The sequence below is a fragment of the Symphalangus syndactylus genome, chromosome 4 (genome assembly GCF_028878055.3).
Source record: "Symphalangus syndactylus isolate Jambi chromosome 4, NHGRI_mSymSyn1-v2.1_pri, whole genome shotgun sequence".
NCBI classification, from domain to species: Eukaryota; Metazoa; Chordata; class Mammalia; order Primates; family Hylobatidae; genus Symphalangus; species Symphalangus syndactylus.
In genome coordinates this window covers 163643928-163788106 of record NC_072426.2, presented here as the reverse complement: position 1 = coordinate 163788106, position 144179 = coordinate 163643928, and positions in this window count along the sequence as shown.

Sequence of the window (144179 nt, the reverse complement as noted above, 5' to 3'; positions counted from 1 at the left end):
GTTTTTATTTGTAGACATTCTTTTTCCCAATATAGGCCTCTTAGCGCTCAGAATGTCCAATTGCAGTTTCTACAGAAAGAGTGTTTCAGAACGGCTCAATCAAAAGTAAGGTTCAACTCTGTTAGTTGAATGCACAGAACAGAAAGAATTTTCACAGAATGCTACTGTGTAGTTTATATTTGAATATATTCCTTTTTCCACTACTACTCTCTTAGCGCTCCAAATGTCCAGTTGCATTTTCTACAGAAAGAGTGTTCAGATCTGCTCAATCAAAAGTATGGTTTAACTCTGTTAGCTGAATGCACAGATCAGAAAGAAGTTTCACCGAATGATTCTGTGTAGTTTATATTTGAAGACATTCCTTTTTCCACTATTACCCTCTTAGCGCTCCGAATCTTCAGTTGCATTTTCTACAGAAATAGTGTTTCATAACTGCTCAATCAAAAATATGTTTTATATCTGTTAACTGAATTTACAGATCAGAAATAAGTTTCACAGAATGCATCTGTGTAGTTTTTATTTGAAGATATTCTTTTTCCCAATGTAGGCCTCTTAGCGCTTAGCATGTCCAATTGCAGTTTCTACAGAAAGAGTGTTTCAGAACGGCTCAATCAAAAGTAAGGTTCAACTCTGTTAGTTGAATGCACAGAACAGAAAGTATTTTCACAGAATGCTACTGTGTAGTTTATATTTGAATATATTCCTTTTTCCACTATTACCCTCTTAGCGCTCCGAATGTCCACTTGCATTTTCTACAGAAAGAGTGTTCAGAACTGCGCAATCAAAAGTATGGTTTAACTCTGTTAGCTTAATGAACATATCAGAAATAAGTTTCACACAATGCTTCTGTGTAGTTTTTATTTGAAGATATTATTTTTCCCAATATAGGCCTCTTAGCGCTCAGAATGTCCAATTGCAGTTTCTACAGAAAGAGTGTTTCAGAAAGGCTCAATCAAAAGTAAGGTTCAACTCTGTTAGTTGAATGCACAGAACAGAAAGAAGTTTCATACAATGCTTCTGTGTAGTTTATATTTGAACATATTCTTTTTTCCACTATTACCCACTTAGCGCTACGAATGTCCAGTTGCATTTTCTACAGACAGAGTGTTTCAAAACTGCTCAATCAAAAGTATGGTTTAACTCTGTTCGCTGAATGCTCAGATCAGAAAGAAGTTTCACAGAATGCTTCTGTGTAGTTTATATTTGAATATATTCCTTTTTCCACTACTACTCTCTTAGCGCTCCAAATGTCCAGTTGCATTTTCTACAGAAAGAGTGTTCAGATCTGCTCAATCAAAGGTATGGTTTAACTCTGTTAGCTGAATGCACAGATCAGAAAGAAGTTTCACAGAATGATTCTGTGTAGTTTATATTTGTAGACATTCCTTTTTCCACTATTACCCTCTTAGCGCTCCGAATCTCCACTTGCATTTTCTACAGAAAGAGTGTTTCAGAACGGCTCAATCAAAACTAAGGTTCAACTCTTTTAGTTGAACAAACAGAACAGAAAGAAGTTTCACACAATTCTTCTGTGTAGTTTTAATTTGTAGACATTCTTTTTCCCAATATAGGCCTCTTAGCGCTCAGAATGTCCAATTGCAGTTTCTACAGAAAGAGTGTTTCAGAACGGCTCAATCAAAAGTAAGGTTCAACTCTGTTAGTTGAATGCACAGAACAGAAAGAATTTTCACAGAATGCTACTGTGTAGTTTATATTTGAATATATTCCTTTTTCCACTATTACCCTCTTAGCGCTCCGAATGTCCACTTGCATTTTCTACAGAAAGAGTGTTCAGAACTGCGCAATCAAAAGTATGGTTTAACTCTGTTAGCTTAATGAACATATCAGAAATAAGTTTCACACAATGCTTCTGTGTAGTTTTTATTTGAAGATATTATTTTTCCCAATATAGGCCTCTTAGCGCTCAGAATGTCCAATTGCAGTTTCTACAGAAAGAGTGTTTCAGAAAGGCTCAATCAAAAGTAAGGTTCAACTCTGTTAGTTGAATGCACAGAAAAGAAAGAAGTTTCATACAATGCTTCTGTGTAGTTTATATTTGAACATATTCTTTTTTCCACTATTACCCACTTAGCGCTACGAATGTCCAGTTGCATTTTCTACAGACAGAGTGTTTCAAAACTGCTCAATCAAAAGTATGGTTTAACTCTGTTAGCTGAATGCTCAGATCAGAAAGAAGTTTCACAGAATGCTTCTGTGTAGTTTATATTTGAATATATTCCTTTTTCCATTACTACTCTCTTAGCGCTCCAAATATCCAGTTGCATTTTCTACAGAAAGAGTGTTCAGATCTGCTCAATCAAAAGTATGGTTTAACTCTGTTAGCTGAATGCACAGATCAGAAAGCAGTTTCACCGAATGATTCTGTGTAGTTTATATTTGAAGACATTCCTTTTTCCACTATTACCCTCTTAGCGCTCCGAATCTTCAGTTGCATTTTCTACAGAAATAGTGTTTCATAACTGCTCAATCAAAAATATGTTTTATCTCTGTTAACTGAATTTACAGATCAGAAATAAGTTTCACAGAATGCATCTGTGTAGTTTTTATTTGAAGATATTCTTTTTCCCAATGTAGGCCTCTTAGCGCTTAGCATGTCCAATTGCAGTTTCTACAGAAAGAGTGTTTCAGAACGGCTCAATCAAAAGTAAGGTTCAACTCTGTTAGCTGAATGCACAGATCAGAAAGAAGTTTCACAGAATGATTCTGTGTAGTTTATATTTGGAGACATTCCTTTTTCCACTATTACCTTCTTAGCGCTCCGAATCTCCACTTGCATTTTCTACAGAAAGAGTGTTTCAGAACGGCTCAATCAAAACTAAGGTTCAACTCTTTTAGTTGAACAAACAGAACAGAAAGATGTTTCACACAATTCTTCTGTGTAGTTTTTATTTGTAGACATTCTTTTTCCCAATATAGGCCTCTTAGCGCTCAGAATGTCCAATTGCAGTTTCTACAGAAAGAGTGTTTCAGAACGGCTCAATCAAAAGTAAGGTTCAACTCTGTTAGTTGAATGCACAGAACAGAAAGAATTTTCACAGAATGCTACTGTGTAGTTTATATTTGAATATATTCCTTTTTCCACTACTACTCTCTTAGCGCTCCAAATGTCCAGTTGCATTTTCTACAGAAAGAGTGTTCAGATCTGCTCAATCAAAAGTATGGTTTAACTCTGTTAGCTGAATGCACAGATCAGAAAGAAGTTTCACCGAATGATTCTGTGTAGTTTATATTTGAAGACATTCCTTTTTCCACTATTACCCTCTTAGCGCTCCGAATCTTCAGTTGCATTTTCTACAGAAATAGTGTTTCATAACTGCTCAATCAAAAATATGTTTTATCTCTGTTAACTGAATTTACAGATCAGAAAGAAGTTTCACAGAATGCATCTGTGTAGTTTTTATTTGAAGATATTCTTTTTCCCAATGTAGGCCTCTTAGCGCTTAGCATGTCCAATTGCAGTTTCTACAGAAAGAGTGTTTCAGAACGGCTCAATCAAAAGTAAGGTTCAACTCTGTTAGTTGAATGCACAAAACAGAAAGAATTTTCACAGAATGCTACTGTGTAGTTTATATTTGAATATATTCCTTTTTCCACTATTACCCTCTTAGCGCTCCGAATGTCCACTTGCATTTTCTACAGAAAGAGTGTTCAGAACTGCGCAATCAAAAGTATGGTTTAACTCTGTTAGCTTAATGAACATATCAGAAATAAGTTTCACACAATGCTTCTGTGTAGTTTTTATTTGAAGATATTATTTTTCCCAATATAGGCCTCTTAGCGCTCAGAATGTCCAATTGCAGTTTCTACAGAAAGAGTGTTTCAGAAAGGCTCAATCAAAAGTAAGGTTCAACTCTCTTAGTTGAATGCACAGAACAGAAAGAAGTTTCATACAATGCTTCTGTGTAGTTTATATTTGAACATATTCTTTTTTCCACTATTACCCACTTAGCGCTACGAATGTCCAGTTGCATTTTCTACAGACAGAGTGTTTCAAAACTGCTCAATCAAAAGTATGGTTTAACTCTGTTAGCTGAATGCTCAGATCAGAAAGGAGTTTCACAGAATGCTTCTGTGTAGTTTATATTTGAATATATTCCTTTTTCCACTACTACGCTCTTAGCGCTCCAAATGTCCAGTTGCATTTTCTACAGAAAGAGTGTTCAGATCTGCTCAATCAAAAGTATGTTTTAACTCTGTTAGCTGAATGCACAGATCAGAAAGAAGTTTCACCGAATGATTCTGTGTAGTTTATATTTGAAGACATTCCTTTTTCCACTATTACCCTCTTAGCGCTCCGAATCTTCAGTTGCATTTTCTACAGAAATAGTGTTTCACAACTGCTCAATCAAAAATATGTTTTATCTCTGTTAACTGAATTTACAGATCAGAAATAAGTTTCACAGAATGCATCTGTGTAGTTTTTATTTGAAGATATTCTTTTTCCCAATGTAGGCCTCTTAGCGCTTAGCATGTCCAATTGCAGTTTCTACAGAAAGAGTGTTTCAGAACGGCTCAATCAAAAGTAAGGTTCAACTCTGTTAGTTGAATGCACAGAACAGAAAGAATTTTCACAGAATGCTACTGTGTAGTTTATATTTGAATATATTCCTTTTTCCACTATTACCCTCTTAGCGCTCCGAATGTCCACTTGCATTTTCTACAGAAAGAGTGTTCAGAACTGCGCAATCAAAAGTATGGTTTAACTCTGTTAGCTTAATGAACATATCAGAAATAAGTTTCACACAATGCTTCTGTGTAGTTTTTATTTGAAGATATTATTTTTCCCAATATAGGCCTCTTAGCGCTCAGAATGTCCAATTGCAGTTTCTACAGAAAGAGTGTTTCAGAAAGGCTCAATCAAAAGTAAGGTTCAACTCTGTTAGTTGAATGCACAGAACAGAAAGAAGTTTCATACAATGCTTCTGTGTAGTTTATATTTGAACATATTCTTTTTTCCACTATTACCCACTTAGCGCTACGAATGTCCAGTTGCATTTTCTACAGACAGAGTGTTTCAAAACTGCTCAATCAAAAGTATGGTTTAACTCTGTTCGCTGAATGCTCAGATCAGAAAGAAGTTTCACAGAATGCTTCTGTGTAGTTTATATTTGAATATATTCCTTTTTCCACTACTACTCTCTTAGCGCTCCAAATGTCCAGTTGCATTTTCTACAGAAAGAGTGTTCAGATCTGCTCAATCAAAGGTATGGTTTAACTCTGTTAGCTGAATGCACAGATCAGAAAGAAGTTTCACAGAATGATTCTGTGTAGTTTATATTTGTAGACATTCCTTTTTCCACTATTACCCTCTTAGCGCTCCGAATCTCCACTTGCATTTTCTACAGAAAGAGTGTTTCAGAACGGCTCAATCAAAACTAAGGTTCAACTCTTTTAGTTGAACAAACAGAACAGAAAGATGTTTCACACAATTCTTCTGTGTAGTTTTAATTTGTAGACATTCTTTTTCCCAATATAGGCCTCTTAGCGCTCAGAATGTCCAATTGCAGTTTCTACAGAAAGAGTGTTTCAGAACGGCTCAATCAAAAGTAAGGTTCAACTCTGTTAGTTGAATGCACAGAACAGAAAGAATTTTCACAGAATGCTACTGTGAAGTTTATATTTGAATATATTCCTTTTTCCACTATTACCCTCTTAGCGCTCCGAATGTCCACTTGCATTTTCTACAGAAAGAGTGTTCAGAACTGCGCAATCAAAAGTATGGTTTAACTCTGTTAGCTTAATGAACATATCAGAAATAAGTTTCACACAATGCTTCTGTGTAGTTTTTATTTGAAGATATTATTTTTCCCAATATAGGCCTCTTAGCGCTCAGAATGTCCAATTGCAGTTTCTACAGAAAGAGTGTTTCAGAAAGGCTCAATCAAAAGTAAGGTTCAACTCTGTTAGTTGAATGCACAGAACAGAAAGAAGTTTCATACAATGCTTCTGTGTAGTTTATATTTGAAGATATTCTTTTTTCCACTATTACCCACTTAGCGCTACGAATGTCCAGTTGCATTTTCTACAGACAGAGTGTTTCAAAACTGCTCAATCAAAAGTATGGTTTAACTCTGTTCGCTGAATGCTCAGATCAGAAAGAAGTTTCACAGAATGCTTCTGTGTAGTTTATATTTGAATATATTCCTTTTTCCATTACTACTCTCTTAGCGCTCCAAATATCCAGTTGCATTTTCTACAGAAAGAGTGTTCAGATCTGCTCAATCAAAAGTATGGTTTAACTCTGTTAGCTGAATGCACAGATCAGAAAGCAGTTTCACCGAATGATTCTGTGTAGTTTATATTTGAAGACATTCCTTTTTCCACTATTACCCTCTTAGCGCTCCGAATCTTCAGTTGCATTTTCTACAGAAATAGTGTTTCATAACTGCTCAATCAAAAATATGTTTTATCTCTGTTAACTGAATTTACAGATCAGAAATAAGTTTCACAGAATGCATCTGTGTAGTTTTTATTTGAAGATATTCTTTTTCCCAATGTAGGCCTCTTAGCGCTTAGCATGTCCAATTGCAGTTTCTACAGAAAGAGTGTTTCAGAACGGCTCAATCAAAAGTAAGGTTCAACTCTGTTAGTTGAATGCACAGAACAGAAAGAATTTTCACAGAATGCTACTGTGTAGTTTATATTTGAATATATTCCTTTTTCCACTATTACCCTCTTAGCGCTCCGAATGTCCACTTGCATTTTCTACAGAAAGAGTGTTCAGAACTGCGCAATCAAAAGTATGGTTTAACTCTGTTAGCTTAATGAACATATCAGAAATAAGTTTCACACAATGCTTCTGTGTAGTTTTTATTTGAAGATATTATTTTTCCCAATATAGGCCTCTTAGCGCTCAGAATGTCCAATTGCAGTTTCTACAGAAAGAGTGTTTCAGAAAGGCTCAATCAAAAGTAAGGTTCAACTCTGTTAGTTGAATGCACAGAACAGAAAGAAGTTTCATACAATGCTTCTGTGTAGTTTATATTTGAAGATATTCTTTTTTCCACTATTACCCACTTAGCGCTACGAATGTCCAGTTGCATTTTCTACAGACAGAGTGTTTCAAAACTGCTCAATCAAAAGTATGGTTTAACTCTGTTCGCTGAATGCTCAGATCAGAAAGAAGTTTCACAGAATGCTTCTGTGTAGTTTATATTTGAATATATTCCTTTTTCCACTACTACTCTCTTAGCGCTCCAAATGTCCAGTTGCATTTTCTACAGAAAGAGTGTTCAGATCTGCTCAATCAAAAGTATGGTTTAACTCTGTTAGCTGAATGCACAGATCAGAAAGAAGTTTCACAGAATGATTCTGTGTAGTTTATATTTGGAGACATTCCTTTTTCCACTATTACCCTCTTAGCGCTCCGAATCTCCACTTGCATTTTCTACAGAAAGAGTGTTTCAGAACGGCTCAATCAAAACTAAGGTTCAACTCTTTTAGTTGAACAAACAGAACAGAAAGAAGTTTCACACAATTCTTCTGTGTAGTTTTAATTTGTAGACATTCTTTTTCCCAATATAGGCCTCTTTGCGCTCAGAATGTCCAATTGCAGTTTCTACAGATAGAGTGTTTCAGAACGGCTCAATCAAAAGTAAGGTTCAACTCTGTTAGTTGAATGCACAGAACAGAAAGTATTTTCACAGAATGCTACTGTGTAGTTTATATTTGAATATATTCCTTTTTCCACTATTACCCTCTTAGCGCTCCGAATGTCCACTTGCATTTTCTACAGAAAGAGTGTTCAGAACTGCGCAATCAAAAGTATGGTTTAACTCTGTTAGCTTAATGAACATATCAGAAATAAGTTTCACACAATGCTTCTGTGTAGTTTTTATTTGAAGATATTATTTTTCCCAATATAGGCCTCTTAGCGCTCAGAATGTCCAATTGCAGTTTCTACAGAAAGAGTGTTTCAGAAAGGCTCAATCAAAAGTAAGGTTCAACTCTGTTAGTTGAATGCACAGAACAGAAAGAAGTTTCATACAATGCTTCTGTGTAGTTTATATTTGAACATATTCTTTTTTCCACTATTACCCACTTAGCGCTACGAATGTCCAGTTGCATTTTCTACAGACAGAGTGTTTCAAAACTGCTCAATCAAAAGTATGGTTTAACTCTGTTAGCTGAATGCTCAGATCAGAAAGAATTTCACAGAATGCTTCTGTGTAGTTTATATTTGAATATATTCCTTTTTCCATTACTACTCTCTTAGCGCTCCAAATATCCAGTTGCATTTTCTACAGAAAGAGTGTTCAGATCTGCTCAATCAAAAGTATGGTTTAACTCTGTTAGCTGAATGCACAGATCAGAAAGCAGTTTCACCGAATGATTCTGTGTAGTTTATATTTGAAGACATTCCTTTTTCCACTATTACCCTCTTAGCGCTCCGAATCTTCAGTTGCATTTTCTACAGAAATAGTGTTTCATAACTGCTCAATCAAAAATATGTTTTATCTCTGTTAACTGAATTTACAGATCAGAAATAAGTTTCACAGAATGCATCTGTGTAGTTTTTATTTGAAGATATTCTTTTTCCCAATGTAGGCCTCTTAGCGCTTAGCATGTCCAATTGCAGTTTCTACAGAAAGAGTGTTTCAGAACGGCTCAATCAAAAGTAAGGTTCAACTCTGTTAGTTGAATGCATAGAACAGAAAGAATTTTCACAGAATGCTACTGTGTAGTTTATATTTGAATATATTCCTTTTTCCACTATTACCCTCTTAGCGCTCCGAATGTCCACTTGCATTTTCTACAGAAAGAGTGTTCAGAACTGCGCAATCAAAAGTATGGTTTAACTCTGTTAGCTTAATGAACATATCAGAAATAAGTTTCACACAATGCTTCTGTGTAGTTTTTATTTGAAGATATTATTTTTCCCAATATAGGCCTCTTAGCGCTCAGAATGTCCAATTGCAGTTTCTACAGAAAGAGTGTTTCAGAAAGGCTCAATCAAAAGTAAGGTTCAACTCTGTTATTTGAATGCACAGAACAGAAAGAAGTTTCATACAATGCTTCTGTGTAGTTTATATTTGAAGATATTCTTTTTTCCACTATTACCCACTTAGCGCTACGAATGTCCAGTTGCATTTTCTACAGACAGAGTGTTTCAAAACTGCTCAATCAAAAGTATGGTTTAACTCTGTTCGCTGAATGCTCAGATCAGAAAGAAGTTTCACAGAATGCTTCTGTGTAGTTTATATTTGAATATATTCCTTTTTCCACTACTACTCTCTTAGCGCTCCAAATGTCCAGTTGCATTTTCTACAGAAAGAGTGTTCAGATCTGCTCAATCAAAAGTATGGTTTAACTCTGTTAGCTGAATGCACAGATCAGAAAGAAGTTTCACAGAATGATTCTGTGTAGTTTATATTTGGAGACATTCCTTTTTCCACTATTACCCTCTTAGCGCTCCGAATCTCCACTTGCATTTTCTACAGAAAGAGTGTTTCCGAACGGCTCAATCAAAACTAAGGTTCAACTCTTTTAGTTGAACAAACAGAACAGAAAGAAGTTTCACACAATTCTTCTGTGTAGTTTTAATTTGTAGACATTCTTTTTCCCAATATAGGCCTCTTAGCGCTCAGAATGTCCAATTGCAGTTTCTACAGATAGAGTGTTTCAGAACGGCTCAATCAAAAGTAAGGTTCAACTCTGTTAGTTGAATGCACAGAACAGAAAGAATTTTCACAGAATGCTACTGTGTAGTTTATATTTGAATATATTCCTTTTTCCACTATTACCCTCTTAGCGCTCCGAATGTCCACTTGCATTTTCTACAGAAAGAGTGTTCAGAACTGCGCAATCAAAAGTATGGTTTAACTCTGTTAGCTTAATGAACATATCAGAAATAAGTTTCACACAATGCTTCTGTGTAGTTTTTATTTGAAGATATTATTTTTCCCAATATAGGCCTCTTAGCGCTCAGAATGTCCAATTGCAGTTTCTACAGAAAGAGTGTTTCAGAAAGGCTCAATCAAAAGTAAGGTTCAACTCTGTTAGTTGAATGCACAGAAAAGAAAGAAGTTTCATACAATGCTTCTGTGTAGTTTATATTTGAACATATTCTTTTTTCCACTATTACCCACTTAGCGCTACGAATGTCCAGTTGCATTTTCTACAGACAGAGTGTTTCAAAACTGCTCAATCAAAAGTATGGTTTAACTCTGTTAGCTGAATGCTCAGATCAGAAAGAAGTTTCACAGAATGCTTCTGTGTAGTTTATATTTGAATATATTCCTTTTTCCATTACTACTCTCTTAGCGCTCCAAATATCCAGTTGCATTTTCTACAGAAAGAGTGTTCAGATCTGCTCAATCAAAAGTATGGTTTAACTCTGTTAGCTGAATGCACAGATCAGAAAGCAGTTTCACCGAATGATTCTGTGTAGTTTATATTTGAAGACATTCCTTTTTCCACTATTACCCTCTTAGCGCTCCGAATCTTCAGTTGCATTTTCTACAGAAATAGTGTTTCATAACTGCTCAATCAAAAATATGTTTTATCTCTGTTAACTGAATTTACAGATCAGAAATAAGTTTCACAGAATGCATCTGTGTAGTTTTTATTTGAAGATATTCTTTTTCCCAATGTAGGCCTCTTAGCGCTTAGCATGTCCAATTGCAGTTTCTACAGAAAGAGTGTTTCAGAACGGCTCAATCAAAAGTAAGGTTCAACTCTGTTAGTTGAATGCACAGAACAGAAAGAATTTTCACAGAATGCTACTGTGTAGTTTATATTTGAATATATTCCTTTTTCCACTATTACCCTCTTAGCGCTCCGAATGTCCACTTGCATTTTCTACAGAAAGAGTGTTCAGAACTGCGCAATCAAAAGTATGGTTTAACTCTGTTAGCTTAATGAACATATCAGAAATAAGTTTCACACAATGCTTCTGTGTAGTTTTTATTTGAAGATATTATTTTTCCCAATATAGGCCTCTTAGCGCTCAGAATGTCCAATTGCAGTTTCTACAGAAAGAGTGTTTCAGAAAGGCTCAATCAAAAGTAAGGTTCAACTCTGTTAGTTGAATGCACAGAACAGAAAGAAGTTTCATACAATGCTTCTGTGTAGTTTATATTTGAAGATATTCTTTTTTCCACTATTACCCACTTAGCGCTACGAATGTCCAGTTGCATTTTCTACAGACAGAGTGTTTCAAAACTGCTCAATCAAAAGTATGGTTTAACTCTGTTCGCTGAATGCTCAGATCAGAAAGAAGTTTCACAGAATGCTTCTGTGTAGTTTATATTTGAATATATTCCTTTTTCCACTACTACTCTCTTAGCGCTCCAAATGTCCAGTTGCATTTTCTACAGAAAGAGTGTTCAGATCTGCTCAATCAAAAGTATGGTTTAACTCTGTTAGCTGAATGCACAGATCAGAAAGAAGTTTCACAGAATGATTCTGTGTAGTTTATATTTGGAGACATTCCTTTTTCCACTATTACCCTCTTAGCGCTCCGAATCTCCACTTGCATTTTCTACAGAAAGAGTGTTTCAGAACGGCTCAATCAAAACTAAGGTTCAACTCTTTTAGTTGAACAAACAGAACAGAAAGAAGTTTCACACAATTCTTCTGTGTAGTTTTAATTTGTAGACATTCTTTTTCCCAATATAGGCCTCTTAGCGCTCAGAATGTCCAATTGCAGTTTCTACAGATAGAGTGTTTCAGAACGGCTCAATCAAAAGTAAGGTTCAACTCTGTTAGTTGAATGCACAGAACAGAAAGAATTTTCACAGAATGCTACTGTGTAGTTTATATTTGAATATATTCCTTTTTCCACTATTACCCTCTTAGCGCTCCGAATGTCCACTTGCATTTTCTACAGAAAGAGTGTTCAGAACTGCGCAATCAAAAGTATGGTTTAACTCTGTTAGCTTAATGAACATATCAGAAATAAGTTTCACACAATGCTTCTGTGTAGTTTTTATTTGAAGATATTATTTTTCCCAATATAGGCCTCTTAGCGCTCAGAATGTCCAATTGCAGTTTCTACAGAAAGAGTGTTTCAGAAAGGCTCAATCAAAAGTAAGGTTCAACTCTGTTAGTTGAATGCACAGAACAGAAAGAAGTTTCATACAATGCTTCTGTGTAGTTTATATTTGAACATATTCTTTTTTCCACTATTACCCACTTAGCGCTACGAATGTCCAGTTGCATTTTCTACAGACAGAGTGTTTCAAAACTGCTCAATCAAAAGTATGGTTTAAATCTGTTAGCTGAATGCTCAGATCAGAAAGAAGTTTCACAGAATGCTTCTGTGTAGTTTATATTTGAATATATTCCTTTTTCCACTACTACTCTCTTAGCGCTCCAAATATCCAGTTGCATTTTCTACAGAAAGAGTGTTCAGATCTGCTCAATCAAAAGTATGGTTTAACTCTGTTAGCTGAATGCACAGATCAGAAAGAAGTTTCACCGAATGATTCTGTGTAGTTTATATTTGAAGACATTCCTTTTTCCACTATTACCCTCTTAGCGCTCCGAATCTTCAGTTGCATTTTCTACAGAAATAGTGTTTCATAACTGCTCAATCAAAAATATGTTTTATCTCTGTTAACTGAATTTACAGATCAGAAATAAGTTTCACAGAATGCATCTGTGTAGTTTTTATTTGAAGATATTCTTTTTCCCAATGTAGGCCTCTTAGCGCTTAGCATGTCCAATTGCAGTTTCTACAGAAAGAGTGTTTCAGAACGGCTCAATCAAAAGTAAGGTTCAACTCTGTTAGTTGAATGCACAGAACAGAAAGAATTTTCACAGAATGCTACTGTGTAGTTTATATTTGAATATATTCCTTTTTCCACTATTACCCTCTTAGCGCTCCGAATGTCCACTTGCATTTTCTACAGAAAGAGTGTTCAGAACTGCGCAATCAAAAGTATGGTTTAACTCTGTTAGCTTAATGAACATATCAGAAATAAGTTTCACACAATGCTTCTGTGTAGTTTTTATTTGAAGATATTATTTTTCCCAATATAGGCCTCTTAGCGCTCAGAATGTCCAATTGCAGTTTCTACAGAAAGAGTGTTTCAGAAAGGCTCAATCAAAAGTAAGGTTCAACTCTGTTAGTTGAATGCACAGAACAGAAAGAAGTTTCATACAATGCTTCTGTGTAGTTTATATTTGAACATATTCTTTTTTCCACTATTACCCACTTAGCGCTACGAATGTCCAGTTGCATTTTCTACAGACAGAGTGTTTCAAAACTGCTCAATCAAAAGTATGGTTTAACTCTGTTAGCTGAATGCTCAGATCAGAAAGAAGTTTCACAGAATGCTTCTGTGTAGTTTATATTTGAATATATTCCTTTTTCCACTACTACTCTCTTAGCGCTCCAAATGTCCAGTTGCATTTTCTACAGAAAGAGTGTTCAGATCTGCTCAATCAAAAGTATGGTTTAACTCTGTTAGCTGAATGCACAGATCAGAAAGAAGTTTCACAGAATGATTCTGTGTAGTTTATATTTGGAGACATTCCTTTTTCCACCATTACCCTCTTAGCGCTCCGAATCTCCACTTGCATTTTCTACAGAAAGAGTGTTTCAGAACGGCTCAATCAAAACTAAGGTTCAACTCTTTTAGTTGAACAAACAGAACAGAAAGAAGTTTCACACAATTCTTCTGTGTAGTTTTTATTTGTAGACATTCTTTTTCCCAATATAGGCCTCTTAGCGCTCAGAATGTCCAATTGCAGTTTCTACAGAAAGAGTGTTTCAGAACGGCTCAATCAAAAGTAAGGTTCAACTCTGTTAGTTGAATGCACAGAACAGAAAGAATTTTCACAGAATGCTACTGTGTAGTTTATATTTGAATATATTCCTTTTTCCACTATTACCCTCTTAGCGCTCCGAATGTCCACTTGCATTTTCTACAGAAAGAGTGTTGAGAACTGCGCAATCAAAAGTATGGTTTAACTCTGTTAGCTTAATGAACATATCAGAAATAAGTTTCACACAATGCTTCTGTGTAGTTTTTATTTGAAGATATTATTTTTCCCAATATAGGCCTCTTAGCGCTCAGAATGTCCAATTGCAGTTTCTACAGAAAGAGTGTTTCAGAAAGGCTCAATCAAAAGTAAGGTTCAACTCTGTTAGTTGAATGCACAGAACAGAAAGAAGTTTCATACAATGCTTCTGTGTAGTTTATATTTGAACATATACTTTTTTCCACTATTACCCACTTAGCGCTACGAATGTCCAGTTGCATTTTCTACAGACAGAGTGTTTCAAAACTGCTCAATCAAAAGTATGGTTTAACTCTGTTAGCTGAATGCTCAGATCAGAAAGAAGTTTCACAGAATGGTTCTGTGTAGTTTATATTTGAATATATTCCTTTTTCCACTACTACTCTCTTAGCGCTCAAAATATCCAGTTGCATTTTCTACAGAAAGAGTGTTCAGATCTGCTCAATCAAAAGTATGGTTTAACTCTGTTAGCTGAATGCACAGATCAGAAAGCAGTTTCACCGAATGATTCTGTGTAGTTTATATTTGAAGACATTCCTTTTTCCACTATTACCCTCTTAGCGCTCCGAATCTTCAGTTGCATTTTCTACAGAAATAGTGTTTCATAACTGCTCAATCAAAAATATGTTTTATCTCTGTTAACTGAATTTACAGATCAGAAATAAGTTTCACAGAATGCATCTGTGTAGTTTTTATTTGAAGATATTCTTTTTCCCAATGTAGGCCTCTAAGCGCTTAGCATGTCCAATTGCAGTTTCTACAGAAAGAGTGTTTCAGAACGGCTCAATCAAAAGTAAGGTTCAACTCTGTTAGTTGAATGCACAGAACAGAAAGAATTTTCACAGAATGCTACTGTGTAGTTTATATTTGAATATATTCTTTTTTCCACTATTACCCTCTTAGCGCTCCGAATGTCCACTTGCATTTTCTACAGAAAGAGTGTTCAGAACTGCGCAATCAAAAGTATGGTTTAACTCTGTTAGCTTAATGAACATATCAGAAATAAGTTTCACACAATGCTTCTGTGTAGTTTTTATTTGAAGATATTATTTTTCCCAATATAGGCCTCTTAGCGCTCAGAATGTCCAATTGCAGTTTCTACAGAAAGAGAGTTTCAGAAAGGCTCAATCAAAAGTAAGGTTCAACTCTGTTAGTTGAATGCACAGAACAGAAAGAAGTTTCATACAATGCTTCTGTGTAGTTTATATTTGAACAAATTCTTTTTTCAACTATTACCCACTTAGCGCTACGAATGTCCAGTTGCATTTTCTACAGACAGAGTGTTTCAAAACTGCTCAATCAAAAGTATGGTTTAACTCTGTTAGCTGAATGCTCAGATCAGAAAGAAGTTTCACAGAATGCTTCTGTGTAGTTTATATTTGAATATATTCCTTTTTCCACTACTACTCTCTTAGCGCTCGAAATGTCCAGTTGCATTTTCTACAGAAAGAGTGTTCAGATCTGCTCAATCAAAAGTATGGTTTAACTCTGTTAGTTGAAATCACAGATCAGAAAGAAGTTTCACAGAATGATTCTGTGTAGTTTATATTTGGAGACATTCCTTTTTCCACTATTACCCTCTTAGCGCTCCGAATCTCCACTTGCATTTTCTACAGAAAGAGTGTTTCAGAACGGCTCAATCAAAACTAAGGTTCAACTCTTTTAGTTGAACAAACAGAACAGAAAGAAGTTTCACACAATTCTTCTGTGTAGTGTTTATTTGTAGACATTCTTTTTCCCAATATAGGCCTCTTAGCGCTCAGAATGTCCAATTGCAGTTTCTACAGAAAGAGTGTTTCAGAACGGCTCAATCAAAGTAAGGTTCAACTCTGTTAGTTGAATGCACAGAACAGAAAGAAGTTTCATACAATGCTTCTGTGTAGTTTATATTTGAACATATTCTTTTTTCCACTATTACCCACTTAGCGCTACGAATGTCCAGTTGCATTTTCTACAGACAGAGTGTTTCAAAACTGCTCAATCAAAAGTATGGTTTAACTCTGTTAGCTGAATGCTCAGATCAGAAAGAAGTTTCACAGAATGCTTCTGTGTAGTTTATATTTGAATATATTCCTTTTTCCACTACTACGCTCTTAGCGCTCCAAATGTCCAGTTGCATTTTCTACAGAAAGAGTGTTCAGATATGCTCAATCAAAAGTATGGTTTAACTCTGTTAGCTGAATGCACAGATCAGAAAGTAGTTTCACAGAATGATTCTGTGTAGTTTATATTTGGAGACATTCCTTTTTCCACTATTACCCTCTTAGCGCTCCGAATCTCCACTTGCATTTTCTACAGAAAGACTGTTTCAGAACGGCTCAATCAAAACTAAGGTTCAACTCTTTTAGTTGAACAAACAGAACAGAAAGAAGTTTCACACAATTCTTCTGTGTAGTTTTTATTTGTAGACATTCATTTTCCCAATATAGGCCTCTTAGCGCTCAGAATGTCCAATTGCAGTTTCTACAGATAGAGTGTTTCAGAACGGCTCAATCAAAAGTAAGGTTCAACTCTGTTAGTTGAATGCACAGAACAGAAAGAATTTGCACAGAATGCTACTGTGTAGTTTATATTTGAATATATTCCTTTTTCCACTATTACCCTCTTAGCGCTACGAATGTCCAGTTGCATTTTCTACAGACAGAGTGTTTCAAAACTGCTCAATCAAAAGTATGGTTTAACTCTGTTAGCTGAATGCTCAGATCAGAAAGAAGTTTCACAGAATGCTTCTGTGTAGTTTATATTTGAATATATTCCTTTTTCCACTACTACGCTCTTAGCGCTCCAAATGTCCAGTTGCATTTTCTACAGAAAGAGTGTTCAGATATGCTCAATCAAAAGTATGTTTTAACTCTGTTAGCTGAATGCACAGATCAGAAAGAAGTTTCACCGAATGATTCTGTGTAGTTTATATTTGAAGACATTCCTTTTTCCACTATTACCCCCTTAGCGCTCCGAATCTTCACTTGCATTTTCTACAGAAAGAGTGTTTCATAACTGCTCAATCAAAAGTATGTTTTATCTCTGTTAACTGAATTTTCAGATCAGAAATAAGTTTCACAGAATGCATCTGTGTAGTTTTTATTTGAAGATATTCTTTTTCCCAATGTAGGCCTCTTAGCGCTTAGCATGTCCAATTGCAGTTTCTACAGAAAGAGTGTTTCAGAACGGCTCAATCAAAAGTAAGGTTCAACTCTGTTAGTTGAATGCACAGAACAGAAAGAATTTTCACAGAATGCTACTGTGTAGTTTATATTTGAATATATTCCTTTTTCCACTATTACCCTCTTAGCGCTCCGAATGTCCACTTGCATTTTCTACAGAAAGAGTGTTCAGAACTGCGCTATCAAAAGTATGGTTTAACTCTGTTAGCTTAATGAACATATCAGAAATAAGTTTCACACAATGCTTCTGTGTAGTTTTTATTTGAAGATATTATTTTTCCCAATATAGGCCTCTTAGCGCTCAGAATGTCCAATTGCAGTTTCTACAGAAAGAGTGTTTCAGAAAGGCTCAATCAAAAGTAAGGTTCAACTCTGTTAGTTGAATGCACAGAACAGAAAGATGTTTCATACAATGCTTCTGTGTAGTTTATATTTGAACATATTCTTTTTTCCACTATTACCCACTTAGCGCTACGAATGTCCAGTTGCATTTTCTACATACAGAGTGTTTCAAAACTGCTCAATCAAAAGTATGGTTTAACTCTGTTAGCTGAATGCTCAGATCAGAAAGAAGTTTCACAGAATGCTTCTGTGTAGTTTATATTTGAATATATTCCTTTTTCCACTACTACTCTCTTAGCGCTCCAAATGTCCAGTTGCATTTTCTACAGAAAGAGTGTTCAGATCTGCTCAATCAAAAGTATGGTTTAACTCTGTTAGCTGAATGCACAGATCAGAAAGAAGTTTCACAGAATGATTCTGTGTAGTTTATATTTGGAGACATTCCTTTTTCCACTATTACCCTCTTAGCTCTCCGAATCTCCACTTGCATTTTCTACAGAAAGAGTGTTTCAGAACGGCTCAATCAAAACTAAGTTTCAACTCTTTTAGTTGAACAAACAGAACAGAAAGATGTTTCACACAATTCTTCTGTGTAGTTTTTATTTCTAGACATTCTTTTTCCCAATATAGGCCTCTTAGCGCTCAGAATGTCCAATTGCAGTTTCTACAGAAAGAGTGTTTCAGAACGGCTCAATCAAAAGTAAGGTTCAACTCTGTTAGTTGAATGCACAGAACAGAAAGAAGTTTCATACAATGCTTCTGTGTAGTTTATATTTGAACATATTCTTTTTTCCACTATTACCCACTTAGCGCTACGAATATCCAGTTGCATTTTCTACAGACAGAGTGTTTCAAAACTGCTCAATCAAAAGTATGGTTTAACTCTGTTAGCTGAATGCTCAGATCAGAAAGTAGTTTCACAGAATGCTTCTGTGTAGTTTATATTTGAATATATTCCTTTTTCCACTACTACGCTCTTAGCGCTCCAAATGTCCAGTTGCATTTTCTACAGAAAGAGTGTTCAGATCTGCTCAATCAAAAGTATGGTTTAACTCTGTTAGCTGAATGCACAGATCAGAAAGAAGTTTCACCGAATGATTCTGTGTAGTTTATATTTGAAGACATTCCTTTTTCCACTATTACCCTCTTAGCGCTCCGAATCTTCACTTGCATTTTCTACAGAAAGAGTGTTTCATAACTGCTCAATCAAAAATATGTTTTATCTCTGTTAAATGAATTTTCAGATCAGAAATAAGTTTCACAGAATGCATCTGTGTAGTTTTTATTTGAAGATATTCTTTTTCCCAATGTAGGCCTCTTAGCGCTTAGCATGTCCAATTGCAGTTTCTACAGAAAGAGTGTTTCAGAACGGCTCAATCAAAAGTAAGGTTCAACTCTGTTAGTTGAATGCACAGAACAGAAGGAATTTTCACAGAATGCTACTGTGTAGTTTATATTTGAATATATTCCTTTTTCACTATTACCCTCTTAGCGCTCTGAATGTCCACTTGCATTTTCTACAGAAAGAGTGTTCAGAACTGCGCAATCAAAAGTATGGTTTAATTCTGTTAGCTTAATGAACATATCAGAAATAAGTTTCACACAATGCTTCTGTGTAGTTTTTATTTGAAGATATTATTTTTCCCAATAGAGGCCTCTTAGCGCTCAGAATGTCCAATTGCAGTTTCTACAGAAAGAATGTTTCAGAAAGGCTCAATCAAAAGTAAGGTTCAACTCTGTTAGTTGAATGCACAGAACAGAAAGAAGTTTCATACAATGCTTCTGTGTAATTTATATTTGAACATATTCTTTTTTCCACTATTACCCACTTAGCGCTACGAATGTCCAGTTGCATTTTCTACAGACAGAGTGTTTCAAAACTGCTCAATAAAAGTATGGTTTAATTCTGTTAGCTGAATGCTCAGATCAGAAAGAAGTTTCACAGAATGCTTCTGTGTAGTTTATATTTGAATATATTCCTTTTTCCACTACTACTCTCTTAGCGCTCCAAATGTCCAGTTGCATTTTCTACAGAAAGAGTGTTCAGATCTGCTCAATCAAAAGTATGGTTTAACTCTGTTAGTTGAAATCACAGATCAGAAAGAAGTTTCACAGAATGATTCTGTGTAGTTTATATTTGGAGACATTCCTTTTTCCACTATTACCCTCTTAGCGCTCCGAATCTCCACTTGCATTTTCTACAGAAAGAGTGTTTCAGAACGGCTCAATCAAAACTAAGGTTCAACTCTTTTAGTTGAACAAACAGAACAGAAAGAAGTTTCACACAATTCTTCTGTGTAGTGTTTATTTGTAGACATTCTTTTTCCCAATATAGGCCTCTTAGCGCTCAGAATGTCCAATTGCAGTTTCTACAGATAGAGTGTTTCAGAACGGCTCAATCAAAAGTAAGGTTCAACTCTGTTAGTTGAATGCACAGAACAGAAAGAATTTGCACAGAATGCTACTGTGTAGTTTATATTTGAATATATTCCTTTTTCCACTATTACCCTCTTAGCGCTCCGAATGTCCACTTGCATTTTCTACAGAAAGAGTGTTCAGAACTGCGCAATCAAAAGTATGGTTTAACTCTGTTAGCTTAATGAACATATCAGAAATAAGTTTCACACAATGCTTCTGTGTAGTTTTTATTTGAAGATATTATTTTTCCCAATATAGGCCTCTTAGCGCTCAGAATGTCCAATTGCAGTTTCTACAGAAAGAGAGTTTCAGAAAGGCTCAATCAAAAGTAAGGTTCAACTCTGTTAGTTGAATGCACAGAACAGAAAGAAGTTTCATACAATGCTTCTGTGTAGTTTATATTTGAACAAATTCTTTTTTCCACTATTACCCACTTAGCGCTGCGAATGTCCAGTTGCATTTTCTACAGACAGAGTGTTTCAAAACTGCTCAATCAAAAGTATGGTTTAACTCTGTTAGCTGAATGCTCAGATCAGAAAGAAGTTTCACAGAATGCTTCTGTGTAGTTTATATTTGAATATATTCCTTTTTCCACTACTACTCTCTTAGCGCTCGAAATGTCCAGTTGCATTTTCTACAGAAAGAGTGTTCAGATCTGCTCAATCAAAAGTATGGTTTAACTCTGTTAGCTGAATGCACAGATCAGAAAGAAGTTTCACAGAATGATTCTGTGTAGTTTATATTTGGAGACATTCCTTTTTCCACTATTACCCTCTTAGCGCTCCGAATCTCCACTTGCATTTTCTACAGAAAGAGTGTTTCAGAACGGCTCAATCAAAACTAAGGTTCAACTCTTGTAGTTGAACAAACAGAACAGAAAGTAGTTTCACACAATTCTTCTGTGTAGTTTTTATTTGAAGACATTCTTTTTCCCAATATAGGCCCCTTAGCGCGCAGAATGTCCAATTGCAGTTTCTACAGAAAGAGTGTTTCAGAACGGCTCAATCAAAAGTAAGGTTCAACTCTGTTAGTTGAATGCACAGAACAGAAAGAAGTTTCATACAATGCTTCTGTGTAGTTTATATTTGAACATATTCTTTTTTCCACTATTACCCACTTAGCGCTACGAATGTCCAGTTGAATTTTCTACAGACAGAGTGTTTCAAAACTGCTCAATCAAAACTATGGTTTAACTCTGTTAGCTGAATGCTCAAATCAGAAAGAAGTTTCACAGAATGCTTCTGTGTAGTTTATATTTGAATATATTCCTTTTTCCACTACTACGCTCTTAGCGCTCCAAATGTCCAGTTGCATTTTCTACAGAAAGAGTGTTCAGATCTGCTCAATCAAATGTATGGTTTAACTCTGTTAGCTGAATGCACAGATCAGAAAGAAGTTTCACCGAATAATTCTGTGTAGTTTATATTTGAAGACATTCCTTTTTCCACTATTACCCTCTTAGCGCTCCGAATCTTCACTTGCATTTTCTACAGAAAGAGTGTTTCATAACTGCTCAATCAAAAATATGTTTTATCTCTGTTAACTGAATTTTCAGATCAGAAATAAGTTTCACAGAATGCATCTGTGTAGTTTTTATTTGAAGATATTCTTTTTCCCAATGTAGGCCTCTTAGCGCTTAGCATGTCCAATTGCAGTTTCTACAGAAAGAGTGTTTCAGAACGGCTCAATCAAAAGTAAGGTTCAACTCTGTTAGTTGAATGCACAGAACAGAAAGTATTTTCACAGAATGCTACTGTGTAGTTTATATTTGAATATATTCCTTTTTCCACTATTACCCTCTTAGCGCTCCGAATGTCCACTTGCATTTTCTACAGAAAGAGTGTTCAGAACTGCGCAATCAAAAGTATGGTTTAACTCTGTTAGCTTAATGAACATATCAGAAATAAGTTTCACACAATGCTTCTGTGTAGTTTTTATTTGAAGATATTATTTTTCCCAATATAGGCCTCTTAGCGCTCAGAATGTCCAATTGCAGTTTCTACAGAAAGAGTGTTTCAGAAAGGCTCAATCAAAAGTAAGGTTCAACTCTGTTAGTTGAATGCACAGAACAGAAAGAAGTTTCATACAATGCTTCTGTGTAGTTTATATTTGAACATATTCTTTTTTCCACTATTACCCACTTAGCGCTACGAATGTCCAGTTGCATTTTCTACAGAGAGAGTGTTTCAAAACTGCTCAATCAAAAGTATGGTTTAACTCTGTTAGCTGAATGCTCAGATCAGAAAGAAGTTTCACAGAATGCTTCTGTGTAGTTTATATTTGAATATATTCCTTTTTCCACTACTACTCTCTTAGCGCTCCAAATGTCCAGTTGCATTTTCTACAGAAAGAGTGTTCAGATCTGCTCAATCAAAAGTATGGTTTAACTCTGTTAGCTGAATGCACAGATCAGAAAGAAGTTTCACAGAATGATTCTGTGTAGTTTATATTTGGAGACATTCCTTTTTCCACTATTACCCTCTTAGCGCTCCGAATCTCCACTTGCATTTTCTACAGAAAGAGTGTTTCAGAACGGCTCAATCAAAACTAAGTTTCAACTCTTTTAGTTGAACAAACAGAACAGAAAGAAGTTTCACACAATTCTTCTGTGTAGTTTTTATTTCTAGACATTCTTTTTCCCAATATAGGCCTCTTAGCGCTCAGAATGTCCAATTGCAGTTTCTACAGAAAGAGTGTTTCAGAACGGCTCAATCAAAAGTAAGGTTCAACTCTGTTAGTTGAATGCACAGAACAGAAAGAAGTTTCATACAATGCTTCTGTGTAGTTTATATTTGAACATATTCTTTTTTCCACTATTACCCACTTAGCGCTACGAATATCCAGTTGCATTTTCTACAGACAGAGTGTTTCAAAACTGCTCAATCAAAAGTATGGTTTAACTCTGTTAGCTGAATGCTCAGATCAGAAAGAAGTTTCACAGAATGCTTCTGTGTAGTTTATATTTGAATATATTCCTTTTTCCACTACTACGCTCTTAGCGCTCCAAATGTCCAGTTGCATTTTCTTCAGAAAGAGTGTTCAGATCTGCTCAATCAAAAGTATGGTTTAACTCTGTTAGCTGAATGCACAGATCAGAAAGAAGTTTCACCGAATGATTCTGTGTAGTTTATATTTGAAGACATTCCTTTTTCCACTATTACCCTCTTAGCGCTCCGAATCTTCACTTGCATTTTCTACAGAAAGAGTGTTTCATAACTGCTCAATCAAAAATATGTTTTATCTCTGTTAACTGAATTTTCAGATCAGAAATAAGTTTCACAGAATGCATCTGTGTAGTTTTTATTTGAAGATATTCTTTTTCCCAATGTAGGCCTCTTAGCGCTTAGCATGTCCAATTGCAGTTTCTACAGAAAGAGTGTTTCAGAACGGCTCAATCAAAAGTAAGGTTCAACTCTGTTAGTTGAATGCACAGAACAGAAGGAATTTTCACAGAATGCTACTGTGTAGTTTATATTTGAATATATTCCTTTTTCACTATTACCCTCTTAGCGCTCTGAATGTCCACTTGCATTTTCTACAGAAAGAGTGTTCAGAACTGCGCAATCAAAAGTATGGTTTAACTCTGTTAGCTTAATGAACATATCAGAAATAAGTTTCACACAATGCTTCTGTGTAGTTTTTATTTGAAGATATTATTTTTCCCAATAGAGGCCTCTTAGCGCTCAGAATGTCCAATTGCAGTTTCTACAGAAAGAATGTTTCAGAAAGGCTCAATCAAAAGTAAGGTTCAACTCTGTTAGTTGAATGCACAGAACAGAAAGAAGTTTCATACAATGCTTCTGTGTAATTTATATTTGAACATATTCTTTTTTCCACTATTACCCACTTAGCGCTACGAATGTCCAGTTGCATTTTCTACAGACAGAGTGTTTCAAAACTGCTCAATAAAAGTATGGTTTAATTCTGTTAGCTGAATGCTCAGATCAGAAAGAAGTTTCACAGAATGCTTCTGTGTAGTTTATATTTGAATATATTCCTTTTTCCACTACTACTCTCTTAGCGCTCCAAATGTCCAGTTGCATTTTCTACAGAAAGAGTGTTCAGATCTGCTCAATCAAAAGTATGGTTTAACTCTGTTAGTTGAAATCACAGATCAGAAAGAAGTTTCACAGAATGATTCTGTGTAGTTTATATTTGGAGACATTCCTTTTTCCACTATTACCCTCTTAGCGCTCCGAATCTCCACTTGCATTTTCTACAGAAAGAGTGTTTCAGAACGGCTCAATCAAAACTAAGGTTCAACTCTTTTAGTTGAACAAACAGAACAGAAAGAAGTTTCACACAATTCTTCTGTGTAGTGTTTATTTGTAGACATTCTTTTTCCCAATATAGGCCTCTTAGCGCTCAGAATGTCCAATTGCAGTTTCTACAGAAAGAGTGTTTCAGAACGGCTCAATCAAAGTAAGGTTCAACTCTGTTAGTTGAATGCACAGAACAGAAAGAAGTTTCATACAATGCTTCTGTGTAGTTTATATTTGAACATATTCTTTTTTCCACTATTACCCACTTAGCGCTACGAATGTCCAGTTGCATTTTCTACAGACAGAGTGTTTCAAAACTGCTCAATCAAAAGTATGGTTTAACTCTGTTAGCTGAATGCTCAGATCAGAAAGAAGTTTCACAGAATGCTTCTGTGTAGTTTATATTTGAATATATTTCTTTTTCCACTACTACGCTCTTAGCGCTCCAAATGTCCAGTTGCATTTTCTACAGAAAGAGTGTTCAGATATGCTCAATCAAAAGTATGGTTTAACTCTGTTAGCTGAATGCACAGATCAGAAAGAAGTTTCACAGAATGATTCTGTGTAGTTTATATTTGGAGACATTCCTTTTTCCACTATTACCCTCTTAGCGCTCCGAATCTCCACTTGCATTTTCTACAGAAAGAGTGTTTCAGAACGGCTCAATCAAAACTAAGGTTCAACTCTTTTAGTTGAACAAACAGAACAGAAAGAAGTTTCACACAATTCTTCTGTGTAGTTTTTATTTGTAGACATTCTTTTTCCCAATATAGGCCTCTTAGCGCTCAGAATGTCCAATTGCAGTTTCTACAGATAGAGTGTTTCAGAACGGCTCAATCAAAAGTAAGGTTCAACTCTGTTAGTTGAATGCACAGAACAGAAAGAATTTGCACAGAATGCTACTGTGTAGTTTATATTTGAATATATTCCTTTTTCCACTATTACCCTCTTAGCGCTCCGAATGTCCACTTGCATTTTCTACAGAAAGAGTGTTCAGAACTGCGCAATCAAAAGTATGGTTTAACTCTGTTAGCTTAATGAACATATCAGAAATAAGTTTCACACAATGCTTCTGTGTAGTTTTTATTTGAAGATATTATTTTTCCCAATATAGGCCTCTTAGCGCTCAGAATGTCCAATTGCAGTTTCTACAGAAAGAGAGTTTCAGAAAGGCTCAATCAAATGTAAGGTTCAACTCTGTTAGTTGAATGCACAGAACAGAAAGAAGTTTCATACAATGCTTCTGTGTAGTTTATATTTGAACAAATTCTTTTTTCCACTATTACCCACTTAGCGCTGCGAATGTCCAGTTGCATTTTCTACAGAAAGAGTGTTCAGATCTGCTCAATCAAAAGTATGGTTTAACTCTGTTAGCTGAATGCACAGATCAGAAAGAAGTTTCACAGAATGATTCTGTGTAGTTTATATTTGGAGACATTCCTTTTTCCACTATTACCCTCTTAGCGCTCCGAATCTCCACTTGCATTTTCTACAGAAAGAGTGTTTCAGAAAGGCTCAATCAAAACTAAGGTTCAACTCTTGTAGTTGAACAAACAGAACAGAAAGTAGTTTCACACAATTCTTCTGTGTAGTTTTTATTTGTAGACATTCTTTTTCCCAATATAGGCCTCTTAGCGCTCAGAATGTCCAATTGCAGTTTCTACAGAAAGAGTGTTTCAGAACGGCTCAATCAAAAGTAAGGTTCAACTCTGTTAGTTGAATGCACAGAACAGAAAGAAGTTTCATACAATGCTTCTGTGTAGTTTATATTTGAACATATTCTTTTTTCCACTATTACCCACTTAGCGCTACGAATGTCCAGTTGAATTTTCTACAGACAGAGTGTTTCAAAACTGCTCAATCAAAAGTATGGTTTAACTCTGTTAGCTGAATGCTCAAATCAGAAAGAAGTTTCACAGAATGCTTCTGTGTAGTTTATATTTGAATATATTCCTTTTTCCACTACTACGCTCTTAGCGCTCCAAATGTCCAGTTGCATTTTCTACAGAAAGAGTGTTCAGATCTGCTCAATCAAATGTATGGTTTAACTCTGTTAGCTGAATGCACAGATCAGAAAGAAGTTTCACCGAATAATTCTGTGTAGTTTATATTTGAAGACATTCCTTTTTCCACTATTACCCTCTTAGCGCTCCGAATCTTCACTTGCATTTTCTACAGAAAGAGTGTTTCATAACTGCTCAATCAAAAATATGTTTTATCTCTGTTAACTGAATTTTCAGATCAGAAATAAGTTTCACAGAATGCATCTGTGTAGTTTTTATTTGAAGATATTCTTTTTCCCAATGTAGGCCTCTTAGCCCTTAGCATGTCCAATTGCAGTTTCTACAGAAAGAGTGTTTCAGAACGGCTCAATCAAAAGTAAGGTTCAACTCTGTTAGTTGAATGCACAGAACAAAAAGTATTTTCACAGAATGCTACTGTGTAGTTTATATTTGAATATATTCCTTTTTCCACTATTACCCTCTTAGTGCTCCGAATGTCCACTTGCATTTTCTACAGAAAGAGTGTTCAGAACTGCGCAATCAAAAGTATGGTTTAACTCTGTTAGCTTAATGAACATATCAGAAATAAGTTTCACACAATGCTTCTGTGTAGTTTTTATTTGAAGATATTATTTTTCCCAATATAGGCCTCTTAGCGCTCAGAATGTCCAATTGCAGTTTCTACAGAAAGAGTGTTTCAGAAAGGCTCAATCAAAAGTAAGGTTCAACTCTGTTAGTTGAATGCACAGAACAGAAAGAAGTTTCATACAATGCTTCTGTGTAGTTTATATTTGAACATATTCTTTTTTCCACTATTACCCACTTAGCGCTACGAATGTCCAGTTGCATTTTCTACAGAGAGAGTGTTTCAAAACTGCTCAATCAAAAGTATGGTTTAACTCTGTTAGCTGAATGCTCAGATCAGAAAGAAGTTTCACAGAATGCTTCTGTGTAGTTTATATTTGAATATATTCCTTTTTCCACTACTACTCTCTTAGCGCTCCAAATGTCCAGTTGCATTTTCTACAGAAAGAGTGTTCAGATCTGCTCAATCAAAAGTATGCTTTAACTCTGTTAGCTGAATGCACAGATCAGAAAGAAGTTTCACAAAATGATTCTGTGTAGTTTATATTTGGAGACATTCCTTTTTCCACTATTACCCTCTTAGCGCTCCGAATCTCCACTTGCATTTTCTACAGAAAGAGTGTTTCAGAACGGCTCAATCAAAACTAAGGTTCAACTCTTTTAGTTGAACAAACAGAACAGAAAGTAGTTTCACACAATTCTTCTGTGCAGTTTTTATTTGCAGACATTCTTTTTCCCAATATAGGCCTCTTAGCACTCAGAATGTCCAATTGCAGTTTCTACAGAAAGAATGTTTCAGAACGGCTCAATCAAAAGTAAGGTTCAACTCTGTTAGTTGAATGCACAGAACAGAAAGAAGTTTCATACAATGCTTCTGTGTAGTTTATATTTGAACATATTCTTTTTTCCACTATTACCCACTTAGCGCTACGAATATCCAGTTGCATTTTCTACAGACAGAGTGTTTCAAAACTGCTCAATCAAAAGTATGGTTTAACTCTGTTAGCTGAATGCTCAGATCAGAAAGAAGTTTCACAGAATGCTTCTGTGTAGTTTATATTTGAATATATTCCTTTTTCCACTACTACGCTCTTAGCGCTCCAAATGTCCAGTTGCATTTTCTACAGAAAGAGTGTTCAGATCTGCTCAATCAAAAGTATGGTTTAACTCTGTTAGCTGAATGCACAGATCAGAAAGAAGTTTCACCGAATGATTCTGTGTAGTTTATATTTGAAGACATTCCTTTTTCCACTATTACCCTCTTAGCGCTCCGAATCTTCACTTGCATTTTCTACAGAAAGAGTGTTTCATAACTGCTCAATCAAAAATATGTTTTATCTCTGTTAACTGAATTTTCAGATCAGAAATAAGTTTCACAGAATGCATCTGTGTAGTTTTTATTTGAAGATATTCTTTTTCCCAATGTAGGCCTCTTAGCGCTTAGCATGTCCAATTGCAGTTTCTACAGAAAGAGTGTTTCAGAACGGCTCAATCAAAAGTAAGGTTCAACTCTGTTAGTTGAATGCACAGAACAGAAAGAATTTTCACAGAATGCTACTGTGTAGTTTATATTTGAATATATTCCTTTTTCACTATTACCCTCTTAGCGCTCCGAATGTCCACTTGCATTTTCTACAGAAAGAGTGTTCAGAACTGCGCAATCAAAAGTATGGTTTAACTCTGTTAGCTTAATGAACATATCAGAAATAAGTTTCACACAATGCTTCTGTGTAGTTTTTATTTGAAGATATTATTTTTCCCAATAGAGGCCTCTTAGCGCTCAGAATGTCCAATTGCAGTTTCTACAGAAAGAGTGTTTCAGAAAGGCTCAATCAAATGTAAGGTTCAACTCTGTTAGTTGAATGCACAGAACAGAAAGAAGTTTCATACAATGCTTCTGTGTAGTTTATATTTGAACATATTCTTTTTTCCACTATTACCCACTTAGCGCTACGAATGTCCAGTTGCATTTTCTACAGACAGAGTGTTTCAAAACTGCTCAATAAAAGTATGGTTTAATTCTGTTAGCTGAATGCTCAGATCAGAAAGAAGTTTCACAGAATGCTTCTGTGTAGTTTATATTTGAATATATTCCTTTTTCCACTACTACACTCTTAGCGCTCCAAATGTCCAGTTGCATTTTCTACAGAAAGAGTGTTCAGATCTGCTCAATCAAAAGTATGGTTTAACTCTGTTAGCTGAATGCACAGATCAGAAAGAAGTTTCACAGAATGATTCTGTGTAGTTTATATTTGGAGACATTCCTTTTTCCACTATTACCCTCTTAGCGCTCCGAATCTCCACTTGCATTTTCTACAGAAAGAGTGTTTCAGAACGGCTCAATCAAAACTAAGGTTCAACTCTTTTAGTTGAACAAACAGAACAGAAAGAAGTTTCACACAATTCTTCTGTGTAGTTTTTATTTGTAGACATTCTTTTTCCCAATATAGGCCTCTTAGCGCTCAGAATGTCCAATTGCAGTTTCTACAGATAGAGTGTTTCAGAACGGCTCAATCAAAAGTAAGGTTCAACTCTGTTAGTTGAATGCACAGAACAGAAAGAATTTGCACAGAATGCTACTGTGTAGTTTATATTTGAATATATTCCTTTTTCCACTATTACCCTCTTAGCGCTCCGAATGTCCACTTGCATTTTCTACAGAAAGAGTGTTCAGAACTGCGCAATCAAAAGTATGGTTTAACTCTGTTAGCTTAATGAACATATCAGAAATAAGTTTCACACAATGCTTCTGTGTAGTTTTTATTTGAAGATATTATTTTTCCCAATATAGGCCTCTTAGCGCTCAGAATGTCCAATTGCAGTTTCTACAGAAAGAGAGTTTCAGAAAGGCTCAATCAAAAGTAAGGTTCAACTCTGTTAGTTGAATGCACAGAACAGAAAGAAGTTTCATACAATGCTTCTGTGTAGTTTATATTTGAACAAATTCTTTTTTCCACTATTACCCACTTAGCGCTGCGAATGTCCAGTTGCATTTTCTACAGACAGAGTGTTTCAAAACTGCTCAATCAAAAGTATGGTTTAACTCTGTTAGCTGAATGCTCAGATCAGAAAGAAGTTTCACAGAATGCTTCTGTGTAGTTTATATTTGAATATATTCCTTTTTCCACTACTACTCTCTTAGCGCTCGAAATGTCCAGTTGCATTTTCTACAGAAAGAGTGTTCAGATCTGCTCAATCAAAAGTATGGTTTAACTCTGTTAGCTGAATGCACAGATCAGAAAGAAGTTTCACAGAATGATTCTGTGTAGTTTATATTTGGAGACATTCCTTTTTCCACTATTACCCTCTTAGCGCTCCGAATCTCCACTTGCATTTTCTACAGAAAGAGTGTTTCAGAACGGCTCAATCAAAACTAAGGTTCAACTCTTGTAGTTGAACAAACAGAACAGAAAGTAGTTTCACACAATTCTTCTGTGTAGTTTTTATTTGTAGACATTCTTTTTCCCAATATAGGCCTCTTAGCGCTCAGAATGTCCAATTGCAGTTTCTACAGAAAGAGTGTTTCAGAACGGCTCAATCAAAAGTAAGGTTCAACTCTGTTAGTTGAATGCACAGAACAGAAAGAAGTTTCATACAATGCTTCTGTGTAGTTTATATTTGAACATATTCTTTTTTCCACTATTACCCACTTAGCGCTACGAATGTCCAGTTGAATTTTCTACAGACAGAGTGTTTCAAAACTGCTCAATCAAAAGTATGGTTTAACTCTGTTAGCTGAATGCTCAAATCAGAAAGAAGTTTCACAGAATGCTTCTGTGTAGTTTATATTTGAATATATTCCTTTTTCCACTACTACGCTCTTAGCGCTCCAAATGTCCAGTTGCATTTTCTACAGAAAGAGTGTTCAGATCTGCTCAATCAAATGTATGGTTTAACTCTGTTAGCTGAATGCACAGATCAGAAAGAAGTTTCACCGAATAATTCTGTGTAGTTTATATTTGAAGACATTCCTTTTTCCACTATTACCCTCTTAGCGCTCCGAATCTTCACTTGCATTTTCTACAGAAAGAGTGTTTCATAACTGCTCAATCAAAAATATGTTTTATCTCTGTTAACTGAATTTTCAGATCAGAAATAAGTTTCACAGAATGCATCTGTGTAGTTTTTATTTGAAGATATTCTTTTTCCCAATGTAGGCCTCTTAGCCCTTAGCATGTCCAATTGCAGTTTCTACAGAAAGAGTGTTTCAGAACGGCTCAATCAAAAGTAAGGTTCAACTCTGTTAGTTGAATGCACAGAACAGAAAGTATTTTCACAGAATGCTACTGTGTAGTTTATATTTGAATATATTCCTTTTTCCACTATTACCCTCTTAGTGCTCCGAATGTCCACTTGCATTTTCTACAGAAAGAGTGTTCAGAACTGCGCAATCAAAAGTATGGTTTAACTCTGTTAGCTTAATGAACATATCAGAAATAAGTTTCACACAATGCTTCTGTGTAGTTTTTATTTGAAGATATTATTTTTCCCAATATAGGCCTCTTAGCGCTCAGAATGTCCAATTGCAGTTTCTACAGAAAGAGTGTTTCAGAAAGGCTCAATCAAAAGTAAGGTTCAACTGTGTTAGTTGAATGCACAGAACAGAAAGAAGTTTCATACAATGCTTCTGTGTAGTTTATATTTGAACATATTCTTTTTTCCACTATTACCCACTTAGCGCTACGAATGTCCAGTTGCATTTTCTACAGAGAGAGTGTTTCAAAACTGCTCAATCAAAAGTATGGTTTAACTCTGTTAGCTGAATGCTCAGATCAGAAAGAAGTTTCACAGAATGCTTCTGTGTAGTTTATATTTGAATATATTCCTTTTTCCACTACTACTCTCTTAGCGCTCCAAATGTCCAGTTGCATTTTCTACAGAAAGAGTGTTCAGATCTGCTCAATCAAAAGTATGCTTTAACTCTGTTAGCTGAATGCACAGATCAGAAAGAAGTTTCACAAAATGATTCTGTGTAGTTTATATTTGGAGACATTCCTTTTTCCACTATTACCCTCTTAGCGCTCCGAATCTCCACTTGCATTTTCTACAGAAAGAGTGTTTCAGAACGGCTCAATCAAAACTAAGGTTCAACTCTTTTAGTTGAACAAACAGAACAGAAAGTAGTTTCACACAATTCTTCTGTGCAGTTTTTATTTGCAGACATTCTTTTTCCCAATATAGGCCTCTTAGCACTCAGAATGTCCAATTGCAGTTTCTACAGAAAGAATGTTTCAGAACGGCTCAATCAAAAGTAAGGTTCAACTCTGTTAGTTGAATGCACAGAACAGAAAGAAGTTTCATACAATGCTTCTGTGTAGTTTATATTTGAACATATTCTTTTTTCCACTATTACCCACTTAGCGCTACGAATATCCAGTTGCATTTTCTACAGACAGAGTGTTTCAAAACTGCTCAATCAAAAGTATGGTTTAACTCTGTTAGCTGAATGCTCAGATCAGAAAGAAGTTTCACAGAATGCTTCTGTGTAGTTTATATTTGAATATATTCCTTTTTCCACTACTACGCTCTTAGCGCTCCAAATGTCCAGTTGCATTTTCTACAGAAAGAGTGTTCAGATCTGCTCAATCAAAAGTATGGTTTAACTCTGTTAGCTGAATGCACAGATCAGAAAGAAGTTTCACCGAATGATTCTGTGTAGTTTATATTTGAAGACATTCCTTTTTCCACTATTACCCTCTTAGCGCTCCGAATCTTCACTTGCATTTTCTACAGAAAGAGTGTTTCATAACTGCTCAATCAAAAATATGTTTTATCTCTGTTAACTGAATTTTCAGATCAGAAATAAGTTTCACAGAATGCATCTGTGTAGTTTTTATTTGAAGATATTCTTTTTCCCAATGTAGGCCTCTTAGCGCTTAGCATGTCCAATTGCAGTTTCTACAGAAAGAGTGTTTCAGAACGGCTCAATCAAAAGTAAGGTTCAACTCTGTTAGTTGAATGCACAGAACAGAAAGAATTTTCACAGAATGCTACTGTGTAGTTTATATTTGAATATATTCCTTTTTCACTATTACCCTCTTAGCGCTCCGAATGTCCACTTGCATTTTCTACAGAAAGAGTGTTCAGAACTGCGCAATCAAAAGTATGGTTTAACTCTGTTAGCTTAATGAACATATCAGAAATAAGTTTCACACAATGTTTCTGTGTAGTTTTTATTTGAAGATATTATTTTTCCCAATAGAGGCCTCTTAGCGCTCAGAATGTCCAATTGCAGTTTCTACAGAAAGAGTGTTTCAGAAAGGCTCAATCAAATGTAAGGTTCAACTCTGTTAGTTGAATGCACAGAACAGAAAGAAGTTTCATACAATGCTTCTGTGTAGTTTATATTTGAACATATTCTTTTTTCCACTATTACCCACTTAGCGCTACGAATGTCCAGTTGCATTTTCTACAGACAGAGTGTTTCAAAACTGCTCAATAAAAGTATGGTTTAATTCTGTTAGCTGAATGCTCAGATCAGAAAGAAGTTTCACAGAATGCTTCTGTGTAGTTTATATTTGAATATATTCCTTTTTCCACTACTACACTCTTAGCGCTCCAAATGTCCAGTTGCATTTTCTACAGAAAGAGTGTTCAGATCTGCTCAATCAAAAGTATGGTTTAACTCTGTTAGCTGAATGCGCAGATCAGAAAGAAGTTTCACAGAATGATTCTGTGTAGTTTATATTTGGAGACATTCCTTTTTCCACTATTACCCTCTTAGCGCTCCGAATCTCCACTTGCATTTTCTACAGAAAGAGTGTTTCAGAACGGCTCAATCAAAACTAAGTTTCAACTCTTTTAGTTGAACAAACAGAACAGAAAGAAGTTTCACACAATTCTTCTGTGTAGTTTTTATTTCTAGACATTCTTTTTCCCAATATAGGCCTCTTAGCGCTCAGAATGTCCAATTGCAGTTTCTACAGAAAGAGTGTTTCAGAACGGCTCAATCAAAAGTAAGGTTCAACTCTGTTAGTTGAATGCACAGAACAGAAAGAAGTTTCATACAATGCTTCTGTGTAGTTTATATTTGAACATATTCTTTTTTCCACTATTACCCACTTAGCGCTACGAATATCCAGTTGCATTTTCTACAGACAGAGTGTTTCAAAACTGCTCAATCAAAAGTATGGTTTAACTCTGTTAGCTGAATGCTCAGATCAGAAAGAAGTTTCACAGAATGCTTCTGTGTAGTTTATATTTGAATATATTCCTTTTTCCACTACTACGCTCTTAGCGCTCCAAATGTCCAGTTGCATTTTCTTCAGAAAGAGTGTTCAGATCTGCTCAATCAAAAGTATGGTTTAACTCTGTTAGCTGAATGCACAGATCAGAAAGAAGTTTCACCGAATGATTCTGTGTAGTTTATATTTGAAGACATTCCTTTTTCCACTATTACCCTCTTAGCGCTCCGAATCTTCACTTGCATTTTCTACAGAAAGAGTGTTTCAGAACGGCTCAATCAAAACTAAGGTTCAACTCTTTTAGTTGAACAAACAGAACAGAAAGTAGTTTCACACAATTCTTCTGTGCAGTTTTTATTTGCAGACATTCTTTTTCCCAATATAGGCCTCTTAGCACTCAGAATGTCCAATTGCAGTTTCTACAGAAAGAATGTTTCAGAACGGCTCAATCAAAAGTAAGGTTCAACTCTGTTAGTTGAATGCACAGAACAGAAAGAAGTTTCATACAATGCTTCTGTGTAGTTTATATTTGAACATATTCTTTTTTCCACTATTACCCACTTAGCGCTACGAATATCCAGTTGCATTTTCTACAGACAGAGTGTTTCAAAACTGCTCAATCAAAAGTATGGTTTAACTCTGTTAGCTGAATGCTCAGATCAGAAAGAAGTTTCACAGAATGCTTCTGTGTAGTTTATATTTGAATATATTCCTTTTTCCACTACTACGCTCTTAGCGCTCCAAATGTCCAGTTGCATTTTCTACAGAAAGAGTGTTCAGATCTGCTCAATCAAAAGTATGGTTTAACTCTGTTAGCTGAATGCACAGATCAGAAAGAAGTTTCACCGAATGATTCTGTGTAGTTTATATTTGAAGACATTCCTTTTTCCACTATTACCCTCTTAGCGCTCCGAATCTTCACTTGCATTTTCTACAGAAAGAGTGTTTCATAACTGCTCAATCAAAAATATGTTTTATCTCTGTTAACTGAATTTTCAGATCAGAAATAAGTTTCACAGAATGCATCTGTGTAGTTTTTATTTGAAGATATTCTTTTTCCCAATGTAGGCCTCTTAGCGCTTAGCATGTCCAATTGCAGTTTCTACAGAAAGAGTGTTTCAGAACGGCTCAATCAAAAGTAAGGTTCAACTCTGTTAGTTGAATGCACAGAACAGAAAGAATTTTCACAGAATGCTACTGTGTAGTTTATATTTGAATATATTCCTTTTTCACTATTACCCTCTTAGCGCTCCGAATGTCCACTTGCATTTTCTACAGAAAGAGTGTTCAGAACTGCGCAATCAAAAGTATGGTTTAACTCTGTTAGCTTAATGAACATATCAGAAATAAGTTTCACACAATGCTTCTGTGTAGTTTTTATTTGAAGATATTATTTTTCCCAATAGAGGCCTCTTAGCGCTCAGAATGTCCAATTGCAGTTTCTACAGAAAGAGTGTTTCAGAAAGGCTCAATCAAATGTAAGGTTCAACTCTGTTAGTTGAATGCACAGAACAGAAAGAAGTTTCATACAATGCTTCTGTGTAGTTTATATTTGAACATATTCTTTTTTCCACTATTACCCACTTAGCGCTACGAATATCCAGTTGCATTTTCTACAGACAGAGTGTTTCAAAACTGCTCAATCAAAAGTATGGTTTAACTCTGTTAGCTGAATGCTCAGATCAGAAAGAAGTTTCACAGAATGCTTCTGTGTAGTTTATATTTGAATATATTCCTTTTTCCACTACTACGCTCTTAGCGCTCCAAATGTCCAGTTGCATTTTCTACAGAAAGAGTGTTCAGATCTGCTCAATCAAAAGTATGGTTTAACTCTGTTAGCTGAATGCACAGATCAGAAAGAAGTTTCACCGAATGATTCTGTGTAGTTTATATTTGAAGACATTCCTTTTTCCACTATTACCCTCTTAGCGCTCCGAATCTTCACTTGCATTTTCTACAGAAAGAGTGTTTCATAACTGCTCAATCAAAAATATGTTTTATCTCTGTTAACTGAATTTTCAGATCAGAAATAAGTTTCACAGAATGCATCTGTGTAGTTTTTATTTGAAGATATTCTTTTTCCCAATGTAGGCCTCTTAGCGCTTAGCATGTCCAATTGCAGTTTCTACAGAAAGAGTGTTTCAGAACGGCTCAATCAAAAGTAAGGTTCAACTCTGTTAGTTGAATGCACAGAACAGAAAGAATTTTCACAGAATGCTACTGTGTAGTTTATATTTGAATATATTCCTTTTTCACTATTACCCTCTTAGCGCTCCGAATGTCCACTTGCATTTTCTACAGAAAGAGTGTTCAGAACTGCGCAATCAAAAGTATGGTTTAACTCTGTTAGCTTAATGAACATATCAGAAATATGTTTCACACAATGCTTCTGTGTAGTTTTTATTTGAAGATATTATTTTTCCCAATAGAGGCCTCTTAGCGCTCAGAATGTCCAATTGCAGTTTCTACAGAAAGAGTGTTTCAGAAAGGCTCAATCAAATGTAAGTTTCAACTCTGTTAGTTGAATGCACAGAACAGAAAGAAGTTTCATACAATGCTTCTGTGTAGTTTATATTTGAACATATTCTTTTTTCCACTATTACCCACTTAGCGCTACGAATGTCCAGTTGCATTTTCTACAGACAGAGTGTTTCAAAACTGCTCAATAAAAGTATGGTTTAATTCTGTTAGCTGAATGCTCAGATCAGAAAGAAGTTTCACAGAATGCTTCTGTGTAGTTTATATTTGAATATATTCCTTTTTCCACTACTACACTCTTAGCGCTCCAAATGTCCAGTTGCATTTTCTACAGAAAGAGTGTTCAGATCTGCTCAATCAAAAGTATGGTTTAACTCTGTTAGCTGAATGCACAGATCAGAAAGAAGTTTCACAGAATGATTCTGTGTAGTTTATATTTGGAGACATTCCTTTTTCCACTATTACCCTCTTAGCGCTCCGAATCTCCACTTGCATTTTCTACAGAAAGAGTGTTTCAGAACGGCTCAATCAAAACTAAGTTTCAACTCTTTTAGTTGAACAAACAGAACAGAAAGAAGTTTCACACAATTCTTCTGTGTAGTTTTTATTTCTAGACATTCTTTTTCCCAATATAGGCCTCTTAGCGCTCAGAATGTCCAATTGCAGTTTCTACAGAAAGAGTGTTTCAGAACGGCTCAATCAAAAGTAAGGTTCAACTCTGTTAGTTGAATGCACAGAACAGAAAGAAGTTTCATACAATGCTTCTGTGTAGTTTATATTTGAACATATTCTTTTTTCCACTATTACCCACTTAGCGCTACGAATATCCAGTTGCATTTTCTACAGACAGAGTGTTTCAAAACTGCTCAATCAAAAGTATGGTTTAACTCTGTTAGCTGAATGCTCAGATCAGAAAGAAGTTTCACAGAATGCTTCTGTGTAGTTTATATTTGAATATATTCCTTTTTCCACTACTACGCTCTTAGCGCTCCAAATGTCCAGTTGCATTTTCTTCAGAAAGAGTGTTCAGATCTGCTCAATCAAAAGTATGGTTTAACTCTGTTAGCTGAATGCACAGATCAGAAAGAAGTTTCACCGAATGATTCTGTGTAGTTTATATTTGAAGACATTCCTTTTTCCACTATTACCCTCTTAGCGCTCCGAATCTTCACTTGCATTTTCTACAGAAAGAGTGTTTCATAACTGCTCAATCAAAAATATGTTTTATCTCTGTTAACTGAATTTTCAGATCAGAAATAAGTTTCACAGAATGCATCTGTGTAGTTTTTATTTGAAGATATTCTTTTTCCCAATGTAGGCCTCTTAGCGCTTAGCATGTCCAATTGCAGTTTCTACAGAAAGAGTGTTTCAGAACGGCTCAATCAAAAGTAAGGTTCAACTCTGTTAGTTGAATGCACAGAACAGAAGGAATTTTCACAGAATGCTACTGTGTAGTTTATATTTGAATATATTCCTTTTTCACTATTACCCTCTTAGCGCTCTGAATGTCCACTTGCATTTTCTACAGAAAGAGTGTTCAGAACTGCGCAATCAAAAGTATGGTTTAACTCTGTTAGCTTAATGAACATATCAGAAATAAGTTTCACACAATGCTTCTGTGTAGTTTTTATTTGAAGATATTATTTTTCCCAATAGAGGCCTCTTAGCGCTCAGAATGTCCAATTGCAGTTTCTACAGAAAGAATGTTTCAGAAAGGCTCAATCAAAAGTAAGGTTCAACTCTGTTAGTTGAATGCACAGAACAGAAAGAAGTTTCATACAATGCTTCTGTGTAATTTATATTTGAACATATTCTTTTTTCCACTATTACCCACTTAGCGCTACGAATGTCCAGTTGCATTTTCTACAGACAGAGTGTTTCAAAACTGCTCAATAAAAGTATGGTTTAATTCTGTTAGCTGAATGCTCAGATCAGAAAGAAGTTTCACAGAATGCTTCTGTGTAGTTTATATTTGAATATATTCCTTTTTCCACTACTACTCTCTTAGCGCTCCAAATGTCCAGTTGCATTTTCTACAGAAAGAGTGTTCAGATCTGCTCAATCAAAAGTATGGTTTAACTCTGTTAGTTGAAATCACAGATCAGAAAGAAGTTTCACAGAATGATTCTGTGTAGTTTATATTTGGAGACATTCCTTTTTCCACTATTACCCTCTTAGCGCTCCGAATCTCCACTTGCATTTTCTACAGAAAGAGTGTTTCAGAACGGCTCAATCAAAACTAAGGTTCAACTCTTTTAGTTGAACAAACAGAACAGAAAGAAGTTTCACACAATTCTTCTGTGTAGTGTTTATTTGTAGACATTCTTTTTCCCAATATAGGCCTCTTAGCGCTCAGAATGTCCAATTGCAGTTTCTACAGAAAGAGTGTTTCAGAACGGCTCAATCAAAGTAAGGTTCAACTCTGTTAGTTGAATGCACAGAACAGAAAGAAGTTTCATACAATGCTTCTGTGTAGTTTATATTTGAACATATTCTTTTTTCCACTATTACCCACTTAGCGCTACGAATGTCCAGTTGCATTTTCTACAGACAGAGTGTTTCAAAACTGCTCAATCAAAAGTATGGTTTAACTCTGTTAGCTGAATGCTCAGATCAGAAAGAAGTTTCACAGAATGCTTCTGTGTAGTTTATATTTGAATATATTTCTTTTTCCACTACTACGCTCTTAGCGCTCCAAATGTCCAGTTGCATTTTCTACAGAAAGAGTGTTCAGATATGCTCAATCAAAAGTATGGTTTAACTCTGTTAGCTGAATGCACAGATCAGAAAGAAGTTTCACAGAATGATTCTGTGTAGTTTATATTTGGAGACATTCCTTTTTCCACTATTACCCTCTTAGCGCTCCGAATCTCCACTTGCATTTTCTACAGAAAGAGTGTTTCAGAACGGCTCAATCAAAACTAAGGTTCAACTCTTTTAGTTGAACAAACAGAACAGAAAGAAGTTTCACACAATTCTTCTGTGTAGTTTTTATTTGTAGACATTCTTTTTCCCAATATAGGCCTCTTAGCGCTCAGAATGTCCAATTGCAGTTTCTACAGATAGAGTGTTTCAGAACGGCTCAATCAAAAGTAAGGTTCAACTCTGTTAGTTGAATGCACAGAACAGAAAGAATTTGCACAGAATGCTACTGTGTAGTTTATATTTGAATATATTCCTTTTTCCACTATTACCCTCTTAGCGCTCCGAATGTCCACTTGCATTTTCTACAGAAAGAGTGTTCAGAACTGCGCAATCAAAAGTATGGTTTAACTCTGTTAGCTTAATGAACATATCAGAAATAAGTTTCACACAATGCTTCTGTGTAGTTTTTATTTGAAGATATTATTTTTCCCAATATAGGCCTCTTAGCGCTCAGAATGTCCAATTGCAGTTTCTACAGAAAGAGAGTTTCAGAAAGGCTCAATCAAAAGTAAGGTTCAACTCTGTTAGTTGAATGCACAGAACAGAAAGAAGTTTCATACAATGCTTCTGTGTAGTTTATATTTGAACAAATTCTTTTTTCCACTATTACCCACTTAGCGCTGCGAATGTCCAGTTGCATTTTCTACAGACAGAGTGTTTCAAAACTGCTCAATCAAAAGTATGGTTTAACTCTGTTAGCTGAATGCTCAGATCAGAAAGAAGTTTCACAGAATGCTTCTGTGTAGTTTATATTTGAATATATTCCTTTTTCCACTACTACTCTCTTAGCGCTCGAAATGTCCAGTTGCATTTTCTACAGAAAGAGTGTTCAGATCTGCTCAATCAAAAGTATGGTTTAACTCTGTTAGCTGAATGCACAGATCAGAAAGAAGTTTCACAGAATGATTCTGTGTAGTTTATATTTGAAGACATTCCTTTTTCCACTATTACCCTCTTAGCGCTCCGAATCTCCACTTGCATTTTCTACAGAAAGAGTGTTTCAGAAAGGCTCTATCAAAACTAAGGTTCAACTCTTGTAGTTGAACAAACAGAACAGAAAGTAGTTTCACACAATTCTTCTGTGTAGTTTTTATTTGTAGACATTCTTTTTCCCAATATAGGCCTCTTAGCGCTCAGAATGTCCAATTGCAGTTTCTACAGAAAGAGTGTTTCAGAACGGCTCAATCAAAAGTAAGGTTCAACTCTGTTAGTTGAATGCACAGAACAGAAAGAAGTTTCATACAATGCTTCTGTGTAGTTTATATTTGAACATATTCTTTTTTCCACTATTACCCACTTAGCGCTACGAATGTCCAGTTGAATTTTCTACAGACAGAGTGTTTCAAAACTGCTCAATCAAAAGTATGGTTTAACTCTGTTAGCTGAATGCTCAAATCAGAAAGAAGTTTCACAGAATGCTTCTGTGTAGTTTATATTTGAATATATTCCTTTTTCCACTACTACGCTCTTAGCGCTCCAAATGTCCAGTTGCATTTTCTACAGAAAGAGTGTTCAGATCTGCTCAATCAAATGTATGGTTTAACTCTGTTAGCTGAATGCACAGATCAGAAAGAAGTTTCACCGAATAATTCTGTGTAGTTTATATTTGAAGACATTCCTTTTTCCACTATTACCCTCTTAGCGCTCCGAATCTTCACTTGCATTTTCTACAGAAAGAGTGTTTCATAACTGCTCAATCAAAAATATGTTTTATCTCTGTTAACTGAATTTTCAGATCAGAAATAAGTTTCACAGAATGCATCTGTGTAGTTTTTATTTGAAGATATTCTTTTTCCCAATGTAGGCCTCTTAGCCCTTAGCATGTCCAATTGCAGTTTCTACAGAAAGAGTGTTTCAGAACGGCTCAATCAAAAGTAAGGTTCAACTCTGTTAGTTGAATGCACAGAACAGAAAGTATTTTCACAGAATGCTACTGTGTAGTTTATATTTGAATATATTCCTTTTTCCACTATTACCCTCTTAGTGCTCCGAATGTCCACTTGCATTTTCTACAGAAAGAGTGTTCAGAACTGCGCAATCAAAAGTATGGTTTAACTCTGTTAGCTTAATGAACATATCAGAAATAAGTTTCACACAATGCTTCTGTGTAGTTTTTATTTGAAGATATTATTTTTCCCAATATAGGCCTCTTAGCGCTCAGAATGTCCAATTGCAGTTTCTACAGAAAGAGTGTTTCAGAAAGGCTCAATCAAAAGTAAGGTTCAACTCTGTTAGTTGAATGCACAGAACAGAAAGAAGTTTCATACAATGCTTCTGTGTAGTTTATATTTGAACATATTCTTTTTTCCACTATTACCCACTTAGCGCTACGAATGTCCAGTTGCATTTTCTACAGAGAGAGTGTTTCAAAACTGCTCAATCAAAAGTATGGTTTAACTCTGTTAGCTGAATGCTCAGATCAGAAAGAAGTTTCACAGAATGCTTCTGTGTAGTTTATATTTGAATATATTCCTTTTTCCACTACTACTCTCTTAGCGCTCCAAATGTCCAGTTGCATTTTCTACAGAAAGAGTGTTCAGATCTGCTCAATCAAAAGTATGCTTTAACTCTGTTAGCTGAATGCACAGATCAGAAAGAAGTTTCACAAAATGATTCTGTGTAGTTTATATTTGGAGACATTCCTTTTTCCACTATTACCCTCTTAGCGCTCCGAATCTCCACTTGCATTTTCTACAGAAAGAGTGTTTCAGAACGACTCAATCAAAACTAAGGTTCAACTCTTTTAGTTGAACAAACAGAACAGAAAGTAGTTTCACACAATTCTTCTGTGCAGTTTTTATTTGCAGACATTCTTTTTCCCAATATAGGCCTCTTAGCACTCAGAATGTCCAATTGCAGTTTCTACAGAAAGAATGTTTCAGAACGGCTCAATCAAAAGTAAGGTTCAACTCTGTTAGTTGAATGCACAGAACAGAAAGAAGTTTCATACAATGCTTCTGTGTAGTTTATATTTGAACATATTCTTTTTTCCACTATTACCCACTTAGCGCTACGAATATCCAGTTGCATTTTCTACAGACAGAGTGTTTCAAAACTGCTCAATCAAAAGTATGGTTTAACTCTGTTAGCTGAATGCTCAGATCAGAAAGAAGTTTCACAGAATGCTTCTGTGTAGTTTATATTTGAATATATTCCTTTTTCCACTACTACGCTCTTAGCGCTCCAAATGTCCAGTTGCATTTTCTACAGAAAGAGTGTTCAGATCTGCTCAATCAAAAGTATGGTTTAACTCTGTTAGCTGAATGCACAGATCAGAAAGAAGTTTCACCGAATGATTCTGTGTAGTTTATATTTGAAGACATTCCTTTTTCCACTATTACCCTCTTAGCGCTCCGAATCTTCACTTGCATTTTCTACAGAAAGAGTGTTTCATAACTGCTCAATCAAAAATATGTTTTATCTCTGTTAACTGAATTTTCAGATCAGAAATAAGTTTCACAGAATGCATCTGTGTAGTTTTTATTTGAAGATATTCTTTTTCCCAATGTAGGCCTCTTAGCGCTTAGCATGTCCAATTGCAGTTTCTACAGAAAGAGTGTTTCAGAACGGCTCAATCAAAAGTAAGGTTCAACTCTGTTAGTTGAATGCACAGAACAGAAAGAATTTTCACAGAATGCTACTGTGTAGTTTATATTTGAATATATTCCTTTTTCACTATTACCCTCTTAGCGCTCCGAATGTCCACTTGCATTTTCTACAGAAAGAGTGTTCAGAACTGCGCAATCAAAAGTATGGTTTAACTCTGTTAGCTTAATGAACATATCAGAAATAAGTTTCACACAATGCTTCTGTGTAGTTTTTATTTGAAGATATTATTTTTCCCAATAGAGGCCTCTTAGCGCTCAGAATGTCCAATTGCAGTTTCTACAGAAAGAGTGTTTCAGAAAGGCTCAATCAAATGTAAGGTTCAACTCTGTTAGTTGAATGCACAGAACAGAAAGAAGTTTCATACAATGCTTCTGTGTAGTTTATATTTGAACATATTCTTTTTTCCACTATTACCCACTTAGCGCTACGAATGTCCAGTTGCATTTTCTACAGACAGAGTGTTTCAAAACTGCTCAATAAAAGTATGGTTTAATTCTGTTAGCTGAATGCTCAGATCAGAAAGAAGTTTCACAGAATGCTTCTGTGTAGTTTATATTTGAATATATTCCTTTTTCCACTACTACACTCTTAGCGCTCCAAATGTCCAGTTGCATTTTCTACAGAAAGAGTGTTCAGATCTGCTCAATCAAAAGTATGGTTTAACTCTGTTAGCTGAATGCACAGATCAGAAAGAAGTTTCACAGAATGATTCTGTGTAGTTTATATTTGGAGACATTCCTTTTTCCACTATTACCCTCTTAGCGCTCCGAATCTCCACTTGCATTTTCTACAGAAAGAGTGTTTCAGAACGGCTCAATCAAAACTAAGGTTCAACTCTTTTAGTTGAACAAACAGAACAGAAAGAAGTTTCACACAATTCTTCTGTGTAGTTTTTATTTGTAGACATTCTTTTTCCCAATATAGGCCTCTTAGCGCTCAGAATGTCCAATTGCAGTTTCTACAGATAGAGTGTTTCAGAACGGCTCAATCAAAAGTAAGGTTCAACTCTGTTAGTTGAATGCACAGAACAGAAAGAATTTGCACAGAATGCTACTGTGTAGTTTATATTTGAATATATTCCTTTTTCCACTATTACCCTCTTAGCGCTCCGAATGTCCACTTGCATTTTCTACAGAAAGAGTGTTCAGAACTGCGCAATCAAAAGTATGGTTTAACTCTGTTAGCTTAATGAACATATCAGAAATAAGTTTCACACAATGCTTCTGTGTAGTTTTTATTTGAAGATATTATTTTTCCCAATATAGGCCTCTTAGCGCTCAGAATGTCCAATTGCAGTTTCTACAGAAAGAGAGTTTCAGAAAGGCTCAATCAAAAGTAAGGTTCAACTCTGTTAGTTGAATGCACAGAACAGAAAGAAGTTTCATACAATGCTTCTGTGTAGTTTATATTTGAACAAATTCTTTTTTCCACTATTACCCACTTAGCGCTGCGAATGTCCAGTTGCATTTTCTACAGACAGAGTGTTTCAAAACTGCTCAATCAAAAGTATGGTTTAACTCTGTTAGCTGAATGCTCAGATCAGAAAGAAGTTTCACAGAATGCTTCTGTGTAGTTTATATTTGAATATATTCCTTTTTCCACTACTACTCTCTTAGCGCTCGAAATGTCCAGTTGCATTTTCTACAGAAAGAGTGTTCAGATCTGCTCAATCAAAAGTATGGTTTAACTCTGTTAGCTGAATGCACAGATCAGAAAGAAGTTTCACAGAATGATTCTGTGTAGTTTATATTTGAAGACATTCCTTTTTCCACTATTACCCTCTTAGCGCTCCGAATCTCCACTTGCATTTTCTACAGAAAGAGTGTTTCCGAAAGGCTCTATCAAAACTAAGGTTCAACTCTTGTAGTTGAACAAACAGAACAGAAAGTAGTTTCACACAATTCTTCTGTGTAGTTTTTATTTGTAGACATTCTTTTTCCCAATATAGGCCTCTTAGCGCTCAGAATGTCCAATTGCAGTTTCTACAGAAAGAGTGTTTCAGAACGGCTCAATCAAAAGTAAGGTTCAACTCTGTTAGTTGAATGCACAGAACAGAAAGAAGTTTCATACAATGCTTCTGTGTAGTTTATATTTGAACATATTCTTTTTTCCACTATTACCCACTTAGCGCTACGAATGTCCAGTTGAATTTTCTACAGACAGAGTGTTTCAAAACTGCTCAATCAAAAGTATGGTTTAACTCTGTTAGCTGAATGCTCAAATCAGAAAGAAGTTTCACAGAATGCTTCTGTGTAGTTTATATTTGAATATATTCCTTTTTCCACTACTACGCTCTTAGCGCTCCAAATGTCCAGTTGCATTTTCTACAGAAAGAGTGTTCAGATCTGCTCAATCAAATGTATGGTTTAACTCTGTTAGCTGAATGCACAGATCAGAAAGAAGTTTCACCGAATAATTCTGTGTAGTTTATATTTGAAGACATTCCTTTTTCCACTATTACCCTCTTAGCGCTCCGAATCTTCACTTGCATTTTCTACAGAAAGAGTGTTTCATAACTGCTCAATCAAAAATATGTTTTATCTCTGTTAACTGAATTTTCAGATCAGAAATAAGTTTCACAGAATGCATCTGTGTAGTTTTTATTTGAAGATATTCTTTTTCCCAATGTAGGCCTCTTAGCCCTTAGCATGTCCAATTGCAGTTTCTACAGAAAGAGTGTTTCAGAACGGCTCAATCAAAAGTAAGGTTCAACTCTGTTAGTTGAATGCACAGAACAGAAAGTATTTTCACAGAATGCTACTGTGTAGTTTATATTTGAATATATTCCTTTTTCCACTATTACCCTCTTAGTGCTCCGAATGTCCACTTGCATTTTCTACAGAAAGAGTGTTCAGAACTGCGCAATCAAAAGTATGGTTTAACTCTGTTAGCTTAATGAACATATCAGAAATAAGTTTCACACAATGCTTCTGTGTAGTTTTTATTTGAAGATATTATTTTTCCCAATATAGGCCTCTTAGCGCTCAGAATGTCCAATTGCAGTTTCTACAGAAAGAGTGTTTCAGAAAGGCTCAATCAAAAGTAAGGTTCAACTCTGTTAGTTGAATGCACAGAACAGAAAGAAGTTTCATACAATGCTACTGTGTAGTTTATATTTGAACATATTCTTTTTTCCACTATTACCCACTTAGCGCTACGAATGTCCAGTTGCATTTTCTACAGAGAGAGTGTTTCAAAACTGCTCAATCAAAAGTATGGTTTAACTCTGTTAGCTGAATGCTCAGATCAGAAAGAAGTTTCACAGAATGCTTCTGTGTAGTTTATATTTGAATATATTCCTTTTTCCACTACTACTCTCTTAGCGCTCCAAATGTCCAGTTGCATTTTCTACAGAAAGAGTGTTCAGATCTGCTCAATCAAAAGTATGCTTTAACTCTGTTAGCTGAATGCACAGATCAGAAAGAAGTTTCACAAAATGATTCTGTGTAGTTTATATTTGGAGACATTCCTTTTTCCACTATTACCCTCTTAGCGCTCCGAATCTCCACTTGCATTTTCTACAGAAAGAGTGTTTCAGAACGGCTCAATCAAAACTAAGGTTCAACTCTTTTAGTTGAACAAACAGAACAGAAAGTAGTTTCACACAATTCTTCTGTGCAGTTTTTATTTGCAGACATTCTTTTTCCCAATATAGGCCTCTTAGCACTCAGAATGTCCAATTGCAGTTTCTACAGAAAGAATGTTTCAGAACGGCTCAATCAAAAGTAAGGTTCAACTCTGTTAGTTGAATGCACAGAACAGAAAGAAGTTTCATACAATGCTTCTGTGTAGTTTATATTTGAACATATTCTTTTTTCCACTATTACCCACTTAGCGCTACGAATATCCAGTTGCATTTTCTACAGACAGAGTGTTTCAAAACTGCTCAATCAAAAGTATGGTTTAACTCTGTTAGCTGAATGCTCAGATCAGAAAGAAGTTTCACAGAATGCTTCTGTGTAGTTTATATTTGAATATATTCCTTTTTCCACTACTACGCTCTTAGCGCTCCAAATGTCCAGTTGCATTTTCTACAGAAAGAGTGTTCAGATCTGCTCAATCAAAAGTATGGTTTAACTCTGTTAGCTGAATGCACAGATCAGAAAGAAGTTTCACCGAATGATTCTGTGTAGTTTATATTTGAAGACATTCCTTTTTCCACTATTACCCTCTTAGCGCTCCGAATCTTCACTTGCATTTTCTACAGAAAGAGTGTTTCATAACTGCTCAATCAAAAATATGTTTTATCTCTGTTAACTGAATTTTCAGATCAGAAATAAGTTTCACAGAATGCATCTGTGTAGTTTTTATTTGAAGATATTCTTTTTCCCAATGTAGGCCTCTTAGCGCTTAGCATGTCCAATTGCAGTTTCTACAGAAAGAGTGTTTCAGAACGGCTCAATCAAAAGTAAGGTTCAACTCTGTTAGTTGAATGCACAGAACAGAAAGAATTTTCACAGAATGCTACTGTGTAGTTTATATTTGAATATATTCCTTTTTCACTATTACCCTCTTAGCGCTCCGAATGTCCACTTGCATTTTCTACAGAAAGAGTGTTCAGAACTGCGCAATCAAAAGTATGGTTTAACTCTGTTAGCTTAATGAACATATCAGAAATAAGTTTCACACAATGCTTCTGTGTAGTTTTTATTTGAAGATATAATTTTTCCCAATAGAGGCCTCTTAGCGCTCAGAATGTCCAATTGCAGTTTCTACAGAAAGAGTGTTTCAGAAAGGCTCAATCAAATGTAAGGTTCAACTCTGTTAGTTGAATGCACAGAACAGAAAGAAGTTTCATACAATGCTTCTGTGTAGTTTATATTTGAACATATTCTTTTTTCCACTATTACCCACTTAGCGCTACGAATGTCCAGTTGCATTTTCTACAGACAGAGTGTTTCAAAACTGCTCAATAAAAGTATGGTTTAATTCTGTTAGCTGAATGCTCAGATCAGAAAGAAGTTTCACAGAATGCTTCTGTGTAGTTTATATTTGAATATATTCCTTTTTCCACAACTACACTCTTAGCGCTCCAAATGTCCAGTTGCATTTTCTACAGAAAGAGTGTTCAGATCTGCTCAATCAAAAGTATGGTTTAACTCTGTTAGCTGAATGCACAGATCAGAAAGAAGTTTCACAGAATGATTCTGTGTAGTTTATATTTGGAGACATTCCTTTTTCCACTATTACCCTCTTAGCGCTCCGAATCTCCACTTGCATTTTCTACAGAAAGAGTGTTTCAGAACGGCTCAATCAAAACTAAGGTTCAACTCTTTTAGTTGAACAAACAGAACAGAAAGTAGTTTCACACAATTCTTCTGTGTAGTTTTTATTTGTAGACATTCTTTTTCCCAATATAGGCCTCTTAGCGCTCAGAATGTCCAATTGCAGTTTCTACAGAAAGAGTGTTTCAGAACGGCTCAATCAAAAGTAAGGTTCAACTCTGTTAGTTGAATGCATAGAACAGAAAGAAGTTTCATACAATGCTTCTGTGTAGTTTATATTTGAACATATTCTTTTTTCCAGTATTACCCACTTAGCGCTACGAATGTCCAGTTGCATTTTCTACAGACAGAGTGTTTCAAAACTGCTCAATCAAAAGTATGGTTTAACTCTGTTAGCTGAATGCTCAGATCAGAAAGAAGTTTCACAGAATGCTTCTGTGTAGTTTATATTTGAATATATTCCTTTTTCCACTACTACTCTCTTAGCGCTCCAAATGTCCAGTTGCATTTTCTACAGAAAGAGTGTTCAGATCTGCTCAATCAAAAGTATGGTTTAACTCTGTTAGTTGAAATCACAGATCAGAAAGAAGTTTCACAGAATGATTCTGTGTAGTTTATATTTGGAGACATTCCTTTTTCCACTATTACCCCCTTAGCGCTCCGAATCTTCACTTGCATTTTCTACAGAAAGAGTGTTTCATAACTGCTCTATCAAAAATATGTTTTATCTCTGTTAACTGAATTTTCAGATCAGAAATAAGTTTCACAGAATGCATCTGTGTAGTTTTTATTTGAAGATATTCTTTTTCCCAATGTAGGCCTCTTAGCGCTTAGCATGTCCAATTGCAGTTTCTACAGAAAGAGTGTTTCTGAACGGCTCAATCAAAAGTAAGGTTCAACTCTGTTAGTTGAATGCACAGAACAGAAAGAATTTTCACAGAATGCTACTGTGTAGTTTATATTTGAATATATTCCTTTTTCCACTATTACCCTCTTAGCACTCCGAATGTCCACTTGCATTTTCTACAGAAAGAGTGTTCAGAACCGCGCAATCAAAAGTATGGTTTAACTCTGTTAGCTTAATGAACATATCAGAAATAAGTTTCACACAATGCTTCTGTGTAGTTTTTATTTGAAGATATTATTTTTCCCAATATAGGCCTCTTAGCACTCAGAATGTCCAATTGCAGTTTCTACAGAAAGAGAGTTTCAGAAAGGCTCAATCAAAAGTAAGGTTCAACTCTGTTAGTTGAATGCACAGAACAGAAAGAAGTTTCATACAATGCTTCTGTGTAGTTTATATTTGAACAAATTCTTTTTTCCACTATTACCAACTTAGCGCTACGAATGTCCAGTTGCATTTTCTACAGACAGAGTGTTTCAAAACTGCTCAATCAAAACTATGGTTTAACTCTGTTAGCTGAATGCTCAGATCAGAAAGAAGTTTCACAGAATGCTTCTGTGTAGTTTATATTTGAATATATTCCTTTTTCCACTACTACGCTCTTAGCGCTCCAAATGTCCAGTTGCATTTTCTACAGAAAGAGTGTTCAGATATGCTCAATCAAAAGTATGTTTTAACTCTGTTAGCTGAATGCACAGATCAGAAAGAAGTTTCACCGAATGATTCTGTGTAGTTTATATTTGAAGACATTCCTTTTTCCACTATTACCCACTTAGCGCTCCGAATCTTCACTTGCATTTTCTACAGAAAGAGTGTTTCATAACTGCTCAATCAAAAATATGTTTTATCTCTGTTAACTGAATTTTCAGATCAGAAATAAGTTTCACAGAATGCATCTGTGTAGTTTTTATTTGAAGATATTCTTTTTCCCAATGTAGGCCTCTTAGCGCTTAGCATGTCCAATTGCAGTTTCTACAGAAAGAGTGTTTCAGAACGGCTCAATCAAAAGTAAGGTTCAACTCTGTTAGTTGAATGCACAGAACAGAAAGAATTTGCACAGAATGCTACTGTGTAGTTTATATTTGAATATATTCCTTTTTCCACTATTACCCTCTTAGCGCTCCGAATGTCCACTTGCATTTTCTACAGAAAGAGTGTTCAGAACTGCGCAATCAAAAGTATGGTTTAACTCTGTTAGCTTAATGAACATATCAGAAATAAGTTTCACACAATGCTTCTGTGTAGTTTTTATTTGAAGATATTATTTTTCCCAATATAGGCCTCTTAGCGCTCAGAATGTCCAATTGCAGTTTCTACAGAAAGAGAGTTTCAGAAAGGCTCAATCAAAAGTAAGGTTCAACTCTGTTAGTTGAATGCACAGAACAGAAAGAAGTTTCATACAATGCTTCTGTGTAGTTTATATTTGAACAAATTCTTTTTTCCACTATTACCCACTTAGCGCTACGAATGTCCAGTTGCATTTTCTACAGACAGAGTGTTTCAAAACTGCTCAATCAAAAGTATGGTTTAACTCTGTTAGCTGAATGCTCAGATCAGAAAGAAGTTTCACAGAATGCTTCTGTGTAGTTTATATTTGAATATATTCCTTTTTCCACTACTACTCTCTTAGCGCTCGAAATGTCCAGTTGCATTTTCTACAGAAAGAGTGTTCAGATCTGCTCAATCAAAAGTATGGTTTAACTCTGTTAGCTGAATGCACAGATCAGAAAGAAGTTTCACAGAATGATTCTGTGTAGTTTATATTTGGAGACATTCCTTTTTCCACTATTACCCTCTTAGCGCTCCGAATCTCCACTTGCATTTTCTACAGAAAGAGTGTTTCAGAACGGCTCAATCAAAACTAAGGTTCAACTCTTTTAGTTGAACAAACAGAACAGAAAGAAGTTTCACACAATTCTTCTGTGTAGTTTTTATTTGTAGACATTCTTTTTCCCAATATGGGCCTCTTATCGCTCAGAATGTCCAATTGCAGTTTCTACAGAAAGAGTGTTTCAGAAAGGCTCAATCAAAAGTAAGGTTCAACTCTGTTAGTTGAATGCATAGAACAGAAAGAAGTTTCATACAATGCTTCTGTGTAGTTTATATTTGAACATATTCTTTTTTCCAGTATTACCCACTTAGCGCTACGAATGTCCAGTTGCATTTTCTACAGACAGAGTGTTTCAAAACTGCTCAATCAAAAGTATGGTTTAACTCTGTTAGCTGAATGCTCAGATCAGAAAGAAGTTTCACAGAATGCTTCTGTGTAGTTTATATTTGAATATATTCCTTTTTCCACTACTACTCTCTTAGCGCTCCAAATGTCCAGTTGCATTTTCTACAGAAAGAGTGTTCAGATCTGCTCAATCAAAAGTATGGTTTAACTCTGTTAGTTGAAATCACAGATCAGAAAGAAGTTTCACAGAATGATTCTGTGTAGTTTATATTTGGAGACATTCCTTTTTCCACTATTACCCTCTTAGCGCTCCGAATCTCCACTTGCATTTTCTACAGAAAGAGTGTTTCAGAACGGCTCAATCAAAACTAAGGTTCAACTCTTTTAGTTGAACAAACAGAACAGAAATAAGTTTCACACAATTCTTCTGTGTAGTGTTTATTTGTAGACATTCTTTTTCCCAATATAGGCCTCTTAGCGCTCAGAATGTCCAATTGCAGTTTCTACAGAAAGAGTGTTTCAGAACGGCTCAATCAAAGTAAGGTTCAACTCTGTTAGTTGAATGCACAGAACAGAAAGAAGTTTCATACAATGCTTCTGTGTAGTTTATATTTGAACATATTCTTTTTTCCACTATTACCCACTTAGCGCTACGAATGTCCAGTTGCATTTTCTACAGACAGAGTGTTTCAAAACTGCTCAATCAAAAGTATGGTTTAACTCTGTTAGCTGAATGCTCAGATCAGAAAGAAGTTTCACAGAATGCTTCTGTGTAGTTTATATTTGAATATATTCCTTTTTCCACTACTACGCTCTTAGCGCTCCAAATGTCCAGTTGCATTTTCTACAGAAAGAGTGTTCAGATATGCTCAATCAAAAGTATGTTTTAACTCTGTTAGCTGAATGCACAGATCAGAAAGAAGTTTCACCGAATGATTCTGTGTAGTTTATATTTGAAGACATTCCTTTTTCCACTATTACCCCCTTAGCGCTCCGAATCTTCACTTGCATTTTCTACAGAAAGAGTGTTTCATAACTGCTCAATCAAAAATATGTTTTATCTCTGTTAACTGAATTTTCAGATCAGAAATAAGTTTCACAGAATGCATCTGTGTAGTTTTTATTTGAAGATATTCTTTTTCCCAATGTAGGCCTCTTAGCGCTTAGCATGTCCAATTGCAGTTTCTACAGAAAGAGTGTTTCAGAACGGCTCAATCAAAAGTAAGGTTCAACTCTTTTAGTTGAATGCACAGAACAGAAAGAATTTTCACAGAATGCTACTGTGTAGTTTATATTTGAATATATTCCTTTTTCCACTATTACCCTCTTAGCGCTCCGAATGTCCACTTGCATTTTCTACAGAAAGAGTGTTCAGAACTGCGCAATCAAAAGTATGGTTTAACTCTGTTAGCTTAATGAACATATCAGAAATAAGTTTCACACAATGCTTCTGTGTAGTTTTTATTTGAAGATATTATTTTTCCCAATATAGGCCTCTTAGCGCTCAGAATGTCCAATTGCAGTTTCTACAGAAAGAGTGTTTCAGAAAGGCTCAATCAAAAGTAAGGTTCAACTCTGTTAGTTGAATGCACAGAACAGAAAGATGTTTCATACAATGCTTCTGTGTAGTTTATATTTGAACATATTCTTTTTTCCACTATTACCCACTTAGCGCTACGAATGTCCAGGTGCATTTTCTACAGACAGAGTGTTTCAAAACTGCTCAATCAAAAGTATGGTTTAACTCTGTTAGCTGAATGCTCAGATCAGAAAGAAGTTTCACAGAATGCTTCTGTGTAGTTTATATTTGAATATATTCCTTTATCCACTACTACTCTCTTAGCGCTCCAAATGTCCAGTTGCATTTTCTACAGAAAGAGTGTTCAGATCTGCTCAATCAAAAGTATGCTTTAACTCTGTTAGCTGAATGCACAGATCAGAAAGAAGTTTCACAAAATGATTCTGTGTAGTTTATATTTGGAGACATTCCTTTTTCCACTATTACCCTCTTAGCGCTCCGAATCTCCACTTGCATTTTCTACAGAAAGAGTGTTTCAGAACGGCTCAATCAAAACTAAGGTTCAACTCTTTTAGTTGAACAAACAGAACAGAAAGTAGTTTCACACAATTCTTCTGTGCAGTTTTTATTTGCAGACATTCTTTTTCCCAATATAGGCCTCTTAGCACTCAGAATGTCCAATTGCAGTTTCTACAGAAAGAATGTTTCAGAACGGCTCAATCAAAAGTAAGGTTCAACTCTGTTAGTTGAATGCACAGAACAGAAAGAAGTTTCATACAATGCTTCTGTGTAGTTTATATTTGAACATATTCTTTTTTCCACTATTACCCACTTAGCGCTACGAATATCCAGTTGCATTTTCTACAGACAGAGTGTTTCAAAACTGCTCAATCAAAAGTATGGTTTAACTCTGTTAGCTGAATGCTCAGATCAGAAAGAAGTTTCACAGAATGCTTCTGTGTAGTTTATATTTGAATATATTCCTTTTTCCACTACTACGCTCTTAGCGCTCCAAATGTCCAGTTGCATTTTCTACAGAAAGAGTGTTCAGATCTGCTCAATCAAAAGTATGGTTTAACTCTGTTAGCTGAATGCACAGATCAGCAAGAATTTTCACCGAATGATTCTGTGTAGTTTATATTTGAAGACATTCCTTTTTCCACTATTACCCTCTTAGCGCTCCGAATCTTCACTTGCATTTTCTACAGAAAGAGTGTTTCATAACTGCTCAATCAAAAATATGTTTTATCTCTGTTAACTGAATTTTCAGATCAGAAATAAGTTTCACAGAATGCATCTGTGTAGTTTTTATTTGAAGATATTCTTTTTCCCAATGTAGGCCTCTTAGCGCTTAGCATGTCCGATTGCAGTTTCTACAGAAGGAGTGTTTCAGAACGGCTCAATCAAAAGTAAGGTTCAACTCTGTTAGTTGAATGCACAGAACAGAAAGAATTTTCACAGAATGCTACTGTGTAGTTTATATTTGAATATATTCCTTTTTCACTATTACCCTCTTAGCGCTCCGAATGTCCACTTGCATTTTCTACAGAAAGAGTGTTCAGAACTGCGCAATCAAAAGTATGGTTTAACTCTGTTAGCTTAATGAACATATCAGAAATAAGTTTCACACAATGCTTCTGTGTAGTTTTTATTTGAAGATATTATTTTTCCCAATAGAGGCCTCTTAGCGCTCAGAATGTCCAATTGCAGTTTCTACAGAAAGAGTGTTTCAGAAAGGCTCAATCAAATGTAAGGTTCAACTCTGTTAGTTGAATGCACAGAACAGAAAGAAGTTTCATACAATGCTTCTGTGTAGTTTATATTTGAACATATTCTTTTTTCCACTATTACCCACTTAGCGCTACGAATGTCCAGTTGCATTTTCTACAGACAGAGTGTTTCAAAACTGCTCAATAAAAGTATGGTTTAATTCTGTTAGCTGAATGCTCAGATCAGAAAGAAGTTTCACAGAATGCTTCTGTGTAGTTTATATTTGAATATATTCCTTTTTCCACTACTACACTCTTAGCGCTCCAAATGTCCAGTTGCATTTTCTACAGAAAGAGTGTTCAGATCTGCTCAATCAAAAGTATGGTTTAACTCTGTTAGCTGAATGCACAGATCAGAAAGAAGTTTCACAGAATGATTCTGTGTAGTTTATATTTGGAGACATTCCTTTTTCCACTATTACCCTCTTAGCGCTCCGAATCTCCACTTGCATTTTCTACAGAAAGAGTGTTTCAGAACGGCTCAATCAAAACTAAGTTTCAACTCTTTTATTTGAACAAACAGAACAGAAAGAAGTTTCACACAATTCTTCTGTGTAGTTTTTATTTCTAGACATTCTTTGTCCCAATATAGGCCTCTTAGCGCTCAGAATGTCCAATTGCAGTTTCTACAGAAAGAGTGTTTCAGAACGGCTCAATGAAAAGTAAGGTTCAACTCTGTTAGTTGAATGCACAGAACAGAAAGAAGTTTCATACAATGCTTCTGTGTAGTTTATATTTGAACATATTCTTTTTTCCACTATTACCCACTTAGCGCTACGAATATCCAGTTGCATTTTCTACAGACAGAGTGTTTCAAAGCTGCTCAATCAAAAGTATGGTTTAACTCTGTTAGCTGAATGCTCAGATCAGAAAGAAGTTTCACAGAATGCTTCTGTGTAGTTTATATTTGAATATATTCCTTTTTCCACTACTACGCTCTTAGCGCTCCAAATGACAAGTTGCATTTTCTACAGAAAGAGTGTTCAGATCTGCTCAATCAAAAGTATGGTTTAACTCTGTTAGCTGAATGCACAGATCAGAAAGAAGTTTCACCGAATGATTCTGTGTAGTTTATATTTGAAGACATTCCTTTTTCCACTATTACCCTCTTAGCGCTCCGAATCTTCACTTGCATTTTCTACAGAAAGAGTGTTTCATAAGTGCTCAATCAAAAATATGTTTTATCTCTGTTAACTGAATTTTCAGATCAGAAATAAGTTTCACAGAATGCATCTGTGTAGTTTTTATTTAAATATATTCTTTTTCCCAATATAGGCCTCTTAGCGCTTAGCATGTCCAATTGCAGTTTCTACACAAAGAGTGTTTCAGAACGGCTCAATCAAAAGTAAGGTTCAACTCTGTTAGTTGAATGCACAGAACAGAAATAATTTTCACAGAATGCTACTGTGTAGTTTATATTTGAATATATTCCTTTTTCCACTATTACCCTCTTAGCGCTCCGAATGTCCACTTGCATTTTCTACAGAAAGAGTGTTCAGAACTGCGCAATCAAAAGTATGGTTTAACTCTGTTAGCTTAATGAACATATCAGAAATAAGTTTCACACAATGCTTCTGTGTAGTTTTTATTTGAAGATATTATTTTTCCCAATATAGGCCTCTTAGCGCTCAGAATGTCCAATTGCAGTTTCTACAGAAAGAGTGTTTCAGAAAGGCTCAATCAAAAGTAAGGTTCAACTCTGTTAGTTGAATGCACAGAACAGAAAGAAATTTCATACAATGATTCTGTGTAGTTTGTATTTGAACATAATCTTTTTTCCACTATTACCCACTTAGCGCTACGAATGTCCAGTTGCATTTTCTACAGATAGAGTGTTTCAAAACTGCTCAATCAAAAGTATGGTTTAACTCTGTTAGCTGAATGCTCAGATCAGAAAGAAGTTTCACAGAATGCTTCTGTGTAGTTTATATTTGAATATATTCCTTTTTCCACTACTACTCTCTTAGCGCTCCAAATGTCCATTTGCATTTTCTACAGAAAGAGTGTTCAGATCTGCTCAATCAAAAGTATGCTTTAACTCTGTTAGCTGAATGCACAGATCAGAAAGAAGTTTCACAGAATGATTCTGTGTAGTTTATATTTGGAGACATTCCTTTTTCCACTATTACCCTCTTAGCGCTCCGAATCTCCACTTGCATTTTCTACAGAAAGAGTGTTTCAGAACGGCTCAATCAAAACTAAGTTTCAACTCTTTTAGTTGAACAAACAGAACAGAAAGAAGTTTCACACAATTCTTCTGTGTAGTTTTTATTTCTAGACATTCTTTTTCCCAATATAGGCCTCTTAGCGCTCAGAATGTCCAATTGCAGTTTCTACAGAAAGAGTGTTTCAGAACGGCTCAATCAAAAGTAAGGTTCAACTCTGTTAGTTGAATGCACAGAACAGAAAGAAGTTTCATACAATCCTTCTGTGTAGTTTATATTTGAACATATTCTTTTTTCCACTATTACCCACTTAGCGCTACGAATGTCCAGTTGCATTTTCTACAGACAGAGTGTTTCAAAACTGCTCAATCAAAAGTATGGTTTAACTCTGTTAGCTGAATGCTCAGATCAGAAAGAAGTTTCACAGAATGCTTCTGTGTAGTTTATATTTGAATATATTCCTTTTTCCACTACTACGCTCTTAGCGCTCCAAATGTCCAGTTGCATTTTCTACAGAAAGAGTGTTCAGATCTGCTCAATCAAAAGTATGGTTTAACTCTGTTAGCTGAATGCACAGATCAGAAAGAAGTTTCACCGAATGATTCTGTGTTGTTTATATTTGAAGACATTCCTTTTTCCACTATTACCCACTTAGCGCTCCGAATCTTCACTTGCATTTTCTACAGAAAGAGTGTTTCATAACTGCTCAATCAAAAATATGTTTTATCTCTGTTAACTGAATTTTCAGATCAGAAATAAGTTTCACAGAATGCATCTGTGTAGTTTTTATTTGAAGATATTCTTTTTCCCAATGTAGGCCTCTTAGCGCTTAGCATGTCCAATTGCAGTTTCTACAGAAAGAGTGTTTCAGAACGGCTCAATCAAAAGTAAGGTTCAACTCTGTTAGTTGAATGCACAGAACAGAAGGAATTTTCACAGAATGCTACTGTGTAGTTTATATTTGAATATATTCCTTTTTCACTATTACCCTCTTAGCGCTCTGAATGTCCACTTGCATTTTCTACAGAAAGAGTGTTCAGAACTGCGCAATCAAAAGTATGGTTTAACTCTGTTAGCTTAATGAACATATCAGAAATAAGTTTCACACAATGCTTCTGTGTAGTTTTTATTTGAAGATATTACTTTTCCCAATAGAGGCCTCTTAGCGCTCAGAATGTCCAATTGCAGTTTCTACAGAAAGAGTGTTTCAGAAAGGCTCAATCAAAAGTAAGGTTCAACTCTGTTAGTTGAATGCACAGAACAGAAAGAAGTTTCATACAATGCTTCTGTGTAGTTTATATTTGAACATATTCTTTTTTCCACTATTACCCACTTAGCGCTACGAATGTCCAGTTGCATTTTCTACAGACAGAGTGTTTCAAAACTGCTCAATAAAAGTATGGTTTAATTCTGTTAGCTGAATGCTCAGATCAGAAAGAAGATTCACAGAATGCTTCTGTGTAGTTTATATTTGAATATATTCCTTTTTCCACTACTACACTCTTAGCGCTCCAAATGTCCAGTTGCATTTTCTACAGAAAGAGTGTTCAGATCTGCTCAATCAAAAGTATGGTTTAACTCTGTTAGCTGAATGCACAGATCAGAAAGAACTTTCACAGAATGATTCTGTGTATTTTGTATTTGGAGACATTCCTTTTTCCACTATTACCCTCTTAGCGCTCCGAATCTCCACTTGCATTTTCTACAGAAAGAGTGTTTCAGAACGGCTCAATCAAAACTAAGTTTCAACTCTTTTAATTGAACAAACAGAACAGAAAGAAGTTTCACACAATTCTTCTGTGTAGTTTTTATTTCTAGACATTCTTTTTCCCAATATAGGCCTCTTAGCGATCAGAATGTCCAATTGCAGTTTCTACAGAAAGAGTGTTTCAGAACGGCTCAATCAAAAGTAAGGTTCAACTCTGTTAGTTGAATGCACAGAACAGAAAGAAGTTTCATACAATGCTTCTGTGTAGTTTATATTTGAACATATTCTTTTTTCCACTATTACCCACTTAGCGTTACGAATGTCCAGTTGCATTTTCTACAGACAGAGTGTTTCAAAACTGCTCAATCAAAAGTATGGTTTAACTCTGTTAGCTGAATGCTCAGATCAGAAAGAAGTTTCACAGAATGCTTCTGTGTAGTTTATATTTGAATATATTCCTTTTTCCACTACTACGCTCTTAGTGCTCCAAATGTCCAGTTGCATTTTCTACAGAAAGAGTGTTCAGATCTGCTCAATCAAAAGTATGGTTTAACTCTGTTAGCTGAATGCACAGATCAGAAAGAAGTTTCACCGAATGATTCTGTGTAGTTTATATTTGAAGACATTCCTTTTTCCACTATTACCCTCTTAGCGCTCCGAATCTTCACTTGCATTTTCTACAGAAAGAGTGTTTCATAACTGCTCAATCAAAAATATGTTTTATCTCTGTTAACTGAATTTTCAGATCAGAAATATGTTTCACAGAATGCATCTGTGTAGTTTTTATTTGAAGATATTCTTTTTCCCAATATAGGCCTCTTAGCGCTTAGCATGTCCAATTGCAGTTTCTACACAAAGAGTGTTTCAGAACGGCTCAATCAAAAGTAAGGTTCAACTCTGTTAGTTGAATGCACAGAACAGAAATAATTTTCACAGAATGCTACTGTGTAGTTTATATTTGAATATATTCCTTTTTCCACTATTACCCTCTTAGCGCTCCCAATGTCCACTTGCATTTTCTACAGAAAGAGTGTTCAGAACTGCGCAATCAAAAGTATGGTTTAACTCTGTTAGCTTAATGAACATATCAGAAATAAGTTTCACACAATGCTTCTGTGTAGTTTTTATTTGAAGATATTATTTTTCCCAATATAGGCCTCTTAGCGCTCAGAATGTCCAATTGCAGTTTCTACAGAAAGAGTGTTTCAGAAAGGCTCAATCAAAAGTAAGGTTCAACTCTGTTAGTTGAATGCACAGAACAGAAAGAAGTTTCATACAATGCTTCTGTGTAGTTTGTATTTGAACATATTCTTTTTTCCACTATTACCCACTTAGCGCTACGAATGTCCAGTTGCATTTTCTACAGACAGAGTGTTTCAAAACTGCTCAATCAAAAGTATGGTTTAACTCTGTTAGCTGAATGCTCAGATCAGAAAGGAGTTTCACAGAATGCTTCTGTGTAGTTTATATTTGAATATATTCCTTTTTCCACTACTACTCTCTTAGCGCTCCAAATGTCCAGTTGCATTTTCTACAGAAAGAGTGTTCAGATCTGCTCAATCAAAAGTATGGTTTAACTCTGTTAGCTGAATGCACAGATCAGAAAGAAGTTTCACAGAATGATTCTGTGTAGTTTATATTTGGAGACATTCCTTTTTCCACTATTACCCTCTTAGCGCTCCGAATCTCCACTTGCATTTTCTACAGAAAGAGTGTTTCAGAACGGCTCAATCAAAACTAAGTTTCAACTCTATTTGTTGAACAAACAGAACAGAAAGAAGTTTCACACAATTCTTGTGTGTAGTTTTTATTTCTAGACATTCTTTTTCCCAATATAGGCCTCTTAGCGCTCAGAATGTCCAATTGCAGTTTCTACAGAAAGAGTGTTTCAAAACGGCTCAATCAAAAGTAAGGTTCAACTCTGTTAGTTGAATGCACAGAACAGAAAGAAGTTTCATACAATTCTTCTGTGTAGTTTATATTTGAACATATTCTTTTTTCCACTATTACCCACTTAGCGCTACGAATGTCCAGTTGCATTTTCTACAGACAGAGTGTTTCAAAACTGCTCAATCAAAAGTATGGTTTAACTCTGTTAGCTGAATGCTCAGATCAGAAAGAAGTTTCACAGAATGCTTCTGTGTAGTTTATATTTGAATATATTCCTTTTTCCACTACTACGCTCTTAGCGCTCCAAATGTCCAGTTGCATTTTCTACAGAAAGAGTGTTCAGATCTGCTCAATCAAAAGTATGGTTTAACACTGTTAGCTGAATGCACAGATCAGAAAGAAATTTCACCGAATGATTCTGTGTTGTTTATATTTGAAGACATTCCTTTTTCCACTATTACCCACTTAGCGCTCCGAATCTTCACTTGCATTTTCTACAGAAAGAGTGTTTCATAACAGCTCAATCAAAAATATGTTTTATCTCCGTTAACTGAATTTTCAGATCAGAAATAAGTTTCACAGAATGCATCTGTGTAGTTTTTATTTGAAGATATTCTTTTTCCCAATGTAGGCCTCTTAGCGCTTAGCATGTCCAATTGCAGTTTCTACAGAAAGAGTGTTTCAGAACGGCTCAATCAAAAGTAAGGTTCAACTCTGTTAGTTGAATGCACAGAACAGAAAGAATTTTCACAGAATGCTACTGTGTAGTTTATATTTGTATATATTCCTTTTTCACAATTACCCTCTTAGCGCTCCGAATGTCCACTTGCATTTTCTACAGAAAGAGTGTTCAGAACTGCGCAATCAAAAGTATGGTTTAACTCTGTTAGCTTAATGAACATATCAGAAATAAGTTTCACACAATGCTTCTGTGTAGTTTTTATTTGAAGATATTATTTTTCCCAATAGAGGCCTCTTAGCGCTCAGAATGTCCAATTGCAGTTTCTACAGAAAGAGTGTTTCAGAAAGGCTCAATCAAAAGTAAGGTTCAACTCTGTTAGTTGAATGCACAGAACAGAAATTAGTTTCATACAATGCTTCTGTGTAGTTTATATTTGAACATATTCTTTTTTCCACTATTACCCACTTAGCTCTACGAATGTCCAGTTGCATTTTCTACAGACAGAGTGTTTCAAAACTGCTCAATAAAAGTATGGTTTAATTCTGTTAGCTGAATGCTCAGATCAGAAAGAAGTTTCACAGAATGCTTCTGTGTAGTTTATATTTGAATATATTCCTTTTTCCACTACTACACTCTTAGCGCTCCAAATGTCCAGTTGCATTTTCTACAGAAAGAGTGTTCAGATCTGCTCAATCAAAAGTATGGTTTAACTCTGTTAGCTGAATGCACAGATCAGAAAGAAGTTTCACAGAATGATTCTGTGTAGTTTATATTTGGAGACATTCCTTTTTCCACTATTACCCTCTTAGCACTCCGAATCTCCACTTGCATTTTCTACAGAAAGAGTGTTTCAGAACGGCTCAATCAAAACTAAGTTTCAACCCTTTTAGTTGAACAAACAGAACAGAAAGAAGTTTCACACAATTCTTCTGTGTAGTTTTTATTTCTAGACATTCTTTTTCCCAATATAGGCCTCTTAGCGCTCAGAATGTCCAATTGCAGTTTCTACAGAAAGAGTGTTTCAGAACGGCTCAATCAAAAGTAAGGTTCAACTCTGTTAGTTGAATGCACAGAACAGAAAGAAGTTTCATACAATGCTTCTGTGTAGTTTATATTTGAACATATTCTTTTTTCCACTATTACCCACTTAGCGTTACGAATGTCCAGTTGCATTTTCTACAGACAGAGTGTTTCAAAACTGCTCAATCAAAAGTATGGTTTAACTCTGTTAGCTGAATGCTCAGAACAGAAAGAAGTTTCACAGAATGCTTCTGTGTAGTTTATATTTGAATATATTCCTTTTTCCACTACTACGCTCTTAGTGCTCCAAATGTCCAGTTGCATTTTCTACAGAAAGAGTGTTCAGATCTGCTCAATCAAAAGTATGGTTTAACTCTGTTAGCTGAATGCACAGATCAGAAAGAAGTTTCACCGAATGATTCTGTGTAGTTTATATTTGAAGACATTCCTTTTTCCACTATTACCCACTTAGCGCTCCGAATCTTCACTTGCATTTTCTACAGAAAGAGTGTTTCATAACTGCTCAATCAAAAATATGTTTTATCTCTGTTAACTGAATTTTCAGATCAGAAATAAGTTTCACAGAATGCATCTGTGTAGTTTTTATTTGAAGATATTCTTTTTCCCAATATAGGCCTCTTAGCGCTTAGCATGTCCAATTGCAGTTTCTACACAAAGAGTGTTTCAGAACGGCTCAATCAAAAGTAAGGTTCAACTCTGTTAGTTGAATGCACAGAACAGAAATAATTTTCACAGAATGCTACTGTGTAGTTTATATTTGAATATATTCCTTTTTCCACTATTACCCTCTTAGCGCTCCGAATGTCCACTTGCATTTTCTATAGAAAGAGTGTTCAGAACTGCGCAATCAAAAGTATGGTTTAACTCTGTTAGCTTAATGAACATATCAGAAATAAGTTTCACACAACGCTTCTGTGTAGTTTTTATTTGAAGATATTATTTTTCCCAATAGAGTCCTCTTAGCGCTCAGAATGTCCAATTGCAGTTTCTACAGAAAGAGTGTTTCAGAAAGGCTCAATCAAAAGTAAGATTCAACTCTGTTATTTGAATTCACAGAACAGAAAGAAGTTTCATACAATGCTTCTGTGTAGTTTATATTTGAACATATTCTTTTTTACACTATTACCCACTTAGCGCTACGAATGTACAGTTGCATTTTCTACAGACAGAGTGTTTCAAAACTGCTCAATCAAAAGTATGGTTTAACTCTGTTAGCTGAATGCTCAGATAAGAAAGAAGTTTCACAGAATGCTTCTGTGTAGTTTATATTTGAATATATTCCTTTTTCCACTACTACTCTCTTAGCGCTCCAAATGTCCAGTTGCATTTTCTACAGAAAGAGTGTTCAGATCTGCTCAATCAAAAGTATGGTTTAACTCTGTTAGCTGAATGCACAGATCAGAAAGAAGTTTCACAGAATGATTCTGTGTAGTTTATATTTGGAGACATTCCTTTTTCCACTATTACCCTCTTAGCGCTCCGAATCTCCACTTGCATTTTCTACAGAAAGAGTGTTTCAGAACGGCTCAATCAAAACTAAGTTTCAACTCTTTTAGTTGAACAAACAGAACAGAAAGAAGTTTCACACAATTCTTCTGTGTAGTTTTTACTTGTAGACATTCTTTTTCCCAATATAGGCCTCTTAGCGCTCAGAATGTCCAATTGCAGTTTCTACAGAAAGAGTGTTTCAGAACGGCTCAATCAAAAGTAAGGTTCAACTCTGTTAGTTGAATGCACAGAACAGAAAGAAGTTTCATACAATGCTTCTGTGTAGTTTATATTTGAACATATTCTTTTTTCCACTATTACCGACTTAGCGCTACGAATGTCCAGTTGCATTTTCTACAGACAGAGTGTTTCAAAACTGCTCAATCAAAAGTATGGTTTAACTCTGTTAGCTGAATGCTCAGATCAGAAAGAAGTTTCACAGAATGCTTCTGTGTAGTTTATATTTGAATATATTCCTTTTTCCACCACTACGCTCTTAGCGCTCCAAATGTCCAGTTGCATTTTCTACAGAAAGAGTGTTCAGATCTGCTCAATCAAAAGTATGGTTTAACTCTGTTAGCTGAATGCACAGATCAGAAAGAAGTTTCACCGAATGATTCTGTGTAGTTTATATTTGAAGACATTCCTTTTTCCACTATTACCCTCTTAGCGCTCCGAATCTCCACTTCCATTTTCTACAAAAAGCGTGTTTCATAACTGCTCAATCAAAAATATATTTTATCTCTGTTAACTGAATTTACAGATCAGAAATAAGTTTCACAGAATGCATCTGTGTAGTTTTTATTTGAAGATATTCTTTTTCCCAATGTAGGCCTCTTAGCGCTTAGCATGCCCAATTGCAGTTTCTACAGAAAGAGTGTTTCAGAACGGCTCAATCAAAAGTAAGGTTCAACTCTGTTAGTTGAATGCACAGAACAGAAAGTATTTTCACAGAATGCTACTGTGTAGTTTATATTTGAATAGATTCCTTTTTCCACTATTACCCTCTTAGCGCTCCGAATGTCCACTTGCATTTTCTACAGAAAGAGTGTTCAGAACTGCGCAATCAAAAGTATGGTTTAACTCTGTTAGCTTAATGAACATATCAGAAATAAGTTTCACACAATTCTTCTGTGTAGTTTTTATTTGAAGATATTATTTTTCCCAATATATGCCTCTTAGCGCTCAGAATGTCCAATTGCAGTTTCTACAGAAAGAGTGTTTCAGAAAGGCTCAATCAAAAGTAAGGTTCAACTCTGTTAGTTGAATGCACAGAACAGAAAGAAGTTTCATACAATGCTTCTGTGTAGTTTATATTTGAACATATTCTTTTTTCCACTATTACCCACTTAGCGCTACGAATGTCCAGTTGCATTTTCTACAGACAGAGTGTTTCAAAACTGCTCAATCAAAAGTATGGTTTAACTCTGTTAGCTGAATGCTCAGATCAGAAAGAAGTTTCACAGAATGCTTCTGTGTAGTTTATATTTGAATATATTCCTTTTTCCACTACTACGCTCTTAGCGCTCCAAATGTCCAGTTGCATTTTCTACAGAAAGAGTGTTCAGATCTGCTCAATCAAAAGTATGGTTTAACTCTGTTAGCTGAATGCACAGATCAGAAAGAAGTTTCACCGAATGATTCTGTGTAGTTTATATTTGAAGACATTCCTTTTTCCACTATTACCCTCTTAGCGCTCCGAATCTTCACTTGCATTTTCTACAGAAAGAGTGTTTCATAAGTGCTCAATCAAAAATATGTTTTATCTCTGTTAACTGAATTTTCAGATCAGAAATAAGTTTCACAGAATGCATCTGTGTAGTTTTTATTTAAATATATTCTTTTTCCCAATATAGGCCTCTTAGCGCTTAGCATGTCCTATTGCAGTTTCTACACAAAGAGTGTTTCAGAACGGCTCAATCAAAAGTAAGGTTCAACTCTGTTAGTTGAATGCACAGAACAGAAATAATTTTCACAGAATGCTACTGTGTAGTTTATATTTGAATATATTCCTTTTTCCACTATTACCCTCTTAGCGCTCCGAATGTCCACTTGCATTTTCTACAGAAAGAGTGTTCAGAACTGCGCAATCAAAAGTATGGTTTAACTCTGTTAGCTTAATGAACATATCAGAAATAAGTTTCACACAATGCTTCTGTGTAGTTTTTATTTGAAGATATTATTTTTCCCAATATAGGCCTCTTAGCGCTCAGAATGTCCAATTGCAGTTTCTACAGAAAGAGTGTTTCAGAAAGGCTCAATCAAAAGTAAGGTTCAACTCTGTTAGTTGAATGCACAGAACAGAAGAAGTTTCATACAATGCTTCTGTGTAGTTTGTATTTGAACATAATCTTTTTTCCACTATTACCCACTTAGCGCTACGAATGTCCAGTTGCATTTTCTACAGACAGAGTGTTTCAAAACTGCTCAATCAAAAGTATGGTTTAACTCTGTTAGCTGAATGCTCAGATCAGAAAGAAGTTTCACAGAATGCTTCTGTGTAGTTTATATTTGAATATATTCCTTTTTCCACTACTACACTCTTAGCGCTCCAAATGTCCAGTTGCATTTTCTACAGAAAGAGTGTTCAGATCTGCTCAATCAAAAGTATGGTTTAACTCTGTTAGCTGAATGCCCAGATCAGAAAGAAGTTTCACAGAATGATTCTGTGTAGTTTATATTTGGAGACATTCCTTTTTCCACTATTACCCTCTTAGCGCTCCGAATCTCCACTTGCATTTTCTACAGAAAGAGTGTTTCAGAACGGCTCAATCAAAACTAAGGTTCAACTCTTTTAGTTGAACAAACAGAACAGAAAGTAGTTTCACACAATTCTTCTGTGCAGTTTTTATTTGCAGACATTCTTTTTCCCAATATAGGCCTCTTAGCACTCAGAATGTCCAATTGCAGTTTCTACAGAAAGAATGTTTCAGAACGGCTCAATCAAAAGTAAGGTTCAACTCTGTTAGTTGAATGCACAGAACAGAAAGAAGTTTCATACAATGCTTCTGTGTAGTTTATATTTGAACATATTCTTTTTTCCACTATTACCCACTTAGCGCTACGAATATCCAGTTGCATTTTCTACAGACAGAGTGTTTCAAAACTGCTCAATCAAAAGTATGGTTTAACTCTGTTAGCTGAATGCTCAGATCAGAAAGAAGTTTCACAGAATGCTTCTGTGTAGTTTATATTTGAATATATTCCTTTTTCCACTACTACGCTCTTAGCGCTCCAAATGTCCAGTTGCATTTTCTACAGAAAGAGTGTTCAGATCTGCTCAATCAAAAGTATGGTTTAACTCTGTTAGCTGAATGCACAGATCAGCAAGAATTTTCACCGAATGATTCTGTGTAGTTTATATTTGAAGACATTCCTTTTTCCACTATTACCCTCTTAGCGCTCCGAATCTTCACTTGCATTTTCTACAGAAAGAGTGTTTCATAACTGCTCAATCAAAAATATGTTTTATCTCTGTTAACTGAATTTTCAGATCAGAAATAAGTTTCACAGAATGCATCTGTGTAGTTTTTATTTGAAGATATTCTTTTTCCCAATGTAGGCCTCTTAGCGCTTAGCATGTCCAATTGCAGTTTCTACAGAAGGAGTGTTTCAGAACGGCTCAATCAAAAGTAAGGTTCAACTCTGTTAGTTGAATGCACAGAACAGAAAGAATTTTCACAGAATGCTACTGTGTAGTTTATATTTGAATATATTCCTTTTTCCCTATTACCCTCTTAGCGCTCCGAATGTCCACTTGCATTTTCTACAGAAAGAGTGTTCAGAACTGCGCAATCAAAAGTATGGTTTAACTCTGTTAGCTTAATGAACATATCAGAAATAAGTTTCACACAATGCTTCTGTGTAGTTTTTATTTGAAGATATTATTTTTCCCAATAGAGGCCTCTTAGCGCTCAGAATGTCCAATTGCAGTTTCTACAGAAAGAGTGTTTCAGAAAGGCTCAATCAAATGTAAGGTTCAACTCTGTTAGTTGAATGCACAGAACAGAAAGAAGTTTCATACAATGCTTCTGTGTAGTTTATATTTGAACATATTCTTTTTTCCACTATTACCCACTTAGCGCTACGAATGTCCAGTTGCATTTTCTACAGACAGAGTGTTTCAAAACTGCTCAATAAAAGTATGGTTTAATTCTGTTAGCTGAATGCTCAGATCAGAAAGAAGTTTCACAGAATGCTTCTGTGTAGTTTATATTTGAATATATTCCTTTTTCCACTACTACACTCTTAGCGCTCCAAATGTCCAGTTGCATTTTCTACAGAAAGAGTGTTCAGATCTGCTCAATCAAAAGTATGGTTTAACTCTGTTAGCTGAATGCACAGATCAGAAAGAAGTTTCACAGAATGATTCTGTGTAGTTTATATTTGGAGACATTCCTTTTTCCACTATTACCCTGTTAGCGCTCCGAATCTCCACTTGCATTTTCTACAGAAAGAGTGTTTCAGAACGGCTCAATCAAAACTAAGTTTCAACTCTTTTATTTGAACAAACAGAACAGAAAGAAGTTTCACACAATTCTTCTGTGTAGTTTTTATTTCTAGACATTCTTTTTCCCAATATAGGCCTCTTAGCGCTCAGAATGTCCAATTGCAGTTTCTACAGAAAGAGTGTTTCAGAACGGCTCAATGAAAAGTAAGGTTCAACTCTGTTAGTTGAATGCACAGAACAGAAAGAAGTTTCATACAATGCTTCTGTGTAGTTTATATTTGAACATATTCTTTTTTCCACTATTACCCACTTAGCGCTACGAATATCCAGTTGCATTTTCTACAGACAGAGTGTTTCAAAGCTGCTCAATCAAAAGTATGGTTTAACTCTGTTAGCTGAATGCTCAGATCAGAAAGAAGTTTCACAGAATGCTTCTGTGTAGTTTATATTTGAATATATTCCTTTTTCCACTACTACGCTCTTAGCGCTCCAAATGACAAGTTGCATTTTCTACAGAAAGAGTGTTCAGATCTGCTCAATCAAAAGTATGGTTTAACTCTGTTAGCTGAATGCACAGATCAGAAAGAAGTTTCACCGAATGATTCTGTGTAGTTTATATTTGAAGACATTCCTTTTTCCACTATTACCCTCTTAGCGCTCCGAATCTTCACTTGCATTTTCTACAGAAAGAGTGTTTCATAAGTGCTCAATCAAAAATATGTTTTATCTCTGTTAACTGAATTTTCAGATCAGAAATAAGTTTCACAGAATGCATCTGTGTAGTTTTTATTTAAATATATTCTTTTTCCCAATATAGGCCTCTTAGCGCTTAGCATGTCCAATTGCAGTTTCTACACAAAGAGTGTTTCAGAACGGCTCAATCAAAAGTAAGGTTCAACTCTGTTAGTTGAATGCACAGAACAGAAATAATTTTCACAGAATGCTACTGTGTAGTTTATATTTGAATATATTCCTTTTTCCACTATTACCCTCTTAGCGCTCCGAATGTCCACTTGCATTTTCTACAGAAAGAGTGTTCAGAACTGCGCAATCAAAAGTATGGTTTAACTCTGTTAGCTTAATGAACATATCAGAAATAAGTTTCACACAATGCTTCTGTGTAGTTTTTATTTGAAGATATTATTTTTCCCAATAGAGGCCTCTTAGCGCTCAGAATGTCCAATTGCAGTTTCTACAGAAAGAGTGTTTCAGAAAGGCTCAATCAAATGTAAGGTTCAACTCTGTTAGTTGAATGCACAGAACAGAAAGAAGTTTCATACAATGCTTCTGTGTAGTTTATATTTGAACATATTCTTTTTTCCACTATTACCCACTTAGCGCTACGAATGTCCAGTTGCATTTTCTACAGACAGAGTGTTTCAAAACTGCTCAATAAAAGTATGGTTTAATTCTGTTAGCTGAATGCTCAGATCAGAAAGAAGTTTCACAGAATGCTTCTGTGTAGTTTATATTTGAATATATTCCTTTTTCCACTACTACACTCTTAGCGCTCCAAATGTCCAGTTGCATTTTCTACAGAAAGAGTGTTCAGATCTGCTCAATCAAAAGTATGGTTTAACTCTGTTAGCTGAATGCACAGATCAGAAAGAAGTTTCACAGAATGATTCTGTGTAGTTTATATTTGGAGACATTCCTTTTTCCACTATTACCCTGTTAGCGCTCCGAATCTCCACTTGCATTTTCTACAGAAAGAGTGTTTCAGAACGGCTCAATCAAAACTAAGTTTCAACTCTTTTATTTGAACAAACAGAACAGAAAGAAGTTTCACACAATTCTTCTGTGTAGTTTTTATTTCTAGACATTCCTTTTCCCTATATAGGCCTCTTAGCGCTCAGAATGTCCAATTGCAGTTTCTACAGAAAGAGTGTTTCAGAACGGCTCAATGAAAAGTAAGGTTCAACTCTGTTAGTTGAATGCACAGAACAGAAAGAAGTTTCATACAATGCTTCTGTGTAGTTTATATTTGAACATATTCTTTTTTCCACTATTACCCACTTAGCGCTACGAATATCCAGTTGCATTTTCTACAGACAGAGTGTTTCAAAGCTGCTCAATCAAAAGTATGGTTTAACTCTGTTAGCTGAATGCTCAGATCAGAAAGAAGTTTCACAGAATGCTTCTGTGTAGTTTATATTTGAATATATTCCTTTTTCCACTACTACGCTCTTAGCGCTCCAAATGACAAGTTGCATTTTCTACAGAAAGAGTGTTCAGATCTGCTCAATCAAAAGTATGGTTTAACTCTGTTAGCTGAATGCACAGATCAGAAAGAAGTTTCACCGAATGATTCTGTGTAGTTTATATTTGAAGACATTCCTTTTTCCACTATTACCCTCTTAGCGCTCCGAATCTTCACTTGCATTTTCTACAGAAAGAGTGTTTCATAAGTGCTCAATCAAAAATATGTTTTATCTCTGTTAACTGAATTTTCAGATCAGAAATAAGTTTCACAGAATGCATCTGTGTAGTTTTTATTTAAATATATTCTTTTTCCCAATATAGGCCTCTTAGCGCTTAGCATGTCCAATTGCAGTTTCTACACAAAGAGTGTTTCAGAACGGCTCAATCAAAAGTAAGGTTCAACTCTGTTAGTTGAATGCACAGAACAGAAATAATTTTCACAGAATGCTACTGTGTAGTTTATATTTGAATATATTCCTTTTTCCACTATTACCCTCTTAGCGCTCCGAATGTCCACTTGCATTTTCTACAGAAAGAGTGTTCAGAACTGCGCAATCAAAAGTATGGTTTAACTCTGTTAGCTTAATGAACATATCAGAAATAAGTTTCACACAATGCTTCTGTGTAGTTTTTATTTGAAGATATTATTTTTCCCAATATAGGCCTCTTAGCGCTCAGAATGTCCAATTGCAGTTTCTACAGAAAGAGTGTTTCAGAAAGGCTCAATCAAAAGTAAGGTTCAACTCTGTTAGTTGAATGCACAGAACAGAAAGAAGTTTCATACAATGCTTCTGTGTAGTTTGTATTTGAACATAATCTTTTTTCCACTATTACCCACTTAGCGCTACGAATGTCCAGTTGCATTTTCTACAGACAGAGTGTTTCAAAACTGCTCAATCAAAAGTATGGTTTAACTCTGTTAGCTGAATGCTCAGATCAGAAAGAAGTTTCACAGAATGCTTCTGTGTAGTTTATATTTGAATATATTCCTTTTTCCACTACTACTCTCTTAGCGCTCCAAATGTCCATTTGCATTTTCTACAGAAAGAGTGTTCAGATCTGCTCAATCAAAAGTATGCTTTAACTCTGTTAGCTGAATGCACAGATCAGAAAGAAGTTTCACAGAATGATTCTGTGTAGTTTATATTTGGAGACATTACTTTTTCCACTATTACCCTCTTAGCGCTCCGAATCTCCACTTGCATTTTCTACAGAAAGAGTGTTTCAGAACGGCTCAATCAAAACTAAGTTTCAACTCTTTTAGTTTAACAAACAGAACAGAAAGAAGTTTCACACAATTCTTCTGTGTAGTTTTTATTTCTAGACATTCTTTTTCCCAATATAGGCCTCTTAGCGCTCAGAATGTCCAATTGCAGTTTCTACAGAAAGAGTGTTTCAGAACGGCTCAATCAAAAGTAAGGTTCAACTCTGTTAGTTGAATGCACAGAACAGAAAGAAGTTTCATACAATCCTTCTGTGTAGTTTATATTTGAACATATTCTTTTTTCCACTATTACCCACTTAGCGCTACGAATGTCCAGTTGCATTTTCTACAGACAGAGTGTTTCAAAACTGCTCAATCAAAAGTATGGTTTAACTCTGTTAGCTGAATGCTCAGATCAGAAAGAAGTTTCACAGAATGCTTCTGTGTAGTTTATATTTGAATATATTCCTTTTTCCACTACTACGCTCTTAGCGCTCCAAATGTCCAGTTGCATTTTCTACAGAAAGAGTGTTCAGATCTGCTCAATCAAAAGTATGGTTTAACTCTGTTAGCTGAATGCACAGATCAGAAAGAAGTTTCACCGAATGATTCTGTGTTGTTTATATTTGAAGACATTCCTTTTTCCACTATTACCCACTTAGCGCTCCGAATCTTCACTTGCATTTTCTACAGAAAGAGTGTTTCATAACTGCTCAATCAAAAATATGTTTTATCTCTGTTAACTGAATTTTCAGATCAGAAATAAGTTTCACAGAATGCATCTGTGTAGTTTTTATTTGAAGATATTCTTTTTCCCAATGTAGGCCTCTTAGCGCTTAGCATGTCCAATTGCAGTTTCTACAGAAAGAGTGTTTCAGAACGGCTCAATCAAAAGTAAGGTTCAACTCTGTTAGTTGAATGCACAGAACAGAAGGAATTTTCACAGAATGCTACTGTGTAGTTTATATTTGAATATATTCCTTTTTCACTATTACCCTCTTAGCGCTCTGAATGTCCACTTGCATTTTCTACAGAAAGAGTGTTCAGAACTGCGCAATCAAAAGTATGGTTTAACTCTGTTAGCTTAATGAACATATCAGAAATAAGTTTCACACAATGCTTCTGTGTAGTTTTTATTTGAAGATATTATTTTTCCCAATAGAGGCCTCTTAGCGCTCAGAATGTCCAATTGCAGTTTCTACAGAAAGAGTGTTTCAGAAAGGCTCAATCAAAAGTAAGGTTCAACTCTGTTAGTTGAATGCACAGAACAGAAAGAAGTTTCATACAATGCTTCTGTGTAGTTTATATTTGAACATATTCTTTTTTCCACTATTACCCACTTAGCGCTACGAATGTCCAGTTGCATTTTCTACAGACAGAGTGTTTCAAAACTGCTCAATAAAAGTATGGTTTAATTCTGTTAGCTGAATGCTCAGATCAGAAAGAAGATTCACAGAATGCTTCTGTGTAGTTTATATTTGAATATATTCCTTTTTCCACTACTACACTCTTAGCGCTCCAAATGTCCAGTTGCATTTTCTACAGAAAGAGTGTTCAGATCTGCTCAATCAAAAGTATGGTTTAACTCTGTTAGCTGAATGCACAGATCAGAAAGAACTTTCACAGAATGATTCTGTGTATTTTGTATTTGGAGACATTCCTTTTTCCACTATTACCCTCTTAGCGCTCCGAATCTCCACTTGCATTTTCTACAGAAAGAGTGTTTCAGAACGGCTCAATCAAAACTAAGTTTCAACTCTTTTAATTGAACAAACAGAACAGAAAGAAGTTTCACACAATTCTTCTGTGTAGTTTTTATTTCTAGACATTCTTTTTCCCAATATAGGCCTCTTAGCGATCAGAATGTCCAATTGCAGTTTCTACAGAAAGAGTGTTTCAGAACGGCTCAATCAAAAGTAAGGTTCAACTCTGTTAGTTGAATGCACAGAACAGAAAGAAGTTTCATACAATGCTTCTGTGTAGTTTATATTTGAACATATTCTTTTTTCCACTATTACCCACTTAGCGTTACGAATGTCCAGTTGCATTTTCTACAGACAGAGTGTTTCAAAACTGCTCAATCAAAAGTATGGTTTAACTCTGTTAGCTGAATGCTCAGATCAGAAAGAAGTTTCACAGAATGCTTCTGTGTAGTTTATATTTGAATATATTCCTTTTTCCACTACTACGCTCTTAGTGCTCCAAATGTCCAGTTGCATTTTCTACAGAAAGAGTGTTCAGATCTGCTCAATCAAAAGTATGGTTTAACTCTGTTAGCTGAATGCACAGATCAGAAAGAAGTTTCACCGAATGATTCTGTGTAGTTTATATTTGAAGACATTCCTTTTTCCACTATTACCCTCTTAGCGCTCCGAATCTTCACTTGCATTTTCTACAGAAAGAGTGTTTCATAACTGCTCAATCAAAAATATGTTTTATCTCTGTTAACTGAATTTTCAGATCAGAAATATGTTTCACAGAATGCATCTGTGTAGTTTTTATTTGAAGATATTCTTTTTCCCAATATAGGCCTCTTAGCGCTTAGCATGTCCAATTGCAGTTTCTACACAAAGAGTGTTTCAGAACGGCTCAATCAAAAGTAAGGTTCAACTCTGTTAGTTGAATGCACAGAACAGAAATAATTTTCACAGAATGCTACTGTGTAGTTTATATTTGAATATATTCCTTTTTCCACTATTACCCTCTTAGCGCTCCCAATGTCCACTTGCATTTTCTACAGAAAGAGTGTTCAGAACTGCGCAATCAAAAGTATGGTTTAACTCTGTTAGCTTAATGAACATATCAGAAATAAGTTTCACACAATGCTTCTGTGTAGTTTTTATTTGAAGATATTATTTTTCCCAATATAGGCCTCTTAGCGCTCAGAATGTCCAATTGCAGTTTCTACAGAAAGAGTGTTTCAGAAAGGCTCAATCAAAAGTAAGGTTCAACTCTGTTAGTTGAATGCACAGAACAGAAAGAAGTTTCATACAATGCTTCTGTGTAGTTTGTATTTGAACATATTCTTTTTTCCACTATTACCCACTTAGCGCTACGAATGTCCAGTTGCATTTTCTACAGACAGAGTGTTTCAAAACTGCTCAATCAAAAGTATGGTTTAACTCTGTTAGCTGAATGCTCAGATCAGAAAGGAGTTTCACAGAATGCTTCTGTGTAGTTTATATTTGAATATATTCCTTTTTCCACTACTACTCTCTTAGCGCTCCAAATGTCCAGTTGCATTTTCTACAGAAAGAGTGTTCAGATCTGCTCAATCAAAAGTATGGTTTAACTCTGTTAGCTGAATGCACAGATCAGAAAGAAGTTTCACAGAATGATTCTGTGTAGTTTATATTTGGAGACATTCCTTTTTCCACTATTACCCTCTTAGCGCTCCGAATCTCCACTTGCATTTTCTACAGAAAGAGTGTTTCAGAACGGCTCAATCAAAACTAAGTTTCAACTCTATTTGTTGAACAAACAGAACAGAAAGAAGTTTCACACAATTCTTGTGTGTAGTTTTTATTTCTAGACATTCTTTTTCCCAATATAGGCCTCTTAGCGCTCAGAATGTCCAATTGCAGTTTCTACAGAAAGAGTGTTTCAGAACGGCTCAATCAAAAGTAAGGTTCAACTCTGTTAGTTGAATGCACAGAACAGAAAGAAGTTTCATACAATTCTTCTGTGTAGTTTATATTTGAACATATTCTTTTTTCCACTATTACCCACTTAGCGCTACGAATGTCCAGTTGCATTTTCTACAGACAGAGTGTTTCAAAACTGCTCAATCAAAAGTATGGTTTAACTCTGTTAGCTGAATGCTCAGATCAGAAAGAAGTTTCACAGAATGCTTCTGTGTAGTTTATATTTGAATATATTCCTTTTTCCACTACTACGCTCTTAGCGCTCCAAATGTCCAGTTGCATTTTCTACAGAAAGAGTGTTCAGATCTGCTCAATCAAAAGTATGGTTTAACACTGTTAGCTGAATGCACAGATCAGAAAGAAATTTCACCGAATGATTCTGTGTTGTTTATATTTGAAGACATTCCTTTTTCCACTATTACCCACTTAGCGCTCCGAATCTTCACTTGCATTTTCTACAGAAAGAGTGTTTCATAACAGCTCAATCAAAAATATGTTTTATCTCCGTTAACTGAATTTTCAGATCAGAAATAAGTTTCACAGAATGCATCTGTGTAGTTTTTATTTGAAGATATTCTTTTTCCCAATGTAGGCCTCTTAGCGCTTAGCATGTCCAATTGCAGTTTCTACAGAAAGAGTGTTTCAGAACGGCTCAATCAAAAGTAAGGTTCAACTCTGTTAGTTGAATGCACAGAACAGAAAGAATTTTCACAGAATGCTACTGTGTAGTTTATATTTGTATATATTCCTTTTTCACTATTACCCTCTTAGCGCTCCGAATGTCCACTTGCATTTTCTACAGAAAGAGTGTTCAGAACTGCGCAATCAAAAGTATGGTTTAACTCTGTTAGCTTAATGAACATATCAGAAATAAGTTTCACACAATGCTTCTGTGTAGTTTTTATTTGAAGATATTATTTTTCCCAATATAGGCCTCTTAGCGCTCAGAATGTCCAATTGCAGTTTCTACAGAAAGAGTGTTTCAGAAAGGCTCAATCAAAAGTAAGGTTCAACTCTGTTAGTTGAATGCACAGAACAGAAAGAAGTTTCATACAATGCTTCTGTGTAGTTTGTATTTGAACATATTCTTTTTTCCACTATTACCCACTTAGCGCTACGAATGTCCAGTTGCATTTTCTACAGACAGAGTGTTTCAAAACTGCTCAATCAAAAGTATGGTTTAACTCTGTTAGCTGAATGCTCAGATCAGAAAGGAGTTTCACAGAATGCTTCTGTGTAGTTTATATTTGAATATATTCCTTTTTCCACTACTACTCTCTTAGCGCTCCAAATGTCCAGTTGCATTTTCTACAGAAAGAGTGTTCAGATCTGCTCAATCAAAAGTATGGTTTAACTCTGTTAGCTGAATGCACAGATCAGAAAGAAGTTTCACAGAATGATTCTGTGTAGTTTATATTTGGAGACATTCCTTTTTCCACTATTACCCTCTTAGCGCTCCGAATCTCCACTTGCATTTTCTACAGAAAGAGTGTTTCAGAACGGCTCAATCAAAACTAAGTTTCAACTCTATTTGTTGAACAAACAGAACAGAAAGAAGTTTCACACAATTCTTGTGTGTAGTTTTTATTTCTAGACATTCTTTTTCCCAATATAGGCCTCTTAGCGCTCAGAATGTCCAATTGCAGTTTCTACAGAAAGAGTGTTTCAGAACGGCTCAATCAAAAGTAAGGTTCAACTCTGTTAGTTGAATGCACAGAACAGAAAGAAGTTTCATACAATTCTTCTGTGTAGTTTATATTTGAACATATTCTTTTTTCCACTATTACCCACTTAGCGCTACGAATGTCCAGTTGCATTTTCTACAGACAGAGTGTTTCAAAACTGCTCAATCAAAAGTATGGTTTAACTCTGTTAGCTGAATGCTCAGATCAGAAAGAAGTTTCACAGAATGCTTCTGTGTAGTTTATATTTGAATATATTCCTTTTTCCACTACTACGCTCTTAGCGCTCCAAATGTCCAGTTGCATTTTCTACAGAAAGAGTGTTCAGATCTGCTCAATCAAAAGTATGGTTTAACACTGTTAGCTGAATGCACAGATCAGAAAGAAATTTCACCGAATGATTCTGTGTTGTTTATATTTGAAGACATTCCTTTTTCCACTATTACCCACTTAGCGCTCCGAATCTTCACTTGCATTTTCTACAGAAAGAGTGTTTCATAACAGCTCAATCAAAAATATGTTTTATCTCCGTTAACTGAATTTTCAGATCAGAAATAAGTTTCACAGAATGCATCTGTGTAGTTTTTATTTGAAGATATTCTTTTTCCCAATGTAGGCCTCTTAGCGCTTAGCATGTCCAATTGCAGTTTCTACAGAAAGAGTGTTTCAGAACGGCTCAATCAAAAGTAAGGTTCAACTCTGTTAGTTGAATGCACAGAACAGAAAGAATTTTCACAGAATGCTACTGTGTAGTTTATATTTGTATATATTCCTTTTTCACTATTACCCTCTTAGCGCTCCGAATGTCCACTTGCATTTTCTACAGAAAGAGTGTTCAGAACTGCGCAATCAAAAGTATGGTTTAACTCTGTTAGCTTAATGAACATATCAGAAATAAGTTTCACACAATGCTTCTGTGTAGTTTTTATTTGAAGATATTATTTTTCCCAATAGAGGCCTCTTAGCGCTCAGAATGTCCAATTGCAGTTTCTACAGAAAGAGTGTTTCAGAAAGGCTCAATCAAAAGTAAGGTTCAACTCTGTTAGTTGAATGCACAGAACAGAAATTAGTTTCATACAATGCTTCTGTGTAGTTTATATTTGAACATATTCTTTTTTCCACTATTACCCACTTAGCTCTACGAATGTCCAGTTGCATTTTCTACAGACAGAGTGTTTCAAAACTGCTCAATAAAAGTATGGTTTAATTCTGTTAGCTGAATGCTCAGATCAGAAAGAAGTTTCACAGAATGCTTCTGTGTAGTTTATATTTGAATATATTCCTTTTTCCACTACTACACTCTTAGCGCTCCAAATGTCCAGTTGCATTTTCTACAGAAAGAGTGTTCAGATCTGCTCAATCAAAAGTATGGTTTAACTCTGTTAGCTGAATGCACAGATCAGAAAGAAGTTTCACAGAATGATTCTGTGTAGTTTATATTTGGAGACATTCCTTTTTCCACTATTACCCTCTTAGCGCTCCGAATCTCCACTTGCATTTTCTACAGAAAGAGTGTTTCAGAACGGCTCAATCAAAACTAAGTTTCAACCCTTTTAGTTGAACAAACAGAACAGAAAGAAGTTTCACACAATTCTTCTGTGTAGTTTTTATTTCTAGACATTCTTTTTCCCAATATAGGCCTCTTAGCGCTCAGAATGTCCAATTGCAGTTTCTACAGAAAGAGTGTTTCAGAACGGCTCAATCAAAAGTAAGGTTCAACTCTGTTAGTTGAATGCACAGAACAGAAAGAAGTTTCATACAATGCTTCTGTGTAGTTTATATTTGAACATATTCTTTTTTCCACTATTACCCACTTAGTGCTACGAATGTCCAGTTGCATTTTCTACAGACAGAGTGTTTCAAAACTGCTCAATCCAAAGTATGGTTTAACTCTGTTAGCTGAATGCTCAGAACAGAAAGAAGTTTCACAGAATGCTTCTGTGTAGTTTATATTTGAATATATTCCTTTTTCCACTACTACGCTCTTAGTGCTCCAAATGTCCAGTTGCATTTTCTACAGAAAGAGTGTTCAGATCTGCTCAATCAAAAGTATGGTTTAACTCTGTTAGCTGAATGCACAGATCAGAAAGAAGTTTCACCGAATGATTCTGTGTAGTTTATATTTGAAGACATTCCTTTTTCCACTATTACCCACTTAGCGCTCCGAATCTTCACTTGCATTTTCTACAGAAAGAGTGTTTCATAACTGCTCAATCAAAAATATGTTTTATCTCTGTTAACTGAATTTTCAGATCAGAAATAAGTTTCACAGAATGCATCTGTGTAGTTTTTATTTGAAGATATTCTTTTTCCCAATATAGGCCTCTTAGCGCTTAGCATGTCCAATTGCAGTTTCTACACAAAGAGTGTTTCAGAACGGCTCAATCAAAAGTAAGGTTCAACTCTGTTAGTTGAATGCACAGAACAGAAATAATTTTCACAGAATGCTACTGTGTAGTTTATATTTGAATATATTCCTTTTTCCACTATTACCCTCTTAGCGCTCCGAATGTCCACTTGCATTTTCTATAGAAAGAGTGTTCAGAACTGCGCAATCAAAAGTATGGTTTAACTCTGTTAGCTTAATGAACATATCAGAAATAAGTTTCACACAACGCTTCTGTGTAGTTTTTATTTGAAGATATTATTTTTCCCAATAGAGTCCTCTTAGCGCTCAGAATGTCCAATTGCAGTTTCTACAGAAAGAGTGTTTCAGAAAGGCTCAATCAAAAGTAAGATTCAACTCTGTTATTTGAATTCACAGAACAGAAAGAAGTTTCATACAATGCTTCTGTGTAGTTTATATTTGAACATATTCTTTTTTACACTATTACCCACTTAGCGCTACGAATGTACAGTTGCATTTTCTACAGACAGAGTGTTTCAAAACTGCTCAATCAAAAGTATGGTTTAACTCTGTTAGCTGAATGCTCAGATAAGAAAGAAGTTTCACAGAATGCTTCTGTGTAGTTTATATTTGAATATATTCCTTTTTCCACTACTACTCTCTTAGCGCTCCAAATGTCCAGTTGCATTTTCTACAGAAAGAGTGTTCAGATCTGCTCAATCAAAAGTATGGTTTAACCCTGTTAGCTGAATGCACAGATCAGAAAGAAGTTTCACAGAATGATTCTGTGTAGTTTATATTTGGAGACATTCCTTTTTCCACTATTACCCCCTTAGTGCTCCGAATCTCCACTTGCATTTTCTACAGAAAGAGTGTTTCAGAACGGCTCAATCAAAACTAAGTTTCAACTCTTTTAGTTGAACAAACAGAACAGAAAGAAGTTTCACACAATTCTTCTGTGTAGTTTTTACTTGTAGACATTCTTTTTCCAAATATAGGCCTCTTAGCGCTCAGAATGTCCAATTGCAGTTTCTACAGAAAGAGTGTTTCAGAACGGCTCAATCAAAAGTAAGGTTCAACTCTGTTAGTTGAATGCACAGAACAGAAAGAAGTTTCATACAATGCTTCTGTGTAGTTTATATTTGAACATATTCTTTTTTCCACTATTACCCACTTAGCGCTACGAATGTCCAGTTGCATTTTCTACAGACAGAGTGTTTCAAAACTGCTCAATCAAAAGTATGGTTTAACTCTGTTAGCTGAATGCTCAGATCAGAAAGAAGTTTCACAGAATGCTTCTGTGTAGTTTATATTTGAATATATTCCTTTTTCCACCACTACGCTCTTAGCGCTCCAAATGTCCAGTTGCATTTTCTACAGAAAGAGTGTTCAGATCTGCTCAATCAAAAGTATGGTTTAACTCTGTTAGCTGAATGCACAGATCAGAAAGAAGTTTCACCGAATGATTCTGTGTAGTTTATATTTGAAGACATTCCTTTTTCCACTATTACCCTCTTAGCGCTCCGAATCTCCACTTGCATTTTCTACAAAAAGAGTGTTTCATAACTGCTCAATCAAAAATATGTTTTATCTCTGTTAACTGAATTTACAGATCAGAAATAAGTTTCACAGAATGCATCTGTGTAGTTTTTATTTGAAGATATTCTTTTTCCCAATGTAGGCCTCTTAGCGCTTAGCATGCCCAATTGCAGTTTCTACAGAAAGAGTGTTTCAGAACGGCTCAATCAAAAGTAAGGTTCAACTCTGTTAGTTGAATGCACAGAACAGAAAGTATTTTCACAGAATGCTACTGTGTAGTTTATATTTGAATAGATTCCTTTTTCCACTATTACCCTCTTAGCGCTCCGAATGTCCACTTGCATTTTCTACAGAAAGAGTGTTCAGAACTGCGCAATCAAAAGTATGGTTTAACTCTGTTAGCTTAATGAACATATCAGAAATAAGTTTCACACAATTCTTCTGTGTAGTTTTTATTTGAAGATATTATTTTTCCCAATATATGCCTCTTAGCGCTCAGAATGTCCAATTGCAGTTTCTACAGAAAGAGTGTTTCAGAAAGGCTCAATCAAAAGTAAGTTTCAACTCTGTTAGTTGAATGCACAGAACAGAAAGAAGTTTCATACAATGCTTCTGTGTAGTTTATATTTGAACATATTCTTTTTTCCACTATTACCCACTTAGCGCTACGAATGTCCAGTTGCATTTTCTACAGACAGAGTGTTTCAAAACTGCTCAATCAAAAGTATGGTTTAACTCTGTTAGCTGAATGCTCAGATCAGAAAGAAGTTTCACAGAATGCTTCTGTGTAGTTTATATTTGAATATATTCCTTTTTCCACTACTACGCTCTTAGCGCTCCAAATGTCCAGTTGCATTTTCTACAGAAAGAGTGTTCAGATCTGCTCAATCAAAAGTATGGTTTAACTCTGTTAGCTGAATGCACAGATCAGAAAGAAGTTTCACCGAATGATTCTGTGTAGTTTATATTTGAAGACATTCCTTTTTCCACTATTACCCTCTTAGCGCTCCGAATCTTCACTTGCATTTTCTACAGAAAGAGTGTTTCATAAGTGCTCAATCAAAAATATGTTTCATCTCTGTTAACTGAATTTTCAGATCAGAAATAAGTTTCACAGAATGCATCTGTGTAGTTTTTATTTAAATATATTCTTTTTCCCAATATAGGCCTCTTAGCGCTTAGCATGTCCTATTGCAGTTTCTACACAAAGAGTGTTTCAGAACGGCTCAATCAAAAGTAAGGTTCAACTCTGTTAGTTGAATGCACAGAACAGAAATAATTTTCACAGAATGCTACTGTGTAGTTTATATTTGAATATATTCCTTTTTCCACTATTACCCTCTTAGCGCTCCGAATGTCCACTTGCATTTTCTACAGAAAGAGTGTTCAGAACTGCGCAATCAAAAGTATGGTTTAACTCTGTTAGCTTAATGAACATATCAGAAATAAGTTTCACACAATGCTTCTGTGTAGTTTTTATTTGAAGATATTATTTTTCCCAATATAGGCCTCTTAGCGCTCAGAATGTCCAATTGCAGTTTCTACAGAAAGAGTGTTTCAGAAAGGCTCAATCAAAAGTAAGGTTCAACTCTGTTAGTTGAATGCACAGAACAGAAAGAAGTTTCATACAATGCTTCTGTGTAGTTTGTATTTGAACATAATCTTTTTTCCACTATTACCCACTTAGCGCTACGAATGTCCAGTTGCATTTTCTACAGACAGAGTGTTTCAAAACTGCTCAATCAAAAGTATGGTTTAACTCTGTTAGCTGAATGCTCAGATCAGAAAGAAGTTTCACAGAATGCTTCTGTGTAGTTTATATTTGAATATATTCCTTTTTCCACTACTACACTCTTAGCGCTCCAAATGTCCAGTTGCATTTTCTACAGAAAGAGTGTTCAGATCTGCTCAATCAAAAGTATGGTTTAACTCTGTTAGCTGAATGCCCAGATCAGAAAGAAGTTTCACAGAATGATTCTGTGTAGTTTATATTTGGAGACATTCCTTTTTCCACTATTACCCTCTTAGCGCTCCGAATCTCCACTTGCATTTTCTACAGAAAGAGTGTTTCAGAACGGCTCAATCAAAACTAAGGTTCAACTCTTTTAGTTGAACAAACAGAACAGAAAGAAGTTTCACACAATTCTTCTGTGTAGTTTTTACTTGTAGACATTCTTTTTCCCAATATAGGCCTCTTATCGCTCAGAATGTCCAATTGCAGTTTCTACAGAAAGAGTGTTTCAGAAAGGCTCAATCAAAAGTAAGGTTCAACTCTGTTAGTTGAATGCATAGAACAGAAAGAAGTTTCATACAATGCTTCTGTGTAGTTTATATTTGAACATATTCTTTTTTCCAGTATTACCCACTTAGCGCTACGAATGTCCAGTTGCATTTTCTACAGACAGAGTGTTTCAAAACTGCTCAATCAAAAGTATGGTTTAACTCTGTTAGCTGAATGCTCAGATCAGAAAGAAGTTTCACTTAATGCTTCTGTGTAGTTTATATTTGAATATATTCCTTTTTCCACTACTACTCTCTTAGCGCTCCAAATGTCCAGTTGCATTTTCTACAGAAAGAGTGTTCAGATCTGCTCAATCAAAAGTATGGTTTAACTCTGTTAGTTGAAATCACAGATCAGAAAGAAGTTTCACAGAATGATTCTGTGTAGTTTATATTTGGAGACATTCCTTTTTCCACTATTACCCTCTTAGCGCTCCGAATCTCCACTTGCATTTTCTACAGAAAGAGTGTTTCAGAACGGCTCAATCAAAACTAAGGTTCAACTCTTTTAGTTGAACAAACAGAACAGAAAGAAGTTTCACACAATTCTTCTGTGTAGTGTTTATTTGTAGACATTCTTTTTCCCAATATAGGCCTCTTAGCGCTCAGAATGTCCAATTGCAGTTTCTACAGAAAGAGTGTTTCAGAACGGCTCAATCAAAGTAAGGTTCAACTCTGTTAGTTGAATGCACAGAACAGAAAGAAGTTTCATACAATGCTTCTGTGTAGTTTATATTTGAATATATTCCTTTTTCCACTATTACCCTCTTAGCGCTCCGAATGTCCACTTGCATTTTCTACAGAAAGAGTGTTCAGAACTGCGCAATCAAAAGTATGGTTTAACTCTGTTAGCTTAATGAACATATCAGAAATAAGTTTCACACAATGCTTCTGTGTAGTTTTTATTTGAAGATATTATTTTTCCCAATATAGGCCTCTTAGCGCTCAGAATGTCCAATTGCAGTTTCTACAGAAAGAGTGTTTCAGAAAGGCTCAATCAAAAGTAAGGTTCAACTCTGTTAGTTGAATGCACAGAACAGAAAGAAGTTTCATACAATGCTTCTGTGTAGTTTGTATTTGAACATAATCTTTTTTCCACTATTACCCACTTAGCGCTACGAATGTCCAGTTGCATTTTCTACAGACAGAGTGTTTCAAAACTGCTCAATCAAAAGTATGGTTTAACTCTGTTAGCTGAATGCTCAGATCAGAAAGAAGTTTCACAGAATGCTTCTGTGTAGTTTATATTTGAATATATTCCTTTTTCCACTACTACACTCTTAGCGCTCCAAATGTCCAGTTGCATTTTCTACAGAAAGAGTGTTCAGATCTGCTCAATCAAAAGTATGGTTTAACTCTGTTAGCTGAATGCCCAGATCAGAAAGAAGTTTCACAGAATGATTCTGTGTAGTTTATATTTGGAGACATTCCTTTTTCCACTATTACCCTCTTAGCGCTCCGAATCTCCACTTGCATTTTCTACAGAAAGAGTGTTTCAGAACGGCTCAATCAAAACTAAGGTTCAACTCTTTTAGTTGAACAAACAGAACAGAAAGAAGTTTCACACAATTCTTCTGTGTAGTTTTTATTTGTAGACATTCTTTTTCCCAATATAGGCCTCTTATCGCTCAGAATGTCCAATTGCAGTTTCTACAGAAAGAGTGTTTCAGAAAGGCTCAATCAAAAGTAAGGTTCAACTCTGTTAGTTGAATGCATAGAACAGAAAGAAGTTTCATACAATGCTTCTGTGTAGTTTATATTTGAACATATTCTTTTTTCCAGTATTACCCACTTAGCGCTACGAATGTCCAGTTGCATTTTCTACAGACAGAGTGTTTCAAAACTGCTCAATCAAAAGTATGGTTTAACTCTGTTAGCTGAATGCTCAGATCAGAAAGAAGTTTCACTTAATGCTTCTGTGTAGTTTATATTTGAATATATTCCTTTTTCCACTACTACTCTCTTAGCGCTCCAAATGTCCAGTTGCATTTTCTACAGAAAGAGTGTTCAGATCTGCTCAATCAAAAGTATGGTTTAACTCTGTTAGTTGAAATCACAGATCAGAAAGAAGTTTCACAGAATGATTCTGTGTAGTTTATATTTGGAGACATTCCTTTTTCCACTATTACCCTCTTAGCGCTCCGAATCTCCACTTGCATTTTCTACAGAAAGAGTGTTTCAGAACGGCTCAATCAAAACTAAGGTTCAACTCTTTTAGTTGAACAAACAGAACAGAAAGAAGTTTCACACAATTCTTCTGTGTAGTGTTTATTTGTAGACATTCTTTTTCCCAATATAGGCCTCTTAGCGCTCAGAATGTCCAATTGCAGTTTCTACAGAAAGAGTGTTTCAGAACGGCTCAATCAAAGTAAGGTTCAACTCTGTTAGTTGAATGCACAGAACAGAAAGAAGTTTCATACAATGCTTCTGTGTAGTTTATATTTGAACATATTCTTTTTTCCACTATTACCCACTTAGCGCTACGAATGTCCAGTTGCATTTTCTACAGACAGAGTGTTTCAAAACTGCTCAATCAAAAGTATGGTTTAACTCTGTTAGCTGAATGCTCAGATCAGAAAGAAGTTTCACAGAATGCTTCTGTGTAGTTTATATTTGAATATATTCCTTTTTCCACTACTACGCTCTTAGCGCTCCAAATGTCCAGTTGCATTTTCTACAGAAAGAGTGTTCAGATATGCTCAATCAAAAGTATGTTTTAACTCTGTTAGCTGAATGCACAGATCAGAAAGAAGTTTCACCGAATGATTCTGTGTAGTTTATATTTGAAGACATTCCTTTTTCCACTATTACCCCCTTAGCGCTCCGAATCTTCACTTGCATTTTCTACAGAAAGAGTGTTTCATAACTGCTCTATCAAAAATATGTTTTATCTCTGTTAACTGAATTTTCAGATCAGAAATAAGTTTCACAGAATGCATCTGTGTAGTGTTTATTTGAAGATATTCTTTTTCCCAATGTAGGCCTCTTAGCGCTTAGCATGTCCAATTGCAGTTTCTACAGAAAGAGTGTTTCAGAACGGCTCAATCAAAAGTAAGGTTCAACTCTGTTAGTTGAATGCACAGAACAGAAAGAAGTTTCATACAATGCTTCTGTGTAGTTTATATTTGAACATATTCTTTTTTCCACTATTACCCACTTAGCGCTACGAATGTCCAGTTGCATTTTCTACAGACAGAGTGTTTCAAAACTGCTCAATCAAAAGTATGGTTTAACTCTGTTAGCTGAATGCTCAGATCAGAAAGAAGTTTCACAGAATGCTTCTGTGTAGTTTATATTTGAATATATTCCTTTTTCCACCACTACGCTCTTAGCGCTCCAAATGTCCAGTTGCATTTTCTACAGAAAGAGTGTTCAGATCTGCTCAATCAAAAGTATGGTTTAACTCTGTTAGCTGAATGCACAGATCAGAAAGAAGTTTCACCGAATGATTCTGTGTAGTTTATATTTGAAGACATTCCTTTTTCCACTATTACCCTCTTAGCGCTCCGAATCTCCACTTGCATTTTCTACAAAAAGAGTGTTTCATAACTGCTCAATCAAAAATATGTTTTATCTCTGTTAACTGAATTTACAGATCAGAAATAAGTTTCACAGAATGCATCTGTGTAGTTTTTATTTGAAGATATTCTTTTTCCCAATGTAGGCCTCTTAGCGCTTAGCATGCCCAATTGCAGTTTCTACAGAAAGAGTGTTTCAGAACGGCTCAATCAAAAGTAAGGTTCAACTCTGTTAGTTGAATGCACAGAACAGAAAGTATTTTCACAGAATGCTACTGTGTAGTTTATATTTGAATAGATTCCTTTTTCCACTATTACCCTCTTAGCGCTCCGAATGTCCACTTGCATTTTCTACAGAAAGAGTGTTCAGAACTGCGCAATCAAAAGTATGGTTTAACTCTGTTAGCTTAATGAACATATCAGAAATAAGTTTCACACAATTCTTCTGTGTAGTTTTTATTTGAAGATATTATTTTTCCCAATATATGCCTCTTAGCGCTCAGAATGTCCAATTGCAGTTTCTACAGAAAGAGTGTTTCAGAAAGGCTCAATCAAAAGTAAGTTTCAACTCTGTTAGTTGAATGCACAGAACAGAAAGAAGTTTCATACAATGCTTCTGTGTAGTTTATATTTGAACATATTCTTTTTTCCACTATTACCCACTTAGCGCTACGAATGTCCAGTTGCATTTTCTACAGACAGAGTGTTTCAAAACTGCTCAATCAAAAGTATGGTTTAACTCTGTTAGCTGAATGCTCAGATCAGAAAGAAGTTTCACAGAATGCTTCTGTGTAGTTTATATTTGAATATATTCCTTTTTCCACTACTACACTCTTAGCGCTCCAAATGTCCAGTTGCATTTTCTACAGAAAGAGTGTTCAGATCTGCTCAATCAAAAGTATGGTTTAACTCTGTTAGCTGAATGCACAGATCAGAAAGAAGTTTCACCGAATGATTCTGTGTAGTTTATATTTGAAGACATTCCTTTTTCCACTATTACCCTCTTAGCGCTCCGAATCTTCACTTGCATTTTCTACAGAAAGAGTGTTTCATAAGTGCTCAATCAAAAATATGTTTTATCTCTGTTAACTGAATTTTCAGATCAGAAATAAGTTTCACAGAATGCATCTGTGTAGTTTTTATTTAAATATATTCTTTTTCCCAATATAGGCCTCTTAGCGCTTAGCATGTCCAATTGCAGTTTCTACACAAAGAGTGTTTCAGAACGGCTCAATCAAAAGTAAGGTTCAACTCTGTTAGTTGAATGCACAGAACAGAAATAATTTTCACAGAATGCTACTGTGTAGTTTATATTTGAATATATTCCTTTTTCCACTATTACCCTCTTAGCGCTCCGAATGTCCACTTGCATTTTCTACAGAAAGAGTGTTCAGAACTGCGCAATCAAAAGTATGGTTTAACTCTGTTAGCTTAATGAACATATCAGAAATAAGTTTCACACAATGCTTCTGTGTAGTTTTTATTTGAAGATATTATTTTTCCCAATATAGGCCTCTTAGCGCTCAGAATGTCCAATTGCAGTTTCTACAGAAAGAGTGTTTCAGAAAGGCTCAATCAAATGTAAGGTTCAACTCTGTTAGTTGAATGCACAGAACAGAAAGAAGTTTCATACAATGCTTCTGTGTAGTTTGTATTTGAACATAATCTTTTTTCCACTATTACCCACTTAGCGCTACGAATGTCCAGTTGCATTTTCTACAGACAGAGTGTTTCAAAACTGCTCAATCAAAAGTATGGTTTAACTCTGTTAGCTGAATGCTCAGATCAGAAAGAAGTTTCACAGAATGCTTCTGTGTAGTTTATATTTGAATATATTCCTTTTTCCACTACTACACTCTTAGCGCTCCAAATGTCCAGTTGCATTTTCTACAGAAAGAGTGTTCAGATCTGCTCAATCAAAAGTATGGTTTAACTCTGTTAGCTGAATGCCCAGATCAGAAAGAAGTTTCACAGAATGATTCTGTGTAGTTTATATTTGGAGACATTCCTTTTTCCACTATTACCCTCTTAGCGCTCCGAATCTCCACTTGCATTTTCTACAGAAAGAGTGTTTCAGAACGGCTCAATCAAAACTAAGGTTCAACTCTTTTAGTTGAACAAACAGAACAGAAAGAAGTTTCACACAATTCTTCTGTGTAGTTTTTATTTGTAGACATTCTTTTTCCCAATATAGGCCTCTTATCGCTCAGAATGTCCAATTGCAGTTTCTACAGAAAGAGTGTTTCAGAAAGGCTCAATCAAAAGTAAGGTTCAACTCTGTTAGTTGAATGCATAGAACAGAAAGAAGTTTCATACAATGCTTCTGTGTAGTTTATATTTGAACATATTCTTTTTTCCAGTATTACCCACTTAGCGCTACGAATGTCCAGTTGCATTTTCTACAGACAGAGTGTTTCAAAACTGCTCAATCAAAAGTATGGTTTAACTCTGTTAGCTGAATGCTCAGATCAGAAAGAAGTTTCACTTAATGCTTCTGTGTAGTTTATATTTGAATATATTCCTTTTTCCACTACTACTCTCTTAGCGCTCCAAATGTCCAGTTGCATTTTCTACAGAAAGAGTGTTCAGATCTGCTCAATCAAAAGTATGGTTTAACTCTGTTAGTTGAAATCACAGATCAGAAAGAAGTTTCACAGAATGATTCTGTGTAGTTTATATTTGGAGACATTCCTTTTTCCACTATTACCCTCTTAGCGCTCCGAATCTCCACTTGCATTTTCTACAGAAAGAGTGTTTCAGAACGGCTCAATCAAAACTAAGGTACAACTCTTTTAGTTGAACAAACAGAACAGAAAGAAGTTTCACACAATTCTTCTGTGTAGTGTTTATTTGTAGACATTCTTTTTCCCAATATAGGCCTCTTAGCGCTCAGAATGTCCAATTGCAGTTTCTACAGAAAGAGTGTTTCAGAACGGCTCAATCAAAGTAAGGTTCAACTCTGTTAGTTGAATGCACAGAACAGAAAGAAGTTTCATACAATGCTTCTGTGTAGTTTATATTTGAACATATTCTTTTTTCCACTATTACCCACTTAGCGCTACGAATGTCCAGTTGCATTTTCTACAGACAGAGTGTTTCAAAACTGCTCAATCAAAAGTATGGTTTAACTCTGTTAGCTGAATGCTCAGATCAGAAAGAAGTTTCACAGAATGCTTCTGTGTAGTTTATATTTGAATATATTCCTTTTTCCACTACTACGCTCTTAGCGCTCCAAATGTCCAGTTGCATTTTCTACAGAAAGAGTGTTCAGATATGCTCAATCAAAAGTATGTTTTAACTCTGTTAGCTGAATGCACAGATCAGAAAGAAGTTTCACCGAATGATTCTGTGTAGTTTATATTTGAAGACATTCCTTTTTCCACTATTACCCCCTTAGCGCTCCGAATCTTCACTTGCATTTTCTACAGAAAGAGTGTTTCATAACTGCTCTATCAAAAATATGTTTTATCTCTGTTAACTGAATTTTCAGATCAGAAATAAGTTTCACAGAATGCATCTGTGTAGTTTTTATTTGAAGATATTCTTTTTCCCAATGTAGGCCTCTTAGCGCTTAGCATGTCCAATTGCAGTTTCTACAGAAAGAGTGTTTCAGAACGGCTCAATCAAAAGTAAGGTTCAACTCTGTTAGTTGAATGCACAGAACAGAAAGAATTTTCACAGAATGCTACTGTGTAGTTTATATTTGAATATATTCCTTTTTCCACTATTACCCTCTTAGCGCTCCGAATGTCCACTTGCATTTTCTACAGAAAGAGTGTTCAGAACTGCGCAATCAAAAGTATGGTTTAACTCTGTTAGCTTAATGAACATATCAGAAATAAGTTTCACACAATGCTTCTGTGTAGTTTTTATTTGAAGATATTATTTTTCCCAATATAGGCCTCTTAGCGCTCAGAATGTACAATTGCAGTTTCTACAGAAAGAGAGTTTCAGAAAGGCTCAATCAAAAGTAAGGTTCAACTCTGTTAGTTGAATGCACAGAACAGAAAGAAGTTTCATACAATGCTTCTGTGTAGTTTATATTTGAACAAATTCTTTTTTCCACTATTACCCACTTAGCGCTACGAATGTCCAGTTGCATTTTCTACAGACAGAGTGTTTCAAAACTGCTCAATCAAAAGTATGGTTTAACTCTGTTAGCTGAATGCTCAGATCAGAAAGAAGTTTCACAGAATGCTTCTGTGTAGTTTATATTTGAATATATTCCTTTTTCCACTACTACGCTCTTAGCGCTCCAAATGTCCAGTTGCATTTTCTACAGAAAGAGTGTTCAGATATGCTCAATCAAAAGTATGTTTTAACTCTGTTAGCTGAATGCACAGATCAGAAAGAAGTTTCACCGAATGATTCTGTGTAGTTTATATTTGAAGACATTCCTTTTTCCACTATTACCCACTTAGCGCTCCGAATCTTCACTTGCATTTTCTACAGAAAGAGTGTTTCATAACTGCTCAATCAAAAATATGTTTTATCTCTGTTAACTGAATTTTCAGATCAGAAATAAGTTTCACAGAATGCATCTGTGTAGTTTTTATTTGAAGATATTCTTTTTCCCAATGTAGGCCTCTTAGCGCTTAGCATGTCCAATTGCAGTTTCTACAGAAAGAGTGTTTCAGAACGGCTCAATCAAAAGTAAGGTTCAACTCTGTTAGTTGAATGCACAGAACAGAAAGAATTTGCACAGAATGCTACTGTGTAGTTTATATTTGAATATATTCCTTTTTCCACTATTACCCTCTTAGCGCTCCGAATGTCCACTTGCATTTTCTACAGAAAGAGTGTTCAGAACTGCGCAATCAAAAGTATGGTTTAACTCTGTTAGCTTAATGAACATATCAGAAATAAGTTTCACACAATGCTTCTCTGTAGTTTTTATTTGAAGATATTATTTTTCCCAATATAGGCCTCTTAGCGCTCAGAATGTCCAATTGCAGTTTCTACAGAAAGAGAGTTTCAGAAAGGCTCAATCAAAAGTAAGGTTCAACTCTGTTAGTTGAATGCACAGAACAGAAAGAAGTTTCATACAATGCTTCTGTGTAGTTTATATTTGAACAAATTCTTTTTTCCACTATTACCCACTTAGCGCTACGAATGTCCAGTTGCATTTTCTACAGACAGAGTGTTTCAAAACTGCTCAATCAAAAGTATGGTTTAACTCTGTTAGCTGAATGCTCAGATCAGAAAGAAGTTTCACAGAATGCTTCTGTGTAGTTTATATTTGAATATATTCCTTTTTCCACTACTACTCTCTTAGCGCTCGAAATGTCCAGTTGCATTTTCTACAGAAAGAGTGTTCAGATCTGCTCAATCAAAAGTATGGTTTAACTCTGTTAGCTGAATGCACAGATCAGAAAGAAGTTTCACAGAATGATTCTGTGTAGTTTATATTTGGAGACATTCCTTTTTCCACTATTACCCTCTTAGCGGTCCGAATCTCCACTTGCATTTTCTACAGAAAGAGTGTTTCAGAACGGCTCAATCAATACTAAGGTTCAACTCTTTTAGTTGAACAAACAGAACAGAAAGAAGTTTCACACAATACTTCTGTGTAGTTTTTATTTGTAGACATTCTTTTTCCCAATATAGGCCTCTTATCGCTCAGAATGTCCAATTGCAGTTTCTACAGAAAGAGTGTTTCAGAAAGGCTCAATCAAAAGTAAGGTTCAACTCTGTTAGTTGAATGCATAGAACAGAAAGAAGTTTCATACAATGCTTCTGTGTAGTTTATATTTGAACATATTCTTTTTTCCACTATTACCCACTTAGCGCTACGAATGTCCAGTTGCATTTTCTACAGACAGAGTGTTTCAAAACTGCTCAATCAAAAGTATGGTTTAACTCTGTTAGCTGAATGCTCAGATCAGAAAGAAGTTTCACAGAATGCTTCTGTGTAGTTTATATTTGAATATATTCCTTTTTCCACTACTACTCTCTTAGCGCTCCAAATGTCCAGTTGCATTTTCTACAGAAAGAGTGTTCAGATCTGCTCAATCAAAAGTATGGTTTAACTCTGTTAGTTGAAATCACAGATCAGAAAGAAGTTTCACAGAATGATTCTGTGTAGTTTATATTTGGAGACATTCCTTTTTCCACTATTACCCTCTTAGCGCTCCGAATCTCCACTTGCATTTTCTACAGAAAGAGTGTTTCAGAACGGCTCAATCAAAACTAAGGTTCAACTCTTTTAGTTGAACAAACAGAACAGAAAGAAGTTTCACACAATTCTTCTGTGTAGTGTTTATTTGTAGACATTCTTTTTCCCAATATAGGCCTCTTAGCGCTCAGAATGTCCAATTGCAGTTTCTACAGAAAGAGTGTTTCAGAACGGCTCAATCAAAGTAAGGTTCAACTCTGTTAGTTGAATGCACAGAACAGAAAGAAGTTTCATACAATGCTTCTGTGTAGTTTATATTTGAACATATTCTTTTTTCCACTATTACCCACTTAGCGCTACGAATGTCCAGTTGCATTTTCTACAGACAGAGTGTTTCAAAACTGCTCAATCAAAAGTATGGTTTAACTCTGTTAGCTGAATGCTCAGATCAGAAAGAAGTTTCACAGAATGCTTCTGTGTAGTTTATATTTGAATATATTCCTTTTTCCACTACTACGCTCTTAGCGCTCCAAATGTCCAGTTGCATTTTCTACAGAAAGAGTGTTCAGATATGCTCAATCAAAAGTATGTTTTAACTCTGTTAGCTGAATGCACAGATCAGAAAGAAGTTTCACCGAATGATTCTGTGTAGTTTATATTTGAAGACATTCCTTTTTCCACTATTACCCCCTTAGCGCTCCGAATCTTCACTTGCATTTTCTACAGAAAGAGTGTTTCATAACTGCTCAATCAAAAATATGTTTTATCTCTGTTAACTGAATTTTCAGATCAGAAATAAGTTTCACAGAATGCATCTGTGTAGTTTTTATTTGAAGATATTCTTTTTCCCAATGTAGGCCTCTTAGCGCTTAGCATGTCCAATTGCAGTTTCTACAGAAAGAGTGTTTCAGAACGGCTCAATCAAAAGTAAGGTTCAACTCTGTTAGTTGAATGCACAGAACAGAAAGAATTTTCACAGAATGCTACTGTGTAGTTTATATTTGAATATATTCCTTTTTCCACTATTACCCTCTTAGCGCTCCGAATGTCCACTTGCATTTTCTACAGAAAGAGTGTTCAGAACTGCGCAATCAAAAGTATGGTTTAACTCTGTTAGCTTAATGAACATATCAGAAATAAGTTTCACACAATGCTTCTGTGTAGTTTTTATTTGAAGATATTATTTTTCCCAATATAGGCCTCTTAGCGCTCAGAATGTCCAATTGCAGTTTCTACAGAAAGAGTGTTTCAGAAAGGCTCAATCAAAAGTAAGGTTCAACTCTGTTAGTTGAATGCACAGAACAGAAAGATGTTTCATACAATGCTTCTGTGTAGTTTATATTTGAACATATTCTTTTTTCCACTATTACCCACTTAGCGCTACGAATGTCCAGTTGCATTTTCTACAGACAGAGTGTTTCAAAACTGCTCAATCAAAAGTATGGTTTAACTCTGTTAGCTGAATGCTCAGATCAGAAAGAAGTTTCACAGAATGCTTCTGTGTAGTTTATATTTGAATATATTCCTTTATCCACTACTACTCTCTTAGCGCTCCAAATGTCCAGTTGCATTTTCTACAGAAAGAGTGTTCAGATCTGCTCAATCAAAAGTATGCTTTAACTCTGTTAGCTGAATGCACAGATCAGAAAGAAGTTTCACAAAATGATTCTGTGTAGTTTATATTTGGAGACATTCCTTTTTCCACTATTACCCTCTTAGCGCTCCGAATCTCCACTTGCATTTTCTACAGAAAGAGTGTTTCAGAACGGCTCAATCAAAACTAAGGTTCAACTCTTTTAGTTGAACAAACAGAACAGAAAGTAGTTTCACACAATTCTTCTGTGCAGTTTTTATTTGCAGACATTCTTTTTCCCAATATAGGCCTCTTAGCACTCAGAATATCCAATTGCAGTTTCTACAGAAAGAATGTTTCAGAACGGCTCAATCAAAAGTAAGGTTCAACTCTGTTAGTTGAATGCACAGAACAGAAAGAAGTTTCATACAATGCTTCTGTGTAGTTTATATTTGAACATATTCTTTTTTCCACTATTACCCACTTAGCGCTACGAATATCCAGTTGCATTTTCTACAGACAGAGTGTTTCAAAACTGCTCAATCAAAAGTATGGTTTAACTCTGTTAGCTGAATGCTCAGATCAGAAAGAAGTTTCACAGAATGCTTCTGTGTAGTTTATATTTGAATATATTCCTTTTTCCACTACTACGCTCTTAGCGCTCCAAATGTCCAGTTGCATTTTCTACAGAAAGAGTGTTCAGATCTGCTCAATCAAAAGTATGGTTTAACTCTGTTAGCTGAATGCACAGATCAGCAAGAATTTTCACCGAATGATTCTGTGTAGTTTATATTTGAAGACATTCCTTTTTCCACTATTACCCTCTTAGCGCTCCGAATCTTCACTTGCATTTTCTACAGAAAGAGTGTTTCATAACTGCTCAATCAAAAATATGTTTTATCTCTGTTAACTGAATTTTCAGATCAGAAATAAGTTTCACAGAATGCATCTGTGTAGTTTTTATTTGAAGATATTCTTTTTCCCAATGTAGGCCTCTTAGCGCTTAGCATGTCCAATTGCAGTTTCTACAGAAGGAGTGTTTCAGAACGGCTCAATCAAAAGTAAGGTTCAACTCTGTTAGTTGAATGCACAGAACAGAAAGAATTTTCACAGAATGCTACTGTGTAGTTTATATTTGAATATATTACTTTTTCACTATTACCCTCTTAGCGCTCCGAATGTCCACTTGCATTTTCTACAGAAAGAGTGTTCAGAACTGCGCGATCAAAAGTATGGTTTAACTCTGTTAGCTTAATGAACATATCAGAAATAAGTTTCACACAATGCTTCTGTGTAGTTTTTATTTGAAGATATTATTTTTCCCAATAGAGGCCTCTTAGCGCTCAGAATGTCCAATTGCAGTTTCTACAGAAAGAGTGTTTCAGAAAGGCTCAATCAAATGTAAGGTTCAACTCTGTTAGTTGAATGCACAGAACAGAAAGAAGTTTCATACAATGCTTCTGTGTAGTTTATATTTGAACATATTCTTTTTTCCACTATTACCCACTTAGCGCTACGAATGTCCAGTTGCATTTTCTACAGACAGAGTGTTTCAAAACTGCTCAATAAAAGTATGGTTTAATTCTGTTAGCTGAATGCTCAGATCAGAAAGAAGTTTCACAGAATGCTTCTGTGTAGTTTATATTTGAATATATTCCTTTTATCACTACTACACTCTTAGCGCTCCAAATGTCCAGTTGCATTTTCTACAGAAAGAGTGTTCAGATCTGCTCAATCAAAAGTATGCTTTAACTCTGTTAGCTGAATGCACAGATCAGAAAGAAGTTTCACAGAATGATTCTGTGTAGTTTATATTTGGAGACATTCCTTTTTCCACTATTACCCTCTTAGCGCTCCGAATCTCCACTTGCATTTTCTACAGAAAGAGTGTTTCAGAACGGCTCAATCAAAACTAAGTTTCAACTCTTTTATTTGAACAAACAGAACAGAAAGAAGTTTCACACAATTCTTCTGTGTAGTTTTTATTTCTAGACATTCTTTTTCCCAATATAGGCCTCTTAGCGCTCAGAATGTCCAATTGCAGTTTCTACAGAAAGAGTGTTTCAGAACGGCTCAATCAAAAGTAAGGTTCAACTCTGTTAGTTGAATGCACAGAACAGAAAGAAGTTTCATACAATGCTTCTGTGTAGTTTATATTTGAACATATTCTTTTTTCCACTATTACCCACTTAGCGCTACGAATATCCAGTTGCATTTTCTACAGACAGAGTGTTTCAAAACTGCTCAATCAAAAGTATGGTTTAACTCTGTTAGCTGAATGCTCAGATCAGAAAGAAGTTTCACAGAATGCTTCTGTGTAGTTTATATTTGAATATATTCCTTTTTCCACTACTACGCTCTTAGCGCTCCAAATGTCCAGTTGCATTTTCTACAGAAAGAGTGTTCAGATCTGCTCAATCAAAAGTATGGTTTAACTCTGTTAGCTGAATGCACAGATCAGAAAGATGTTTCACCGAATGATTCTGTGTAGTTTATATTTGAAGACATTCCTTTTTCCACTATTACCCTCTTAGCGCTCCGAATCTTCACTTGCATTTTCTACAGAAAGAGTGTTTCATAAGTGCTCAATCAAAAATATGTTTTATCTCTGTTAACTGAATTTTCAGATCAGAAATAAGTTTCACAGAATGCATCTGTGTAGTTTTTATTTAAATATATTCTTTTTCCCAATATAGGCCTCTTAGCGCTTAGCATGTCCAATTGCAGTTTCTACAGAAAGAGTGTTTCAGAACGGCTCAATCAAAAGTAAGGTTCAACTCTGTTAGTTGAATGCACAGAACAGAAAGAATTTTCACAGAATGCTACTGTGTAGTTTATATTTGTATATATTCCTTTTTCACTATTACCCTCTTAGCGCTCCGAATGTCCACTTGCATTTTCTACAGAAAGAGTGTTCAGAACTGCGCAATCAAAAGTATGGTTTAACTCTGTTAGCTTAATGAACATATCAGAAATAAGTTTCACACAATGCTTCTGTGTAGTTTTTATTTGAAGATATTATTTTTCCCAATAGAGGCCTCTTAGCGCTCAGAATGTCCAATTGCAGTTTCTACAGAAAGAGTGTTTCAGAAAGGCTCAATCAAAAGTAAGGTTCAACTCTGTTAGTTGAATGCACAGAACAGAAATTAGTTTCATACAATGCTTCTGTGTAGTTTATATTTGAACATATTATTTTTTCCACTATTACCCACTTAGCTCTACGAATGTCCAGTTGCATTTTCTACAGACAGAGTGTTTCAAAACTGCTCAATAAAAGTATGGTTTAATTCTGTTAGCTGAATGCTCAGATCAGAAAGAAGTTTCACAGAATGCTTCTGTGTAGTTTATATTTGAATATATTCCTTTTTCCACTACTACACTCTTAGCGCTCCAAATGTCCAGTTGCATTTTCTACAGAAAGAGTGTTCAGATCTGCTCAATCAAAAGTATGGTTTAACTCTGTTAGCTGAATGCACAGATCAGAAAGAAGTTTCACAGAATGATTCTGTGTAGTTTATATTTGGAGACATTCCTTTTTCCACTATTACCCTCTTAGCGCTCCGAATCTCCACTTGCATTTTCTACAGAAAGAGTGTTTCAGAACGTCTCAATCAAAACTAAGTTTCAACCCTTTTAGTTGAACAAACAGAACAGAAAGAAGTTTCACACAATTCTTCTGTGTAGTTTTTATTTCTAGACATTCTTTTTCCCAATATAGGCCTCTTAGCGCTCAGAATGTCCAATTGCAGTTTCTACAGAAAGAGTGTTTCAGAACGGCTCAATCAAAAGTAAGGTTCAACTCTGTTAGTTGAATGCACAGAACAGAAAAAAGTTTCATACAATGCTTCTGTGTAGTTTATATTTGAACATATTCTTTTTTCCACTATTACCCACTTAGCGTTACGAATGTCCAGTTGCATTTTCTACAGACAGAGTGTTTCAAAACTGCTCAATCAAAAGTATGGTTTAACTCTGTTAGCTGAATGCTCAGAACAGAAAGAAGTTTCACAGAATGCTTCTGTGTAGTTTATATTTGAATATATTCCTTTTTCCACTACTACGCTCTTAGTGCTCCAAATGTCCAGTTGCATTTTCTACAGAAAGAGTGTTCAGATCTGCTCAATCCAAAGTATGGTTTAACTCTGTTAGCTGAATGCACAGATCAGAAAGAAGTTTCACCGAATGATTCTGTGTAGTTTATATTTGAAGACATTCCTTTTTCCACTATTACCCACTTAGCGCTCCGAATCTTCACTTGCATTTTCTACAGAAAGAGTGTTTCATAACTGCTCAATCAAAAATATGTTTTATCTCTGTTAACTGAATTTTCAGATCAGAAATAAGTTTCACAGAATGCATCTGTGTAATTTTTATTTGAAGATATTCTTTTTCCCAATATAGGCCTCTTAGCGCTTAGCATGTCCAATTGCAGTTTCTACACAAAGAGTGTTTTAGAACGGCTCAATCAAAAGTAAGGTTCAACTCTGTTAGTTGAATGCACAGAACAGAAATAATTTTCACAGAATGCTACTGTGTAGTTTATATTTGAATATATTCCTTTTTCCACTATTACCCTCTTAGCGCTCCGAATGTCCACTTGCATTTTCTATAGAAAGAGTGTTCAGAACTGCGCAATCAAAAGTATGGTTTAACTCTGTTAGCTTAATGAACATATCAGAAATAAGTTTCACACAACGCTTCTGTGTAGTTTTTATTTGAAGATATTATTTTTCCCAATAGAGTCCTCTTAGCGCTCAGAATGTCCAATTGCAGTTTCTACAGAAAGAGTGTTTCAGAAAGGCTCAATCAAAAGTAAGATTCAACTCTGTTATTTGAATTCACAGAACAGAAAGAAGTTTCATACAATGCTTCTGTGTAGTTTATATTTGAACATATTCTTTTTTCCACTATTACCCACTTAGCGCTACGAATGTACAGTTGCATTTTCTACAGACAGAGTGTTTCAAAACTGCTCAATCAAAAGTATGGTTTAACTCTGTTAGCTGAATGCTCAGATAAGAAAGAAGTTTCACAGAATGCTTCTGTGTAGTTTATATTTGAATATATTCCTTTTTCCACTACTACTCTCTTAGCGCTCCAAATGTCCAGTTGCATTTTCTACAGAAAGAGTGTTCAGATCTGCTCAATCAAAAGTATGGTTTAACTCTGTTAGCTGAATGCACAGATCAGCAAGAAGTTTCACAGAATGATTCTGTGTAGTTTATATTTGGAGACATTCCTTTTTCCACTATTACCCTCTTAGCGCTCCGAATCTCCACTTGCATTTTCTACAGAAAGAGTGTTTCAGAACGGCTCAATCAAAACTAAGTTTCAACTCTTTTAGTTGAACAAACAGAACAGAAAGAAGTTTCACACAATTCTTCTGTGTAGTTTTTACTTGTAGACATTCTTTTTCCCAATATAGGCCTCTTAGCGCTCAGAATGTCCAATTGCAGTTTCTACAGAAAGAGTGTTTCAGAACGGCTCAATCAAAAGTAAGGTTCAACTCTGTTAGTTGAATGCACAGAACAGAAAGAAGTTTCATACAATGCTTCTGTGTAGTTTATATTTGAACATATTCTTTTTTCCACTATTACCCACTTAGCGCTACGAATGTCCAGTTGCATTTTCTACAGACAGAGTGTTTCAAAACTGCTCAATCAAAAGTATGGTTTAACTCTGTTAGCTGAATGCTCAGATCAGAAAGAAGTTTCACAGAATGCTTCTGTGTAGTTTATATTTGAATATATTCCTTTTTCCACCACTACGCTCTTAGCGCTCCAAATGTCCAGTTGCATTTTCTACAGAAAGAGTGTTCAGATCTGCTCAATCAAAAGTATGGTTTAACTCTGTTAGCTGAATGCACAGATCAGAAAGAAGTTTCACCGAATGATTCTGTGTAGTTTATATTTGAAGACATTCCTTTTTCCACTATTACCCTCTTAGCGCTCCGAATCTCCACTTGCATTTTCTACAAAAAGAGTGTTTCATAACTGCTCAATCAAAAATATGTTTTATCTCTGTTAACTGAATTTACAGATCAGAAATAAGTTTCACAGAATGCATCTGTGTAGTTTTTATTTGAAGATATTCTTTTTCCCAATGTAGGCCTCTTAGCGCTTAGCATGCCCAATTGCAGTTTCTACAGAAAGAGTGTTTCAGAACGGCTCAATCAAAAGTAAGGTTCAACTCTGTTAGTTGAATGCACAGAACAGAAAGTATTTTCACAGAATGCTACTGTGTAGTTTATATTTGAATAGATTCCTTTTTCCACTATTACCCTCTTAGCGCTCCGAATGTCCACTTGCATTTTCTACAGAAAGAGTGTTCAGAACTGCGCAATCAAAAGTATGGTTTAACTCTGTTAGCTTAATGAACATATCAGAAATAAGTTTCACACAATTCTTCTGTGTAGTTTTTATTTGAAGATATTATTTTTCCCAATATATGCCTCTTAGCGCTCAGAATGTCCAATTGCAGTTTCTACAGAAAGAGTGTTTCAGAAAGGCTCAATCAAAAGTAAGTTTCAACTCTGTTAGTTGAATGCACAGAACAGAAAGAAGTTTCATACAATGCTTCTGTGTAGTTTATATTTGAACATATTCTTTTTTCCACTATTACCCACTTAGCGCTACGAATGTCCAGTTGCATTTTCTACAGACAGAGTGTTTCAAAACTGCTCAATCAAAAGTATGGTTTAACTCTGTTAGCTGAATGCTCAGATCAGAAAGAAGTTTCACAGAATGCTTCTGTGTAGTTTATATTTGAATATATTCCTTTTTCCACTACTACGCTCTTAGCGCTCCAAATGTCCAGTTGCATTTTCTACAGAAAGAGTGTTCAGATCTGCTCAATCAAAAGTATGGTTTAACTCTGTTAGCTGAATGCACAGATCAGAAAGAAGTTTCACCGAATGATTCTGTGTAGTTTATATTTGAAGACATTCCTTTTTCCACTATTTCCCTCTTAGCGCTCCGAATCTCCACTTGCATTTTCTACAAAAAGAGTGTTTCATAACTGCTCAATCAAAAATATGTTTTATCTCTGTTAACTGAATTTACAGATCAGAAATAAGTTTCACAGAATGCATCTGTGTAGTTTTTATTTGAAGATATTCTTTTTCCCAATGTAGGCCTTTTAGCGCTTAGCATGTATAATTGCAGTTTCTACAGAAAGAGTGTTTCAGAACGGCTCAATCAAAAGTAAGGTTCAACTCTGTTAGTTGAATGCACAGAACAGAAAGAATTTTCACAGAATGCTACTGTGTAGTTTATATTTGAATATATTCGTTTTTCCACTATTACCCTCTTAGCGCTCCGAATGTCCACTTGCATTTTCTACAGAAAGAGTGTTCAGAACTGCGCAATCAAAAGTATGGTTTAACTCTGTTAGCTTAATGAATATATCAGAAATAAGTTTCACACAATGCTTCTGTGTAGTTTATATTTGAAGATATTATTTTTCCCAATAGAGCCCTCTTAGCGCTCAGAATGTCCAATTGCAGTTTCTACAGAAAGAGTGTTTCAGAAAGGCTCAATCAAAAGTAAGGTTCAACTCTGTTAGTTGAATGCACAGAACAGAAAGAAGTTTCATACAATGCTTCTGTGTAGTTTATATTTGAACATATTCTTTTTTCCACTATTACCCACTTAGCGCTACGAATGTCCAGTTGCATTTTCTACAGACAGAGTGTTTCAAAACTGCTCAATAAAAGTATGGTTTAATTCTGTTAGCTGAATGCTCAGATCAGAAAGAAGTTTCACAGAATGCTTCTGTGTAGTTTATATTTGAATATATTCCTTTTTCCACTACTACACTCTTAGCGCTCCAAATGTCCAGTTGCATTTTCTACAGAAAGAGTGTTCAGATCTGCTCAATCAAAAGTATGGTTTAACTCTGTTAGCTGAATGCACAGATCAGAAAGAAGTTTCACAGAATGATTCTGTGTAGTTTGTATTTGGAGACATTCCTTTTTCCACTATTACCCTCTTAGCGCTCCGAATCTCCACTTGCATTTTCTACAGAAAGAGTGTTTCAGAACGGCTCAATCAAAACTAAGTTTCAACTCTTTTAGATGAACAAACAGAACAGAAAGAAGTTTCACACAATTCTTCTGTGTAGTTTTCATTTCTAGACATTCTTTTTCCCAATATAGGCCTCTTAGCGCTCAGAATGTCCAATTGCAGTTTCTACAGAAAGAGTGTTTCAGAACGGCTCAATCAAAAGTAAGGTTCAACTCTGTTAGTTGAATGCACAGAACAGAAAGAAGTTTCATACAATGCTTCTGTGTAGTTTATATTTGAACATATTCTTTTTTCCACTATTACCCACTTAGCGCTACGAATATCCAGTTGCATTTTCTACAGACAGAGTGTTTCAAAACTGCTCAATCAAAAGTATGGTTTAACTCTGTTAGCTGAATGCTCTGATCAGAAAGAAGTTTCACAGAATGCTTCTGTGTAGTTTATATTTGAATATATTCCTTTTTCCACTACTACGCTCTTAGCGCTCCAAATGTCCAGTTGCATTTTCTACAGAAAGAGTGTTCAGATCTGCTCAATCAAAAGTATGGTTTAACTCTGTTAGCTGAATGCACAGATCAGAAAGAAGTTTCACCGAATGATTCTGTGTAGTTTATATTTGAAGACATTCCTTTTTCCACTATTACCCTCTTAGCGCTCCGAATCTTCACTTGCATTTTCTACAGAAAGAGTGTTTCATAACTGCTCAATCAAAAATATGTTTTATCTCTGTTAACTGAATTTTCAGATCAGAAATAAGTTTCACAGAATGCATCTGTGTAGTTTTTATTTAAATATATTCTTTTTCCCAATATAGGCCTCTTAGCGCTTAGCATGTCCAATTGCAGTTTCTACAGAAAGAGTGTTTCAGAACGGCTCAATCAAAAGTAAGGTTCAACTCTGTTAGTTGAATGCACAGAACAGAAAGAATTTTCACAGAATGCTACTGTGTAGTTTATATTTGAATATATTCCTTTTTCCACTATTACCCTCTTAGCGCTCCGAATGTCCACTTGCATTTTCTACAGAAAGAGTGTTCAGAACTGCGCAATCAAAAGTATGGTTTAACTCTGTTAGCTTAATGAACATATCAGAAATAAGTTTCACACAATGCTTCTGTGTAGTTTTTATTTGAAGATATTATTATTCCCAATATAGGCCTCTTAGCGCTCAGAATGTCCAAATGCAGTTTCTACAGAAAGAGTGTTTCAGAAAGGCTCAATCAAAAGTAAGGTTCAACTCTGTTAGTTGAATGCACAGAACAGAAAGAAGTTTCATACAATGCTTCTGTGTAGTTTGTATTTGAACATAATCTTTTTTCCACTATTACCCACTTAGCGCTACGAATGTCCAGTTGCATTTTCTACAGACAGAGTGTTTCAAAACTGCTCAATAAAAGTATGGTTTAATTCTGTTAGCTGAATGCTCAGATCAGAAAGAAGTTTCACAGAATGCTTCTGTGTAGTTTATATTTGAATATATTCCTTTTTCCACTACTACACTCTTAGCGCTCCAAATGTCCAGTTGCATTTTCTACAGAAAGAGTGTTCAGATCTGCTCAATCAAAAGTATGGTTTAACTCTGTTAGCTGAATGCACAGATCAGAAAGAAGTTTCACAGAATGATTCTGTGTAGTTTGTATTTGGAGACATTCCTTTTTCCACTATTACCCTCTTAGCGCTCCGAATCTCCACTTGCATTTTCTACAGAAAGAGTGTTTCAGAACGGCTCAATCAAAACTAAGTTTCAAGTCTTTTAGATGAACAAACAGAACAGAAAGAAGTTTCACACAATTCTTCTGTGTAGTTTTCATTTCTAGACATTCTTTTTCCCAATATAGGCCTCTTAGCGCTCAGAATGTCCAATTGCAGTTTCTACAGAAAGAGTGTTTCAGAACGGCTCAATGAAAAGTAAGGTTCAACTCTGTTAGTTGAATGCACAGAACAGAAAGAAGTTTCATACAATGCTTCTGTGTAGTTTATATTTGAACATATTCTTTTTTCCACTATTACCCACTTAGCGCTACGAATATCCAGTTGCATTTTCTACAGACAGAGTGTTTCAAAACTGCTCAATCAAAAGTATGGTTTAACTCTGTTAGCTGAATGCTCTGATCAGAAAGAAGTTTCACAGAATGCTTCTGTGTAGTTTATATTTGAATATATTCCTTTTTCCACTACTACGCTCTTAGCGCTCCAAATGTCCAGTTGCATTTTCTACAGAAAGAGTGTTCAGATCTGCTCAATCAAAAGTATGGTTTAACTCTGTTAGCTGAATGCACAGATCAGAAAAAAGTTTCACCGAATGATTCTGTGTAGTTTATATTTGAAGACATTCCTTTTTCCACTATTACCCTCTTAGCGCTCCGAATCTTCACTTGCATTTTCTACAGAAAGAGTGTTTCATAACTGCTCAATCAAAAATATGTTTTATCTCTGTTAACTGAATTTTCAGATCAGAAATAAGTTTCACAGAATGCATCTGTGTAGTTTTTATTTAAATATATTCTTTTTCCCAATATAGGCCTCTTAGCGCTTAGCATGTCCAATTGCAGTTTCTACACAAAGAGTGTTTCAGAACTGCTCAATCAAAAGTAAGGTTCAACTCTGTTAGTTGAATGCACAGAACAGAAATAATTTTCACAGAATGCTACTGTGTAGTTTATATTTGAATATATTCCTTTTTCCACTATTACCCTCTTAGCGCTCCGAATGTCCACTTGCATTTTCTACAGAAAGAGTGTTCAGAACTGCGCAATCAAAAGTATGGTTTAACTCTGTTAGCTTAATGAACATATCAGAAATAAGTTTCACACAATGCTTCTGTGTAGTTTTTATTTGAAGATATTTTTATTCCCAATATAGGCCTCTTAGCGCTCAGAATGTCCAATTGCAGTTTCTACAGAAAGAGTGTTTCAGAAAGGCTCAATCAAAAGTAAGGTTCAACTCTGTTAGTTGAATGCACAGAACAGAAAGAAGTTTCATACAATGCTTCTGTGTAGTTTGTATTTGAACATAATCTTTTTTCCACTATTACCCACTTAGCGCTACGAATGTCCAGTTGCATTTTCTACAGACAGAGTGTTTCAAAACTGCTCAATCAAAAGTATGGTTTAACTCTGTTAGCTGAATGCTCAGATCAGAAAGAAGTTTCACAGAATGCTTCTGTGTAGTTTATATTTGAATATATTCCTTTTTCCACTACTACTCTCTTAGCGCTCCAAATGTCCAGTTGCATTTTCTACAGAAACAGTGTTCAGATCTGCTCAATCAAAAGTATGCTTTAACTCTGTTAGCTGAATGCACAGATCAGAAAGAAGTTTCACAGAATGATTCTGTGTAGTTTATATTTGGAGACATTCCTTTTTCCACTATTACCCTCTTAGCGCTCCGAATCTCCACTTGCATTTTCTACAGAAAGAGTGTTTCAGAACGGCTCAATCAAAACTAAGTTTCAACTCTTTTAGTTGAACAAACAGAACAGAAAGAAGTTTCACACAATTCTTCTGTGTAGTTTTTATTTCTAGACATTCTTTTTCCCAATATAGGCCTCTTAGCGCTCAGAATGTCCAATTGCAGTTTCTACAGAAAGAGTGTTTCAGAACGGCCCAATCAAAAGTAAGGTTCAACTCTGTTAGTTGAATGCACAGAACAGAAAGAAGTTTCATACAATGCTTCTGTGTAGTTTATATTTGAACATATTCTTTTTTCCACTATTACCCACTTAGCGCTACGAATGTCCAGTTGCATTTTCTACAGACAGAGTGTTTCAAAACTGCTCAATCAAAAGTTTGGTTTAACTCTGTTAGCTGAATGCTCAGATCAGAAAGAAGTTTCACAGAATGCTTCTGTGTAGTTTATATTTGAATATATTCCTTTTTCCACTACTACGCTCTTAGCGCTCCAAATGTCCAGTTGCATTTTCTACAGAAAGAGTGTTCAGATCTGCTCAATCAAAAGTATGGTTTAACTCTGTTAGCTGAATGCACAGATCAGAAAGAAGTTTCACCGAATGATTCTGTGTAGTTTATATTTGAAGACATTCCTTTTTCCACTATTACCCTCTTAGCGCTCCGAATCTCCACTTGCATTTTCTACAAAAAGAGTGTTTCATAACTGCTCAATCAAAAATATGTTTTATCTCTGTTAACTGAATTTACAGATCAGAAATAAGTTTCACAGAATGCATCTGTGTAGTTTTTATTTGAAGATATTCTTTTTCCCAATGTAGGCCTCTTAGCGCTTAGCATGCCCAATTGCAGTTTCTACAGAAAGAGTGTTTCAGAACGGCTCAATCAAAAGTAAGGTTCAACTCTGTTAGTTGAATGCACAGAACAGAAAGTATTTTCACAGAATGCTACTGTGTAGTTTATATTTGAATAGATTCCTTTTTCCACTATTACCCTCTTAGCGCTCCGAATGTCCACTTGCATTTTCTACAGAAAGAGTGTTCAGAACTGCGCAATCAAAAGTATGGTTTAACTCTGTTAGCTTAATGAACATATCAGAAATAAGTTTCACACAATTCTTCTGTGTAGTTTTTATTTGAAGATATTATTTTTCCCAATATATGCCTCTTAGCCCTCAGAATGTCCAATTGCAGTTTCTACAGAAAGAGTGTTTCAGAAAGGCTCAATCAAAAGTAAGTTTCAACTCTGTTAGTTGAATGCACAGAACAGAAAGAAGTTTCATACAATGCTTCTGTGTAGTTTATATTTGAACATATTCTTTTTTCCACTATTACCCACTTAGCGCTACGAATGTCCAGTTGCATTTTCTACAGACAGAGTGTTTCAAAACTGCTCAATCAAAAGTATGGTTTAACTCTGTTAGCTGAATGCTCAGATCAGAAAGAAGTTTCACAGAATGCTTCTGTGTAGTTTATATTTGAATATATTCCTTTTTCCACTACTACGCTCTTAGCGCTCCAAATGTCCAGTTGCATTTTCTACAGAAAGAGTGTTCAGATCTGCTCAATCAAAAGTATGGTTTAACTCTGTTAGCTGAATGCACAGATCAGAAAGAAGTTTCACCGAATGATTCTGTGTAGTTTATATTTGAAGACATTCCTTTTTCCACTATTTCCCTCTTAGCGCTCCGAATCTCCACTTGCATTTTCTACAAAAAGAGTGTTTCATAACTGCTCAATCAAAAATATGTTTTATCTCTGTTAACTGAATTTACAGATCAGAAATAAGTTTCACAGAATGCATCTGTGTAGTTTTTATTTGAAGATATTCTTTTTCCCAATGTAGGCCTCTTAGCGCTTAGCATGTATAATTGCAGTTTCTACAGAAAGAGTGTTTCAGAACGGCTCAATCAAAAGTAAGGTTCAACTCTGTTAGTTGAATGCACAGAACAGAAAGAATTTTCACAGAATGCTACTGTGTAGTTTATATTTGAATATATTCGTTTTTCCACTATTACCCTCTTAGCGCTCCGAATGTCCACTTGCATTTTCTACAGAAAGAGTGTTCAGAACTGCGCAATCAAAAGTATGGTTTAACTCTGTTAGCTTAATGAATATATCAGAAATAAGTTTCACACAATGCTTCTGTGTAGTTTATATTTGAAGATATTATTTTTCCCAATAGAGCCCTCTTAGCGCTCAGAATGTCCAATTGCAGTTTCTACAGAAAGAGTGTTTCAGAAAGGCTCAATCAAAAGTAAGGTTCAACTCTGTTAGTTGAATGCACAGAACAGAAAGAAGTTTCATACAATGCTTCTGTGTAGTTTATATTTGAACATATTCTTTTTTCCACTATTACCCACTTAGCGCTACGAATGTCCAGTTGCATTTTCTACAGACAGAGTGTTTCAAAACTGCTCAATAAAAGTATGGTTTAATTCTGTTAGCTGAATGCTCAGATCAGAAAGAAGTTTCACAGAATGCTTCTGTGTAGTTTATATTTGAATATATTCCTTTTTCCACTACTACCTCTTAGCGCTCCAAATGTCCAGTTGCATTTTCTACAGAAAGAGTGTTCAGATCTGCTCAATCAAAAGTATGGTTTAACTCTGTTAGCTGAATGCACAGATCAGAAAGAAGTTTCACAGAATGATTCTGTGTAGTTTGTATTTGGAGACATTCCTTTTTCCACTATTACCCTCTTAGCGCTCCGAATCTCCACTTGCATTTTCTACAGAAAGAGTGTTTCAGAACGGCTCAATCAAAACTAAGTTTCAACTCTTTTAGATGAACAAACAGAACAGAAAGAAGTTTCACACAATTCTTCTGTGTAGTTTTCATTTCTAGACATTCTTTTTCCCAATATAGGCCTCTTAGCGCTCAGAATGTCCAATTGCAGTTTCTACAGAAAGAGTGTTTCAGAACGGCTCAATCAAAAGTAAGGTTCAACTCTGTTAGTTGAATGCACAGAACAGAAAGAAGTTTCATACAATGCTTCTGTGTAGTTTATATTTGAACATATTCTTTTTTCCACTATTACCCACTTAGCGCTACGAATATCCAGTTGCATTTTCTACAGACAGAGTGTTTCAAAACTGCTCAATCAAAAGTATGGTTTAACTCTGTTAGCTGAATGCTCTGATCAGAAAGAAGTTTCACAGAATGCTTCTGTGTAGTTTATATTTGAATATATTCCTTTTTCCACTACTACGCTCTTAGCGCTCCAAATGTCCAGTTGCATTTTCTACAGAAAGAGTGTTCAGATCTGCTCAATCAAAAGTATGGTTTAACTCTGTTAGCTGAATGCACAGATCAGAAAGAAGTTTCACCGAATGATTCTGTGTAGTTTATATTTGAAGACATTCCTTTTTCCACTATTACCCTCTTAGCGCTCCGAATCTTCACTTGCATTTTCTACAGAAAGAGTGTTTCATAACTGCTCAATCAAAAATATGTTTTATCTCTGTTAACTGAATTTTCAGATCAGAAATAAGTTTCACAGAATGCATCTGTGTAGTTTTTATTTAAATATATTCTTTTTCCCAATATAGGCCTCTTAGCGCTTAGCATGTCCAATTGCAGTTTCTACACAAAGAGTGTTTCAGAACGGCTCAATCAAAAGTAAGGTTCAACTCTGTTAGTTGAATGCACAGAACAGAAATAATTTTCACAGAATGCTACTGTGTAGTTTATATTTGAATATATTCCTTTTTCCACTATTAGCCTCTTAGCGCTCCGAATGTCCACTTGCATTTTCTACAGAAAGAGTGTTCAGAACTGCGCAATCAAAAGTATGGTTTAACTCTGTTAGCTTAATGAACATATCAGAAATAAGTTTCACACAATGCTTCTGTGTAGTTTTTATTTGAAGATATTATTATTCCCAATATAGGCCTCTTAGCGCTCAGAATGTCCAATTGCAGTTTCTACAGAAAGAGTGTTTCAGAAAGGCTCAATCAAAAGTAAGGTTCAACTCTGTTAGTTGAATGCACAGAACAGAAAGAAGTTTCATACAATGCTTCTGTGTAGTTTGTATTTGAACATAATCTTTTTTCCACTATTACCCACTTAGCGCTACGAATGTCCAGTTGCATTTTCTACAGACAGAGTGTTTCAAAACTGCTCAATCAAAAGTATGGTTTAACTCTGTTAGCTGAATGCTCAGATCAGAAAGAAGTTTCACAGAATGCTTCTGTGTAGTTTATATTTGAAAATATTCCTTTTTCCACTACTACTCTCTTAGCGCTCCAAATGTCCAGTTGCATTTTCTACAGAAAGAGTGTTCAGATCTGCTCAATCAAAAGTATGCTTTAACTCTGTTAGCTGAATGCACAGATCAGAAAGAAGTTTCACAGAATGATTCTGTGTAGTTTATATTTGGAGACATTCCTTTTTCCACTATTACCCTCTTAGCGCTCCGAATCTCCACTTGCATTTTCTACAGAAAGAGTGTTTCAGAACGGCTCAATCAAAACTAAGTTTCAACTCTTTTAGTTGAACAAACAGAACAGAAAGAAGTTTCACACAATTCTTCTGTGTAGTTTTTATTTCTAGACATTCTTTTTCCCAATATAGGCCTCTTAGCGCTCAGAATGTCCAATTGCAGTTTCTACAGAAAGAGTGTTTCAGAACGGCCCAATCAAAAGTAAGGTTCAACTCTGTTAGTTGAATGCACAGAACAGAAAGAAGTTTCATACAATGCTTCTGTGTAGTTTATATTTGAACATATTCTTTTTTCCACTATTACCCACTTAGCGCTACGAATGTCCAGTTGCATTTTCTACAGACAGAGTGTTTCAAAACTGCTCAATCAAAAGTATGGTTTAACTCTGTTAGCTGAATGCTCAGATCAGAAAGAAGTTTCACAGAATGCTTCTGTGTAGTTTATATTTGAATATATTCCTTTTTCCACTACTACGCTCTTAGCGCTCCAAATGTCCAGTTGCATTTTCTACAGAAAGAGTGTTCAGATCTGCTCAATCAAAAGTATGGTTTAACTCTGTTAGCTGAATGCACAGATCAGAAAGAAGTTTCACCGAATGATTCTGTGTTGTTTATATTTGAAGACATTCCTTTTTCCACTATTACCCACTTAGCGCTCCGAATCTTCACTTGCATTTTCTACAGAAAGAGTGTTTCATAACTGCTCAATCAAAAATATGTTTTATCTCTGTTAACTGAATTTTCAGATCAGAAATAAGTTTCACAGAATGCATCTGTGTAGTTTTTATTTGAAGATATTCTTTTTCCCAATGTAGGCCTCTTAGCGCTTAGCATGTCCAATTGCAGTTTCTACAGAAAGAGTGTTTCAGAACGGCTCAATCAAAAGTAAGGTTCAACTCTGTTAGTTGAATGCACAGAACAGAAGGAATTTTCACAGAATGCTACTGTGTAGTTTATATTTGAATATATTCCTTTTTCACTATTACCCTCTTAGCGCTCTGAATGTCCACTTGCATTTTCTACAGAAAGAGTGTTCAGAACTGCGCAATCAAAAGTATGGTTTAACTCTGTTAGCTTAATGAACATATCAGAAATAAGTTTCACACAATGCTTCTGTGTAGTTTTTATTTGAAGATATTATTTTTCCCAATAGAGGCCTCTTAGCGCTCAGAATGTCCAATTGCAGTTTCTACAGAAAGAGTGTTTCAGAAAGGCTCAATCAAAAGTAAGGTTCAACTCTGTTAGTTGAATGCACAGAACAGAAAGAAGTTTCATACAATGCTTCTGTGTATTTTATATTTGAACATATTCTTTTTTCCACTATTACCCACTTAGCGCTACGAATGTCCAGTTGCATTTTCTACAGACAGAGTGTTTCAAAACTGCTCAATAAAAGTATGGTTTAATTCTGTTAGCTGAATGCTCAGATCAGAAAGAAGTTTCACAGAATGCTTCTGTGTAGTTTATATTTGAATATATTCCTTTTTCCACTACTACACTCTTAGCGCTCCAAATGTCCAGTTGCATTTTCTACAGAAAGAGTGTTCAGATCTGCTCAATCAAAAGTATGGTTTAACTCTGTTAGCTGAATGCACAGATCAGAAAGATGTTTCACAGAATGATTCTGTGTAGTTTGTATTTGGAGACATTCCTTTTTCCACTATTACCCTCTTAGCGCTCCGAATCTCCACTTGCATTTTCTACAGAAAGAGTGTTTCAGAACGGCTCAATCAAAACTAAGTTTCAACTCTTTTAGTTGAACAAACAGAACAGAAAGAAGTTTCACACAATTCTTCTGTGTAGTTTTTATTTCTAGACATTCTTTTTCCCAATATAGGCCTCTTAGCGCTCAGAATGTCCAATTGCAGTTTCTACAGAAAGAGTGTTTCAGAACGGCTCAATCAAAAGTAAGGTTCAACTCTGTTAGTTGAATGCACAGAACAGAAAGAAGTTTCATACAATGCTTCTGTGTAGTTTATATTTGAACATATTCTTTTTTCCACAATTACCCACTTAGCGTTACGAATGTCCAGTTGCATTTTCTACAGACAGAGTGTTTCAAAACTGCTCAATCAAAAGTATGGTTTAACTCTGTTAGCTGAATGCTCAGATCAGAAAGAAGTTTCACAGAATGCTTCTGTGTAGTTTATATTTGAATATATTCCTTTTTCCACTACTACGCTCTTAGTGCTCCAAATGTCCAGTTGCATTTTCTACAGAAAGAGTGTTCAGATCTGCTCAATCAAAAGTATGGTTTAACTCTGTTAGCTGAATGCACAGATCAGAAAGAAGTTTCACCGAATGATTCTGTGTAGTTTATATTTGAAGACATTCCTTTTTCCACTATTACCCTCTTAGCGCTCCGAATCTTCACTTGCATTTTCTACAGAAAGAGTGTTTCATAACTGCTCAATCAAAAATATGTTTTATCTCTGTTAACTGAATTTTCAGATCAGAAATATGTTTCACAGAATGCATCTGTGTAGTTTTTATTTGAAGATATTCTTTTTCCCAATATAGGCCTCATAGCGCTTAGCATGTCCAATTGCAGTTTCTACACAAAGAGTGTTTCAGAACGGCTCAATCAAAAGTAAGGTTCAACTCTGTTAGTTGAATGCACAGAACAGAAATAATTTTCACAGAATGCTACTGTGTAGTTTATATTTGAATATATTCCTTTTTCCACTATTACCCTCTTAGCGCTCCCAATGTCCACTTGCATTTTCTACAGAAAGAGTGTTCAGAACTGCGCAATCAAAAGTATGGTTTAACTCTGTTAGCTTAATGAACATATCAGAAATAAGTTTCACACAATGCTTCTGTGTAGTTTTTATTTGAAGATATTATTTTTCCCAATATAGGCCTCTTAGCGCTCAGAATGTCCAATTGCAGTTTCTACAGAAAGAGTGTTTCAGAAAGGCTCAATCAAAAGTAAGGTTCAACTCTGTTAGTTGAATGCACAGAACAGAAAGAAGTTTCATACAATGCTTCTGTGTAGTTTGTATTTGAACATATTCTTTTTTCCACTATTACCCACTTAGCGCTACGAATGTCCAGTTGCATTTTCTACAGACAGAGTGTTTCAAAACTGCTCAATCAAAAGTATGGTTTAACTCTGTTAGCTGAATGCTCAGATCAGAAAGAAGTTTCACAGAATGCTTCTGTGTAGTTTATATTTGAATATATTCCTTTTTCCACTACTACTCTCTTAGCGCTCCAAATGTCCAGTTGCATTTTCTACAGAAAGAGTGTTCAGATCTGCTCAATCAAAAGTATGGTTTAACTCTGTTAGCTGAATGCACAGATCAGAAAGAAGTTTCACAGAATGATTCTGTGTAGTTTATATTTGGAGACATTCCTTTTTCCACTAATACCCTCTTAGCGCTCCGAATCTCCACTTGCATTTTCTACAGAAAGAGTGTTTCAGAACGGCTCAATCAAAACTAAGTTTCAACTCTATTTGTTGAACAAACAGAACAGAAAGAAGTTTCACACAATTCTTGTGTGTAGTTTTTATTTCTAGACATGCTTTTTCCCAATATAGGCCTCTTAGCGCTCAGAATGTCCAATTGCAGTTTCTACAGAAAGAGTGTTTCAGAACGGCTCAATCAAAAGTAAGGTTCAACTCTGTTAGTTGAATGCACAGAACAGAAAGAAGTTTCATACAATGCTTCTGTGTAGTTTATATTTGAACATATTCTTTTTTCCACTATTACCCACTTAGCGCTACGAATGTCCAGTTGCATTTTCTACAGACAGAGTGTTTCAAAACTGCTCAATCAAAAGTATGGTTTAACTCTGTTAGCTGAATGCTCAGATCAGAAAGAAGTTTCACAGAATGCTTCTGTGTAGTTTATATTTGAATATATTCCTTTTTCCACTACTACGCTCTTAGCGCTCCAAATGTCCAGTTGCATTTTCTACAGAAAGAGTGTTCAGATCTGCTCAATCAAAAGTATGGTTTAATTCTGTTAGCTGAATGCACAGATCAGAAAGAAATTTCACCGAATGATTCTGTGTTGTTTATATTTGAAGACATTCCTTTTTCCACTATTACCCACTTAGCGCTCCGAATCTTCACTTGCATTTTCTACAGAAAGAGTGTTTCATAACTGCTCAATCAAAAATATGTTTTATCTCTGTTAACTGAATTTTCAGATCAGAAATATGTTTCACAGAATGCATCTGTGTAGTTTTTATTTGAAGATATTCTTTTTCCCAATATAGGCCTCATAGCGCTTAGCATGTCCAATTGCAGTTTCTACACAAAGAGTGTTTCAGAACGGCTCAATCAAAAGTAAGGTTCAACTCTGTTAGTTGAATGCACAGAACAGAAATAATTTTCACAGAATTCTACTGTGTAGTTTATATTTGAATATATTCCTTTTTCCACTATTACCCTCTTAGCGCTCCCAATGTCCACTTGCATTTTCTACAGAAAGAGTGTTCAGAACTGCGCAATCAAAAGTATGGTTTAACTCTGTTAGCTTAATGAACATATCAGAAATAAGTTTCACACAATGCTTCTGTGTAGTTTTTATTTGAAGATATTATTTTTCCCAATATAGGCCTCTTAGCGCTCAGAATGTCCAATTGCAGTTTCTACAGAAAGAGTGTTTCAGAAAGGCTCAATCAAAAGTAAGGTTCAACTCTGTTAGTTGAATGCACAGAACAGAAAGAAGTTTCATACAATGCTTCTGTGTAGTTTGTATTTGAACATATTCTTTTTTCCACTATTACCCACTTAGCGCTACGAATGTCCAGTTGCATTTTCTACAGACAGAGTGTTTCAAAACTGCTCAATCAAAAGTATGGTTTAACTCTGTTAGCTGAATGCTCAGATCAGAAAGAAGTTTCACAGAATGCTTCTGTGTAGTTTATATTTGAATATATTCCTTTTTCCACTACTACTCTCTTAGCGCTCCAAATGTCCAGTTGCATTTTCTACAGAAAGAGTGTTCAGATCTGCTCAATCAAAAGTATGGTTTAACTCTGTTAGCTGAATGCACAGATCAGAAAGAAGTTTCACAGAATGATTCTGTGTAGTTTATATTTGGAGACATTCCTTTTTCCACTAATACCCTCTTAGCGCTCCGAATCTCCACTTGCATTTTCTACAGAAAGAGTGTTTCAGAACGGCTCAATCAAAACTAAGTTTCAACTCTATTTGTTGAACAAACAGAACAGAAAGAAGTTTCACACAATTCTTGTGTGTAGTTTTTATTTCTAGACATGCTTTTTCCCAATATAGGCCTCTTAGCGCTCAGAATGTCCAATTGCAGTTTCTACAGAAAGAGTGTTTCAGAACGGCTCAATCAAAAGTAAGGTTCAACTCTGTTAGTTGAATGCACAGAACAGAAAGAAGTTTCATACAATGCTTCTGTGTAGTTTATATTTGAACATATTCTTTTTTCCACTATTACCCACTTAGCGCTACGAATGTCCAGTTGCATTTTCTACAGACAGAGTGTTTCAAAACTGCTCAATCAAAAGTATGGTTTAACTCTGTTAGCTGAATGCTCAGATCAGAAAGAAGTTTCACAGAATGCTTCTGTGTAGTTTATATTTGAATATATTCCTTTTTCCACTACTACGCTCTTAGCGCTCCAAATGTCCAGTTGCATTTTCTACAGAAAGAGTGTTCAGATCTGCTCAATCAAAAGTATGGTTTAATTCTGTTAGCTGAATGCACAGATCAGAAAGAAATTTCACCGAATGATTCTGTGTTGTTTATATTTGAAGACATTCCTTTTTCCACTATTACCCACTTAGCGCTCCGAATCTTCACTTGCATTTTCTACAGAAAGAGTGTTTCATAACTGCTCAATCAAAAATATGTTTTATCTCCGTTAACTGAATTTTCAGATCAGAAATAAGTTTCACAGAATGCATCTGTGTAGTTTTTATTTGAAGATATTCTTTTTCCCAATGTAGGCCTCTTAGCGCTTAGCATGTCCAATTGCAGTTTCTACAGAAAGAGTGTTTCAGAACGGCTCAATCAAAAGTAAGGTTCAACTCTGTTAGTTGAATGCACAGAACAGAAAGAATTTTCACAGAATGCTACTGTGTAGTTTATATTTGTATATATTCCTTTTTCACTATTACCCTCTTAGCGCTCCGAATGTCCACTTGCATTTTCTACAGAAAGAGTGTTCAGAACTGCGCAATCAAAAGTATGGTTTAACTCTGTTAGCTTAATGAACATATCAGAAATAAGTTTCACACAATGCTTCTGTGTAGTTTTTATTTGAAGATATTATTTTTCCCAATAGAGGCCTCTTAGCGCTCAGAATGTCCAATTGCAGTTTCTACAGAAAGAGTGTTTCAGAAAGGCTCAATCAAAAGTAAGGTTCAACTCTGTTAGTTGAATGCACAGAACAGAAATTAGTTTCATACAATGCTTCTGTGTAGTTTATATTTGAACATATTCTTTTTTCCACTATTACCCACTTAGCGCTACGAATGTCCAGTTGCATTTTCTACAGACAGAGTGTTTCAAAACTGCTCAATAAAAGTATGGTTTAATTCTGTTAGCTGAATGCTCAGATCAGAAAGAAGTTTCACAGAATGCTTCTGTGTAGTTTATATTTGAATATATTCCTTTTTCCACTACTACACTCTTAGCGCTCCAAAAGTCCAGTTGCATTTTCTACAGAAAGAGTGTTCAGATCTGCTCAATCAAAAGTATGGTTTAACTCTGTTAGCTGAATGCACAGATCAGAAAGAAGTTTCACAGAATGATTCTGTGTAGTTTATATTTGGAGACATTCCTTTTTCCACTATTACCCTCTTAGCGCTCCGAATCTCCACTTGCATTTTCTACAGAAAGAGTGTTTCAGAACGGCTCAATCAAAACTAAGTTTCAACTCTTTTAGTTGAACAAACAGAACAGAAAGAAGTTTCACACAATTCTTCTGTGTAGTTTTTATTTCTAGACATTCTTTTTCCCAATATAGGCCTCTTAGCGCTCAGAATGTCCAATTGCAGTTTCTACAGAAAGAGTGTTTCAGAACGGCTCAATCAAAAGTAAGGTTCAACTCTGTTAGTTGAATGCACAGAACAGAAAGAAGTTTCATACAATGCTTCTGTGTAGTTTATATTTGAACATATTCTTTTTTCCACTATTACCCACTTAGCGTTACGAATGTCCAGTTGCATTTTCTACAGACAGAGTGTTTCAAAACTGCTCAATCAAAAGTATGGTTTAACTCTGTTAGCTGAATGCTCAGATCAGAAAGAAGTTTCACAGAATGCTTCTGTGTAGTTTATATTTGAATATATTCCTTTTTCCACTACTACGCTCTTAGTGCTCCAAATGTCCAGTTGCATTTTCTACAGAAAGAGTGTTCAGATCTGCTCAATCAAAATATGGTTTAACTCTGTTAGCTGAATGCACAGATCAGAAAGAAGTTTCACCGAATGATTCTGTGTAGTTTATATTTGAAGACATTCCTTTTTCCACTATTACCCACTTAGCGCTCCGAATCTTCCCTTGCATTTTCTACAGAAAGAGTGTTTCATAACTGCTCAATCAAAAATATGTTTTATCTCTGTTAACTGAATTTTCAGATCAGAAATAAGTTTCACAGAATGCATCTGTGTAGTTTTTATTTGAAGATATTCTTTTTCCCAATATAGGCCTCTTAGCGCTTAGCATGTCCAATTGCAGTTTCTACACAAAGAGTGTTTCAGAACGGCTCAATCAAAAGTAAGGTTCAACTCTGTTAGTTGAATGCACAGAACAGAAATAATTTTCACAGAATGCTACTCTGTAGTTTATATTTGAATATATTCCTTTTTCCACTATTACCCTCTTAGCGCTCCGAATGTCCACTTGCATTTTCTATAGAAAGAGTGTTCAGAACTGCGCAATCAAAAGTATGGTTTAACTCTGTTAGCTTAATGAACATATCAGAAATAAGTTTCACACAACGCTTCTGTGTAGTTTTTATTTGAAGATATTATTTTTCCCAATAGAGTCCTCTTAGCGCTCAGAATGTCCAATTGCAGTTTCTACAGAAAGAGTGTTTCAGAAAGGCTCAATCAAAAGTAAGATTCAACTCTGTTATTTGAATTCACAGAACAGAAAGAAGTTTCATACAATGCTTCTGTGTAGTTTATATTTGAACATATTCTTTTTTCCACTATTACCCACTTAGCGCTACGAATGTACAGTTGCATTTTCTACAGACAGAGTGTTTCAAAACTGCTCAATCAAAAGTATGGTTTAACTCTGTTAGCTGAATGCTCAGATAAGAAAGAAGTTTCACAGAATGCTTCTGTGTAGTTTATATTTGAATATATTCCTTTTTCCACTACTACTCTCTTAGCGCTCCAAATGTCCAGTTGCATTTTCTACAGAAAGAGTGTTCAGATATGCTCAATCAAAAGTATGGTTTAACTCTGTTAGCTGAATGCACAGATCAGAAAGAAGTTTCACAGAATGATTCTGTGTAGTTTATATTTGGAGACATTCCTTTTTCCACTATTACCCTCTTAGCGCTCCGAATCTCCACTTGCATTTTCTACAGAAAGAGTGTTTCAGAACGGCTCAATCAAAACTAAGTTTCAACTCTTTTAGTTGAACAAACAGAACAGAAAGAAGTTTCACACAATTCTTCTGTGTAGTTTTTAGTTGTAGACATACTTTTTCCCAATATAGGCCTCTTAGCGCTCAGAATGTCCAATTGCAGTTTCTACAGAAAGAGTGTTTCAGAACGGCTCAATCAAAAGTAAGGTTCAACTCTGTTAGTTGAATGCACAGAACAGAAAGAAGTTTCATACAATGCTTCTGTGTAGTTTATATTTGAACATATTCTTTTTTCCACTATTACCCACTTAGCGCTACGAATCTCCAGTTGCATTTTCTACAGACAGAGTGTTTCAAAACTGCTCAATCAAAAGTATGGTTTAACTCTGTTAGCTGAATGCTCAGATCAGAAAGAAGTTTCACAGAATGCTTCTGTGTAGTTTATATTTGAATATATTCCTTTTTCCACCCCTACGCTCTTAGCGCTCCAAATGTCCAGTTGCATTTTCTACAGAAAGATTGTTCAGATCTGCTCAATCAAAAGTATGGTTTAACTCTGTTAGCTGAATGCACAGATCAGAAAGAAGTTTCACCGAATGATTCTGTGTAGTTTATATTTGAAGACATTCCTTTTTCCACTATTACCCTCTTAGCGCTCCGAATCTCCACTTGCATTTTCTACAAAAAGAGTGTTTCATAACTGCTCAATCAAAAATATGTTTTATCTCTGTTAACTGAATTTACAGATCAGAAATAAGTTTCACAGAATGCATCTGTGTAGTTTTTATTTGAAGATATTCTTTTTCCCAATGTAGGCCTCTTAGCGCTTAGCATGCCCAATTTCAGTTTCTACAGAAAGAGTGTTTCAGAACGGCTCAATCAAAAGTAAGGTTCAACTCTGTTAGTTGAATGCACAGAACAGAAATAATTTTCACAGAATGCTACTGTGTAGTTTATATTTGAATATATTCCTTTTTCCACTATTACCATCTTAGCGCTCCCAATGTCCACTTGCATTTTCTACAGAAAGAGTGTTCAGAACTGCGCAATCAAAAGTATGGTTTAACTCTGTTAGCTTAATGAACATATCAGAAATAAGTTTCACACAATGCTTCTGTGTAGTTTTTATTTGAAGATATTATTTTTCCCAATATAGGCCTCTTAGCGCTCAGAATGTCCAATTGCAGTTTCTACAGAAAGAGTGTTTCAGAAAGGCTCAATCAAAAGTAAGGTTCAACTCTGTTAGTTGAATGCACAGAACAGAAAGAAGTTTCATACAATGCTTCTGTGTAGTTTGTATTTGAACATATTCTTTTTTCCACTATTACCCACTTAGCGCTACGAATGTCCAGTTGCATTTTCTACAGACAGAGTGTTTCAAAACTGCTCAATCAAAAGTATGGTTTAACTCTGTTAGCTGAATGCTCAGATCAGAAAGAAGTTTCACAGAATGCTTCTGTGTAGTTTATATTTGAATATATTCCTTTTTCCACTACTACTCTCTTAGCGCTCCAAATGTCCAGTTGCATTTTCTACAGAAAGAGTGTTCAGATCTGCTCAATCAAAAGTATGGTTTAACTCTGTTAGCTGAATGCACAGATCAGAAAGAAGTTTCACAGAATGATTCTGTGTAGTTTATATTTGGAGACATTCCTTTTTCCACTAATACCCTCTTAGCGCTCCGAATCTCCACTTGCATTTTCTACAGAAAGAGTGTTTCAGAACGGCTCAATCAAAACTAAGTTTCAATTCTATTTGTTGAACAAACAGAACAGAAAGAAGTTTCACACAATTCTTGTGTGTAGTTTTTATTTCTAGACATGCTTTTTCCCAATATAGGCCTCTTAGCGCTCAGAATGTCCAATTGCAGTTTCTACAGAAAGAGTGTTTCAGAACGGCTCAATCAAAAGTAAGGTTCAACTCTGTTAGTTGAATGCACAGAACAGAAAGAAGTTTCATACAATGCTTCTGTGTAGTTTATATTTGAACATATTCTTTTTTCCACTATTACCCACTTAGCGCTACGAATGTCCAGTTGCATTTTCTACAGACAGAGTGTTTCAAAACTGCTCAATCAAAAGTATGGTTTAACTCTGTTAGCTGAATGCTCAGATCAGAAAGAAGTTTCACAGAATGCTTCTGTGTAGTTTATATTTGAATATATTCCTTTTTCCACTACTACGCTCTTAGCGCTCCAAATGTCCAGTTGCATTTTCTACAGAAAGAGTGTTCAGATCTGCTCAATCAAAAGTATGGTTTAACTCTGTTAGCTGAATGCACAGATCAGAAAGAAATTTCACCGAATGATTCTGTGTTGTTTATATTTGAAGACATTCCTTTTTCCACTATTACCCACTTAGCGCTCCGAATCTTCACTTGCATTTTCTACAGAAAGAGTGTTTCATAACTGCTCAATCAAAAATATGTTTTATCTCCGTTAACTGAATTTTCAGATCAGAAATAAGTTTCACAGAATGCATCTGTGTAGTTTTTATTTGAAGATATTCTTTTTCCCAATGTAGGCCTCTTAGCGCTTAGCATGTCCAATTGCAGTTTCTACAGAAAGAGTGTTTCAGAACGGCTCAATCAAAAGTAAGGTTCAACTCTGTTAGTTGAATGCACAGAACAGAAGGAATTTTCACAGAATGCTACTGTGTAGTTTATATTTGTATATATTCCTTTTTCACTATTACCCTCTTAGCGCTCCGAATGTCCACTTGCATTTTCTACAGAAAGAGTGTTCAGAACTGCGCAATCAAAAGTATGGTTTAACTCTGTTAGCTTAATGAACATATCAGAAATAAGTTTCACACAATGCTTCTGTGTAGTTTTTATTTGAAGATATTATTTTTCCCAATAGAGGCCTCTTAGCGCTCAGAATGTCCAATTGCAGTTTCTACAAAAAGAGTGTTTCAGAAAGGCTCAATCAAAAGTAAGGTTCAACTCTGTTAGTTGAATGCACAGAACAGAAATTAGTTTCATACAATGCTTCTGTGTAGTTTATATTTGAACATATTCTTTTTTCCACTATTACCCACTTAGCGCTACGAATGTCCAGTTGCATTTTCTACAGACAGAGTGTTTCAAAACTGCTCAATCAAAAGTATGGTTTAACTCTGTTAGCTGAATGCTCAGATCAGAAAGAAGTTTCACAGAATGCTTCTGTGTAGTTTATATTTGAATATATTCCTTTTTCCACTTCTACTCTCTTAGCGCTCCAAATGTCCAGTTGCATTTTCTACAGAAAGAGTGTTCAGTTCTGCTCAATCAAAAGTATGGTTTAACTCTGTTAGCTGAATGCACAGATCAGAAAGAAGTTTCACAGAATGATTCTGTGTAGTTTATATTTGGAGATATTCCTTTTTCCACTACTACCCTCTTAGCGCTCCGAGTCTCCACTTGCATTTTCTACAGAAAGAGTGTTTCAGAACGGCTCAATCAAAACTAAAGTTCAACTCTTTTAGTTGAACAAACAGAACATAAAGAAGTTTCACACAATTCTTCTGTGTAGTTTTTATTTGTAGACATTCTTTTTCCCAATATAGGCCTCTTAGCGCTCAGAATGTCCAATTGCAGTTTCTACAGAAAGAGTGTTTCAGAACGGCTCAATCAAAACTAAGGTTCAACTCTGTTAGTTGAATGCACAGAACAGAAAGAAGTTTCATACAATGCTTCTGTGTAGTTTATATTTGAACATATTCTTTTTTCCACTATTACCCACTTAGCGCTACGAATGTCCAGTTGCATTTTCTACAGACAGAGTGTTTCAAAACTGCTCAATCCAAAGTATGGTTTAACTCTGTTAGCTGAATGCTCAGATCAGAAAGAAGTTTCACAGAATGCTTCTGTGTAGTTTATATTTGAATATATTCCTTTTTCCACTACTACGCTCTTAGCGCTCCAAATGTCCAGTTGCATTTTCTACAGAAAGAGTGTTCAGATCTGCTCAATCAAAAGTATGGTTTAACTCTGTTAGCTGAATGCACAGATCAGAAAGAAGTTTCACCGAATGATTCAGTGTAGTTTATATTTGAAGACATTCCTTTTTACACTATTACCCTCTTAGCGCTCCGAATCTCCACTTGCATTTTCTGCAAAAAGAGTGTTTCATAACTGCTCAACCAAAAATATGTTTTATCTCTGTTAACTGAATTTACAGATCAGAAATAAGTTTCACAGAATGCATCTGTGTAGTTTTTATTTGAAGATATTCTTTTTCCCAATGTAGGCCTCTTAGCGCTTAGCATGTCCAATTGCAGTTTCTACAGAAAGAGTGTTTCAGAACGGCTCAATCAAAAGTAAGGTTCAACTCTGTTAGTTGAATGCACAGAACAGAAAGAATTTTCACAGAATGCTACTGTGTAGTTTATATTTGAATATATTCCTTTTTCCACTATTACCCTCTTAGCGCTCCGAATGTCCACTTGCATTTTCTACAGAAAGAGTGTTCAGAACTGCGCAATCAAAAGTATGGTTTAACTCTGTTATCTTAATGAACATATCAGAAATAAGTTTCACACAATGCTTCTGTGTAGTTTTTATTTGAAGATATTATTTTTCCCAATATAGGCCTCTTAGCGCTCAGAATGTCCAATTGCAGTTTCTACAGAAAGAGTGTTTCAGAAAGGCTCAATCAAAAGTAAGGTTCAAATCTGTTAGTTGAATGCACAGAACAGATAGAAGTTTCATACAATGCTTCTGTGTAGTTTATATTTGAATATATTCTTTTTTCAACTATTACCCACTTAGCGCTACGAATGTCCAGTTGCATTTTCTACAGACAGAGTGTTTCAAAACTGCTCAATCAAAAGTATGGTTTAACTCTGTTAGCTGAATGCTCTGATCAGAAAGAAGTTTCACAGAATGCTTCTGTGTAGTTTATATTTGAATATATTCCTTTTTCCATTACTACTCTCTTAGCGCTCAAAATGTCCAGTTGCATTTTCTACAGAAAGAGTGTTCAGATCTGCTCAATCAAAAGTATGGTTTAACTCTGTTAGCTGAATGCACAGATCAGAAAGAAGTTTCACAGAATGATTCTGTGTAGTTTATATTTGGAGACATTCCTTTTTCCACTATTACCCTCTTAGTGCTCCGAATCTGCACTTGCATTTTCTACAGAAAGAGTGTTTCAGAACGGTTCAATCAAAACTAAGGTTCAACTCTTTTAGTTGAACAAACAGAACAGAAAGAAGTTTCACACAATTCTTCTGTGTAGTTTTTACTGGTAGACATTCTTTTTCCCAATATAGGCCTCTTAGCGCTCAGAATGTCCAATTGCAGTTTCTACAGAAAGAGTGTTTCAGAACGGCTCAATCAAATGTAAGGTTCAACTCTGTTAGTTGAATGCACAGAACAGAAAGAAGTTTCATACAATGCTTCTGTGTAGTTTATATTTGAACATATTCTTTTTTCCACTATTACCCACTTAGCGCTACGAATGTCCAGTTGCATTTTCTACAGACAGAGTGTTTCAAAACTGCTCAATCAAAAGTATGGTTTAACTCTGTTAGCTGAATGCTCAGATCAGAAAGAAGTTTCACAGAATGCTTCTGTGTAGTTTATATTTGAATATATTCCTTTTTCCACTACTACGCTCTTAGCGCTCCAAATGTCCAGTTGCATTTTCTACAGAAAGAGTGTTCAGATCTGCTCAATCAAAAGTATGGTTTAACTCTGTTAGCTGAATGCACAGATCAGAAAGAAATTTCACCGAATGATTCTGTGTTGTTTATATTTGAAGACATTCCTTTTTCCACCATTACCCACTTAGCGCTCCGAATCTTCACTTGCATTTTCTACAGAAAGAGTGTTTCATAACTGCTCAATCAAAAATATGTTTTATCTCCGTTAACTGAATTTTCAGATCAGAAATAAGTTTCACAGAATGCATCTGTGTAGTTTTTATTTGAAGATATTCTTTTTCCCAATGTAGGCCTCTTAGCGCTTAGCATGTCCAATTGCAGTTTCTACAGAAAGAGTGTTTCAGAACGGCTCAATCAAAAGTAAGGTTCAACTCTGTTAGTTGAATGCACAGAACAGAAGGAATTTTCACAGAATGCTACTGTGTAGTTTATATTTGTATATATTCCTTTTTCACTATTACCCTCTTAGCGCTCCGAATGTCCACTTGCATTTTCTACAGAAAGAGTGTTCAGAACTGCGCAATCAAAAGTATGGTTTAACTCTGTTAGCTTAATGAACATATCAGAAATAAGTTTCACACAATGCTTCTGTGTAGTTTTTATTTGAAGATATTATTTTTCCCAATAGAGGCCTCTTAGCGCTCAGAATGTCCAATTGCAGTTTCTACAGAAAGAGTGTTTCAGAAAGGCTCAATCAAAAGTAAGGTTCAACTCTGTTAGTTGAATGCACAGAACAGAAATTAGTTTCATACAATGCTTCTGTGTAGTTTATATTTGAACATATTCTTTTTTCCACTATTACCCACTTAGCGCTACGAATGTCCAGTTGCATTTTCTACAGACAGAGTGTTTCAAAACTGCTCAATCAAAAGTATGGTTTAACTCTGTTAGCTGAATGCTCAGATCAGAAAGAAGTTTCACAGAATGCTTCTGTGTAGTTTATATTTGAATATATTCCTTTTTCCACTTCTACTCTCTTAGCGCTCCAAATGTCCAGTTGCATTTTCTACAGAAAGAGTGTTCAGTTCTGCTCAATCAAAAGTATGGTTTAACTCTGTTAGCTGAATGCACAGATCAGAAAGAAGTTTCACAGAATGATTCTGTGTAGTTTATATTTGGAGATATTCCTTTTTCCACTACTACCCTCTTAGCGCTCCGAGTCTCCACTTGCATTTTCTACAGAAAGAGTGTTTCAGAACGGCTCAATCAAAACTAAAGTTCAACTCTTTTAGTTGAACAAACAGAACATAAAGAAGTTTCACACAATTCTTCTGTGTAGTTTTTATTTGTAGACATTCTTTTTCCCAATATAGGCCTCTTAGCGCTCAGAATGTCCAATTGCAGTTTCTACAGAAAGAGTGTTTCAGAACGGCTCAATCAAAACTAAGGTTCAACTCTGTTAGTTGAATGCACAGAACAGAAAGAAGTTTCATACAATGCTTCTGTGTAGTTTATATTTGAACATATTCTTTTTTCCACTATTACCCACTTAGCGCTACGAATGTCCAGTTGCATTTTCTACAGACAGAGTGTTTCAAAACTGCTCAATCCAAAGTATGGTTTAACTCTGTTAGCTGAATGCTCAGATCAGAAAGAAGTTTCACAGAATGCTTCTGTGTAGTTTATATTTGAATATATTCCTTTTTCCACTACTACGCTCTTAGCGCTCCAAATGTCCAGTTGCATTTTCTACAGAAAGAGTGTTCAGATCTGCTCAATCAAAAGTATGGTTTAACTCTGTTAGCTGAATGCACAGATCAGAAAGAAGTTTCACCGAATGATTCAGTGTAGTTTATATTTGAAGACATTCCTTTTTCCACTATTACCCTCTTAGCGCTCCGAATCTCCACTTGCATTTTCTGCAAAAAGAGTGTTTCATAACTGCTCAATCAAAAATATGTTTTATCTCTGTTAACTGAATTTACAGATCAGAAATAAGTTTCACAGAATGCATCTGTGTAGTTTTTATTTGAAGATATTCTTTTTCCCAATGTAGGCCTCTTAGCGCTTAGCATGTCCAATTGCAGTTTCTACAGAAAGAGTGTTTCAGAACGGCTCAATCAAAAGTAAGGTTCAACTCTGTTAGTTGAATGCACAGAACAGAAAGAATTTTCACAGAATGCTACTGTGTAGTTTATATTTGAATATATTCCTTTTTCCACTATTACCCTCTTAGCGCTCCGAATGTCCACTTGCATTTTCTACAGAAAGAGTGTTCAGAACTGCGCAATCAAAAGTATGGTTTAACTCTGTTATCTTAATGAACATATCAGAAATAAGTTTCACACAATGCTTCTGTGTAGTTTTTATTTGAAGATATTATTTTTCCCAATATAGGCCTCTTAGCGCTCAGAATGTCCAATTGCAGTTTCTACAGAAAGAGTGTTTCAGAAAGGCTCAATCAAAAGTAAGGTTCAAATCTGTTAGTTGAATGCACAGAACAGATAGAAGTTTCATACAATGCTTCTGTGTAGTTTATATTTGAACATATTCTTTTTTCAACTATTACCCACTTAGCGCTACGAATGTCCAGTTGCATTTTCTACAGACAGAGTGTTTCAAAACTGCTCAATCAAAAGTATGGTTTAACTCTGTTAGCTGAATGCTCTGATCAGAAAGAAGTTTCACAGAATGCTTCTGTGTAGTTTATATTTGAATATATTCCTTTTTCCATTACTACTCTCTTAGCGCTCAAAATGTCCAGTTGCATTTTCTACAGAAAGAGTGTTCAGATCTGCTCAATCAAAAGTATGGTTTAACTCTGTTAGCTGAATGCACAGATCAGAAAGAAGTTTCACAGAATGATTCTGTGTAGTTTATATTTGGAGACATTCCTTTTTCCACTATTACCCTCTTAGTGCTCCGAATCTGCACTTGCATTTTCTACAGAAAGAGTGTTTCAGAACGGTTCAATCAAAACTAAGGTTCAACTCTTTTAGTTGAACAAACAGAACAGAAAGAAGTTTCACACAATTCTTCTGTGTAGTTTTTACTAGTAGACATTCTTTTTCCCAATATAGGCCTCTTAGCGCTCAGAATGTCCAATTGCAGTTTCTACAGAAAGAGTGTTTCAGAACGGCTCAATCAAAAGTAAGGTTCAACTCTGTTAGTTGAATGCACAGAACAGAAAGAAGTTTCATACAATGCTTCTGTGTAGTTTATATTTGAACATATTCTTTTTTCCACTATTACCCACTTAGCGCTACGAATGTGCAGTTGCATTTTCTACAGACAGAGTGTTTCAAAACTGCTCATTCAAAGTATGGTTTAACTCTGTTAGCTGAATGCTCAGATCAGAAAGAAGTTTCACAGAATGCTTCTGTGTAGTTTATATTTGAATATATTCCTTTTTCCACTACTACGCTCTTAGCGCTCCAAATGTCCAGTTGCATTTTCTACAGAAAGAGTGTTCAGATCTGCTCAATCAAAAGTATGGTTTAACTCTGTTAGCTGAATGCACAGGTCAGAAAGAAGTTTCACCGAATGATTCTGTGTAGTTTATATTTGAAGACATTCCTTTTTCCACTATTACCCTCTAGGCGCTCCGAATCTCCACTTGCATTTTCTACAAAAAGAGTGTTTCATATCTGCTCAATCAAAAATATGTTTTATCTCTGTTAACTGAATTTACAGATCAGAAATAAGTTTCACAGAATGCATCTGTGTAGTTTTTATTTGAAGATATACTTTTTCCCAATGTAGGCCTCTTAGCGCTTAGCATGTCCAATTGCAGTTTCTACAGAAAGAGTGTTTCAGAACGGCTCAATCAAAAGTAAGGTTCAACTCTGTTAGTTGAATGCACAGAACAGAAAGAATTTTCACAGAATGCTACTGTGTAGTTTATATTTGAATATATTCCTTTTTCCACTATTACCCTCTTAGCGCTCCGAATGTCCACTTGCATTTTCTACAGAAAGAGTGTTCAGAACTGCGCAATCAATAGTATGGTTTAACTCTGTTAGCTTAATGAACATATCAGAAATAAGTTTCACACAATGCTTCTGTGTAGTTTTTATTTGAAGATATTATTTTTCCCAATATAGTCCTCTTAGCGCTCAGAATGTCCAATTGCAGTTTCTACAGAAGGAGTGTTTCAGAAAGGCTCAATCAAAAGTAAGGTTCAACTCTGTTAGTTGAATGCACAGAACAGAAAGAAGTTTCATACAATGCTTCTGTGTAGTTTATATTTGAACATATTCTTTTTTCCACTATTACCCACTTAGCGCTACGAATGTCCAGTTGCATTTTCTACAGACAGAGTGTTTCAAAACTGCTCAATCAAAAGTATGGTTTAACTCTGTTAGCTGAATGCTCAGATCAGAAAGAAGTTTCACAGAATGCTTCTGTGTAGTTTATATTTGAAAATATTCCTTTTTCCACTACTAGTCTCTTAGCGCTCCAAATGTCCAGTTGCATTTTCTACAGAAAGAGTGTTCAGATCTGCTCAATCAAAAGTATGGTTTAACTCTGTTAGCTGAATGCACAGATCAGAAAGAAGTTTCACAGAATGATTCTGTGTAGTTTATATTTGGAGATATTCCTTTTTCCACTATTACCCTCTTAGCGCTCCGAGTCTCCACTTGCATTTTCTACAGAAAGAGTGTTTCAGAACGGCTCAATCAAAACTAAGGTTCAACTCTTTTACTTGAACAAACAGAACAGAAAGAAGTTTCACACAATTCTTCCGTGTAGTTTTTATTTGTAGACATCCTTTTTCCCAATATAGGCCTCTTAGCGCTCAGAATGTCCAATTGCAGTTTCTACAGAAAGAGTGTTTCAGAACGGCTCAATCAAAAGTAAGGTTCAACTCTGTTAGTTGAATGCACAGAACAGAAAGAAGTTTCATACAATGCTTCTGTGTAGTTTATATTTGAACATATTCTTTTTTCCACTATTACCCACTTAGCGCTACGAATGTGCAGTTGCATTTTCTACAGACAGAGTGTTTCAAAACTGCTCATTCAAAGTATGGTTTAACTCTGTTAGCTGAATGCTCAGATCAGAAAGAAGTTTCACAGAATGCTTCTGTGTAGTTTATATTTGAATATATTCCTTTTTCCACTACTACGCTCTTAGCGCTCCAAATGTCCAGTTGCATTTTCTACAGAAAGAGTGTTCAGATCTGCTCAATCAAAAGTATGGTTTAACTCTGTTAGCTGAATGCACAGATCAGAAAGAAGTTTCACCGAATGATTCTGTGTAGTTTATATTTGAAGACATTCCTTTTTCCACTATTACCCTCTTAGCGCTCCGAATCTCCACTTGCATTTTCTGCAAAAAGAGCGTTTCATAACTGCTCAATCAAAAATATGTTTTATCTCTGTTAACTGAATTTACAGATCAGAAATAAGTTTCACAGAATGCATCTGTGTAGTTTTTATTTGAAGATATTCTTTTTCCCAATGTAGGCCTCTTAGCGCTTAGCATGCCCAATTGCAGTTTCTACAGAAAGAGTGTTTCAGAACGGCTCAATCAAAAGTAAGGTTCAACTCTGTTAGTTGAATGCACAGAACAGAAAGTATTTTCACAGAATGCTACTGTGTAGTTTATATTTGAATAGATTCCTTTTTCCACTATTACCCTCTTAGCGCTCCGAATGTCCACTTGCATTTTCTACAGAAAGAGTGTTCAGAACTGCGCAATCAAAAGTATGGTTTAACTCTGTTAGCTTAATGAACATATCAGAAATAAGTTTCACACAATGCTTCTGTGTAGTTTATATTTGAATATATTCCTTTTTCCACTACTACGCTCTTAGCGCTCCAAATGTCCAGTTGCATTTTCTACAGAAAGAGTGTTCAGATCTGCTCAATCAAAAGTATGGTTTAACTCTGTTAGCTGAATGCACAGGTCAGAAAGAAGTTTCACCGAATGATTCTGTGTAGTTTATATTTGAAGACATTCCTTTTTCCACTATTACCCTCTAGGCGCTCCGAATCTCCACTTGCATTTTCTACAAAAAGAGTGTTTCATATCTGCTCAATCAAAAATAGGTTTTATCTCTGTTAACTGAATTTACAGATCAGAAATAAGTTTCACAGAATGCATCTGTGTAGTTTTTATTTGAAGATATACTTTTTCCCAATGTAGGCCTCTTAGCGCTTAGCATGTCCAATTGCAGTTTCTACAGAAAGAGTGTTTCAGAACGGCTCAATCAAAAGTAAGGTTCAACTCTGTTAGTTGAATGCACAGAACAGAAAGAATTTTCACAGAATGCTACTGTGTAGTTTATATTTGAATATATTCCTTTTTCCACTATTACCCTCTTAGCGCTCCGAATGTCCACTTGCATTTTCTACAGAAAGAGTGTTCAGAACTGCGCAATCAATAGTATGGTTTAACTCTGTTAGCTTAATGAACATATCAGAAATAAGTTTCACACAATGCTTCTGTGTAGTTTTTATTTGAAGATATTATTTTTCCCAATATAGTCCTCTTAGCGCTCAGAATGTCCAATTGCAGTTTCTACAGAAGGAGTGTTTCAGAAAGGCTCAATCAAAAGTAAGGTTCAACTCTGTTAGTTGAATGCACAGAACAGAAAGAAGTTTCATACAATGCTTCTGTGTAGTTTATATTTGAACATATTCTTTTTTCCACTATTACCCACTTAGCGCTACGAATGTCCAGTTGCATTTTCTACAGACAGAGTGTTTCAAAACTGCTCAATCAAAAGTATGGTTTAACTCTGTTAGCTGAATGCTCAGATCAGAAAGAAGTTTCACAGAATGCTTCTGTGTAGTTTATATTTGAATATATTCCTTTTTCCACTACTACTCTCTTAGCGCTCCAAATGTCCAGTTGCATTTTCTACAGAAAGAGTGTTCAGATCTGCTCAATCAAAAGTATGGTTTAACTCTGTTAGCTGAATGCACAGATCAGAAAGAAGTTTCACAGAATGATTCTGTGTAGTTTATATTTGGAGATATTCCTTTTTCCACTATTACCCTCTTAGCGCTCCGAGTCTCCACTTGCATTTTCTACAGAAAGAGTGTTTCAGAACGGCTCAATCAAAACTAAGGTTCAACTCTTTTAGTTGAACAAACAGAACAGAAAGAAGTTTCACACAATTCTTCCGTGTAGTTTTTATTTGTAGACATTCTTTTTCCCAATATAGGCCTCTTAGCGCTCAGAATGTCCAATTGCAGTTTCTACAGAAAGAGTGTTTCAGAACGGCTCAATCAAAAGTAAGGTTCAACTCTGTTAGTTGAATGCACAGAACAGAAAGAAGTTTCATACAATGCTTCTGTGTAGTTTATATTTGAACATATTCTTTTTTCCACTATTACCCACTTAGCGCTACGAATGTCCAGTTGCATTTTCTACAGACAGAGTGTTTCAAAACTGCTCAATCCAAAGTATGGTTTAACTCTGTTAGCTGAATGCTCAGATCAGAAAGAAGTTTCACAGAATGCTTCTGTGTAGTTTATATTTGAATATATTCCTTTTTCCACTACTACGCTCTTAGCGCTCCAAATGTCCAGTTGCATTTTCTACAGAAAGAGTGTTCAGATCTGCTCAATCAAAAGTATGGTTTAACTGTGTTAGCTGAATGCACAGATCAGAAAGAAGTTTCACCGAATGATTCTGTGTAGTTTATATTTGAAGACATTCCTTTTTCCACTATTACCCTCTTAGCGCTCCGAATCTCCACTTGCATTTTCTGCAAAAAGAGTGTTTCATAACTGCTCAATCAAAAATATGTTTTATCTCTGTTAACTGAATTTACAGATCAGAAATAAGTTTCACAGAATGCATCTGTGTAGTTTTTATTTGAAGATATTCTTTTTCCCAATGTAGGCCTCTTAGCGCTTAGCATGTCCAATTGCAGTTTCTACAGAAAGAGTGTTTCAGAACGGCTCAATCAAAAGTAAGGTTCAACTCTGTTAGTTGAATGCACAGAACAGAAAGAATTTTCACAGAATGCTACTGTGTAGTTTATATTTGAATATATTCCTTTTTCCACTATTACCGTCTTAGCGCTCCGAATGTCCACTTGCATTTTCTACAGAAAGAGTGTTCAGAACTGCGCAATCAAAAGTATGGTTTAACTCTGTTAGCTTAATGAACATATCAGAAATAAGTTTCACACAATGCTTCTGTGTAGTTTTTATTTGAAGATATAATTTTTCCCAATATAGGCCTCTTAGCGCTCAGAATGTCCAATTGCAGTTTCTACAGAAAGAGTGTTTCAGAAAGGCTCAATCAAAAGTAAGGTTCAACTCTGTTAGTTGAATGCACAGAACAGATAGAAGTTTCATACAATGCTTCTGTGTAGTTTATGTTTGAACATATACTTTTTTCCACTATTACCCACTTAGCGCTACGAATGTCCAGTTGCATTTTCTACAGACAGAGTGTTTCAAAACTGCTCAATCAAAAGTATGGTTTAACTCTGTTAGCTGAATGCTCAGATCAGAAAGAAGTTTCACAGAATTCTTCTGTGTAGTTTATATTTGAATATATTCCTTTTTCCACTACTACTCTCTTAGCGCTCCAAATGTCCAGTTGCATTTTCTACAGAAAGAGTGTTCAGATCTGCTCAATCAAAAGTATGGTTTAACTCTGTTAGCTGAATGCACATATCAGAAAGAAGTTTCACAGAATGATTCTGTGTAGTTTATATTTGGAGACATTCCTTTTTCCACTATTACCCTCTTAGCGCTCCGAATCTCCACTTGCATTTTCTACAGAAAGAGTGTTTCAGAACGGCTCAATCAAAACTAAGGTTCAACTCTTTTAGTTGAACAAACAGAACAGAAAGAAGTTTCACACAATTCTTCTGTGTAGTTTTTACTTGTAGACATTCTTTTTCCCAATATAGGCCTCTTAGCGCTCAGAATGTCCAATTGCAGTTTCTACAGAAAGAGTGTTTCAGAACGGCTCAATCAAAAGTAAGGTTCAACTCTGTTAGTTGAATGCACAGAACAGAAAGAAGTTTCATACAATGCTTCTGTGTAGTTTATATTTGTACATATTCTTTTTTCCACTATTACCCACTTAGCGCTACGAATGTGCAGTTGCATTTTCTACAGACAGAGTGTTTCAAAACTGCTCATTCAAAGTATGGTTTAACTCTGTTAGCTGAATGCTCAGATCAGAAAGAAGTTTCACAGAATGCTTCTGTGTAGTTTATATTTGAATATATTCCTTTTTCCACTACTACGCTCTTAGCGCTCCAAATGTCCAGTTGCATTTTCTACAGAAAGAGTGTTCAGATCTGCTCAATCAAAAGTATGGTTTAACTCTGTTAGCTGAATGCACAGATCAGAAAGAAGTTTCACCGAATGATTCTGTGTAGTTTATATTTGAAGACATTCCTTTTTCCACTATTACCCTCTAGGCGCTCCGAATCTCCACTTGCATTTTCTACAAAAAGAGTGTTTCATAACTGCTCAATCAAAAATATGTTTTATCTCTGTTAACTGAATTTACAGATCAGAAATAAGTTTCACAGAATGCATCTGTGTAGTTTTTATTTGAAGATATTCTTTTTCCCAATGTAGGCCTGTTAGCGCTTAGCATGTCCAATTGCAGTTTCTACAGAAAGAGTGTTTCAGAACGGCTCAATCAAAAGTAAGGTTCAACTCTGTTAGTTGAATGCACAGAACAGAAAGAATTTTCACAGAATGCTACTGTGTAGTTTATATTTGAATAGATTCCTTTTTCCACTATTACCCTCTTAGCGCTCCGAATGTCCACTTGCATTTTCTACAGAAAGAGTGTTCAGAACTGCGCAATCAAAAGTATGGTTTAACTCTGTTAGCTTAATGAACATATCAGAAATAAGTTTCACACAATGCTTCTGTGTTGTTTTTATTTGAAGATATTATTTTTCCCAATATAGGCCTCTTAGCGCTCAGATGTCCAATTGCAGTTTCTACAGAAAGAGTGTTTCAGAAAGGCCCAATCAAAAGTAAGGTTCAACTCTGTTAGTTGAATGCACAGAACAGAAAGAAGTTTCATACAATGCTTCTGTGTAGTTTATATTTGAACATATTCTTTTTTCCACTATTACCCACTTAGCGCTACGAATGTCCAGTTGCATTTTCTACAGACAGGGTGTTTCAAAACTGCTCAATCGAAAGTATGGTTTAACTCTGTTAGCTGAATGCTCAGATCAGAAAGAAGTTTCACAGAATGCTTCTGTGTAGTTTATATTTGAATATATTCCTTTTTCCACTACTACTCTCTTAGCGCTCCAAATGTCCAGTTGCATTTTCTACAGAAAGAGTGTTCAGATCTGCTCAATCAAAAGTATGGTTTAACTCTGTTAGCTGAATGCACAGATCAGAAAGAAGTTTCACAGAATGATTCTGTGTAGTTTATATTTGGAGACATTCCTTTTTCCACTATTACCCTCTTAGTGCTCCGAATCTGCACTTGCATTTTCTACAGAAAGAGTGTTTCAGAACGGTTCAATCAAAACTAAGGTTCAACTCTTTTAGTTGAACAAACAGAACAGAAAGAAGTTTCACACAATTCTTCTGTGTAGTTTTTACTGGTAGACATTCTTTTTCCCAATATAGGCCTCTTAGCGCTCAGAATGTCCAATTGCAGTTTCTACAGAAAGAGTGTTTCAGAACGGCTCAATCAAAAGTAAGGTTCAACTCTGTTAGTTGAATGCACAGAACAGAAAGAAGTTTCATACAATGCTTCTGTGTAGTTTATATTTGAACATATTCTTTTTTCCACTATTACCCACTTAGCGCTACGAATGTGCAGTTGCATTTTCTACAGACAGAGTGTTTCAAAACTGCTCATTCAAAGTATGGTTTAACTCTGTTAGCTGAATGCTCAGATCAGAAAGAAGTTTCACAGAATGCTTCTGTGTAGTTTATATTTGAATATATTCCTTTTTCCACTACTACGCTCTTAGCGCTCCAAATGTCCAGTTGCATTTTCTACAGAAAGAGTGTTCAGATCTGCTCAATCAAAAGTATGGTTTAACTCTGTTAGCTGAATGCACAGGTCAGAAAGAAGTTTCACCGAATGATTCTGTGTAGTTTATATTTGAAGACATTCCTTTTTCCACTATTACCCTCTAGGCGCTCCGAATCTCCACTTGCATTTTCTACAAAAAGAGTGTTTCATAACTGCTCAATCAAAAATATGTTTTATCTCTGTTAACTGAATTTACAGATCAGAAATAAGTTTCACAGAATGCATCTGTGTAGTTTTTATTTGAAGATATTCTTTTTCCCAATGTAGGCCTCTTAGCGCTTAGCATGTCCAATTGCAGTTTCTACAGAAAGAGTGTTTCAGAACGGCTCAATCAAAAGTAAGGTTCAACTCTGTTAGTTGAATGCACAGAACAGAAAGAATTTTCACAGAATGCTACTGTGTAGTTTATATTTGAATATATTCCTTTTTCCACTATTACCCTCTTAGCGCTCCGAATGTCCACTTGCATTTTCTACAGAAAGAGTGTTCAGAACTGAGCAATCAAAAGTATGGTTTAACTCTGTTAGCTTAATGAACATATCAGAAATAAGTTTCACACAATGCTTCTGTGTAGTTTTTATTTGAAGATATTATATTTCCCAATATAGGCCTCCTAGCGCTCAGAATGTCCAATTGCAGTTTCTACAGAAAGAGTGTTTCAGAAAGGCTCAATCAAAAGTAAGGTTCAACTCTGTTAGTTGAATGCACAGAACAGAAAGAAGTTTCATACAATGCTTCTGTGAAGTTTATATTTGAACATATTCTTTTTTCCACTATTACCCACTTAGCGCTACGAATGTCCAGTTGCATTTTCTACAGACAGAGTGTTTCAAAACTGCTCAATCAAAAGTATGGTTTAACTCTGTTAGCTGAATGCTCAGATCAGAAAGAAGTTTCACAGAATGCTTCTGTGTAGTTTATATTTGAATATATTCCTTTTTCCACTACTACTCTCTTAGCGCTCCAAATGTCCAGTTGCATTTTCTACAGAAAGAGTGTTCAGATCTGCTCAATCAAAAGTATGGTTTAACTCTGTTAGCTGAATGCACAGATCAGAAAGAAGTTTCACAGAATGATCCTGTGTAGTTTATATTTGGAGACATTCCTTTTTCCACTATTACCCTCTTAGCGCTCCGAATCTCCACTTGCATTTTCTACAGAAAGAGTGTTTCAGAACGGCTCAATCAAAACTAAGGTTCAACTCTTTTAGTTGAACAAACAGAACAGAAAGAAGTTTCACACAATTCTTCTGTGTAGTTTTTATTTGAAGATATTATTTTTCCCAATATAGGCCTCTTAGCGCTCAGAATGTCCAATTGCAGTTTCTACAGAAAGAGTGTTTCAGAAAGGCTCAATCAAAAGTAAGGTTCAACTCTGTTAGTTGAATGCACAGAACAGAAAGAAGTTTCATACAATGCTTCTGTGTAGTTTATATTTGAACATATTCTTTTTTCCACTATTACCCACTTAGCGCTACGAATGTCCAGTTGCATGTTCTACAGACAGAGTGTTTCAAAACTGCTCAATCAAAAGTATGGTTTAACTCTGTTAGCTGAATGCTCAGATCAGAAAGAAGTTTCACAGAATGCTTCTGTGTAGTTTATATTTGAATATATTCCTTTTTCCACTACTACGCTCTTAGCGCTCCAAATGTCCAGTTGCATTTTCTACAGAAAGAGTGTTCAGATCTGCTCAATCAAAAGTATGGTTTAACTCTGTTAGCTGAATGCACAGATCAGAAAGAAATTTCACAGAATGATTCTGTGTAGTTTATATTTGGAGACATTCCTTTTTCCACTATTACCCTCTTAGCGCTCCGAATCTCCACTTGCATTTTTTACAGAAAGAGTGTTTCAAAACGGCTCAATCAAAACTAAGGTTCAACTCTTTTAGTTGAACAAACAGAACAGAAAGAAGTTTCACACAATTCTTCCGTGTAGTTTTTATTTGTAGACATTCATTTTCCCAATATAGGCCTCTTAGCGCTCAGAGTCTCCAATTGCAGTTTCTACAGAAAGAGTGTTTCAGAACGGCTCAATCAAAAGTAAGGTTCAACTCTGTTAGTTGAATGCACAGAACAGAAAGAAGTTTCATACAATGCTTCTGTGTAGTTTATATTTGAACATATTTTTTTTCCACTATTACCCACTTAGCGCTACGAATGTCCAGTTGCATTTTCTACAGACAGAGTGTTTCAAAACTGCTCAATCAAAAGTATGGTTTAACTCTGTTAGCTGAATGCTCAGATCAGAAAGAAGTTTCACAGAATGCTTCTGTGTAGTTTATATTTGATTATATTCCTTTTTCCACTACTACGCTCTTAGCGCTCCAAATGTCCATTTGCATTTTCTACAGAAAGAGTGTTCAGATCTGCTCAATCAAAAGTATGGTTTAACTCTGTTAGCTGAATGCACAGATCAGAAAGAAGTTTCACCGAATGATTCTGTGTAGTTTATATTTGAAGACATTCCTTTTTCCACTATTACCCTCTTAGCGCTCCGAATCTCCACTTGCATTTTCTACAAAAAGAGTGTTTCATAACTGCTCAATCAAAAATATGTTTTATCTCTGTTAACTGAATTTACAGATCAGAAATAAGTTTCACAGAATGCATCTGTGTAGTTTTTATTTGAAGATATTCTTTTTCCCAATGTAGGCCTCTTAGCGCTTAGCATGTCCAATTGCAGTTTCTACAGAAAGAGTGTTTCAGAACGGCTCAATCAAAAGTAAGGTTCAACTCTGTTAGTTGAATGCACAGAACAGAAAGAATTTTCACAGAATGCTACTGTGTAGTTTATATTTGAATATATTCCTTTTTCCACTATTACCCTCTTAGCGCTCCGAATGTCCACTTGCATTTTCTACAGAAAGAGTGTTCAGAACTGCGCAATCAAAAGTATGGTTTAACTCTGTTAGCTTAATGAACATATCAGAAATAAGTTTCACACAATGCTTCTGTGTAGTTTTTATTTGAAGATATTATTTTTCCCAATATAGGCCTCCTAGCGCTCAGAATGTCCAATTGCAGTTTCTACAGAAAGAGTGTTTCAGAAAGGCTCAATCAAAAGTAAGGTTCAACTCTGTTAGTTGAATGCACAGAACAGAAAGAAGTTTCATACAATGCTTCTGTGAAGTTTATATTTGAACATATTCTTTTTTCCACTATTACCCACTTAGCGCTAGGAATGTCCAGTTGCATTTTCTACAGACAGAGTGTTTCAAAACTGCTCAATCAAAAGTATGATTTAACTCTGTTAGCTGAATGCTCAGATCAGAAAGAAGTTTCACAGAATGCTTCTGTGTAGTTTATATTTGAATATATTCCTTTTTCCACTACTACTCTCTTAGCGCTCCAAATGTCCAGTTGCATTTTCTACAGAAAGAGTGTTCAGATCTGCTCAATCAAAAGTATGGTTTAACTCTGTTAGCTGAATGCACAGATCAGAAAGAAGTTTCACAGAATGATTCTGTGTAGTTTATATTTGGAGACATTCCTTTTTCCACTATTACCCTCTTAGCGCTCCGAATCTCCACTTGCATTTTCTACAGAAAGAGTGTTTCAGAACGGCTCAATCAAAACTAAGGTTCAACTCTTTTAGTTGAACAAACAGAACCGAAAGAAGTTTCACACAATTCTTCTGTGTAGTTTTTATTTGAAGATATTATTTTTCCCAATATAGGCCTCTTAGCGGTCAGAATGTCCAATTGCAGTTTCTACAGAAAGAGTGTTTCAGAAAGGCTCAATCAAAAGTAAGGTTCAACTCTGTTAGTTGAATGCACAGAACAGAAAGAAGTTTCATACAATGCTTCTGTGTAGTTTATATTTGAACATATTCTTTTTTCCACTATTACCCACTTAGCGCTACGAATGTCCAGTTGCATTTTCTACAGACAGAGTGTTTCAAAACTGCTCAATCAAAGTATGGTTTAACTCTGTTAGCTGAATGCTCAGATCAGAAAGAAGTTTCACAGAATGCTTCTGTGTAGTTTATATTTGAATATATTCCTTTTTCCACTACTACTCTCTTAGCGCTCCAAATGTCCAGTTGCATTTTCTACAGAAAGAGTGTTCAGATCTGCTCAATCAAAAGTATGGTTTAACTCTGTTAGCTGAATGCACAGATCAGAAAGAAATTTCACAGTATGATTCTGTGTAGTTTATATTTGGAGACATTCCTTTTTCCACTATTACCCTCTTAGCGCTCCGAATCTCCACTTGCATTTTCTACAGAAAGAGTGTTTCAGAACGGCTCAATCAAAACTAAGGTTCAACTCTTTTAGTTGAACAAACAGAACAGAAAGAAGTTTCACACAATTCTTCTGTGTAGTTTTTATTTGTAGACATTCTTTTTCCCAATAGAGGCCTCTTAGCGCTCAGAATGTCCAATTGCAGTTTCTACAGAAAGAGTGTTTCAGAACGGCTCAATCAAAAGTAAGGTTCAACTCTGTTAGTTGAATGCACAGAACAGAAAGAAGTTTCATACAATGCTTCTGTGAAGTTTATATTTGAACATATTCTTTTTTCCACTATTACCCACTTAGCGCTACGAATGTCCAGTTGCATTTTCTACAGACAGAGTGTTTCAAAACTGCTCAATCAAAAGTATGGTTTAACTCTGTTAGCTGAATGCTCAGATCAGAAAGAAGTTTCACAGAATGCTTCTGTGTAGTTTATATTTGAATATATTCCTTTTTCCACTACTACTCTCTTAGCGCTCAAAATGTCCAGTTGCATTTTCTACAGAAAGAGTGTTCAGATCTGCTCAATCAAAAGTATGGTTTAACTCTGTTAGCTGAATGCACAGATCAGAAAGAAGTTTCACAGAATGATTCTGTGTAGTTTATATTTGGAGACATTCCTTTTTCCACTATTACCCTCTTAGCGCTCCGAATCTCCACTTGCATTTTCTACAGAAAGAGTGTTTCATAACTGCTCAATCAAAAATATGTTTTATCTCTGTTAACCTAATTTACAGATCAGAAATAAGTTTCACACAATGCATCTGTGTAGTTTTTATTTGAAGATATTATTTTTCCCAATATAGGCCTCTTAGCGCTCAGAATGTCCAATTGCAGTTTCTACAGAAAGAGTGTTTCAGAAAGGCTCAATCAAAAGTAAGGTTCAACTCTGTTAGTTGAATGCACAGAACAGAAAGAAGTTTCATACAATGCTTCTGTGTAGTTTATATTTGAACATATTCTTTTTTCCACTATTACCCACTTAGCGCTACGAATGTCCAGTTGCATTTTCTACAGACAGAGTGTTTCAAAACTGCTCAATCCAAAGTATGGTTTAACTCTGTTAGCTGAATGCTCAGATCAGAAAGAAGTTTCACAGAATGCTTCTGTGTAGTTTATATTTGAATATATTCCTTTTTGACTACTACTCTCTTAGCGCTCCAAATGTCCAGTTGCATTTTCTACAGAAAGAGTGTTCAGATCTGCTCAATCAAAAGTATGGTTTAACTCTGTTAGCTGAATGCACAGATCAGAAAGAAGTTTCACAGAATGACTCTGTGTAGTTTATATTTGGAGACATTCCTTTTTCCACTATTACCCTCTTAGCGCTCCGAATCTCCACTTGCATTTTCTACAGAAAGAGTGTTTCAGAACGGCTCAATCAAAACTAAGGTTCAACTCTTTTAGTTGAACAAACAGAACAGAAAGAAGTTTCACACAATTCTTCTGTGTAGTTTTTATTTGTAGACATTATTTTTCCCAATATAGGCCTATTAGCGCTCAGAATGTCCAATTGCAGTTTCTACAGAAAGAGTGTTTCAGAACGGCTCAATCAAAAGTAAGGTTCAACTCTGTTAGTTGAATGCACAGAACAGAAAGAAGTTTCATACAATGCTTCTGTGTAGTTTATATTTGAACATATTCTTTTTTCCACTATTACCCACCTAGCGCTACGAATGTCCAGTTGCATTTTCTACAGACAGAGTGTTTCAAAACTGCTCAATCCAAAGTATGGTTTAACTCTGTTAGCTGAATGCTCAGATCAGAAAGAAGTTTCACAGAATGCTTCTGTGTAGTTTATATTTGAATATATTCCTTTTTCCACTACTATGCTCTTAGCGCTCCAAATGTCCAGTTGCATTTTCTACAGAAAGAGTGTTCAGATCTGCTCAATCAAAAGTATGGTTTAACTCTGTTAGCTGAATGCACAGATCAGAAAGAAGTTTCACCGAATGATTCTGTGTAGTTTATATTTGAAGACATTCCTTTTTCCACTATTACCCTCTTAGCGCTCCGAATCTCCACTTGCATTTTCTACAAAAAGTGTGTTTCATAACTGCTCAATCAAAAATATGTTTTATCTCTGTTAACTGAATTTACAGATCAGAAATAAGTTTCACAGAATGCATCTGTGTAGTTTTTATTTGAAGATATTCTTTTTCCCAATGTAGGCCTCTTAGCGCTTAGCATGTCCAATTGCAGTTTCTACAGAAAGAGTGTTTCAGAACGGCTCAATCAAAAGTAAGTTTCAACTCTGTTAGTTGAATGCACAGAACAGAAAGAATTTTCACAGAATGCTACTGTGTAGTTTATATTTGAATATATTCCTTTTTCCACTATTACCCTCTTATCGCTCCGAATGTCCACTTGCATTTTCTACAGAAAGAGTGTTCAGAACTGCGCAATCAAAAGTATGGTTTAACTCTGTTAGCTTAATGAACATATCAGAAATAAGTTTCACACAATGCTTCTGTGTAGTTTTTATTTTTAAGATATTATTTTTCACAATATAGGCCTCCTAGCGCTCAGAATGTCCAATTGCAGTTTCTACAGAAAGAGTGTTTCAGAAAGGCTCAATCAAAAGTAAGGTTCAAATCTGTTAGTTGAATGCACAGAACAGAAAGAAGTTTCATACAATGCTTCTGTGTAGTTTATATTTGAACATATTCTTTTTTCCACTATTACCCACTTAGCGCTACAAATGTCCAGTTGCATTTTCTACAGACAGAGTGTTTCAAAACTGCTCAATCAAAATTATGGATTAACTCTGTTAGCTGAATGCTCAGATCAGAAAAAAGTTTCACAGAATGCTTCTGTGTAGTTTATATTTGAATATATTCCTTTTTCCACTACTACTCTCTTAGCGCTCCAAATGTCCAGTTGCATTTTTTACAGAAAGAGTGTTCAGATCTGCTCAATCAAAAGTATGGTTTAACTCTGTAAGCTGAATGCACAGATCAGAAAGAATTTTCACAGAATGATTCTGTGTAGTTTATATTTGGAGACATTCCTTTTTCCACTATTACCCTCTTAGCGCTCTGAATCTCCACTTGCATTTTCTATAGAAAGAGTGTTTCATAACTGCTCAATCAAAAATATGTTTTATCTCTGTTAACTGAATTTACAGATCAGAAATAAGTTTCACAGAATGCATCTGTGTAGTTTTTATTTGTAGATATTCTTTTTCCCAATGTAGGCCTCTTAGCGCTTAGCATGTCCAATTGCAGTTTGTACAGAAAGAGTGTTTCAGAACGGCTCAATCAAAAGTAAGGTTCAACTCTGTTAGTTAAATGCACAGAACAGAAAGAATTTTCACAGAATGCTACTGTGTAGTTTATATTTGAATATATTACTTTTTCCACTATTACAATCTTAGCGCTCCGAATGTCCACTTGCATTTTCTACAGAAAGAGTGTTCAGAACTGCGCAATCAAAAGTATGGTTTAACTCTGTTAGCTTAATGAACATATCAGAAATAAGTTTCACACAATGCTTCTGTGTAGTTTATATTTGGAGACATTCCTTTTTCCACTATTACCCTCTTAGCGCTCCGAATGTCCACTTGCATTTTCTACAGAAAGAGTGTTTCATAACTGCTCAATCAAAAATATGTTTTATCTCTGTTAACTGAATTTACAGATCAGAAATAAGTTTCACACAATGCTTCTGTGTAGTTTTTATTTGAAGATATTATTTTTCCCAATATAGGCCTCTTAGCGGTCAGAATGTCCAATTGCAGTTTCTACAGAAAGAGTGTTTCAGAAAGGCTCAATCAAAAGTAAGGTTCAACTCTGTTAGTTGAATGCACAGAACAGAAAGAAGTTTCATACAATGCTTCTTTGTAGTTTATATTTGAACATATTCTTTTTTCCACTATTACCCACTTAGCGCTACGAATGTCCAGTTGCATTTTCTACAGACAGAGTGTTTCAAAACTGCTCAATCAAAAGTATGGTTTAACTCTGTTAGCTGAATGCTCAGATCAGAAAGAAGTTTCACAGAATGCTTCTGTGTAGTTTATATTTGAATATATTCCTTTTTCCACTACTACTCTCTTAGCACTCCAAATGTCCAGTTGCATTTTCTACAGAAAGAGTGTTCAGATCTGCTCAATCAAAAGTATGGCTTAAATCTGTTAGCTGAATGCACAGATCAGAAAGAAGTTTCACAGAATGATTCTGTTTAGTTTATATTTGGAGACATTCCTTTTTCCACTATTACCCTCTTAGCGCTCCGAATCTCCACTTGCATTTTCTACAGAAAGAGTGTTTCAGAACGGCTCAATCAAAACTAAGGTTCAACTCTTTTAGTTGAACAAACAGAACAGAAAGAAGTTTCACACAATTCTTCTGTGTAGGTTTTATTTGTAGACATTCTTTTTCCCAATATAGGCCTCTTAGCGCTCAGAATGTCCAATTGCAGTTTCTACAGAAAGAGTGTTTCAGAACGGCTCAATCAAAAGTAAGGTTCAACTCTGTTAGTTGAATGCACAGAACAGAAAGAAGTTTCATACAATGCTTCTGTGTAGTTTATATTTGAACATATTCGTTTTTCCACTATTACCCACTTAGCGCTACGAATGTCCAGTTGCATTTTCTACAGACAGAGTGTTTCAAAACTGCTCAATCAAAAGTATGGTTTAACTCTGTTAGCTGAATGCTCAGATCAGAAAGAAGTTTCACAGAATGCTTCTGTGTAGTTTATATTTGAATATATTCCTTTTTCCACTACTACGCTCTTAGCTCTCCAAATGTCCAGTTGCATTTTCTACAGAAAGAGTGTTCAGATCTGCTCAATCAAAAGTATGGTTTAACTCTGTTAGCTGAATGCACAGATCAGAAAGAAGTTTCACCGAATGATTCTGTGTAGTTT